At 47.5% G+C, this 140,865-nt stretch overlaps 7 protein-coding genes and 1 long non-coding RNA gene across 15 annotated transcripts in view; 1 reads left to right on the top strand and 7 right to left on the bottom strand.

Annotated features, from left to right (window-relative positions):
- The window catches only part of tbc1d16 (TBC1 domain family, member 16), a 17,171-nt gene extending 1,209 nt beyond the window's left edge, over positions 1-15,962 (bottom strand). Inside the window, exons 1-12 of the mRNA XM_037476364.2 lie at positions 15,364-15,962; positions 11,569-11,781; positions 10,983-11,145; positions 10,100-10,387; positions 5,121-5,315; positions 4,743-4,890; positions 4,474-4,638; positions 3,847-3,995; positions 1,959-2,093; positions 910-1,096; positions 568-747; positions 1-17 (exon numbers count right to left, since the gene is read on the bottom strand). The exon at positions 1-17 is cut by the window's left edge and continues 130 nt beyond it. Coding sequence (XP_037332261.2) covers positions 1-17; positions 568-747; positions 910-1,096; positions 1,959-2,093; positions 3,847-3,995; positions 4,474-4,638; positions 4,743-4,890; positions 5,121-5,315; positions 10,100-10,387; positions 10,983-11,145; positions 11,569-11,781; positions 15,364-15,604 — 2,081 coding nt within the window. The 5' untranslated portion in view covers positions 15,605-15,962. The remainder of the gene's footprint in view (positions 18-567; positions 748-909; positions 1,097-1,958; positions 2,094-3,846; positions 3,996-4,473; positions 4,639-4,742; positions 4,891-5,120; positions 5,316-10,099; positions 10,388-10,982; positions 11,146-11,568; positions 11,782-15,363) is intronic.
- Positions 15,963-21,964: 6,002 nt separating this feature from the next.
- On the bottom strand, positions 21,965-29,660 carry gaa (alpha glucosidase). Of its 2 annotated transcripts, XM_037476362.2 has the most exons (20): positions 28,860-29,590; positions 28,504-28,682; positions 27,770-27,921; positions 27,323-27,488; positions 26,921-27,017; positions 26,724-26,843; positions 26,485-26,603; positions 26,148-26,279; positions 25,835-25,945; positions 25,638-25,751; positions 25,391-25,475; positions 25,122-25,239; positions 24,704-24,837; positions 24,336-24,487; positions 24,014-24,162; positions 23,790-23,931; positions 23,577-23,675; positions 22,999-23,163; positions 22,760-22,912; positions 21,965-22,573 (listed from the first exon to the last, which is right to left on the bottom strand). In XM_037476362.2, exons 1-20 carry the CDS (start codon positions 29,215-29,217, stop codon positions 22,508-22,510), a joined length of 2,811 nt encoding a protein of 936 aa, XP_037332259.2. In that variant the 5' UTR covers positions 29,218-29,590; the 3' UTR covers positions 21,965-22,507. The 2 variants fall into 2 exon arrangements, with proteins under 2 accessions (XP_037332259.2, XP_037332260.2); XM_037476363.2 differs by lacking the exons at positions 21,965-22,573; positions 22,760-22,912 and having other exon boundaries at positions 23,029-23,163; positions 23,577-23,695; positions 28,860-29,660.
- Positions 29,661-35,106: 5,446 nt separating this feature from the next.
- On the bottom strand, positions 35,107-42,188 carry samd9l (sterile alpha motif domain containing 9 like). The gene is made up of 3 exons (XM_037476320.2): positions 42,063-42,188; positions 41,005-41,066; positions 35,107-40,382 (listed from the first exon to the last, which is right to left on the bottom strand). The coding sequence occupies exons 2-3, from the start codon at positions 41,057-41,059 to the stop codon at positions 35,767-35,769; spliced, it is 4,671 nt and encodes a 1,556-aa protein (XP_037332217.2). The 5' UTR covers positions 41,060-41,066; positions 42,063-42,188; the 3' UTR covers positions 35,107-35,766.
- Positions 42,189-42,458: 270 nt separating this feature from the next.
- Positions 42,459-58,277, bottom strand: LOC119219859 (serine/threonine-protein kinase/endoribonuclease IRE1-like). Of its 2 annotated transcripts, none has more exons than XM_037475309.2 (22): positions 58,010-58,277; positions 53,864-53,981; positions 51,744-51,777; positions 51,529-51,601; positions 51,233-51,305; positions 50,412-50,534; positions 49,799-49,900; positions 49,443-49,704; positions 48,987-49,065; positions 48,531-48,690; positions 48,028-48,143; positions 47,733-47,948; positions 47,341-47,602; positions 47,153-47,243; positions 46,865-47,054; positions 46,563-46,662; positions 46,273-46,472; positions 46,033-46,180; positions 45,709-45,836; positions 45,351-45,474; positions 44,504-44,571; positions 42,459-44,420 (listed from the first exon to the last, which is right to left on the bottom strand). In XM_037475309.2, exons 1-22 carry the CDS (start codon positions 58,088-58,090, stop codon positions 43,875-43,877), a joined length of 3,294 nt encoding a protein of 1,097 aa, XP_037331206.2. In that variant the 5' UTR covers positions 58,091-58,277; the 3' UTR covers positions 42,459-43,874. The 2 variants fall into 2 exon arrangements, with proteins under 2 accessions (XP_037331206.2, XP_037331207.2); XM_037475310.2 differs by having other exon boundaries at positions 47,733-47,927; positions 58,010-58,276.
- Positions 58,278-58,391: 114 nt separating this feature from the next.
- LOC119219860 (uncharacterized) lies at positions 58,392-59,293 on the top strand. The gene is made up of 4 exons (XR_005120549.2): positions 58,392-58,631; positions 58,720-58,812; positions 58,943-58,975; positions 59,152-59,293. It is a non-coding gene; the product is annotated as an uncharacterized LOC119219860 (long non-coding RNA).
- Positions 59,294-59,851: 558 nt separating this feature from the next.
- tex2 (testis expressed 2) lies at positions 59,852-87,738 on the bottom strand. 5 transcript variants are annotated; one of them, XM_062565987.1, is made up of 14 exons: positions 87,671-87,738; positions 87,127-87,225; positions 86,310-86,367; positions 69,293-71,000; positions 68,014-68,214; positions 66,614-66,977; positions 65,776-66,068; positions 65,269-65,412; positions 65,049-65,148; positions 63,590-63,710; positions 63,110-63,232; positions 62,658-62,867; positions 62,195-62,315; positions 59,852-61,441 (listed from the first exon to the last, which is right to left on the bottom strand). In XM_062565987.1, the coding sequence occupies exons 4-14, from the start codon at positions 70,973-70,975 to the stop codon at positions 61,295-61,297; spliced, it is 3,507 nt and encodes a 1,168-aa protein (XP_062421971.1). In that variant the 5' UTR covers positions 70,976-71,000; positions 86,310-86,367; positions 87,127-87,225; positions 87,671-87,738; the 3' UTR covers positions 59,852-61,294. The 5 variants fall into 5 exon arrangements, with proteins under 5 accessions (XP_062421971.1, XP_062421970.1, XP_062421969.1 ...); XM_062565986.1 differs by lacking the exon at positions 87,671-87,738 and adding an exon at positions 87,402-87,664; XM_062565985.1 differs by lacking the exon at positions 87,671-87,738 and having other exon boundaries at positions 87,127-87,664.
- A 29,328-nt stretch (positions 87,739-117,066) lies between these two features.
- LOC119220130 (axin-2-like) lies at positions 117,067-140,135 on the bottom strand. Of its 2 annotated transcripts, XM_062566232.1 has the most exons (13): positions 139,924-140,135; positions 138,664-138,728; positions 138,008-138,073; positions 128,559-129,453; positions 126,980-127,096; positions 125,340-125,442; positions 123,413-123,541; positions 122,808-123,319; positions 122,536-122,712; positions 122,236-122,451; positions 121,972-122,106; positions 121,023-121,172; positions 117,067-118,802 (listed from the first exon to the last, which is right to left on the bottom strand). In XM_062566232.1, the coding sequence occupies exons 4-13, from the start codon at positions 129,350-129,352 to the stop codon at positions 118,676-118,678; spliced, it is 2,460 nt and encodes an 819-aa protein (XP_062422216.1). In that variant the 5' UTR covers positions 129,353-129,453; positions 138,008-138,073; positions 138,664-138,728; positions 139,924-140,135; the 3' UTR covers positions 117,067-118,675. The 2 variants fall into 2 exon arrangements, with proteins under 2 accessions (XP_062422216.1, XP_037331730.2); XM_037475833.2 differs by lacking the exons at positions 138,008-138,073; positions 138,664-138,728; positions 139,924-140,135 and adding an exon at positions 130,348-132,656.
- Positions 137,394-140,865, bottom strand: part of cep112 (centrosomal protein 112) — a 68,897-nt gene continuing 65,425 nt past the window's right edge. The window contains exons 24-26 of the mRNA XM_062566206.1: positions 139,924-140,025; positions 138,664-138,728; positions 137,394-137,397 (exon numbers count right to left, since the gene is read on the bottom strand). Coding sequence (XP_062422190.1) covers positions 137,394-137,397; positions 138,664-138,728; positions 139,924-140,025 — 171 coding nt within the window. The remainder of the gene's footprint in view (positions 137,398-138,663; positions 138,729-139,923; positions 140,026-140,865) is intronic.

The raw sequence follows: 140,865 nt of genomic DNA, 5'->3' as shown, positions 1-140,865 counted from the left end.
AGGTGGAAGTAGTCCGTCTATGCAGCGAGGGAACAAAGGCCCTCAGATCTCAGTAAGTTTACAGTGAAACCCGAGTCGGGGAAATGCTGATTAGGACTTTTTTTTCCAGCAAGAAAGGCAAAATAAAAACTTAAAAGCTCGGATAAGCTCGGATCGCTTTGGGTAAGAAGATGTGTCTCAATTTAATTTCAGTTGCAGTCAGAAACAATGTATTGTGATATAATATTAGAATCTACACTGTAAAGCTGTGGTGCTTTTAGGAAGTATTTAAATGTGTCAATTCGAACTAAATCTCAATGTGTGATTATATCATCAGTTGAATTAACTAAAAGGATCACTGATGAATAATAACCAAACAGGACATTTCACAGGCGCTTAGGAGGATTACACCTGTCTGTGGTGACGAGCTTTAAGGGGATAACATGGCCTCTTATTCTATGTCAGACAATGTTACAATTGCATTTCTGCACGCTCACTTAAAAAAATAATGATAAACGTGGCGCTGCAAGGTTTTCTTCCCGAAAACGCCGTGTATGCAAAAGGGGCCGCTGGGGCCCCCGCCCTGACCTGATAGTGCGCCCAGCAGGCCTCCCACATGCGCAGCGCCTCGGTGTCGGGGAACTCTCGCTTGAAGCACAGCAGGATCCAGCGGTGGCAGAAGAGCAGCTGGAGGCCGTCCTCCCCGAGGCCGGTCAGGTGCTGGTGGAAGCGAGGCAGCATGAGACGCAGCAGCTCGCGCAGGTACATCTGGAGGCGGTTTCAGAAACTCAGTCCACCACTTTCTTGGGAGGTTTTATCATGTTCTGATACTGGGAAATGGTGCTTCTCCAGGTTAGGGTTGGCTAACGTGTCAGTGTTTGTACTGTAATATGGCTTCGGAGAGAGAAAACCAACACGGGAGGATCCTACCAGCTGCCTCTCCATGTCGTCGTCGCGGGGTGAGCTGATGAAGATGGTGTTCTCCATGAGGCCGACGAAGCACCAGAAGGTGTCGCTTTCGTCCTGGATCTCGGTGAGCAGGGGGGCCACCAGGTCAGACATGCCCTGGCAGTAGCCCATGTCTGGATTGAACACTGCGTAGTTGAGCAGAATCCGCCTGCGGGTTCGAGAACGAGAACATCCTAGATCATCGCAGAGGTATAGAAATTTACAGCTTTTGCTGTTATACCATAAAGTATAAAGTAATGTCCCGCCGCAACACTGAATGATCCGGGATGTGTTGCAGCATCGCTGGTAATGCCCAGAAAACCCAGAGCAGTTGCTATGCCAACCCCCTGGTAACCAGGGAGCTAATTAATGATTATTTCTTTTACTTGTACTACTTTGAAGTAAACTTCCCATGGCGCTCCTCATGCATTAGTGAGGACTGTACAACAAAGGGAAAGCCCTAAAGACCCTTTTTTATTGTTACAAGTGAAATATTAACAGCAAAAATAGTAACTTGGAAAAACTATGAGAATGGAGTTGAGGGTTTGGGGGGGGGGGGGGGTGACCACAGACTGCAGCGGTTATTCTTCTGGGAAATGAAAAACCTCAAAATAAAATAGAATTCTTAGACGGGGGTGACGAGTAGAACGTTATCTGTGACACATCAGGAGCGCCGTGCATCTGGAAACACACACACACACACACACACACACACACACACAGCGTCGGACAAACACCAGGATGCTCGATGAGAGTCACCAAACTAATATGCTATTTAAATCCTCTTGCTCCTCGTTTAGAAAGCCATTAGCTGGAGTACGCATCAAAAGTACTCCGACGGCTTAGTCAGAGTCAATAAAGCGTGAAACTCATTTGCGGCTCCCCGAGGGTTCAGAATATGAAATGAGAAGGTGCGCCTGTGTCTTGGGCTGAGGGATGGGAGTGATGGGGGGCAGATTTAGGAGGAGGTGAGGGGCAAAGAGACAGAGATGGAGATCGGGGGTAAAGAAGAGAGAAGAAAGCGGTCTGACCTCATGATCTCCACATTGGGGTTGTTCTCCCCTCTGAAGAAGTTGTTGCTGCGGTCTGTCCTCACCACGTCTTTATCCACAGTGAACTGGACCTTTCTCCAGAACTCACTGTGCTCCTCTGGGCTCATGGACAATCTGGAAGGTAAACAACAAACACCAGGCGGAGAGGGAAGAACTTCAATCGCAATAAGATTCAAAAGAAAGTTTAAGAAAGTTTCCAAAAACAATCTCCAAGGAAATTAAGGCAATTCGAAAAATAAAAACAACCCTAGTCTCAAATGTCACTCTGGTGTAAAACGCTAATGATTAGCAGCATATGAATTAGAACATGTGTGTGTGTGTGTGGAGAGGGGGGGACTGAAGGGGTGTTTCAGTGCTCCACTGAGGATAAAACCACAACCATAAAACCAGCATCCATCCCTCCAAATGTTACGGACTATATTAGCATGTACCCCGCGTTTGGCACTAATGTATCCGAGCCCTAACAAGCAGAAGGGATTTAATTAACAATGTTTGTTTTCCATGTGGCCCCACCAGGAATAGTGAGCGCACACCTGATGCAACGCCACGTAACTGTTAAGCTTCAGCGCTGTGTGTTTGTGGCGTGGACCTCGTTCTCATCTTGCTCTCCGGAGGACGCTACTCTGGAGTTCAGGCACATGTTTTCCATCTCTTTAAAATGTCTGCCACTGGCATGGTGGAGCAAAAATATAGCTGGGTTAACGTATTAATGTTAAATGGGAACATAATTCACTGCTCAAACAAAGGATGACACAATGCTTCTAACATATAACAAGCTCCATCTCATTAACACAACAAAGAAACTCTTAAACTAATTGCTTAACTGTCTCAGGTTTAAGGACATTTAAATAATTTTGATCATTCAGGAATCACTTCTGGCATTATTCAAGCACATTCCTGGGCTACATATCCAGCAACACATCTGAAGCTACATCTATGAAGAAAGAAAACTTACATTTCCTTTTCTCTTCGAAATAAAGCTCATATAAATCTCTTCAGTGGTGCATCATAAATTTATTAAAAGCACTTCCTCTTCAAAAGAGCTCTTCTTCTATTTAGTTAGCAGCTTGTTACATGACGAATTCAAAATGTATCACAAACAAACTGATGATCAAATCTAGGCTATGCACCACAGTATGAACTAAATAGATGGTGAGGGAGGAGGAGTATGTGAAGGTTTGGTTTAGCCTTATTTTTCCCTAATAAAACTGCATAAAAAAACAAATAAATATATTTAGAATAATAATATCATCCAAGTTTTTCCACTATGTCCCTTTTTCCACATCTGCAGTGGCTATATCTGCATCGCTTTCCCTCTGCAGCTGCTAGTTATCGCAGATGAGGGAAGGACACAAGGTTAGGAGACAAGGAGCCAAACAACAGACATGTAAACTTGCTCCTAAAGATCAACCATTGGGCCCGGAGGCCGTTCAAGTCCAAATGATCTTTAAAAGGAATCTGCATCAGTCAGAACGAGGGGTTTAATTACCATTACCTTTGATAAGACCTTCTGACGCACCCAAAGAGTCCCTTCCAGGTGGAACCTGCCCAATTCTCATATTCATTCCAGACAAAGCGATACAAGGTGTGCACATTAGGTGGTGATAAATGACGAGGGATGTGCTTCTGCGTGTGTTTCTTTCTTCTGTTTGATCTGATAACTGCTGACATGTTCTCCCTCCAGAGACCTTTTACTTCACACTTCCCTGATTGTGCCGACTGACTGCTCACAAACACACTCGCGTGCGGTTTGACCGTCCGCTGACTGACCGCTCGCTGGCCGATCCGCTGCTTGTCTTGCTACTTTAAAAATATATATATATATATTTAAATGACACACACACATTATTTGTGCCCTGTTCCCCACCTCTTCTGTTGGATGTCATGGTAGAGGGAGCGTTTTTGCAGCCTCCAGGCCTCCCTCTGCAGCGAGGTGGAGTCATAGGTGTAGTAGTGCAGCAGGAAGGGCCACACCTCGCCGCGGATGGACGGGTCAATGCCGCCGAAGAAGATGGCCTGGTGGGCAAAAAGTGGGAGGCGAGCGAGCACAGTGAGCACCGAAAGGGGCAAGCAGGCGCGCAGGGGGGTGGGGGCGCTTCTGCTCTGAGAACACAACAAACTGTATTCAACCGTCATCTATCTGGACTGCAGTGGACGGGGTTGTTTCAGCGCACGTTGGGCCTCACGGAGCTCTTTTGTTCCTACCTGCACGCCGTGACAGAGGAAACGTTTCTGCACACATTCTAACTGCCGCCGAGTCATTTGAGCGAGGTGGTAGACCTTCATCCGAGGGCAGTCACATGACTCACAAGGGGGGGATCGTGGCCAGGAAAAACCCCTCAAAGAGTAGTTACACGCCGGGGCTGCTGATTCAAACCGAATCGCGGCCTTCGCCTTCAATATGACTTCCAGTTTTGCGAGAACGTACGGCTTGTAATGTGTAGAAAAGCAGCGGGGGAGGGGCGGGGGGCTGTGAAACCACGCCCGGACACACCTTGCGGAGCTTGTACTCCTCCTCCACCTGCCCGTTGGGGTTGAGGTGACGCAGCCAGGAGGTGACGTCCAGCCGCCGATACAGCTTCTCCTCCGGGTGGGTCTCAGCCGACGGCAGGGTGGGCCTCTGGATGGAAAACTGCATGCAGGACTTCTCATCCGATACCTGACGGAGAGAGGGGACGTGGGTTGAGCAGGTAACCCCGGTGCGAGGGGGGGGGGGGGGGGGGGGCTGTTAAATGAGAAGCCAAACAGGAGTTTGGATGAGACCTGGTCTTTAAGCTGAGTTTCCCTGCAGCACTTCCACTGCTGGAAGACCTCAGCCAGCTTGTCCAGGCCAGCGTGGTGGAAGTGGAGAATCTTGTATTGGCTCTCTCGGCTGGCGATCACCAGCTGGCCGCTGGTACACGCCTCATCGCTGCACCGCAGTAAAAATGATGGAGGCACGAAAGTAAGAGTCACAGAGATGCGATGTGTTCATGGAAGCAGGAGTAAACCACTTTTCTTACTTGACTAATCTCTGATCTTGTCTCAAAAGCTAACTTTCCATTTATTATGACAAAAACAAATTGACTTCGTCGAGACACGCTGCACAGAAATGACCCCGTCATGACCTCCCCGTGACCTTTGCGCCCCCCCCCCACTGACCAGAAGAAGAGTCTCAGCGACCGCATGTGACCCAGGTCCACCCTGAAGACGCCGCACAACTGTTCCAGGACCAGCACCTTCTGCTGCTCCTCCCAACGCGCGCCGTGCCACTGGCTGCCACTCTCGGAGGGGGCGTGGCTGTCCAGGCTGGAGGCGGAGCTCACGGAGTGAGTCATTGACTCCTCACACAGCTCCCTGGCGAAAAAAATAAAGGATATTTTTTTTACTTAAATTGAGCTGAAGGGAATTGAGGTTTTCCATGAAATCAAAGTAAGACTAAAGATAAATATTATTTTTCCCGTTGAGATGAAACATTTTTCGTTTTTTTAGCTTCTTATTCAGGAAACGGATCCACGAGGGACATCGATAATGAATACGGTGCAGACAGCTGCCAGCAGTGTGCAGACATATAGTTTTTGTCTCAGTATGGCTCAGAATGGGAGGAATGCATGGAGGCTTCTGAGGACTTTCTCACACACACACACACACACTTTCCCCTGTCATTCCCCCCATGTTGTTCCCGGCACTGAAACCTGAGCCAAGGGATCTTCTACTGCAGAAGGACACACACACACACACACACACACACACACACACACACACACACACACACACACACACACACACACACGACAACAACAGGAAAAAAAAAAACTTTGCATGTGACCAACACAAATCCTCACCTTGCACCAAAGGTTTGAATAATAGGAATATCTGGCTGATAGTCCTTGCACACACACACACACACAGTGAGAAAACACACAAATTGACCGTAGCTAATGACCATAATGCTCTTTCAAACACGTCTCAAGACTTGCTAATGCTGAGAAACAGAAATGTGCTAAACCCGCTGACATTTGAGGCGTAGACGTCTACATGAAGTTATTTGCATACATACCGAAAGCCTCTTTTTCCCTACGAATTAAGGTCAAAATGACAAAGAAAACTACCACCTATGCACACCAACGTTACAGAGAACACGAGAGGCGGCTCGGTTGAGACGAGGGAGGCCGGCCACGTCTAATCCGGTCCACCCTGAGTCAATCGTATCCGGCTAATCTCCCCGTGTACGCAGATGGGAAAATAACAAGGCTGATCAATCCAGGCTGCAGTTTCCTCTGCTATCCGATGATTTACATACTCTCCGTCTCATGTGTCACGCAACTAAGCAGCCCCGTGGAAAACGAGGACACGGGGGGGGGGGGGGGGGGGGCCCGGACGGCTCTGGTAGGGAAACCAAGCCATCGGAAATATTCTTACAAAAACAGGGACAGCCGTCCCCGCTCGGAGGGTTGTTAAACAAATGAATTTCTCCCCATGTAAATAAAAGTGCTAAAAACAAACATGGGAAATATAATTAGAAAGCACATGATTCATGGCCGCGCTGCGTTACGAGCGTGATTAACACAGCGTGTAAACAAGCTGTTTTGACGGAGTCAGGCTGCTGCGAACCAGCGCGTCCCACCGGGCCCCCCCGGGGTAAGACCCAGACTGCCCTGAGGCCCTTCATAACACCTCTCTCCACATACACAAGGGGGGGGGGGGGAGTGGGGGGGGCAGCGGGGCGGGAGATGCTGCCAGGTCACCCTGAGAACCAGGACCAAGTGCTTACAAGCCTGCAGGGACTCACAGGCCCTTCAGCTAATCCCTGGAGCGACAAGGAGGGTGGTGGGTGGGGGCTTGGGTGAAGGGAGGCGGAGGGGGGGGGGGGGGGGGCTCTCCTCGGTGCCAACATCAGAAAGTGGTCAGTGCAGTTTGAAGTTTGGAGAGAAAACATCCGACGTTTGTCATATTTATGAATGATGCGGCGTTCCATTAGTCCCACCTCTTCAACAATGAGTGTAGTGTTTTATTTTCGTAAAGCATTTACTGAAGACGAAGCATCTTGTTCTATTATTGTGGTTAAAAAAGGGAAAATTCAGTCCAGAAATGAGACGAAAAAAACACTCCCTCCCTCTTACCTGTGGTCTTATTACCTCCCGAGTGGCCCAACAGTCATCGTGCGGGACTGAACCTGGTCCCCACTGTGCATGTGATCAGTGAGAAACAACCTCACAAGCCAGAAGCAAACCACGGGCCTCCTATACAGACGTAATCACAATGATCATAAACCATAAATCTACTGTTCAACTTTAGAGGAACTTGCTGTGCCCCCTTCCTTCCTCTGCCCCCCCCCCCCCCCCCCCTGCCCCCACTTCCACTTTTCATCCGCTGTCGTTCTCCCATACGGGGTGCTTTCTCTTTGAATGATTCCAAGTGACATGTTTCCAGTTCCTGGCCCCTTAACAGTGTCAATTAAAGCAGGAGAGAGAGAAAGAAAGATTGAGTGAGTTCCCGGGTTTTGGCTGCAGCTCCGCTCTCTTCAGTCCTCTAATCCGGGGAGCTGACATTCAGCCCAGCACAACAACCCCGGGAGCACTCGGAATCAAAGGGCTTCACACAGACTTTGGTGAGGGAGGGGTGGGGGGGGGGCGTGCAAGATATTCGAGAGGCGGGCGACGCAGAAAGAAACAATATTGGAGAAAAGCAGACAGAGAATGAGCAAAAAAAAAAGGACAGGATGCAAAACAAAGAGGGGAAGGTACGGACGGTTGGTGGAGGGAGAGAGATGGAGGTAAAAAAAAAAGAAGAAAAAAAAGAAAAAAGTATGCACACTAGTGCCAGAGGGCTGAGAGGAGACACTGAGGAATGGAGGAAGAGAAGGACAGCGTAAAAGGGTAGAAGTTGTGAAACAGAGCGTGCTGCCAAGTCACACACTGATGCACTTACAGCAAGCTGAGAGTGGTTCAAAAAAAAAAAAAAAAGAGGCCTAAACACACACACACACACACACACACGCACACACACACACACGCACTGAGACAGGCTCACACATTCTGGGCAATGAGTCCGGGCCAAATAGCTGCGTGAGGAAACGGCCACGGAGGGAATTATAGAGTCGAGCGGCCGAAGGGTCCGAGCAGCAACTCGATCGGCGTCCAGATGGCTTCGCTTGATTAGAGAACGGGTCTGAGGGGTTGCGGGTTTTGTAGGATTTGGGGATCCATTTCGTGCCATCTGCGACATCGTGACACAGTCAGATTGACAGCGGCTTTAGGGGCTCATCTTGACCTTAAAATAACATTTCATGCCCCCGCTGCTAGAAGTCATCTACCTGAGGCCAGTCCCAATGCAGCAGGAAGCCACCACGTGGCCTCAGAGGGGAAATGATCACTCAAGCAATTACTCATTTTCTTTGGCTCCACCTTGTGGTAGTTTAGTGTAACTGAACCACCTTTTAGAGAACTAGGAACTTGTAACAAATGAACATCTGGATTTCTGTGCTATACATTAGACCCTAACGGAGTAAGGCTGTTCAGAGCAGATCTAATTATACATTTATGTGATAGTTGGATCAATTCATCAACAAATTACTGAGATATTTGTCCCTGTAGTATCATAGTGAAAATGTAGTGACACACATACAGAAAGCACCCTCACTCTACAACAGACACACACATTCTTAAATTATTTTACTGCACACAGAACAAAAATAGAGTTTTCTCTGATTGAATCTGTCCTCCTAGAGGTCAGGGACATTTTTAACTCAATAACTTGCAAATAACTATAACAGCTTAAGGAGATCAAATCTTACTGAATGTTAACTATTGTTTGGGGGGTTTTATTTTTAGAAAATGATCAACTCATTTGAGAGTTTACAGATTTTTTAATACAATAAAAGAACCGTGATTGGAACAAAAAAAAGAGGGAAAAAGATGTAGTAACCGAAGGTGGATCAGTGATAAAAGGATGACCTGGCATCAGATCCCATTAGTTCAAACAATTGAACAGTGAAATAAAGTGATAATGGTATTTCATGCAATGTAGGTCTCAGATACAGACCTGGACAATTAAATACATTTTGTAAAGCCCCCGGAAAAGGAATAAACCTCACGGATGAGAGGGATAAATGATACATGTAATTTGAACAGAGCCCTCAAATCATTTTGCTCCTAAATAACACACTTAATCCTAATTGCTGAGGTGTTTGGACATTGAGTGGGGTTGGACCCTGTGTATTTTTAAATGCTGTCTGCGACCCTGATTTGACATTCAGTCTTCCCATTTGTCTCGGCTTATTCTTCATGTTGGTTTTCTACTAACTCGTCAACCTCATTTAGGCGGCCTGCTTCTGTAATTGCCTTCCACAATAATTACAAAAGCAGCAATGCAATTAAGCTCTATTAAGCTGAACAGCAATCTGCAGCATGCTTCATTGTTAAATAAGGCCTGACAATGACCGTTTATCTTTTTTTATTACCAAGATATGGTACTACTTAGTGCCACAGATGCGTTTACATCAGACAGAACAGGCTCTGCTCTTGAACCCAAGTGGCATCGAGGACAATTAACCCCCAGAGGGCTAAAGACCAGATCCCGTCGGAGAGATCGCTGGATATTAAATATATATGTAATGCTGCAGGCAAGACGATTCCGTCACAAAACACTGCAGACAGCATCCTTTGAGCTCTAATGCGAAACTTAGTAGATCTCAGAAGCACCGTCAAGCGGGGCAGTGATAAAAGCCAGCGGCTTACTCACAAAAACTGTCAAATTATGAGGAGTTGACATTGAAATGATCAAACGTGGGGAGATCCACAAGCTAACTAGCAGCCACCAAAGCCTCACAAGCACCCCCTGCTGGAGGGTTGTTAAACTACAGTCAGAAAATCACCCAATTATTGGATTAACCAACAAAAAGATCTTTCCACTACCAATAACTTTTGACCCTTTCATAAAAATGAAAACCCCCCCAATTCTTCCCAGAGAGGAGGGTGAGACAGACAACTAGTTTCCCACGTGGCAATTCAAGGACTTTTTTATGGCACAGGTAAAAAAAACAAAAAAACACATATTTTCACACTGCTGAACGCCAATTAAAGGATGAACCTATAACAACACAGACTGTGGACCCCCCCCCCCCCCCCCCGATGACTCACCTGCATTCGCTGTCCAGGAAGACGGAGCCGCTGCTTTCGCAGAGGGCCTCGCTGACCGGGGACAGGCAGAACGGCGAGGAGAACGTGTCCGAGTCCGAACCCATGGTGCTGTCCCGACTCACCTCGTCCGACAGCTCGTCGCCCTCCTCTCCCCCCCCCGCCGGCAGCTGCTGCTGCTGCTGCTGGTGGGAGGAGGGATCCGCTGCTGCCGCCGCGGACGCGCTGCTGGTGATGTTCCGCTCCTCGTCCTCGTCTTCCTCCTGGGCCGCCGGGTGACTGCAGTGGGGCCTGGAGGGGGGGGGGGGGGGGGGGGAGAGGGGGGTTGGTTCAAAGCAAGATCAGTGTAACACTGATAGTGTTTCTAATCTTGGTTGAAACACTTCTAATACGGAATATCCTTGAGATGTCCTTTAATAGAGCCAACATTCATAATCATTTTAACAGCAGAGAGGCGGCGACTCGTCTAGTGGCAGAAAAAAAGTGTGAGAAAATGACCCCACTTCTCTGGATTTACCGCCTCATTGCGACACTTTAAAACATGAGTTTACAGTCTCAATCGTTTTAAGTCTTCAACGCTGCCGGTTGGTAATTAAAGAAATTATTAACGATTTGTAGTAAAATAGACCATCAGGGTATGCTTAAGGGGCGGGCTACTTTGTGATTGACAGGTTGCTAGAGTTGTGCACTTTAGGAGTTGTCTGTTACAACTTTAACCGTTTAAGTCATTTAAACATTTTGGTTGCCCTGAAGTTTTCCTTTTCATGGCACAGTTGAACCGACTCCGCCCTCTCGTGCCACTGTTAAAAAATGACCAACTCGAGGCCGCAGAGGGGTCACTGGGTGACGTCGCGGTGGCTCATGTTGCAGAAACGCCTTTTCCTACCGTCGGCCTCGGCGCCGCGCATTCCTGCGAACCGGGGAGCTCTCCGGTGTGATGAAGCGCAGCGCCTCCTCGTCCTGCTTTTGGATGCGGGAGTTGGGCACCCAGGTGAGGATCAGGGTGGTGCCTACGCTCTCATCCTTCTCCGTGTGGACGCAGAGGTAGCCTGCATGGAGGGGGGGGGGGAGTTAACCACAGGGCGAAAGAATATAATCACGGTGGGGGGAAATTACTTTCATACAAGTTTAACAAACATGAAACCGGAGATGAAAAAACACCAAGAGGACACACCCGAAAAGGCCTGTAACTATAAGAGTGCACACACACACACACACACAGAGGATCACGAGATAATAAGAGAAGAAAATGCTCCTTGTGATCACCACCATGTAAACCCCAGCACAGGACACGAGGTCAGACTCACACATCCGATGCGCGAACAAAGGGGGACGGGGGGGGGGTATATTTTAGTCTTCATGGAGAGTTTATATTAATAAAAGGAGTGTTCGGGTGGTGCTCACGGCGGGACAATCGGCGGCAGAAATGCAACGCGTCCCACAACGCGTCTCAACCGTTGCTCTGGCCTGACCTGGGTGGTGCTCTGCCAGGCCGGGCAGGGGCTCCGCGGGGTGCACGCACACGTTGTTCTTGGAGAAGATGATTTCGCCGTCCAAGCCCGAGCGCAGCGACGAGCCCGCCGCCCCGGGGTTAAAGGTCAGGAGGTCGGAGGCCTTGGAGGAGGCGCGTCGCAGGAGCCGACCCAGAGACATCTCCTGAAGCACGGGGACACTGGGCCCATCGTCTGGACGGAACAGAGGGGGGGGGGGGGGGGGGGAATAAAAAGGGAAAAGATAGTGTGACTATAGCAGAGGGCTGCACGCTTCCTTGTCACCTACACTTCAACTCCTCTGTACTCACTGCAGTGTCCTCTCTGCGGCAGCTCAACCCCTCCATCCCCTTTCCCCCCTCGCTACCTGTTCACCATTTCTTCCCAGACACCTGCACACCTACACACACATTCACAGGCTCTGTGGATACAGTGTGTAACCAAACAGCTCCCACCTTCTGTAAACAGCACACAAAGACGTGTGCAAACACACTTCCCTCCGTCCGTGTGAAATGTCCCCGAGCGCCGTAGCAGTAGCCGACAGCAGATGTCACCGGCGGCGCCACTGACCTGGGATCACCGGCGAGTCACAGCGCCGTCGTTCGACGAATTGTGTGCGAGTGGGGAGCGCGGGCGTCCTCCAATCGGAGGTCGATGTGTCCTTGGGCAGGACACTTTAGCCCAACAATGCTGCTGTAGCTGTGACTACGCCGTGCGAGTGCTAGTGATTGATGGGCAGGTGACACTGACGGGTGTGTGTGTGGTAGCTCCTGTCGTCAGGGTGTGAACGGGTGGATGATGCCATGAAGTGTGTATGCAAGTACAGTGCATTCGCTTCCCGAGTGATGAGACCAACGTGTGTTTTTTGTTGAAAAGCTTCCTTCTTTGAAAAAGACCTTGAAGCGATTTGACTGTTTCTGACTCAAAGAACACACAACTGTTTTGTTGTTTGAAGTCCACATAGAACTTGTTGATTTCGACTGCTTTCTCTTTGCTTTGACACGTGGATCCGTAACCTTTGGACCGACCTCCCGTGTGGAGCCCTGTCTTCTTGTAGGCTGAACATCGACTTATCATCCCCACTCAATCTGAGGAATGTTCCCTGTTTTTTCCTCAGAGGGCATGTTTACCACCGCCTGATTAGACAGGAACCCCACCGTCTGATGCCCGGCCCCAGACAGGAAGTCTGCTGACCTCTGAGAGGAGGCTCACTGTAGGCCTTCATTTGGTTTACATTTTCAAGATGTGTAGTTATTTCTAGTTTCTTAATATCATATTTTAATTTTCCTAATATTTCTTTGAATAACAGATTTTGTTTTTTAAATGAACTGTATAAAAAACATTTAGTCAGGTGAAATATCAACAGGTTTTAGTTGGCTCAAAATCCCTCTAGACTGAAGGCCGGTCTCAAGGCACTCGACAGCAATGCATTGTGCAGCAGTTGTACTTAGCTAATGTAGTTAGCATACATTAAATCTGCATGCTCATGCACCGTGAAAGCAGAATGCTCCATTTTATATCACATGCCACAGTGGAAGTGAAACCGTGGATTGTTTGGGAACAGTGTGTTTGGCTAGCGGCTAACGGGGCTAGCACTATGCACCCTGCTGGCATTGTAGACTTGGGGGGGTCAATCGGGGGTTGTTGTATTACAGTGGAGGTTGCAGGCACACCTCCACGTCACTCAAGTTTTGTAAGTTAAAAAAAAGTAGTAGATAGTCTTTGCATACAACTACCTCTCTAATGTGCTTGATCATAAAGGTCCCAAACAGGTGGACAATATATTCACTTGCAAATTCACCATTCCTTTAATATCCAGCTAATATATTGTATATACATTATTCAAATAGCTCTAGACACCAAGGGACTAAAGCAGCGACCCCTGTAATCCGAGTCCACGCTGCCGCGAGACACACACACCTGAAAGGCCTGCCACCTGAACCCAATGACAGGCTGCCATCTTCAACCGCTGGTTCCAGTGGCCTCGTGACAGCAGCAACAATGCGCAGCCCTCTCGGGGTTATTCTGGTCCGGGAGCGATCACAGGACCACTCGGGTGGGTTTGATAGTGCTCGTTTTATTCTCGTCCGATCACGCAATGCCTCTCCTCCCCGGGCCGTACACCGTTTTTATCAAACCTCCTTGAGAGACTCCACCCCCGCAGAGGGCTTCACTTTTGTAATTTACAAACTCTGACAGTTTGCCTTCTTTTAATAATGAACTTTAAACCTACACCACGGAAATTCAGCAGCGTGGTGTGAAAGTGGCCCGGTCCTCAGTTTCTCTCCCCCCCCCCGCTGCTGGGCTGCATTAATTAAGTTGTCACGCTGCCTTTTGAATAGAGGAGAGAATACTGAAGAAGAAGAAGAAAAAAAAGCTTTACATTTGCGGTGTGTACGGACATGCCTGCATCAACTGAAAGGAGACCACAGAGAGGCCTGAGAAACGACGTTCTTGTGAGAGTCTGAAGAGGCTGGGTAAATCATAAGGACACTATATGTGGGACTCAGTGGGAGTGTGGAAAGCACTTTTCTCTCTCTCTAGCCTTCTCGGGAAGAGCGTTTTAATGAGCTTCATGTGAAGTAATACAATTTGTATGCTCTAAAATGTAAATACACTCATTTGAAAATGTGGCACACCTTTTAGAAAACAGCCAAACGAAACATAATCCCCGCAACCAGCTGGTAGTGAATGATAATGCATAATTAAAATGTGGCTAAACTTTGACATTGATACAAATATATATTTTAAAAGTCAACATATCAATCTCAGGCCGGGAGGATGATCCTGGCGTGTGAGCGTGTGCCTCTGTGTCGGTCCTAATCTCACGTCCTGCTGCAGCAAACCTCATAATATTTTGGATGACCGGTTACGGTTGCACGCTCCAGGACGTCTTGTGCTTTGCGGTGACTCATACTTTGATAGAACACCTCTTGAAGAGGGTTTTCTCATACAGCCATTGAACGCCTGCAGACTCCTCACTCACTTCTCTGCTACGCCGCCCCCCCCTCCCCGGGCTGGTTTGGGCCCTTGTGTGATTACACATCTGCAACGCACACACAGTTAGGGGATATTAGTTTTCAGCGTGTTTGAGTAAAAGCTAAATAAACTACAAGTGCACACACTGTGTACACACACCTCGCAGAAAGTTAGGACGCTGAAAAGCTGGCAGACATCTTGCCTTAAAAACCTATTTGTGTCTAGACACTCTGGACATGCACCGGTTGCACTTCTCTAGTTTTAAACTGCAGTTTACCCAACGGCGTTTTTTTTAAATGATTTCACACACACACACACACACACACACACGGTCAAGAAAAGCGAGAATAATCCGATGCACAAACACCGCCTGTGTAGCAGAGGCGTGCCGTGAAGCCGGTGGGGGGGTGCGCTCCATCAGCCATCACTGCCCTGTCAGGCAGATGTGGGACATTTGTAACCGCGGCACTACACGCGAACATTTATTTCTATACGTGTATGTAAATGCGTGTGTTTGTCGTTGCGTTGACAGATACGTGTACCGTTACCATCCTGAGCGTGCATATCCGATATCAGCTACACACACCGCGGCCGGAGCGCCCGCTAGTTAACGTTACATTTCACGGTGTCGGCGTTGACACGTAACTTTAAACTTTTGTTGTTTTATTAAGCCGACATTATTCCCTCGTAGCGGGGATACGTTTCCTATCTGCCGGGTGCCGTGCATCCGTTTCCCAGCAGCGGGAGAGATGAATCAACGGAACAGAAATCGGGGCCAAGCGGGCGGTGAGCTCTCACCTTCAGTCCCGCGGCAGGAGTCTACACCCCGGGTCGGACATCCATCTCTGCGGGCGGCGGGAGGACCGAGCGGCCGGGGGACAGCGCAGCGTGCACCGGCGTCGCGTCGCCGCCTTGTCTCCCGGATTAAGCTCCGCCGTTTACGGCGTGTGGGTTTGTTTGTATCCCCGTGTTTTACCGACAGTGACACACCACACGTTTGACTGGTGCTCGTTCCACAAGAAATGGATATGTATTGCATTTCCGCTTTTAACTTTCAAAATAAAAGTTATATTTTGAGGAACACGACACTGAGGGGCTAAGACAAGTTTAAAGGCTTTAATTTGTAAGGTGCTGTTGTCTTACTTCCTGTATTTACTTGCTTAGGCATATCATACTTGACTTAACAGTTTCACGGCAATCTCCCAAATTCCGCTACTTCCGGAACGTGAAGGCTGAATATCACACAAACCGTTACGTTTAGATGTTAGATTGAAAACCGAGAGGGACAATGGGGCATGAGTACGTTTTTAAATAGAAAATATATATTCGATATCAACTAAGGTCAAGATCCGACAAATCCTCCTCCTTAACAACCTTGATCTCTTTCATCACTTGAAGCTTGTGTAAGCTATTATTGCACTCCTGTTCCGGTGTAAGTTATTTTATTGTGAAGGAGGAGAGGAAGTAGAGGAAGGGTGCAGTGTTGTGAGGAAAAAGTGACGAGAAATAAAGTTGCGGCCGGCGTGGCGCAGAACCGGAGCCGTGTTGTTTTTTTTTTTATTAAACCAAGTATAGGCGTACCATAACCCTCGGCTACATTGGTGGCAGCGGTGGGATTACCTTCCTGCTAGTAGAGAAAATAAAACCCATCGTCAGATAAGTGTGAAAACCCGTTCATCGACGTGAGCGCCAGCTAGCTAATGTTAGCCACTGCTAACACGCAGTTTGTTCAAAGACGGTACAGTGACGCCAGCGCGAGGTGAAGACTCAGCACGGCGTAGGAGCGGGGACATCTCGTGGTACATCGTAAGCACAGACAGTAGAAAAATAAAAGAAGAAGCAGACAAAATGTGGAAATGTGAGGAGGACCCGCTGGGTTACAACGTGCGGCGCGGAGACCGGCCGTTCACCAGCAACGTCAAGATCGAGCTGCCGGCCCCCTTTGCTGGGGAGGAAAATCAAAGTTTTCCCTGCTGGGCCAGACAGTATGAGGTGGCTGTGAAGGCGCTGGTAGGAGGCAATGCAGGTGACTATGATTATGAACTGGCTAGGATCTTGCCGACGCGGCTGACCAAGGCTGCCTTCCTTCTGTGGGATAGCCTGCCAGCGGCCGTACAGAACGAATATTCTGCAGTAAAGGAGAAATTGCAGGAGGCTTTTGGACAAAGACATTTCTTGGATCGCTTCAGAGCGAACCTTTCTGCACGTGTTCGTGCTCCAGGGGAGAGTTTGGAAGTGTATGCAGCGGATATAAGCAAACTAGTTCAAGAGGCATTCCCAGGCTATGGTGAAATAGCTCACAGAGAAGAAAAATTCCGCAGATTTCTGGCGGGTCTTGATCCGGTTCTGAGAGCTAAATGTCACGAACAGGGAGCTACAGAGGTGTCTGATGCTCTGGTCATAGCTGGCCGTTGTGAAATGGCCAGAGAGACTCTTAAGATGGACTATGTCAACACCCAAGTAAGCCAGCCCCTTTCCGGGAACGTTACTGCAACAGTGGTACAGTCCGTCTCTGATGGAGGTGGCATGTACAGGACGATAAACAGAGTTACTGAAGAACTGAGTGAAATGAGGATGGAAATGAGGAAGATGGCAGAGGAAAACGATCGACTGAGATCCAGAAAGGACGAGTGGCGGACCAATCCCTCAGTGCGTGGAGGTCAGTGTGGGTGTATGTGCGGTGAGCAGGGCTGCCAGTCACGTCGCCTGCGGGGTGAACAGAGAGGACGTTCCCCTGACCATGCTTGGCGGGGACGTGAAGCGGAAAGAGGTCCCAGGGAAAACCAGGATTATCGGGCGCCTCACGAGAATAGAGCCATCTCTCCAACCTGGAGGGGCCCTAGATCCCCCAGGGGCCCCTTTAATGAGGAAACACAGAGGAAGAGAGGAGTGCGTTTTCTCTCGCCCAGAAGAGAGGACCCAACTGATCGGTCGGGAAACGGATGCTAGCTGATGTCGCGGGCCCGACACCAGCTATCTCACTAAGTGGCTCAGCCAGTAATGCAACAGTACAAAATGAGAGAAAGCGACAAAGTACCTCGTATGTGAGGGGGAGCATTGAAGGTACTGAAATCAACATATTGGTGGATTCAGGGGCCACCGAGTTGTTTATCAGTGCTGATTTTCGCATGTCAGTTCCAGCGCTGCGTGAGCGGCCCATAAATGCTGACTTTATTGCCGCACGTGCTGTGAATGGCCAGATGCTCGACACCTTGGGAAGCATAACCACCACCCTACACCTGGGTAATGAATCCTGGCAGCATGTATTCTACGTACTTCGTGGATCTACACAAACCGCGCTGCTGGGCTTGGACTTTCTTGTTGCTAATCATGCCCTTTTGGACTTTTCTCGTGGCAGATTGCAGTTATGGGACATTGAAATTCCTCTTTTGAGCTGCATAGACTTGATTCCGGAGTGTTGTAATGTCTCAATCGCAACTGCCATGACATTGCCACCCCTCAGCGAGATGCTGGTGCCAGTGTGTGTGTCCCCAGCCGGGTCCACTGAACAGCTGCCTGACTTCGTGGGCTACTTAGTGCCAAACCTCCGGAGTAAAAGTGGATGTGTCGTTGCTCACACAGTGACTTCGGTGAAGGAGGGGATCACTACTGCTCGGGTGTTGAATCCTACAGATGAGGACATGATCCTAAGAAAGGGCATGCACTTAGGGGAGTTTTTTTCTGTGAACGAGTCAGAGCTGGTGTCACTCCCTCGAATTCCGGCGGAGCCTGTGTCCATAAATTCAGTCACAGACAGATCTTTTGTGTCTCTTGAAGAGTCTCCGGCTAGTCAGCAGCAGAAGGCACAACTGGTTGCAGTGTTGGCTGAACACCAGGAGATATTTAGCACATCCAGAGGAGTGCCCGGCAAATGTACTCTTCTTCAACATCGCATCAAAACTGAGAATCATCCTCCCTTACGACAGCGCGCCTACCGGACGTCGCCAGAAAAGAGAAGGGAGATAGACCGGCAGGTGGCAGCCTTGTTGGCTGATGGGGTGATTGAAGAAAGCTGCAGCCCTTGGGCTTCGCCTGTGGTACTCGTAAAAAAAAAGAATGGTGACTGGAGATTTTGTATTGACTACCGTCGCTTGAACGGTGTGACAGTAAAAGATTGTCATCCTCTTCCCAGAGTGGATGACACGTTGGATGCGTTAGCAGGCTCCCGGTGGTTCAGCACATTAGATTTCTCTAATGGCTACTGGCAGGTTGAAGTTGCTGAGGACGACAGAGAGAAAACAGCCTTCACCACAGGCAGGGGCCTCTACCAATGGCGGTCAATGCCTATGGGCCTCACCAACTCACCTGCAACGTTTCAACGGATGATGGAGCTGGTGCTGAGAGGACTGCCGTGGCAGGTGTGTATGGTGTATCTTGATGATGTGCTGATATACAGCCCCACCTTTGAGGACCATCTCTCCAGTCTGCGTGAAGTTTTCTCCAGGATCCAAGCAGCAGGTCTTAAACTAAACCCTAAAAAGTGTCATCTAGCCCAAGATCATGTGGTGTTTCTGGGGCATGTGGTTTCTCGCCACGGCCTCCAGCCAGACCCTCGAAACACTGATAAAGTACGAACGTGGCCCACCCCACGGAATCCCACAGAAGTGAGAGCATTTGTGGGTTTATGTTCGTACTATAGACGTTTTGTGAAGGACTTTTCTAGGTGTGCAGCCCCTCTGCACCACCTGACGTGCAAAGGCACGCCATTCCAATGGACCGCGGACTGTGAGGAGGCTTTTGAGTATCTTAAAGGGGTGCTCTCAGGGGCCCCGATTGTCACTGTGCCAGACTTCAACACTCCCTTTAAGGTCTATACAGATGCGTCCATGGAAGCAGTGGGGGCCGTGTTGGCGCAAGACAGAGAAGGACTGGAGAGAGTGGTGGTGTATGCTAGTCAGTCACTCACCCCCACCGAAAGGCGTTGGTCCACATTCGACAGAGAACTGTGGGCTATTGTGTGGGCTGTACGCCAATTCAGACATTACATCGGAGCAGCTGCCTTCACAGTGATAACCGATCATAAACCTCTGTTGGGCCTCCGCGGCATGTCCATTGACAAAGATCCCACTGGGAGAAGAGCAAGGTGGATATTGGAGCTGGATCCTTTCAACTGGGTCATTCAACACAAGGATGGTAAAAAACATACCAATGCTGATGCCCTCTCACGGCGGCCACAGCATCCGGAGTTCGATACGGGGAATGGCGACTCACCAGAGGTCATCACACTCGTGAATGCTGTTGGCTCAGACAGGGGGACAGGGACTCCTCAAACCGACAGTCAGTTGACACAGCCATCTGCGCTGGACCTCCCGACCTCTGAGCTCACCATAGGGGGGCAGCCGTTGGAAGCAGAGAAGGAGACGAATGATCTGTCTTTCATCCATTCCCTGTCACATGATGGAACTGGACTGAAAGAGCTGCAAAAAGCCGATCTTGATATTGCTACAGTGTTGAGTTGGGGGGATTCGCGACCGCCTCGGGGGCAGATGAGAGGGAGCTCTAGGTGGCTGCGGAAGTTGTGGACTGAATTTCCTCGGCTCTCTATGGTGGATGGCCTTCTCTGCCGGAGAGTGAATTCCTCCCTCACAGGGGGGGCTCAGTATCAGGTGGTCGTGCCATCATCGCTTGTACCGGATGTGCTAAAGCACCTTCATGGTGGTCCTGTGTCGGCGCATTTCTCTGCGGAACGAGTATGGGAACGAGCCAGGCTAACGTGTTACTGGCCCTCTATGTTCAAAGACATTCAACAGTGGTGCGAACAGTGTCGGCCATGTCAGACCCGCAGAGCTCCTGTGCCTAGGCACCGGGCCCCAATGGGCGGGTCCCAAGCAACTCGGCCATTCCAAAGAGTGGCAATGGATATCCTAGAGTTACCAGGGACAGTTAAGGGCAACAGGTATGTGCTGGTAGTAGAAGACTACTTCTCCAAGTTTGTGAACCTGTATGCTCTACCTAATCAGACAGCCCTATCGGTTGCACAGTGTCTGTTTGAGGATTACGTGCTGATTCACGGCATTCCTGAGATGGTTCACAGTGACCAGGGCCGGCAGTTTGAAGCGGGGGTTATTCAAAAACTGTGTCAACTTTTAGGGATTAAGAAAACACGCACCACGCCGTATAATCCCAAATCAGACGGAATGGTCGAAAGATTTAATCGGACTCTTATCGACCAACTGGCTAAGGCATTGCTTTCCTGCGGAGGTGATTGGGATGACTATTTGAAACAGGTAGCTTTTGCCTATAATACATCTGTTCATGCTTCCACAAACTACACCCCTTTCTTTTTAACCCACGGACGGGAAGCTCGTGTCCCGGTGGAGGTGTTGGTGCCGCCACAGAGGGGATGCATGGATTTGCCTATGTCTCATGCCGACTTTGCGACATCTCTGGCAGAAAGGCTGGAGATGGCTTTTTGTGGTGCCAGACAGTATGGTGCGGAAGCCCATGAAAACCAAAAACTGTACTATGATAGAAGTACACGTTACCAGCCATATCGGGAAGGGGATCTCGTGTGGCTGCATAATCCTACCGAGGACCGTCTGAAACTTGCTCCACACTGGAAGGGACCCTACAGAGTCCTGACTGTGTTGGACTCTCAAGAAGAACATGGACTCATCTATCGTATTGGCAGTCTGCTGGATCTCCATGGACCGGAGCAAGTGGTCCATTATGACAGATTGAAACCGTATACCTTGCCACGGCCTGCTGGTGCTTCCAGTAGCTTCTCAGCTCTCCCTCACCAAGCACCTCCGCTGCAGGACGACGCGTCCCAGGAGGGCGGTGGAGGGGAGGAGCCTCGGGTTACTATTGGCATGGAGACTACATGGGTTACGGGCAACGGTAACCCACAACGGACTGTGACTCGTTCAAATAGAGCTGTGAAGCCGCCAGCATATTTAAGGGACTTTGTTACGTATCGCTAGCTGATGTTAATGTGATACAAGTGGAAATGTTTATTGCCATGTGTTCATTGCGGTAGCTGCACATGCAGTCCAAACACTATGGGGTATCAGCAATTTCTGGTATCCATTGAGATTAGTTTTGCATGTTTTCAGGAGGCTCTGCAGTGGGTGACGAATAATGTGTTATATTAGTTACTGTTAGATGTTGGGTTATAAAGACATGTTTGTCTGTTGTATGCAGCAGTTCAAATTTGGTTTAGAAACGGGGACGTTTCTTTATGGGGGTGGGGAGGTATGTAAGCTATTATTGCACTCCTGTTCCGGTGTAAGTTATTTTATTGTGAAGGAGGAGAGGAAGTAGAGGAAGGGTGCAGTGTTGTGAGGAAAAAGTGACGAGAAATAAAGTTGCGGCCGGCGTGGCGCAGAACCGGAGCCGTGTTGTTTTTTTTTTTATTAAACCAAGTATAGGCGTACCATAACCCTCGGCTACACTTGTATGCAGTTGGTCCATCATCAGGACCGGAGACTAAGTCACAGCATCTTGTCACACAGCTGATGGGTCACAAATCATCTACAATTATGGCACTTACATGTAGTATTATGTTAAGACAATGTCTTGATGCAAGTTAGCATTCTGGTATTCATTTCAGAGACAGCATGAAACAGTATCTGTTGCATCTTAGAAAGATCCCAGTAAACATTAAGCAAATATAATCTTATGATGAGCTCTCACATGCACATCAATTTATATACTGCACTTTCTATACATCCATACAAATAAATATAAAAGCTGTATACATTTACAAGATATTACATGGTGATAATATGTAGCCATTTGCATCAAAAATAAATCATATTCGTCAAGATCATGTTTTTTTTAAAACCAAGCTGATAACTCATGTGGAAAAAGAGGCATAGCAAGCATAACATGCATCTGGAGCTCCAGGGTGGTTGGGATGGCTCAAGGAAATCAGCTGGTGTGTGATCCTTACTTACATGCAAATGCTACCTTAAGTTCAGAGGTAACACAGTTCAGTGCATCAGAGAGCCCATTGGACTGTAAACACCTCTGACATTGGCAAAGCAATGTTTGTCACCGTCAAAAGCTGTGGTAAGAGAAACAACATCAACAGAGTTCCCTTAATGGTTATATGCTTTGATACTGAGTACAGAGTTGACATGAGAAGTAAAAAGGTAGGCAAAACATACAGACACTTATCTGCAGAATGAGATCATACTCTTTTGAATGAAACTCCAGATGTAAAAGTAGTTCTGAATCACACAGAACTCACCTTGGTGTCACTGCGGTAGGTAAAATCCCTGACTCCTTCCCCATTGGCTAAAACATATGAGGGTGGCAAAGGCACCCCAAACACCTGCAGCCCTCCCAGCACCAGACCATCCAGGTCACCATTCAGCCTCGTGGGATCACTCACCACCTGAGACTGAAGGAGACATTAAGGGACCATTTACAGGTCCTTTTTGTATGAAGTCGCAATGCAAATTTTACTCTTCTCTCTCTCTGTCATACCTGCCCAGCAGTGAAGATAACGTAACAATAATTTCCCACTTCAGACGTGTTTAGTGTGTCGCCGTCATCCCAGAACAAGTCGCCGTGGGCCCAGCCGCCCGTTGACAGAGCCACGGTCAGGAAGAAAGGCTTTCTGCGCGAGGCTGTGGTTGTCAAAGCCGGCTCCTTCACAAGAAAAGGCCCATCACAGAAAACATGATGAAATGATGTGAAATGCAGGCTTCTTTCAACTAGTTCAGCTTTAAAGGCATGAATCATGATGTCTAGATAGTTACATTTCAAAACCACCTTTGATCACACACACACACATCTTAATGTCAAATCATTTATACAGAAAACTACTGCATGGATAGAGAACAATTGTAATTAGAACATTCATATTTTCTCTCAGCAAAAAAAAAAAAAAAAAAAAAAGAATTCTAATTGCTTGCTTCACAGATTTTAATTGTGCATTATTTTGGAGAGGATATTTCCACCCTCAAATATTTTATCTACCGTATTGCCTCCCACTGAACCACAAATCAAACAAAAAGCGTTAAGCCAGAAGAGCGAGCTGCCTGTTGGTAGCAAACACCCACCTGCTGGGGGATAATATGTCCTTCCCTCACGTGGGCGTGGATGGTGTCCAGAGGCGCTGGCAGGAGCAGGTACTGACCCTTACTGTAGAAAGGCTGACCCTAATGAGCAAGGACCAGACCTCGAAATTTAAACAGGTAGATACTTGAGTAATGTGTTGCTACAGAAAGCCTCCCTTTGACATTAAGCAAACAAGAATGTATCGTTCCGCTCACATTGTGCAGGCTGTACCAAGTACCAGAGGGCAGATAAGCAGCCAGCTCTACTGCCCCTCGCTCTAGGACTGGGCTGATAAGAAGTGAACTCCCCCACAGGAACTGACGGTCTATGGCCCGACAGTTGTCGTCGCTCGGAAACCTAAGAGGGATGAATAGACAAGGAGCGTCTGGTCTCAGTCATTTTACATAGAACATATACAGGGTATAGAGAGGGCACGTACTCCATAAAGAGAGGCCTGGCCACGGTGGCAGCAGAAGTGTGTGCATGATGAAAGAGCGTGTAGAGGAAAGGGAGGAGGGAGTAACGCAGGTTCAATGCACTCCGCATGGCTGCCTGGGCCTTCTGCCCGAATACGTAGGGCTCCTGAGGCTGAGGGACACACGTAGACAATGAGAAGATAGAGTTACCTCTATCCATAATCCATGAAACAGATGGACAGCTCTCAAACGCAGTGGGAAAAAAAACAACTGTACCTGCTGAAAGAAAATGCACATACATAAGTACTAAATGAATCACACAAGTCAGCACACACACAGTCTCACAGCGTTGGACTTGTCGTTGTGGTTTCTCATAAACGGGTAGAAGGCCCCGAGCTGCATCCATCGTACGCACAGTTCCTCGTTGGTGTTCCCGCCAAAGCCACAGATGTCCGCCCCCACGAGGGGCACGCCGAACAGGCCGAACCGCAGCACGGCTGAAAGGTGCAAGTTCAAAGGGTCTGTTAATAACCTTCAAATGGTCTGTGGCCACTTTTTTTACTGAATAATCACGTGCATTAAAAAAAAAAAATACTTAAAAAAAAGTTTTTCAAAGAAAAGTCTAAATATATACAATAGTCATATATCGGGACGAAAAATGTAAAAGTTAAAATTTCTTCAAAATGTTTTTGATTGTTTGAACGTCTCCTCACCAGGGATGGAGTAGCGAAGCTGCTCCCAGTCACTCCTGACGTCTCCCGTCCACACGGCAGAGAAGCGTCCAATTCCAGGGAAGGAGGAGCGAGACAGGACGAAGGGTCTCTTCCCTCGTACCTTCACGAGAGCCCTAAAGATGCCAACCAACACCGCGATGAATGCAGTAGGCAATGAAAATAATAAAAAGCCAAAGAACAACTCCGTCCAGTATACTCAAAGATATTTATCACCTGGATTGTTTTAGCTTAAATCGACTACACCAGCATCCATGCAAAATGCATATTTCAATGAGGCACACCAAGGACTAGTACCACTATGCATGACTTTTCTGTCAAGCAATTTAAACAGATATTTTTGTTGCTTTATTCTGCTGATCGCTCTGCTAACTGCATCTCCGTTGCTGCACGGCCTGACCTGTGCGTGGCGCAGGCTTCAGTCAGTCCGTACATATTGTGTAGGTTGTAGTGGGTGGACAGCTTCTGCTGAGCCGACATACAAAGAGTCCCCGAGTTCAACTTGCCTCCAACCAACCCTGTTTGAATGACAGTCAGAGGTAGCGAGGAAAAAGCCAGTTATGTATATTCACATTAAAACGTCCATATTTGTATCTTAACATACAAACTAACCAATGTTTGTATGTCCTTAAGTAATAGTAACATGCAAGACGGATCCAACACACTTACTGGGGGTGTAGGGCGGGTTCTCAAGATCACCGTCAGGACAACCCTCCAATGAGCCCTGCACAAAACTGGCTGGCTCATTCATGTCCTGGAGGGTCCATAAGAGAACATCAGAGGAGTTCTTCTTCATGCGGCGTTAAGGTGCACACAATCCAAATGCAACCAGTCACGTACAACTCTCAAAACTAATAAACCTGACACATGGTGGTGTGTCAAGTCTTAGTGAGTGTATCTGTCATTAAATACTCACAATCCACAGACCATCCACAGGAACCTTAGAATGGAAATCTCTGATGCAGTCCTCCCACCAGCGGCACGTCTCTGGGTTGGTGAAGTCGGGGAAGGCAGTTGGGCCCGGCCAAACCTAGGCACGCAGAACGGACGCGTGCATGACGCACGAACATCACAAAGAGCGCATACAAGTCTAGAGACAAAAAGAAGGCTAACCTTCCCAATGAGGATGTCTCCAGTGGCATTTTTTATAAAGACGTCTCGTTTCAGTCCGTCATCAAAGGGCGAATAGGTTCCAGGGGGGCTGGTGCTGCTGATCCCTGGGTCCTTAGTCACAAACCAGGATGGCATGACTCAGTACCAGGCGTAGAGGTAACTTTGCTGCTCTCTGCTGGAAAAACGTTGTAATGGGTTGTGCTAATTTAGAGAACTACACAATACCAAAAGCACTTCTAAACCAGATGCATTTGTTTGAAATCAAATGTTAAATCAGCATCAGCACTTTGTGAAACCGCAAAAAATGTCACACCAGGATAAGGATGTACTTCAGGCCACTTTTATGGAATTCCTCCACCATCTCTGGGAGGTCCCCAAATCGCCAGGGGTCAAAGGTGAATACCCTGTCCTTACTGGCATAGTCCAGATCATTCCACTGCACATCCTGGTGATTAAAAAATAATAATAATAATAACTTAATTATCTGAGGATGTCACAACAAAAACATGAGTTGCTAAGCGTATATTGGACTATTACTACTATAATTTTCACAAATACGCATAACTTTGTACACAATAAATGTACATTGGTAGGGAAAACATGTCAGGTATAATAACCACTTATATTCCAAAGTTGTCAATTTCGTTCACCATGGGAAACGTTGCATTGTGCATGCGTCGCGCCACACGTCGGGTAGTGATGGTGGTTGTGTAACCCCAGCGACACAGATGAAAACCCAACGACCAATAGGGAGGCATCATGGGATAGCCTGGGGGGGTAAAGAAATTGCAAAAGCGTAACACATGAACACGTGCACCCTTTATCAGGTTTCCAATTCCTCCTGCTACCTGACGATACATTAGTGATTGTAGACACTGAAAAGACGCACCAATGACCCCGAGGTACTGTCGTAGAACACTCTGAGGGTCAGGACCCATGAAAACGTAAAGGTCCAGAATTCCACCGATGGCCACCCAGGTGAGAGCGGGGGTCGGCTGCAACACCACTTCTGCAGAGACATTTGACATGTAGGACAAAGAACATTCTGTATGGAAAGTAATGACCAAAATAAGGGCTGGTTGGTACCGATGGCATTGCTGTTAAGGAGGAAGACTCCATGTGCCAGGCCATCTTGCTCCTGTACGATGTAGAATGGGTGGGAGCCGTAGAGGTTAGCATCGGCCTGCGGAGACAAGTGTCAACCTTTACGACTTGAGCAGACGACAGAGGCAGGAAATGACAAAAGCATGACTTGATCAAAAGGGTTTGTCATGATTTAATGTGCTATGAATTAAAAGGAGATGAGGACTTCATTGACGTGTGTTTTATCGTTCTGGGCGATTCAACTACAGAATGATGTTCCCATATCTGATTCTTGAAAAGAAAATATTCAAGGTTGTAGACTATGAGAAATTAGTCTCCTTTTGTAGAGAAAAATTAAAAATGTGGGCAAAATCCTTTTGTCCAGAGCCCCTGCAAAGGACTCACATGAGGCGCCATGTCTCTGTTCCAGAGAGTCAGAGAAGTCCAGTTGAGGTCCAGGAGGAGGGAGGTGTAATGCTCCCCGAGACCAGACACGTGGGGCGATGCTAGTGCGGTGGACAGCTGCAGGTACTGATCAGCAAACAGCAGAGGAGCGACTGTGGTGTTCATGCTGGACGTGCAGGACACAGAGAACCAATGAGCATGATGATACTGAATAATGAATTTAATACCATTCACTGCAGTACCACAACCTCAATTATCCCTTACTATTGCTGATAAAAGTGGCCAATGACAGTTTATAAATAGGGTTAATCTATAGATAAAGATAAATAAGATATGAATAACATTAAAAAGATCAAGCAACATCATTTTTTAAATGTACAAAATACTGTTACTATGATGCCATTCATACAACTGTAAATTTTAAAAAGAGCAAACGGAGGTACTCACATCACCCTTCCATTGGATTTACGCCGCATTATGAAGCCAAATGGGTCAGACTGGTATTCAGTGGAATAGAGGACATCTTTTTCAGCAGTCTTTCTCGAAGGAACACCAGCTGGGAGTTTGACTTCATATCTCCGAGATGACGGATCTTTTAACTTGAGAGAAAATAAGTGCTACAAGTTTAGTTCTTACCAGCACACAGCAATGAACTGTGTTCATAGAAGAACATAAAGATGAATCTCTTAATATCATAGGTATGAATGAATGAAGAAAGTTTTTAATATGAAGTAATTCACACACGTTGGCTTACAACACGGCACCAATTTAAAAACTAGAAACATTAACTCCAAGTAATTTCAAAATGAGATCTTCTGAAATTCATTGGCTACATCAACAGTAAAATCACACATTTAGTCAAATATATTATTAAATAGTTATTTTTGAGACATTAGTCAGCATAAAAAACAGAAATTGACATTATTATTAGCTATTCACTATATTATACAGGAAATAATGACCTAATTAAATCCTCATAGTATGTACAACAGAAGAAAATGCAACTCACTTTACAATAAATCCCACATCTCTCAGTCTGGTTTAATTCTCAATGGACAAAGAAAGGTTCATTTTACTCTTTCAAAACATATTTCACCCAAACTACCGCAACACTCACGCAAACCTAATATGCAAATCCTCAGGGAACTCAAGTGGGCCCTAGTGCACATCCGGGGACTCACCGTGAGACGGAAGCAGGCTGCGGTCTCTTCGGAGACCTCCAGGTGTAGAGAGGGGATATCTCTGGGGAGATGGGAGGGGATGGACCGGGTCAGGGAGGCCTCCTCACCCCGCGGGGTGGGAATGAGGGCACCCATTTTGTAGCCAGGGTACAAACTGGGGTAGAAGCACCAGGGTGGTCCTGCATATTATGGGGCGCCGATTAACAACTTTGTGTTACTGCCAAACATTGTACTTGGAAAAGTTGTTGCATGCATTTACATGATTTTGATGTGAATATTGTCTTGCTTTTTTTAATTCATACGATAGTGCTAAATGTACGAAAACTGCGCAACATTTTACAAACGGCGTCCCTTACCTGCAGAGCTGGGCAGAGGGTCGTAGCAGCAGCCCCTCTCCGCACACTCCCTCCGGCTCAGCAGCCTGTCCCTGGCACAGTCGAAGCGGCTCTCCGGGGCCATCGTGCACGTATCCCCTCTGGACATATCAGTCGGTTTCGGCCTCTCTGGGAGGACTCCCTGTGTTTCCACTGTGATATTCTGCAGATGTGCTGTATTTATAGCAGGTCTGTCGTGTGCTTTAGTCTTATTTAGCTTCGCATCGTCTGATCTCACCAGGCTGGTCTGATTGACACACAGGTGGTTGATGTAGAAACACGTTGACAGCGCAAAGACAAGGAGGAGCCCAGCTACCGTGCGGTCACACAGCGGACACATACCCTCCTCGCTATGTAAGCCGTCCGTGGGGCTCTAATATGTTCAGTGGGAGAGGAAGTTTTAACAGCGACTGCATGAAGCAGCTAATGGAGAGTCACTTACTGGTTCATTTCGAGGACGTGACCATTGGATGTATTAGCTGCTAGCTAGCTAGCTTTAATCTATCGGGCTGTTAAGTACGGTCAGAGCTATTATTTTACATTCACCAAACCCACTACGTGCGGGGGAGGTGTCAACACACAAGTTGTGTTGCATAAGAGAAGCGGAGTCAAGACGGACAAAAGTGTGCCAAAATAAAGTATGTATGTAGGATCGACGTAACACCAAACTACGGATAGCACTCTAGCTCAAAATTGTTAAAGACAACGCTGGTGGAACGTTTTTTGTTGTCTCGTTATCATGAAAATATCTGATACATTAAGAAAAACATCCCACCCATATCTATGGTTAATAAAATCAGCTGTTTTATAGTTATTGAAATTGATATCATCAATGTTTTCGTATCATAATCACACTTTGAGAGATTTGTTTGATTTCACTCTTAAAGGGACAGTGCACCTCTTTGACCGATCCAAATCTACTAGGGCCAGTTGTTCAAAGGTAAACTGATCGGATTTTGGTTATCGGATTGGATCAAATCTTGAAAATGAGTTGTTCAAAAGGGAAAGAAGGAATCTGAAATCAGATTAGATCAGGGAATCCAATCCTAGTTTTAATCTGGATCAAACCTTCAGTTTGTGTTGTTCAAAACTTGTCAGTGGGATTTGGATAACTTTGATCCAAAAAAACAGGATTATCCTGATCCCAACAGGGGGTAGGATTTCAAGGTGGATTTCCGGAAGAAAATGTAGTAAAACTTTAAAATTGGTTAAATAATACATTTGTATCATTTAGTGTATATACTTTTATTTATATTTTGCACTTGACTTGTGTAACCGTTGTAACAGTGATAAAGTAGACATAGGCTAACAATTAAGCTATTCAGTATAGTAAAGTAAAAATAAAATAAAAATGATCGTGTCCCCATGAAATAATCCCCCAAACAGATTTCAATAAACAAAAATAATATATTCATTTTTCGGTCATTCATCACCGTATATTAATTTCAAAGAAACAATCATCAGAGATGAGCCTGTCAAAAATAATGTCTAACAATTGCATCCCTTACTATACGTCCAGTCAGTCCCTGATTCTGACAGACCACCAGAGGTTGGTCTGGTTCTTCAACAGGCTCAGGTGCATCACAAACATCATCACAGAGAGGGACATTGCGCCTGGGGCCTGTTTCAGAAAGGAGGTTAAGTGAAAACTCTGAGTATGTTAACCCTGAAATGAGGGAAACTCTGAGTTTTCTGTTTCAGAATGGGAGGTATGTTAAACCTGAGAAAGCAGAGTAAGTCAAGCCTGTTTCAGAAAGAGAGGTAACTTATACTCAGAGTCAGTTACCATGGCAACTTACTCTGTGAACCTAACCTGGTCGGGAGCAGGTTTTCTTTGGGAAACCCAGAGTTTATTTCGTCTCCTCCCCTTTTTTAAAGAGGAAGTGGTATTTAATCACCTCATTCATTCTTTCGGTATTCATTCATTGCGCACATTTCAGTCACGCAGAGCGCATCAAATCAAGTGAATGAAATGGCATGTCCTTTTATGGACGATCCTGTGGATGAAGAGGCTGCATTAATCCGTAGGGAGTTGCATTTACGTCGGGAGAGGATTTTGAGACCCAGAGTGGATTTTTTGTCATATCCATATTCATTTTTATTTGAGCGGTACCGTTTTTCTTTACAGTCAATAAGATACATCCATAATCTCATCCATCCTTACATCAGAAACATCAGCCATCGCGGCCGTGCTCTAACATCCGAGCAGATGCTTTGCGTTGCATTACGTTTCTTTGCAAATGGTAGTTTTCTGTATAACATTGGGGATGCAGAACATATCAGTAAGGCTACTGTTTGCAGAGTTGTAAGGAAAGTGTGCCTCGCTCTTAAGCGCTTTCTCCGAATTTTTGTGCTGTTTCCTGGGCACAAAGCCGTGAAAGCCATCAAAGAGGAGTTTCACAGGATTGCAGGTCAGTGATGTATAAATCGGTTTAAATGAGGCTAACCTGATAAATGACGTTCAGTTAAGAGCATATTGCTGCGACCCCTGGAAGTAAACTAATAATAGAATTCCTTTTAGGATTTCCGAATGTGGTTGGATGCATTGATGGCACACATATTCCCATCATTGCACCTTCCGAAAATGAAGCGGACTATGTCAACAGGAGGTCCATCCACAGTATTAATGTGCAGGATTGCACCTACATGAAAATTAAAATTAGGTTGAATAACACACTGTTCTTCCAGTTTCACTTCTGATATTATAACAGTTGGGCAAGTCACTTATATTACTAACTACAACTGGCTTCTTCAACAGTGTAATTAGATTAATGTAATAATGACTATCTCTAGAAAGTATTGGTCTACTTATTACTAATTACTTTCTAAATCCCATATCAACTTCAACCACTTGAACAATACAAGGAGAGACAAGAAACTGCACTTTTAATGCTTTCAAATAAACATTATACAATTGCATGAACTATTCTTGAAAAAATATATCTTTTAAATTTGATGTTAAATCCACTATTGTTTTATACAGAATTGCTTTATAGTTTATGCAGCATTAAATGCAATTACATCAGATTTTACTTTAAATTACGGAATTAAATTAGTTTTTAGATTACATAGAAATTAATTACACACAACACTGTATAACAGTAATTCAAATGTAAACTTACGCATTGACTCGAGCAGCTATTTTCTCCCAAGCTAACTCTCTGTCCTTCGCCGCTGCAGCCGTGTTGCTTTTTTTTAAAAATATATGTTCGTACTCTCCATATGCTTGCATAAGCACATCCAGTTCTGCTGGTGAAAAATATGAAGACCTCTTTTTGTCTGGCGCTGTTGCCATGGTGACTCGTAATATCTGCGCTCCATTGATAATGGCTTTTTATAGTTGTGGTGCACGCGCTTAACTCAGAGTAGGTCAACTCAGAGTTGATTGAACTAACTCATTTCAGCTGTTCTGTAACCGAAAACTCAGAGTTTCCCATCTCAGGGTAAGTCAACTCAGAGTTCAAGTTTTAACTCAGAGTTGGTTGAACCTCCTTATTGAAACAGGCCCCAGGTAGCGATGTTGTGCAGGACGATACACGCAAGTATTATGTTGCATGCTCCCTGTGGTTCCACTCGCAAGTAGTTAAGGCATGCAAAGCGTCTCTTCAGAACTCCATTTAAACGCTTAATGGCACATCTTGTTTTGCAATGAGCAGTGTTGAAGCGTGCCTGCGCAGGTGTGGTTGCTGCAAGAAAAAGAGTCATCAGCCATGGTAGGAGTGGATAGGCACTGTCTCCTAATATTATGCCATCCGGTCGGTTGGTTTGGAGCTCTCTGTATAAAGCACTCTCTCTCAGGATGCGTGCATCATGAACAGACCCAGGCCACTTCACGACACAGTTTGTGATGATGAGGTCAGCATCGCCCACAAATTGGATGTTGATGCTGCGCCTCCCCTTTGGGTTGATGTACTCCCAATCCCTCTCATGAGGTGCTTGGATATGCACATGAGTGCAGTCAATAACCCCAATAGTATTGGGCATATTCCCCAAAATAAAAAACTTGTGCTTGGTCTGGGCAATCTGAACATCCTTTGGAAGTGAAACAAACTGATTGACCAGGCTGGCCAATGCAATTGACACAGCTTTCACTACATCACTCACAGTTGATTTGTCCACTCCTATATTGTCGCCAACAACTTGGTAGAAAGTCCCAGATGCATAGAAGCGCAGAGCAATGAGGACCTGTTCTTCCACAGACAGACTGTGGCTCCTTCGGGTTCTCCGTTGAAGTTTTGGCCTGACAAGGTCTGCAATGTACTTAATATCAGCATTCCCAAAGCGAAAGCGAGCATACAGTTCTTCAGTGGTGTATTGCTCCAGTGGTTGTGCACGCTCAACATACACCCTTTGACGGTATCCTCTTCCACCAACACGGTGGTAGCGATGGACAATACCTGCCATGTCAGTGTCTCTCTCTAAGTCCTCTGAGAAAGGCTGAATATAAGATGGCTGTCAAATACCCACACACCAATTGGCTGACGTGCTGTGGCTTGTGTTCAATTAAATCAATCATGCCCAAGGCCTACAAATACTATGTTCACTACAACAGAAGCGGTGAAACCATGGACTCAAAAGGACCTAATTTCACTGTTGCAGAAACCCATGCACTGCTGGAGGGTGTTAAGTGCCATTATGCCTCAATAGTAGGAAGCTCTGTTGCAGGTGGAATGGTGACTAACAAAAGGAAGAAAGACATTTGGGTTGAAATCACCCAGAATGTAAATGCAATGGGGTCTGGCCAGAAGAGGACCTTGGAGCAAGTGAAATTTAGATGGAAGAATCTGAGGGCCAGAGCAACGAAGGACCTTGCTGAGGCAAAAAACACCCAAACAGGCAACAAACCCTTTAAGAAAGGTGAATACACAGAGGTGGTTCTGGACATTATTGGAGGTGAGAACTCTAAAGCTCTGCATGGGATTCATGGTTTTGTTGGGGATGGTGAGCCTACAATTGTAGAGGAAAGTGAGCCAGTTCTTCCTAATGCAGAGGAAACATTCATTCTGGATCTCAGCCCTATTGTTGAAGAACAACCTGGATCCTCACTGGTAGAGCCAGCAGTCACAGGAGCTCAGAAAAGAGGCTTGAAGCATCCTTTGCCGAATAATAATGATGATGCCTATGAATCACTTCTTAAACGAGAAACTGAAAGAGCAGAAGCACAGATACTCCTGGCAGAGGAACAAATCAAGCTGACCAAACTGCAGCAAACCAAAGCGAAACTTCAGATCCGCCTCCTAAAAGCAGGGCTTGGAAATGCTGGTCTCTCCTCCTCAGATGAAGAAGAACCCTGAACATTCTTTATTTCGTTAACAATTGGATATTTAGCCATTTTATTTTTTAAAGATGTTTTCAAAATATCCACTATGTATTTGTTAATGTATACTTGTTTTTTATTTGTTGTGGTTCAGATGAGGGGTCATAAAAGTAATTATTTAATATAATTATTATTTAATATAATTTAATTAAGTTAAATTATGAATGGAAGTGGATGTTTATGTTATTTTTGTGTTTTGGCTCAAAATAAACACTTACAGTGACCCTATGTTGGCTCTTACTTCTACCTGTTCTTGACATAGCCCACATTGTGATATGTTGTCCCATTTAGAGCACTGTAATCCGGATTTGGTAATCTTGAAAACTGTGTATCTGGATCAGAGTGATCCAGTCCAATGTTGCTTTGAAAAACCGGCATAAAAGTAAAATGGATTAACTGATCCTGGATAGGAAAAAAGGGGATTTCCAAATGCGGATAATTTTGATCCAGATTAAATGTTTTGAACAACTGGCCCCTAGTGAAGAATGACTAAATAAGCCACGTTTATACCACATTTTATAATTCCTACAGTACATGGCTCAGCTCCAACATGTGTAGTGGGCATCACAATTAAAAGTAACAGACAAAGCTCATACAATTATTAAATACTGTGTGCCAGGAAGAGGTTGTATATTCTATGGGGGGTTAGTACAGGTTAGGGGTGGGGACCTTTTTGTTTATTTCTTTGTTTTGGTCCGTCCAGCCCAGAAAGTTATTGTTTATTATTCATACGAATTTGGTGTTTGTGTCCTTTTCTCGCACCGCGACTTCATAATTCTTTTGCTGGCATCGGTGGGCCCGAGCAGTGGGTTATCATGTTCCCCTCCCTTTTGGGAGCTGGAACGTAACATCCTAAAATGGCTATCACAATCAATCACACTTTAAAGGTTGATGTAGGATTGACAACATAAAAACAAACTGAAATATTTATTGTACTCCAAAACATATTTTACATATTTCAGTAATAGTTAAGTATTTCTTCATGCTCTTACTACTACCAAAAAATAGATATATAAATTAGAAAAGTATAAGCGACAGTTGTATATCAATATATCACACATTTTCAACAAAGGTATATTTATGCTTAGGTCTTAAAACATTTATTGTTAAAACATTTGCAAAATCAAGATACATGTGAAATGTAGACCTGAACTTGATTGATAAACAATATGAAAATAACAAAGTTCAGGTCTTAACAGGGATTTTAAGTTACTTTTTGAGAAGCAAAAAAGCTGTAGAGTAGGTATTTACATTTGTTATTAACCTAGAATCCAGAGTCAATCACATCATAGTCCAATTATTGAAATGCATACTCACATAAAAATGTAAAACACTGCCTATATTGTTCAGTACAAATATGGACAAATGAAATATAGTAATTCAACTTTCAAACAAAACAAATTTGGATCATAAAACTTGCTGCAAAATTCTTGACACACTACAGAAAGACGATGCGTGTCTCTTCTTTTTGTTTTAATGTTGTTAGTCCTGGTAACAAGGTGGAAAATAAACCCTTGATTTAGGATGATGATGATAGGCAGCCATATGTGACAGAATCATAGTTCTACTATACTATTTCACAACGATGTTGCAGGCAACAGGTCCTCTGAATGTGAAGCCCAGGTAGAACGTAATATTTTCATTACTATGAGGCACTGATGGTACATGGAGAGGCTGGATATTGAACCTCTTTTTCCGAGGGCCTTCAAGGTACACCACTCCATCTTCAGTCCACCCAGACATACCTTTCAGCATGTTTGCGATCTCAGGCTTTTTCCACGCCTCTCCCCTAAACCACTTCATGCGTTTCTCAGACACTGAGAACCCCCTTGTGACGGTTTCGAACTTTCTCTTGTGGACAAATTTATCTAGTCCATTTCCATTGCCCAGAAAGAAATGGGTGTAAATCCTTCTCTTCCTTTGAGGAATGTCCTTCTTCTTGGTCCAATAGCCGTTTTCCAGGTGTTCAACAGCTGAGCGCACAATTTCATATTTGTTTTCTTTCTCATCATTTGTGTCATGATCCTCTGGCCAGAATAGCAAGGTTAACAAGAACAGGGCACTTGGTAAGCATTTCCTTTTATCAGTTGGGAACTGAAAACAGAGTGCTTGCAGATCTTTTAGAGGAGGAACCTTTTGAATCTGTGGCGACAGGCACTTCAGAGTAAGGTGGGCCATTATGTAATTGATAATATCCCTTTGTCCAAATTTAGCCATTTTTGGATTATTGGGGTAGAGAGAAAGGATGGTCTCGAGAAGACGGACTGCATTACTCTGATCAGTTAGCTTGAAGAGGATGGACGTTATGTTCCCCCCTCCAAGTTTAAAGATGATCATGCGCTTTTGAAAAGGAGTCAGATTGGCCGCAGCCGATTCCCCTTGAAGCGCAGTGAAATAAGTTTCACTGAAATATTTCCCATACTCTGAAGATCTCTTTGCCAACCATTTGAGTGGATTGCTTATTTTCTCTTCAGAACTGTCCGGGGTCTCTTCTCCATCCAAACCAATGTCTGTCTGGAAGTAACTGAGGTCTTCTGAAATCCATTCGAGGGCATCATGCATCGTCTTATTTAGTTTTTTCAAACGGCCATGGAATGGTTCCCAGGCGTCTTCCACCTCCTCAGGTATGTAATCTGTTAACAGGTACTTCATGCACTCGGAGTGGCCATTGGTTCGGTTTGCAAACACTTGCGATGAAGAGATCAGTTTGAGCAGGCTGCATCCAACCTCAACCTCAGAGAAATACCCGGAGGTATTACTGTTGTCCATATCTGCGTCAGCTGCTTTCTCACATTCCTGAAAACAATCGAGGGCTTTTAGTGCCGTCTCCACAGCATCTGCTATATTCTGGGCTGTCTTTGGTACTTTGTCATTCTCAATGGCTTTGCACTTAGCTTGGAACCATTTCCTGTACACTTGCCCTTTTGTGTCAAGTATGTACGAGTTGTTGGGCAGCTTTTTGGCCGCTGTCTCTGCCCAGTATTTTGCCTCTTCAAACTTTTCATAAGTGTAATGCAGACGAGCAAGTTGTTGTGCAAAGAATGGATCTTTATTGAAACGCTCAAAAGCTTCCTTGAGCAAGTCAATTGCTTTGTCTGGGCTTTTTTCGTTTTTATTCACATGCTCAACCAGAGGAGAGAAGAAACTATCATACGTGTCCCCTTTACTTATCCTGGCTCGCCTTACGAAAAGGGCTCTCAAAAATGACAGATATTCCTCCCTTCCAAATCTGTTCTTAAAAAGCACGTCGTCACGGAGCAAATCCATGGCTAAACTGCTTCGGGTCTGTTGGTTCCCCAAAAGTTGCTTAAGAATTTCCTCTGCTATGAGTGGATGGATGATTCTGATTGATTCAATGTGCGTCTTTTCATCCCTGAGGTGCAAGAAGACTAGTTTAGCCCGGTCACCGAGTGATTCCTCAAACTCATGTTGGCGAAATATTTTCCAGCGAATGGTCAAGCCAAGCAAAGCTTCACAATGGGACTGAGAGATGAACGAGTTTTGAACATAAGTGTTCAGCAGTGCTACATAGAGAATGAGGGTAGTGACAACATCTTGGCGGTTGATGCCTTGCAGCAAATGTTCCACAAACTGTTGAACGTACTTTTCATCGAATCCTTCGCTCATCAAAACAAACGTCAGGATGAAGTCTGGTTCGTATTGTGTCTCGAGCACCTCTCGTTTTCCGGCTAACTTTCTCTTCTCTTGATCAGAGAGCTTGTGAGTGACGGACACATTCTGCAGCGGAGACTCCTTGCATCTTTTCTCCGGATCGTGGGAGCGTCTGCAGCTCAACAGAATGAAACACAGAGTTCCATGCAGGATTCTCTTGGTGTTGGTGGCAACCTCCAGTTCATTCCTGAGATCATCTAGGTATTCTCTGTCCGAGTCCTCAATGAGGAGCAGCACGGGGAGAGACTTCTGTTGATCTTTCTCTTCATATTCTCTCAGTTCAACTGCATGTTGTGCAACAACAGCAGCTGGGTACGAAGGCTTCACAACTGCACACCTTACACTTTTCCTGTTGTTCCACAGCACCTGTCTTGCGACAGTGCTGCCTCCACTTCCTGGATGATGGTAGATGTTTATACAGTTCACTGGAGTTTGATTGGCATTCGACTTCAAAGCATCATTGACGAAAGTGGAAACTTCCTCATAAGCATCTCTTTCAATGATCTCTTCAACATACTTGCGCTCAGAAAGCCACAAATTCAACCAATTTATTCTACCGCCATGGTAGAACTGCTGGTCAATGTTGGCTTTCTCTTCTTCAATAAATTCTTTAGTTGTTCCATCACAATGATCAACCGTCAGAATCTCAAGGGAATACATCTTTTCCTCTTCGGTAGTTTCAAGAAGACATGTCCCTTTCACAAACACTGGCAAGTGTTTCCTGGCGCATGCTTCCACAGATTGTACTTGCTGTAGAGTTGAATTAATGTGACTCATTTTCATCCCAACAACACTGGAATTGTTCACACTTTCTGTTCCACATGACCCCTCTGCAAAGCTTTGCCACTTCTGGAAGTTTTTCTCTGACTCACAGATGCAGATGATGTCTTCGTGGCCTTCCATGTCTGTGAAAAACTCATAAAAGGTGTGCAAGAGGGGTTTGTCAACCGGGGATGTGAGAAGAAATACGACCTGGAATATCCCCTTTGGCAAGATTTGTTTACAGATCAAAGATACAGATTCCCTCAGGACAGTCATTTTTGTTTTGATCCAAGTCATTTCCTCGCATGGAGTCTCATCTACTTTGAAGTCAGTTCGGCCATTACAAAAGATCCAGCTAGTTTGCTCAAACAGATGCAAGTGGCTTGTGAATTCTTTGATGCTCATGTCACCGGATATCCTGTAGCTCTGCAGAGAATGCATGTTTGCAATGTGATGCTGCAGGTACTTACTGCAAAGACCTGAAATCTTTGAGTCTGGGTCAAAGTCAAACACACAGAACATGTTCAAGTTAAGCAGCCATTGAATGCTGCATAGATCATCCGGGTTGAATTTGTTTGTGACGAGTATGAACCATTTCCCCTTTTCGATGAATTTCTTTCCCGAAGTCATTAGCATTTTGAGTTTCCGTCCGAGGTCTTGGCAGCAGTCTGGGGCACTGAGGAACAGATTATTTTCTGCTTCTTCTCTTTGCTCATCTCGATCTTTGATACGTTCATGAAAGTCACTAATGTCTCTCTCCAGCACCGGTTCTGTCTTTGAACCCACCCTCCGCAGAATCGTTTCTTTCTCAAATTCTACTTGGTTGGATGCCTCTTTAAAGTTTGGCAGACGTACTTTATACACCTTGGTCTTAACAATACTTATGGAAGGCACAACGTCAACCTCTACCACGTACATCTTTTCTGTACTTTCTCGATCCACAACCTCAATGAACCTTGGTGGCCGTACACACTCGCGTACATGCTCCCTGCCAGAAGAGAAACTCCTTTCAATGTAGTCCAAGGCGTCGACATAAATGTCTTTCTCTTGAACAGGGATACCAATTATCTCACCATGCACATATCCCGCATCATCCTTGCTGTCCATCACGCCAAAGTGTATTGTGCCGTTCGATCTGATATTCATACAGCCAGTTGCAAACTTAAGGACCTCTCTGGCAAACTTAGCCTGAAGTCTTGTACGATCCAATGTAGCGGCTTTGGCTAAAGATTTAAATTCATGGCATGGAGATATCAGATTAAAAGCACCCGATTCAGGTTGCAGGACTCTGTGCTTTACATATATGAAATCAATCCCTTCTTGATCAAACGGTCGTGGTCTGCAGTCTTCTTTTGCAGGGAACACATGTTGTTCCTTACCTGCTGGTCGATTTTTAACGACAGCTTGATCTTTCTCAGGAATCTGTGCCAGAGGACCTTCACTTTGAACAGATTTGTTATCAATGTTTATCTGCTCAAACTCCTTTTTTTTGCCAATGGTGGTCTTTTTCTTCACTTGAGACTTTTCCTTGGAGTTGTTGAGCTCATCTCTCTTTTGAATAATTAAATGGGCAGGCCCCGATTTCATGCCAATCTTTGACTTCAAAAAGTCCTCATCCAGTGCAAGAAGGATTTTTCCGTTCACCTCTTCCTCATACAGCTTTTCTATGTACTGCTTCTTCACTCCAATTAATGTTAGCCAGTCGCTAACTTGAGATTCAGTCCAACCCTCAGGTGGCTGCTCATGTTTGTCAGCTGTTTAGAGAGAAAAAAACATAAATGATTGATTATGATCATTTCGTTTGTTGCATTTCACATTTTGTTAACATTTCTGATGACGGGTTGAAAATGAAGAATGTGTTAGTCCATCTCAATACTTTTCAACTTCCCAATCAATTATTATTGTTATCTACGCGGTAGACTGCCTGCCTTCCAAATGCCAATAAGCGATCCTTGCTTACTAATGGATATATTTAATTTCATTCAAAAGCAACTTTGGCTGACTCCAATTAGTGAAAGTCATCCAGATCGCTAGTACTTGGTCGATTGAAAAGTAGCTTGAGCCCCAAAAATGTAGGCACCCTGGCCAATGACCTGCATGTTTGAATATGTATGGATTGTTTCGCTCCAATATATTTTGTACAATCCAAAATCACAAATTTGCATCAGAGGGTTTTACATCAACCTGACAGCACTTGTGGATTGCACTCAATTTGTCACTTTCACATGGTCGTCTTAACAGAATAAATTATTCATGTCAAACTAAGCAAAAACAAAAAAAATACTTTTAACTACAGAAAGACTAGAGTACCACAAAAAGGTACAAATGGAAAAAAGGAAGGCCATCTGATGAAAAAGGACATATCGCTCCACTCACCCATGATTTGTTTTAACTTCGTCACATTATCATCTTTGGCTTCTTCTTTTATCATCTTCCATCTACAAGAGAAAACAGTTAAATACTTTTTTTTAAGCTTTATTTAGATGTGGTGTATACATTTACGTAACTCGCACTACGATGGTAATACTGAATAAGCTTCAAGTGAACGTGGGGGTGTGTATGTATCGGAACGTGTCAGAGTTTGTGCCGTCCAATTCATCGAAAAAATAACCAGTAATATATGTAAATCAGACACCTGAGCAAAACATATGCTCTTCCGGCACATCCTCTCCTATAGGGGGGGGGGGGGGTGGCGGTTGAGGAGGAACCTACGCGGTTTCTTTTTTGCGTGAGAAATTGGATGCGTGGCGGGAGTCGGGAGACTAATATGAAGAAAAAAAATGCATTGAAAAGCAGCAGTGGCGATGCACGTGGGGGAAAAAAGTCTCTGCAATAAACAAACCAACGACTTCCACACACAAAGACGTCACTCTCTAGGTCGTCTTCAACAAAATAACTTTTTTTCCAACAATTTACCTCGAATAAGTAAGTGACCTTTCATATAGAACAGGTCTATCGCGCGTTCTTTTATTAAACTAAATAGCCTCACGTTATTTATGTTATGTAACTTCCGTCTTCACGCACAGCCTGGTTTTTTTTTACTCAAATGGTTCCTTACAGCTCTGGACACCAGTCAGACAGTTACGGTCTTAATGTTCCGCCTGAAATATGCCGCAAATATTCCCTAAAGACCAATGGGACCACAATATCCAGGCTAAAAGTATCTTAATCCAGCCCCCCCCCCCCCCCCCCCCCGTCAAAAAACGGTGCCCGTCTCAACAGTCTCCATTATACACCACAAAGCCGGCGGCTGTACGTCAGAGATCAGCCAGAAACACGTCAGCCTCACGTTGGGAGGAGATCATTTTACATCACCAATATCCCTATATTGTGCATATATTAAATAACCTACACGTATGCTCATATACATGTAGGTTATTTAATATATGCACAAAAACAGCGACACCAGGAACAAAACACACACACGTTCTCACCTCGGAATGAAACCGGTGAGCCTTTTCCTCTCCTGTGATGGTTTTCCTCAGGCGTTGTTACCGATTAACGTCTAACGGAGAACTGCAGTACAATCACTCGATCTGCCTTTTAAGACTGAGCAGAGCGCCACCCACTGCGCATGCGCACATCGCTAGGTTTCGTTTTGGAGGAAAACCCATCGAAACCAGCACAAGTGGACCCTGAGAGTATACAGGCCCCAGAATTTGGTGCTACGCCGCTGACAGTGTTAACAATACAGTTATAAAACTCTCTCATGCAAAAGGAGAATCGACAAATGTTAGAGTACTTTGAGCACTTGGGACAACCATGGGGTTTTAAGTGAGAAAAGATGAGGAACTGGTTTTAAAAATAACGAATCTATTTATGCGCTGGTGTAAGCTCAAGCAGTATTTATTTCATATTAGAACAACTCTGATCCCCACAAGTTAAGCAGAATTGCAAAGGTGGATTCAATTGACAAAAATCACGTAGAAAATGGCAGGTATAAAAAAGGTGACCAATATTTTAAAACATTGTAAAACAGCATTTAAAATTAAATAAATTCCACAGAAAACCAGGGGACACAGGCCTAGTGAGTCTGACCGTTGAATTTAACACAGTCCAAACGGGAAGAAAAGAAAGTCATGGATTACTACGACATTACTTCAAGTTACACCCCAGGATTAACCATTCCATTGTTAGTGGGGTGTGTGTGTGCGCACACCAGACACCGGCTCAGTACCGCCTTGTGTTCCACCTCTACGTGAGAGACATGCTTCATTTAAAATGTCTGCTGTCGTTTGGAAATGCTACAAAACTACATAAGAGTGACACCATGAACAAAGCAACGCTAAACAATGTTAACCGTAGCTTCCCCTGACAATACAGTCACGCCCCTGTGACCACTAAACGTGTCCATCTTCTTCTTGGCGCCCCACTGTTGTATATATATATATATATATATATGTCAATATTCCCCCAAAAGCCATCGTGAGATACAATAATCAAAACAAGTAAATGTGATGTGCAAGTCATTGACTTCACTTTGACACCCTTAAAAAGTTATTTGTGTTGGATCTGCCACTTGGATATCTAAAACTCATATTTGATTGGTTTGCTGCTCACATTAGCAGAGAACGACCTGCTGTATTCAGAAGCCACGCTGAACACCCTTTGGAACAGTCCCCTCTGACCGAGTCAGCACAATAGTTTTGATTGACAAAGCGAAGCAGTTTAGCAGCATTAACTGGAATCAAGAACATTTAGCACAGTCAATTTAAAGATCTGTACCAATGCAGCATGGTTATATAAAAAGAAAAAAAGGCACATTGGCCACATTAAAAATGATTCAATTTCAGAATCAGTTTATACAAAAATATACATACAGCTTTTGTGCAGTGAACACAGGGCTCACTCGGAAATACAACATTGCACTATAAAAACATCCAGAAATCCCCCCCCACACACACAAAATAGAGGCCACATGTTCTTGGGACAAACACTATTTTTGGACATGCCGTTATAAAATAAAATATTCTCTTTGCTCAGTCCAGCTACAAGATAATGCTCCAACAGCCCCGTGTCGGGTATCCGACTTCCTCGAGGCCGAGGGGACGGTTCGGATCAGGATACAGTTCCACTCAGGCGAGCAGAAGGCACTTAAACGCGGGCGCAGCCGCTACGCCCGGCCTGTGGATCCCAGGCACTGCAGGCCTGGTCCTCACCAGCTCGCGGTGCAGCAACCAAGTCCCACTCGGTGTCCACTGTTGAAGGCGAAGCGCCCATCTGTGCTCCGTCCACCCGACTCTGGTTCACACCGGTTCGTTATCCGGTGCGGGAGGAGCTGGCGGGGCGTGCGTCTCAGACGGACTCGACTCCCTTTGGCCGAGAGGCTCTGTGGGGGGTTCTGAGGCAGAGGCAGGGTGCAATGTTTCCCCCTGCGAGGCAGTCTGCGTGGGCAGCTGGGGCTCTGCAGGCGGTAAAGTTTGAACAGGCAGATGTGAGAATACGGGCACATCGGGTGAAGTGGCGGGCGCCGTGTGTGGGACCTGCTCCGGCTGTGAGCACGGCACCGGGACCTGTGGTTGTGATGATGATGATTGTGTGTCTGTTGTTAGGTTGCATGGCTTATTTTGTCCATGTGGCCCGAGTGGGGTGCACTGGGCCTGTACTGTTGCGAGCTGCTCTGCTGTGGAGTAGTAAGGCAGGAACAGCCTCTCCGACACACAGGTCCGCATGGCCCGGTACGTGTGCATTAGCAGGTGGGGGAAGCGGGAGGTGAAGTAGGAGACAAAGTCGTCAGGGATGGAGCCCAGAGTCTCCTGGACCTCCACGGGTAACTCTCTGTAATGATGTTTCTGTCGGGACGGGAGTTAAAGCAATGAGTGCGACTGCAGAGACGGCGTCTTCTAAAGACAAAAGCACGAGTACACATTCCTACCTTGTTTCTCATTGCACGCAGCAGGTCTCGGACTGACCCGCCCTTGTAGGAGCGAAACCTACGCAGGTCTTCAGGAGAAAAAAAACACCAGATTTAAAATCACTATCCAACAAAGAACCATTAAACCCTGAGAAGACTTTCCCTGTAATTGTCGCTGACGAGCACATGGCACTGGCTCTATAAATGACCACATTTGTGAGCATTGACATCTACTGTGGCACAGTAAAGCAAGTACAAATAGGAGTGTTGGAGTGGTCACATGAAGGATTGTGTAAAGAGATGTTAAGGTGCGTCCTACAGTGGGAGTGGAAGTGAGGCTTGTGCATAAAGAGTACACAGAGCTTTAGTCATGACTCAACAGTGATTCATACATCTGGCCCTCAAAGTTTGACTTGAATAACCATTTCATGAAGGTAGTTGTTTTGTAAATGGAGAAGATCAATGTTTTATTTGAATGTATCCTGTTATGATCTCGTATGAATCGGTTTTCCATCTAAAATAAGAAATAACCAACAAAACTATATCTGCATTTTATTGGACCAGGAAAGCAAAGTCCAAAGAGAACACGTTACCGTGGCAGCACTCAGCAGGCGATAATGCTGACATTAAGCCGTACTTCCTTATTTTACCACTCACCACAATATTTTGTGCCATCAGGAAACGGCAGTCAGTGCGGTTATGAACCTTTATAGTGCACATTCAAGCAGCTAAACTAAAAACAACTAAACTAAAATACTTTCAGAGCAGTTTGTGAAATAAGACACTTTAACCCTTTGTTTTAACAAACAAAAGAAACAACAAGAATCTGAACCGCTTCTATTTGACAAACATGAAGCCAGTCTCATACCCGTCTGCAGGGGCACTGTGATATGTTCTCTCCAGTCAGCCTTGACAACAGCCCTCCCACCTCTCTCCAGCTGTCTCACGATTGGTCCGTCCAGCGGTTCCTTTTCTATTCTGTCGCTGACATCCTGCAAGCAACCGGAAAACAAACCACTGTCAACTAATGTGCAGACAGAGTGTGTTTGAGCTTTTTGTTATTGTCTGCAGAGGGCGTGAGCAAAAAAGAAAAAAAAACTATTATATGGCACATCAATGGAGTTCAGAACACACAACACACACAAACATACAACACACCAGGATTCCAACAGCTCTGAGGCACGCCTAATAAAGATACCATAAGCACAGAGAAGTAAAACGCTGACCTGAAAGAACTGCAACTCCTTCTCCAGGCTCCAGAAGAAAGGGTGTTTGAGAACGCTCTCCGCTGAGGGCCTCCTATGGGGCTCCATGCTCACCATCTGCTCGATTAGATCTCTTGCTACTATGTCCTCTAAAATAATCACACACGGGGTGTAATGACACATCATCCATCGTTAAACACAAGTGGTTGTTTTCTTTACCTACGAGAGCCTTTGATGTTGTGCGGATTTCGGCGGTCCCAGTGGACGACACTTCACGAATCTCCCACAACTCCATCTTTACACTGACCACCCACCGCGTGACTCTCTTTCTCCCGAAGAACTCACCATGTTTGTCGGTTTGCAGGTGGTCGAGGCCGTACGTGCCCAGCAGGATGTTTGCTTGCCGCTGCAGAGACTTGCCGAAAGGATGGCTTCCCTGAGACACCACGTAGTAGAACACGCAGCCAGCAGAGAAGATATCAACAGCGCAGGTCTGCAGGAGACGAGAGGAGGACAGAGGAGTCACAAGTGTGTTCATTTAACACCAACCAATATTTCTACGGGTGCCCTTTCCACTCGACTCACCGGGTTGTCTTTGCAGTCCTCACTGAGGACCTCGGGGGCGATCCAGCCCTCGGTGCCCGGCACCCCAGACCTTCTGCTGAAACTGTGGCGGCCCACTGCCAGCTTCTTACACAAGCCAAAGTCGGAGATCATGGCCCGGACCCGACCGTGGGCGTTGGGCATGGACACCAGGATGTTGTGAGGTTTCAGGTCTCTGTGGACTAAAGATGGAAAGCGTGAAGCCGCCAGTTGCTTTAGTGGTGTGGATGTTGTTTGGGAATGCAGATCAGGACCAAAACAATAGCAGTTACCTATGTTGAGAGAGTGCAGATGGGCCAGTCCGGACATGGTCTGCTGAAGAAGCGTTACTGGTTCTAGTCCGTGACGTTCAAAATCCTTCCTCTCCACATACTAGTGATGAGAGAGCACAAACACAGAGGTCATTAAAAAACATCATGATTAAGGCAACAAATTCATAAACGTTTTTGTGCCTAATAAAACAGAAAAAGACTCCAGACTTAAGAGTTCAATTAACCCGAAAGTGTTGCATTATTAAGGAAAACTAAGCTAAAACTCAAGTTAACTCAATGTGGTCTACTGAGCCGATCATTACCTCCTGCAGTGAGGCGGCACACAGCTCGATCGCGATGTACTGGAACTGACGGTCCCTCTCGGTGCAGAAGTAGCGGATGACGTTGGGGTGCTCGTCGGACTCCCTCAGCAGCTGCACCTCGCGGTCTGCAAAGCTGAAGCACTCTGGGAGGATTCTCTTAACTGCCACTGCGCGGTTGTCAAACTGCCCCCTTGTGGAGAAACATTGCAAGAACATTGTTGGAATAACTGGACAAATTAAACAAAAAAGGTTATCGGGACAAATTGTCGACGGGTTGTTGGGACTTACTTGTACACGATGGTGCCCTCGGCGCCGTGACCCAAAACCTCTCTGGGGCGGAACGTGACGTTGCCCACTCTGACAGTATTGGAGTCCTCCTCTGAAAAAAAAAATGAATAATGGATCCATAATTGACAATTAAAAATATTTTGTATGATCAAACCATGTGCTTTCATTCTAAAATCTTGGATCTTCACCATCTTCGTGCTCGTTGGCCGAGCCTCCCAGCTCAGACACGGACAGGTTGCTGTGGTTGGAGGCGCGGGGGGTGACATTGGGGCTGCTGTGGTCCGAGCATTCGTAGCGATTGTGGGCCCCCTCCAGATAGTCGCTGTCCGCGGCCATGCCCAGGCCCACGTCCGTAGCGGGGAACGGCTGCTGCCTCTGGAGCAGCTCCAACTTCTCCTCCATCTGTCTCTGGAACTCCTGGTGCTGCAGCTGCTGCTGCTTGTGGACACTCTGTGGCGAGAGAGGAGAAACGAAGAAGTGCGCTCAGCACCTACGGCCAACTGGGGGAGGCCAGTCCGGCTTACGGTCCTCTGCTCCTACATGGTTTTCAGTCATTGCCAGGTGGTGTCGTTTGACTCACTTTGGGGTAAGTAATCATAAAGGCCACCCAGCCAGCCAGGAGGAAAGTAGAGAAGATGATGGTGGCCATGTCTTTGAGCATCGAGTCCACAGGCGCCTCTGGACGCGCAGTGCGCCCACTGATCGCAGGTTCCTGGATAGATGTTTGTGGTAAAGGAGAAGGGGGCACATCATCCATCACGTCACCCTTCACTTTCTGGGGGGGAAGAGGACGAGTCTGAGAAATGTACAGATGTTTTGAATTCAGATCTTCGAGACAAAAATATATCACTAGTCTCACACACACACACACGCACCTCCTCTACTTTCTTGTCAGTAGTCGGTGGGATGACGTTGCCTTGATGGCGAGGAAAGCTGTCGGGGAACTTCTCAAGGATCTTTTTGTGAGCTTCAGGAGGCGTCTCATGATGACCTGAAATGCAAGATTGGCCATTTACTAAAAATGAAAACACTGACTTCAGGTGTGATGCTGTGTAACTAGAGCTAAGAACCCAATAGTGTGATTCACTTTATCGTCCAGCAGAGGGCAGTCAAAGAGCAGGGGACCATTAAAGGCCATGGACTTAAAAATGCAGTAAACATTACCAAGAGCGGAACCTTTTGACATGCACCTGGGTTCATTTGCATATTAACAAGCGCATTTACATGACCGTACATATATGACTGTTCCAACCAAACTACAACTGCAACAACCATTTTAAAGAAGTCTTTTGCGATGTCAAACCATAGCCCATTAATTGTTAGTGAAACTGAAGCCCCCTCCACCCTGTGTGGGATATCCCTTGGTGCGCTGAGGTACCTATAAGGAGCAGGTAGTTCCTCATGAAGTTGATGCGGTTTCGCTCCCGGAGCGCAGCGTTGAACTTGACGCTGGTGCTGGGCGTGATGACACACTCCTTGTCCTCTTCGGTCTCCTGGCTGTCCGGACCCTCAAGCATGGGGAAGGTTCTGCCACGGGGCTGCGTGCACACACACACACACACACATTCAAAATTCAGGTAATTTTCCAAACTAACACCTCACATGATTACATCAAAGCAGCATTAAGTAGGACTTGAGCGAGTGAGAGAAGATGAAACCGAGACAGGACGTAGTCATACCGGAAAGCGCAAACCAAAGATGTTAATCGACTATGAAAACTACCCAACCGCTTGGATATTTTAATGAGAAATTTACATATTTCAAGTTCATCTCTTGCTGATAGTGTTTTGCCTACAAGGGAGCGAAATATAGAGCACACACAACGGCCACTCACCACCACCGTGACTCCATCGTGCACCAGGGAGGGAGAGGCATAAAGACTGGTGGAGTATTTACCCACATACAAAGTGGCCCTAAAAGAAGAAGAAAAAGGTTAACCCAAATACTTATTCCATGCTAAATTAAGACTCCGATCTCTGGCAACACATCTGGAGTGAATCCACTGGTTCTAAGCAGAGAAACATGCACAGCGCCTTAACCACTGAAAGTCCCGTTTGTCCTTTCCAGTAGAAGCAGGTGTGAGCACAATACATGAAAAGAAAACTGCGCTGCTGTGAGAAACCACAGCTGAAATCAGGCAGCACACTTGTGACCTAAACCATTCTCAGACATCTGCACATCTTGATTTATACCCTTTCATTAAGCTATGTCCCTTTCATTGACGGGACACTTGAGGGAAGACATCTTTTCTTAAAAATGGGTCAGGAATTGTTACTCTCGCCATGCTTACAGGAACTTGTTCTTGGGCTTGTTCTCTTTGGGGAACGGGTACTTCCACTGCGTGATGCGGCCGACCTCTCCCGACATGAAAGTGAGGTAGCGCAGGGTTTCCACGGCGACGTTGGTGTGGGGAACTTTCCGGAGGCCCTCGCGCTGCCAGATGTACATGGCCACCACCGGCGAGTTGTAGTTCTGCACCCACTGCACGTCTCCCGAGTCGCTGTCCACAGTCACCACCAGGCCGTCCCCGTTGGACACAAAGTGAGCGACCTCTGTGGGGGAAGCAGAGCGGGCGGACGGGTCATCGACACCGTCTGTGGGGGAAAAATACTGAACGGAAGGAGCCGGCGCGTCCCAGAGGCTTACTGTATTTGGTGTCATCGTCGGGGAGGGTGGAGGCGTAGTCGGAATAGGTGGCGTTCCAGCGCAACTCCCGGCTCTTGGTGTCGTAGATGGTGATGGTGTACTCTTAAAAAACGAGGGAAGTGAACAACAGTTTGATTTGGATCGCTTTGCTTTCTTTACACAAAAGCCAGGCTTGGAGTTTCCATTTCTGGGTGTAAAAAAAAGGAGGGTTGAATTTCTTTGTATCGGGAAAAAAAGGGGACTTGTAAAGACTGGGTGAAACAGAATACTGCATGTGCGTTGTTTGGTGACGACCTGAGCTGGGACTTGACACCAAGTCAGGGATGGATTTAAAACAAGTGTCCAGTGTGCAGGGCTCACAAGCTTGAGGCCCTTTGTCTATGATGATCGTACGAGGGAAAGAGGAGGGGGGCTGGGGGACTTTAAGGCGAGGGAAGGGATAGCAGCAGAAGCAGTAAATAAGGGTTTGCCAACAGTTTCGGATTAGAGGATGCAAAACAAAAACAGGGCTGTTGGTAAGCCCGACTAAAAATCAACAACCGAATGGGATGGGTGGATAATCTGACGAATATGAGGCCCGGCTGAATCGTGGATTAGATTTTTCTTGTTTTACCTGTGCGTCCCAGATAGAGAAGCGACGAAGAGGGGCACAACATCTCTGCAAAGGAGGAAGTCAAAGTCTGCTGCTTCTCACCAGTCAACAGGTCCACCACATACCACAGGTCCTGCTTCTTTCCTGCACACACACACACACACACCTCATTACAGCATTCAAATGGCTCTTGGTAAAAGCACAACATATACTTCGTTTCATAATCCAAAATACTGCTTATTGCATAGTTTATATAGTCAGTGGTTCATTTATGTTTTTCGGTCTACGAGTTGTAATTATTTCTCTTACTCGTCTACATTGTGAAACACCCATTGCAGAGAAGGGTCAAATTTCTGCTTTTCTGTCAAATTGTGCAATTATAAAAGCAGCAAGACATATGAGGTATTTTTAAAAGGTGCACCTGAGCAGATTCCGATGTCATTATTTAGCCTTCCTAATGAGTCATTAAAATCAGAGACCCATCATGCATAGGGATTGGTATTAAAAAACTCTTAGTTATAGACAATTACAAACACAAATCAAAAGCCTCACACATCTGATCGTGTATGGACTTTTAGAGAGAGAGCGAGAGAGCGCATTTGAGCCTGGCAGCAGCTTTAAAGAATTAAACTGTCACTACGGTATATTTGCACAGGCCCTCCATCAGCGGTTGTAAATTCAAAAGAGCACCAGCCACGACCTTTTGGTTTGGAGGAACTGAAGCCGGAAGAAGATATCCAGATAGCAGGGACACGTGATGGACACCAATAAAAAAAAACTACACAGCAGAGTGTTGGAATCAAAAGACAATAGAAATCTTTCTTTGGGGTAATTAGCCTTACCCATGTAAAGGACACCATCGGAGCTGCGGCAGGGAGAAGCCTGGACCAACTCAGGGATGGTGAACGGTAACTTCTGTTTGGTCAAAATGAACGAAGGCACGTTAGGTAACAACAAGACGACAACAGACCACACCATTGACGCATGGTCATGGTCGCAACCTAACAATGAGGGCGCATTTCTCTCAGCATGACTGAGGGGGACATCTTCTTCTGTAGAATAGGGAAGTGAAATGAGTTTCTCTCAAGGCAAGGAAGATTGGGGTTTGGGGATTAAAAAAAAAAGTAATTCCTCTTACTGTGAGGCCTTCCTTGTTCTTTCCACCCAGAGAATACAGGCTGCCATCGATGGGGTCCGGCAGAAACGCTGGTCTGGAGTAAAAAGATTCAAGAAAGACGCGTCACATCTCCAGAGCCTCACATCAGACAAGCTCAACGGGTTGCCATAGTGGTTTGCATTCATCATCTTTGGTTGTTTGGACAGGTGCGGCGCATGGACGGCAAAGATACGTACTCTGCCACATGCGTGGGGACCTGAAGAACTGGATCTGTGAGGAGAGGAAGAAGAGACACAAGTCAGGACCAACAGGAACATCGAGCAACCGCCGAGGCAGCGCCCCGAGTTACGTGGGCGACAGTCAAGTTCAAAAGGAGAATGGGTTACCCTCAAAATGAGAATTTATAAACCTGCACTCAAAACCCAATGCCAATTATGCATTGCAGATTATGCCAATTAGGTTCATTGGCAAAATGTCCTTGTTATTGGCTTTTTTCCAATAAAGCGCTCTACTGCAGTCTCACTGTTATTTATCTCCCTTACTGGAATCCCAAGTTCACAAAATTAGTTATAAGGGAACAATGGCTACACTTCATGGTCGAAAGAGACGACCATCAAACGGCAAACCACAGATGTGCGAGGAGGAGGCCGAGGAGTGGAAGAAAAAAACAAACAAACAGAGTGACTGCAGAAGACGAGCAGCAGGCACTGAGGTGACCCTCCTCCTAGCCCGGTCTCCATGCCCGCTCCAATACACGTACACCACAGCCGACACCTAAGCACCTGATCAGTGGGCCATGGGCGCTCTGGGATTCTGTTCTGAGGAGCGATGAAACCAAACGGGGACTTTTGGGGCTCGTGGATCAGCGGTGAAGTTTAAAATGCATGTAATGTTCCATGTATTAAAAAAGGATCTGTGTAGTCTAACAATTATTCCTACCTTCTGGGCAACTATTAGCTTCCATTCAGCAGACAATTGGTTTAGGATTCATCACATTTATGTCTTCCATCCGATCTGTCAAAGTCATTATTGCCTTGTGTTGCAGTTTAAGACTGAACAACTGATGATTATAATCAAATGAAATGTATCAGTTTAAAACCATGGTCAGCACATAATGTTTATGGTTAAAACATTACAGCCTAATCTCCATTGTTAATGGACAAATAGACACCTCCCTGCAGTGTGAACATTCAGGGCGGAGACCAGATGGTGCGGATCTCCGGGCAAAAAAAAGCATGTGTGTGTGTGTGTGTGTAGGGGGGGGGGGGGGGGGTTTGGGGGCCCGTAGGATTACCTGGAGGTGGTCATTGACTACTGTGCCCAAGTGGCCTCAGCATTTGTTTTACATAGTTGCAGAAGGTGTTGACAAACTCATTCATGGAAATAAGCTAAACTACCGTTGGCTGATCAAATAGACGGATGTTAGCAAATCTGAAAGGGGGGGGGGGGGGGGGGCGTGCATGCATCCAGGTGAAAGGATTACGGTCCGTCCCGCGTTCTGTGGGTGTACCGTTGCCTGACCGGAGCACAACAGGTGTGTGCCGAGTGGCTCCGATTTATTCAATAGCAACGAGCCCAGGAAACAGATGGCGGAGGAAGAAGCCGTGGCCTCCGATTATTAATCACTTGGAGAATTAGATGGAGCTCGACCAGGACATGTGGGTTCAAATCAGAGTAGATTTAAGATCTCCTGAAATGCTTTAGTGCTGCACGGTGTGATGAAATGGCTCTTTAAGTCTATGAAAAGGTAAACTACTGGAAAAACGGCAAATGTTTTTTCCAGTAACCCTCCAGTGCATCTCATCTAATCGCCAGGTGTATGGCGCCTGCATTAACATGGTAACCATAGCGCATGCTGTGTGTGTGTAGGTGACATTAAAACAACGTTGCTTACCCATGCCCACTCTGACCTTGATGACCGGCTATTTCTGCCCCTGCCCGTTAATAATTACCCAGTTTCCACAGCTAAAAGAACATCCAGCAGCATATGCTCAGTCTAATCCCAGAAAACATTTCCAACATGTCAATAAGTGTTTCTTGATCACATTAAGTACATTTTGTTTTTCTTAAACCATGGTCAAGTCAAGATTATTGGTTTTATTGTTAGGAGTAGCAATGCCATCATATTTTTGGGTTCAAATGAAATATGCTCATGCTCACATTAAGATTACAGTGTACAGTGTAAATAAATCAAGAACCCAATTTAGATACCAACAGATATCCATGTGGCATCAAAGTCTCACATGTGGCGCCCAGTTAAATTAAACTTTTTTGTTGAAAATTTCAGTGGATCTCACGGTTTTCCCCAAGGCAACAAAACAAAAGTGACACTCAACCGCTGTCGTCATCCTCCTACCTTCCTTCAGAGTCCATTTGATGGTGCCGGATTTCTTGCTGACGGCGTGAAGGTTCCCATCCAGCGTGGACACGAAGAGCAGGCTCTCAGAAAGGGAAACCGTGGCGCTGCAGAACCCCTACAGAAACACAACACACCAATCAGTCCCGTCAGTAATCGGCCTTTATGGTCCGGGTGGATCGACGTGATCATTAATACAACTCTGACATTAGCGAGCGGGCTTGTATGAACATGCACGCTCCACAGGGGAGGTCAAACACGGGGGGCTCTGCCTCGGGGGGGTGTGAATAATGACATTACTGATCCACACGCAAGGGATGCATAAAAATTAAAAAAAGGACAGCATGGCCATTTGTAAACGTGGCAGAAGAAGCTCCATTGTCCGACAGATGTTTCCACCATCGATACGGTCAGCGTTTTAAGCCTGAGGCGGTCGGGTTGCCCTTTGGGAGCGAGGCGGCTCGGCCTGCTCTATTAATCAATTAATTTCAAATCAATACCGTACAATGAGGGTTGAAGAGCAAAATACACGAGACACGCTGCCAAGGGTTCAAAGTAACAGCCGGAGCCCCGCGGGCCGCAACGTGGCGGAAGGTAAACAAACTGGGCGGCAGCGGGCGCGCACGTGCTGGGCTTCAGGCTGCGCTGGTGTTGACACCCGGCATACCTCTTGGTGGGAGAATGGGCTTTTCACAATTAGCTGAGAGAAGAGCGTGCTGCCACTTCACTCTGCGCAGATGAAGAGTGGGCTGCCACGTGGGATGGCTTCTTTCCAGAAAGTCTCACTCCCACTCAGGGAAACGTGAAAACACTCGGATCGGTTCGTTACACGATGAAAGAAGACGAGGTGAACAAAAAGATGCAGGAAATCCAGTAAAACAATTGCCTTATGTCTTTGGCTTATGCCGGAATTAACCACACCCCTGTGCTCCACTCACCCACTGTGGAACTCCCTTTGATAACCAAGCCGTGGGGCTTCTTTAGGGGTCTGACTGAGCGGTCAGAAGGAGGCCATGCACGTTTCAGCTCATTGCTGCCATTACAAAAGCCAATCTTCTGAATCTGCTTCTCACTGACTGGTTTATCAGCACTTTTTCTTAGTTCTCGGCGTTGTTCTGACAACGCCACTTTACCACAAGAAAGGATGGGCAGACAAAGCTCTCCTCTCCTACTAAAACCAGAGGAGTATTGATCTCCATAACTGACTGAACAGCTCCCTGGAGAGGGGGGGGGGGGGAATAGCAGATTATCAATTACACATAGTATGTGGGAGACAACGTGCCTTGAAGTCGAGACGCGAATACAACCACCACAGCCACTGGCCCGAGTGGATTCATGGAGAGCAAATTACACCAACAGGCTGCTCCCCCTTTGTTCAGATTCACAAAGCAGAAACAACCCCATGAACCAAAAGTGCTGCACATTCTACGGAGGGAAACGTGCCGCTCATCATCCTTCTCCTCTGCCTGCTGTCGTCTCACATCCTATGCAAGCATTCCTGTCAATATTGTGCACCTGTGACTGTTCCCACTCGCCAGCATGCACACACGTGTACAGGGAGAATCATAACCAACTTGTTTTTGCCCACCCCCCCCCCCCCCCCCGTGCTCTCTGTCAGGGGTCTCGGTTTCACAAGCAGATAAAATCTTAACATCTGTTGGCCTCCTTGTTTTAGGAGAGGACACTGATATTCTACATCAGGTTTATAGTTTCTGACCGAGGTGGTGAGTTATAAAGCCTAAAAATCGGGGATTTCCCCACTCACTGTTGTGCAAGAGAGTTATGCAATGCCACAGAACCAACATCTTTGCAGGGGATCAGATGTCCTCGCTTCCTTCTGCCCAAAGAGCCGGGCACAGCTGGAAGAAAAAAAAAGGACACCGACTGCAAAGCACACGATATCCCCGGTAGCGGAGTGCAGAGCCTCTGTTCTTCACAGTCCCTCGCATGGCAGGCCAAGCTGAACAGAGGACAGGCTGTAACTGGCAGCTTTCCCACAAGCCATTCAGGAGCACACCTGTGTTTTCACCACGTTCTAGGACACCGCCATCCCTTCAAGACGGTGAAGTATTACAAGAGCGGGCCTCTTCATTAGGAGAAGAAGTTAGAGGTAAGCGAAGATGTAGAGATGCCCCACAAGACTGCCACCAAAAACATGAATGGTGGGAATCCACAGGCAGGATTTTCTTCAATCCTCGGGCCTTGTACGCGATTCACGCGTGATGCGACGGCAAAACACAAAACACTGACTATTTTAATGAGTCAGTTCTCAAATTCTCAGTAGCAAGGAAATTGCAGCCAGTTTGACTAAAAATAACCCGGATACAAGATTAGCTATAAAGCAGCGGCCTTCGCACTTATGTGGGAGGCTTCAGTAAAATTTCTTGAGAAAGGGAAAACATTAAAATGAGCTTATTGAGTCAACATGGACAACAATAAAACTCATGTTTGCAGGCGAAACTAGAAAGATGTCTTCTAGTCTGACCCCTCCAATGCATTATTTAGGACTTTACTAAAACGGTCACTGTTTTTCTGTTGAAAAGTGGAACACTTCTACCACAAACACATCTTGCAGCAATGAGCAGGCTGTTTGCAGCTTGCTTTTCTGCAGACAAAAAAACGACACAGGAACCACAAAGTTATTATCTCTCACGTTTAACTTGTCATTAGGAGGTGTCAAGCAAAAACAGGCAAGTGAGCAAACAACTTTATGAATGTCAATTAGAAAATTCCTTTGTGCACATTGAGGGCGAGGCCGCCTTAAGGACGACCTGATGATCCTCTCACACGGCCGTAAAAGAAACTTGAGGTTCCCTTTGGGGCTGAATAAAGATGACACAGGCAAACACAAACAGGATGGTTTAAAATATACTGGACAGGTGAGGAGACATGCCGCAGGGGAGGAGGACGGTTCAAAAGGTAATTATGTTCCACATTTTACACACAGTGCGCGGTCCGTGCGCGTAGTGTGAGAACAACGCCCTCCTTGGACAACCAGACTCCCCACCAGGCAGAGAAGAGCCCGAGACATGATAGGGGATTAAGAGGCTTCTTTAATCTGCTCCTTAGCCGTAGAGGTTTACGCTCCTGGAGGCGAGCATCTCCGCCCGGAGAATTTGTAAAGAGATCTGGCCGAGTTCGACCCGTTGGCCGTCCCTCATTCGTGCCGGTTAATAATACCGCGGATCGGGTTCTCTGCTCTCAAATACCATAAGAATTAAACTAACGATACATCGCTGCCTGATTTAAACGGCTTCAGATTGCTGGAGAGGTCCAGGCCACTGAAGGCTGCACCTCAGGGATTTACTCTCTTGAATTGACATTTTATTCTCACAGTTTGATGTAAATGAGTCTATTTGGGAGTAATTAATGTCAAATATTCATGTCTACGGACGTCTGTCGTCAAAGACAAACATTTCACCAAGCCGTCCACTCGTCCGCCTGGTTTGCCACCTTTGTTTCGGCACAAAATACTGACTAGTGGGTTTTACAGTCACAGAACGACGAGAAGGACTTGTGTTCCATCTACAGAAAAGATAAGGAGTGTAAACATGCAAGTAGCAGAAATATTAACATATAACCAATCTTACACGAAAACACCAACACAAGCTGGCACAGGCACTTTGTTTCAACAAGTGATATTTTTTCTCTCCAATATTGACACTTGAGGAGAGTTGGTGGCATGAAAATAATTAAGGTCAAGGTTATTTAAAACAAAAACAATAACACAAACAGAGCAGATTCTCATTGTTGCCTAGTAGAGATTATTTTTTTAATTCTCCGAAGTCCAAACAGTGTCTCTGAAAGCGGATGCCAGGCTGGTGTTCGTGCTCTGAACGTCTCATTGATTTCTTCTCGTGCATTAATTCAGTTATGTTCATTTTAGGTTTTCACTAAATTAAAAAAAAGTGCTTTTAGCCAGCAAGCTAGCTTTAATGTTAGCCTCACACTTGCATCATATCAAGACAACACCCAGCAGAGAGACGTCAAGGGTTCGCGGAATGACACGCATTTAAAAATTAAGAAAGTCACCTCGCGAACAAAAAAAACACGCCTGACATTGCGCAAAAAGTGCAGTTTAACCGCTAACTCCCGAGCGAAAATGTCACCCAACTTAAGCTAGCTTCTCCGGCTAGCCTCGCTCACCTTTTGTGGGAGACCGGCCCAGCAGAGCAGCGCACACAAGCAGCACAACAGGGCCCGAGTGCCGCTCCGCGTCCGGTCCATGTTCTCCGCTCTCGAACCCGCGACACACAGGCGGTCGGGGCGGCTACATGGGGGAAAGACGTCCCGGCTCACGACCACACGCTACCGAAGCGACGTTTTAAACCTGCGCTGTAACGTCAGAGCCATCAGCGGCGGACGCAACGCTGTATCCGCTTCTTCCTGAAGTGAGGGAAGAAAAAAAAAGAAAGCGTGGGGGGCTGGACTTTGGGATTGATATCCTAACGAGTGATGGAGGAGGGGAGAGAGGGAGGTGAACGTGAGCCAATCAGAAAAGACCCGCTGGAACCCGGATGTTGTATAAACTGCATCCGGGGGACGTTTTTCTGCAGATACTCCACTCCTCGAGAGCATGCGGGTCCGGAACGACCAGTCGGGCTGCAAAGACTCGCTTCGGCATGGATAGCAAGCGCTTATTAATGTTTATGTTGTTGAGTGATTATAATGATAGGTGACGTAAGTCTGCTGGAAGAATTCCTCCAAATTTTCTCTCCTTACGGTGCCTCGTGGAGCGGTGACTAGGCCTCATCGGCATGGAAATGTGGTAAAAAATATAGATTTTTAACAACGTTGACATTGCAAATTAAGTGAAATGAGTACCAATTGCTTATGATCTGCTTTGCTACATTCAGGGCCGGTTGTGAACGTGGATCCGTGGCGTGTTCCTGAGGGGATCGGACACGTGGACGCAGAGCGATGGCGTGCTCTCACGTGGCTTCATGGCGGTGAGTATTTCAATGACTTGTGATACGAATATAAAGTCAACTTTTATCGATCCAACTTAACTCACAGACACCAGTCGTGTGTTTTTGTTTCTCAAAAATAATGTTCACTCAAGATCCTTTCTTTTTCCAGGAAAGTGGCTGAATCCCTGCATACAGCAACATGGTAAGAACCTCAAGTCGTCAGAAACACGATCGTAGCTGTTACGAATGATGATCACAATGCGTTAGACTTCTGATTTCACATTGAAGATACTCTTGATCTGACTTAACCCAGAGGATGTTTCAAAGGACGGTGTTTAAATAACAGACGTGACTAAACATGTTTTTCTTCTCCTGCAGCAGCAGCTATCTGAGAAATGGACAAGCCAGCATATATTACATGAGGACGCCTAGAAGCGGATTTTGGCCTATCCTGTGTCTACTTCATATATGTTGTACCCATGGGAGCACAACTTTTTGAATTAAAAACCATTGTCAACAAACCGAATCGTGTCATCTTTCCTTCCACTCCTTTTTTTTGTCAAGTTGATTTGTGGCACTAATTTCAACCTGAGTGGCCTTTCCCTTGTCCATTCATAAAGGTGAACAGTAGTGCGAGATCATGTCTTGTTATAACTGGAGCTTCTTGGCTATTTCCCAAGTCTCTCTTTTAAAGCAAGATACACATTTTTACAAATAACTAAGTACAACAAATGTGTATGAAAGTAACAATTGAAGGCAAGCTGTGTTTAATGTATTTGGAATAGAAACTGTAGCACAAAGAATTAGTGTTTTTTTTTTTATTGACATCCATGTAACTAAAATCTAGCTTTTATGCAGATAAAATGTTTCCTGCAAGATTTTATAAATTCATCCATAGCATGTAGTCTGGTAAATGCTGCTTTAATATAAATTACTGGTTATGGTGTTTGGAAAAACTTAATTCCATTATATCCAAACCTCTTTGAGAAGTGAAAACCCCCTCATTGAAAAATTAGTATAGTATGAACAGTTTTTCTAAGCATCAACCAGTTTCAATTCAAATATAGCAACCACAAACTCCAAGCAAAAGGTTTTTATTGATCCACAACAATCAGAATCGTAATGTTCTGTGACATCACTGAACACTACAGTGTTTTTTTTTCATCACACTGCAAATGAACAACACTGAAACTTGTATAATGGAGGGCATGTCTTGACAGACAACACACTTTCTAACCCCAACTGATGCAACAAATGTGGTGGTTCACTACGGAGGAATGTTTATTTAAAAGGCACTTTCTGCCTCATACATTTTGCAAAAACACATTCGAGCTTAAAATAAAGAGTAAAGCAGCCGGTCAGGTTACAAAGTTGCGGTCCTAGTTCGATGTTATTCTTGAAAGTCTACAGTACAGAAAGAAAACAAATCAAGTAACTCAACAAGAAGAAGCTATCATTGGCTGGATGTCTGATGAGAACATTAAATAATATGGCTAATATCCAGCATGTTGAGAATGGAGAACAGTACCGTATTCTCAAAGGGGTTTCAGCCCAATCTCCGGCTGCACATCACCCGAGTGATAATCAACCACGTACTTATTTATCACCGTTTACGTTTTCTTTTTACAGCAGCCTTCAGACAGCACTGCTTTGGCAATAAATAAAAAACAACAACAGAAAATGACTTTTGCTAAATGTATTGATGTAATGAAAAGAAGCATTTTGCGTAGAAGCACGTTGTCAGTGAATGAGCAATCGGTTGCGCAGCCGGGGAGCTGCTTTCCTATTGATACATTCACCAGACCGAGGCAATGTTCCGCCGCTGTGTTTGCACATATGCGATAGCTCCTCCAAAGTCAGATGTTGCTCCGATCCCGACCACGCGGTCTGAAGCCCCCGCCGGCTGCGTGTCACCGCGTCGTCCTCACGCTGTGCTCAAACTCAAACGAGTGTCCCCAGTGGGCACGGCGCCATCGATCTGTCTGCATAAAGGTGCCGGCGACTGGCACAGGCGGCGGCGTGTGTACGGGCGACCGATGAGTTGATACCCCTGTGGCACGTGTGTCAATCGATGCAAGTACTTTTGGGATAGTTCCCTTAAAAGATTAGAAAGGTCGGTGAAAAACGTAAAACTCTGCAAATGTTTGGTGCGGCTGTACATCACAGGTTTTATGGTTCTTCTGTTCGTCGATGCACCACACACACACACACACACACGTTAAACATTCTCGACACGCCCCGTGTATTGTATTTTGTCAGAGAATGATTCATAGCATTTGATGTCACACAAATAAAGCTGTGTGATTGGATGACAATCAATAAGTCACAATTTCTCCTCCCGTTTTCCTCCCCTTCGTTTCCACGGATGATGACGAGCTCGTGGACACTCGTGGCTGGAACAGGAGTAAAAATATTGGGAGCGTTGGTCCAGCACGTCTCTGAGGTGGGACGGGGGTCTTTTCACATCACCATGGCGATAATGCGTCTGCCGTCGTGCACTTTGAACAGCGGCCTTCACATGTCAGTCAGCGAGCTCAGGCTCCTCGGCTTCTGGGTCCTTCGAAGTTTCATTTGTCACAGTAACCGAGTTGGCATTTGAACGTGTGTCCATGGCAGAGTGCATTATGGGTAGCCATATATCATCCATGTTTGGCATCACAAATATTTTCTGTGTGGGAGGACAAGAAGTGGAAAGAAGCAAAGCCATCATTTACTACTCCTCTTCAAAAGCTGTCTAGTGAAGCGAGGGAGAAGGAACTATAAATGAATATACTTTTGTAACTAAAACATAAGCGTAATGAAGACATTGGAGTGAAAGTATATATGCTAGAAAAAAAGACTTGAAATACATTGTCTCCTGTGTATCCAACCCCACGCTGTTATGTCTGGGAGCCAATGAGTGTGGCCATTTGTTGAAAACCAGATGTAAACACTTACTCACAAATGACAACAGTGAGCGCTGCAGCACTGTATTTTTCTGGTGAAATGGTTTAGGCGGACGGTGCATAATAATAACCCCCACGGGAGTCTGGCAGGGGTAAAGGCAGATGTGTGGTAGACCCGACAGGGATAGTAGCTTGCAGGTTATCTAATTATCTAGAGGCAGGCGTGCCATTACTTTGGATATATGTGTATGAGGGGTGGGAAAGCCACAGGCACACTGCTTTGAAGTGCACGGAACTGGTCATAAATTAATCCCAAAGTTCTCTTTTATTATCTAAATCCTCACGCTGAACCGTTAAGCACGTTGTCTTTGTCCTTGAGGGAACGTTTAGCTTCTCAGTCAAGCAGCTGAGGTCTTTAAACCAGACCGGATTTAATAAACGGCAAGCGACGCGACATCACTCAGTAACTTGATCAATAACGCAAAGAAATAACATTCATGGTGAGGCATTTGCATCTGGGTTTTTTCAGCGTTTACCTGGAATTCCTGGTCCAGCTTCTTCTCAATCCAGTCAGTCACGTGAACTAAAGTGACCTCCCTCTCGCCGAGTTTAGGTCGTGCTTTCAGCTCCAGGTGAGGCGGACTCCGGAAACCATACCTGACAACCACAAGCAAACATTTGGGTGTAGTAAATAACATCATGTCAACCAAGCTGTACAGCAGCTTGTTCAATACACAACACTGAATATTATTATTTTTGACTAATCAAGCTTATAAAGCACACAGTGTCTACTTAAGGGTATCATATAGCACATCTTTAAGAAAAACACAGTGTTGTACCCTGATATTACCATAATGGTTCTTAAACATTTAAATACTTTAATTGTATGCTTGTCTGTATTCGCCCAGCAGAGGGCGTTGAGTTGCATTCTACAAACCACGATTCTCATTAACTACATCCTCCAGTCATCAACGCCCTCCTCCCTCAAAGTGAACTTACCATATCCTGTCCGTGGGGGGGGGTGGGATGTTGACAGCCAGCGTCCCTCGCAACTCTTGCACCTCCACGGTGAGCAGCAACGGCGTGTTGGACACCTCCTCCATCTTCTTCTTGATGAACTCCGTCTCGGTGGCCTTCTGGAAATACTTGGACTTGGCTATTTTGTCCACGAAGCGCATGATCTTGCTGGGCCTGTGGCCTCCCACGTAGCTACGTGAGCAGAGGACAGGAGCGGAGGAGGAGGAGGAGGAGGAGGATGGGAGACCAGGAGTGAGTCAGGTTCATTATTTATTCATAACAGCATCTCAGCATCTACTCAGCGGCCACGACGGAGGGGCGTGACCGGGGCGCTGCGTCGAATCAGCAGCGAGCTTTGTGTGTGGGACTGAGGGCTGAGCAGTTTGCTTCAACACACGGATGGAGGATGTTGTTGCAAAGAGACATTTGCTCACCCCTCGGCTCCAGGGAGGATGGCTTTGTCACTGAGGAGCTCTGGGGGGTCCTCCTCATCGGATGAGCCGGCACTGGACGATTCCTCATCGCTGTCGGCCAGACAGTATGTCCGCGGCCTGGGCCTGTCTCAGACACACACAACGCGCACAACGCCACGCGCACACAAAGACTGTACTGGCTTCATACGGAACGAGCAACAGTTAAAAACCGTAAAATGCATTTCTACTGCTTTAAAAGCACAGGAAATATATGTCAAATGAGTCACGGAAGAAAATAAACGGTATTTTAGATATTCAGAACTATACGGCCAAACTCACCAGCCATTGGACAAATCCACACAGGTATCCGTCCAGAGAGAGGATTCGTGTATCAAGGGAAGCGAGAAAAAGAGGTTTAACATAGTAAGAGAATTATGAAAAAGCACATTTAACTAATCAACATCCAGCTCAGATGTCCTTGAATGTCCTTGAAAGCCTCACCACTCTTTCCCGTGCTCGCCGAGCCCCTCGCCCTCCTTCCCCAGGCGGGCCAGGTTCATCTTGGTCTCCAGTGTCATGAGGAAGGAGCCCATGTAGGAGACCTCCAGGTCAAACCACAAACCTGCACACGTAGTGAGGGAAACCATAAAGACGTAATCACATAGTCAATATTAAAATCACTTCACATCCCCGTCCAAAAGGTGACTCCAAACTCCAAACGCTTTCTCTGTGAACAGCCGAGAAGCTGCTGCCTGGTGTCTAGATGCTGTGAGGCCCCCTGCACGTTTGTCTCCTAGCAGACACTGAAAAGGTCAGCGCTATAACAGCGGTGCCTCCTCATCGGCTTCTTCCCGTTTGTGCACTTCTAAGGAAGCGAGCGGAGGAAGCTGTTGGCTTAATGAGTCCTAACATCTATGGCTGAAAAGTGTTTCCTTTTCCACACGGAATGCTCATTGATCTGAAGCAGCGTGGCAGCAGTCTCAAAGAGAAGCTAAATGACCGCATTAAGGCAGACGACGTCGGGCGTCCTCTAGTCGTCTCTGGTCAGAACGACACATTGTCCCGGGTGGCTGATTCATTTCATATGGTACCAGATCCACAAACCAAAACCATGTGTGTTTTTAGTTATTGCAATATCAAGCTGATCTGATGGATGGTCTGTTGTACATTTATTGGCAGACATCTTCCTTCTCTTTCTCACATTCTGCTTAGACCCTCTAATATTCTCTCTTAACATGTTCATGCTCACAACATGATGGACCCTTCTGATGTTAACCAAATATAAATATATTCATTTTGCATTTTGACTCAATGCAATTTACTAGTTATTTCACTATAACATTTTTCACAGTCTCACAGAATCATTTGACTCAACCCTAGTTCATGATCACTTTGTAGAACTGATTATCAAGATCTAGGTACTGAATACAAAGACATATTTAATTTGATCTGTAATGCCAAGCTCCACGCAAGCTCGCGTGCACTCAGTAGGTCTCGGAAACGGGCAAAAAAACCCTGTAAATCGAATCATGTCCTCTCAACATTAAGGAGTCAGGAAGCACTCACGTCACACTAACATCACAGTAAGGAAGTAAATATGAACCGGATATGAAATTAGAAATGTTATCATCAAAGCCGATTCTGCCAGAACACATTAATGAAAGTTGCAGACTCGGATGAACAGTGAATTATTCAACTGAATAGTATGACATATTACTCTTTAAGTGCTTTCGTATCTTTACGCGGAAATTACAATCAGACAAACCCTGATTATTTATGATCTACACTCTACAACCTACAGATCACACACATTCAATTTCAAGGAAGAAATCTGCCCCGTTGTCCGGGTTGGGCTGCAGGATGGAGGACAGTAGGGGAAGAGCTAGAGGATGACGGCAGGCAAATAAGACAATGTGGGATGCAGCAGACCAAAGCTGTGTGGACAACATGTCCTTCCTACCTTGGTGGTCCACAGAGGGTTTGGAGGCATGGAGGATCTTCGGGATGGAAAAGCCCATGTCTAGCTCTGTCAAAGTCAGCTCATTCATAACATATGGCAGCTGTAAACATAGAAGACAAAAAAACAACAACATTTTGACTTCACAGCCAACAGAAAAATCTCCATTACATCACATTCTGGAAGTAGATGAATGTTTGTAGAAGCTAGCACCAGTACCCACCCTGATCTTACTGAGCTTCATCTGGATCTTTTTGGAGACTAGATTGGCCCAGTATTTCTCTCCCAGGAAGTCCCAGAACACCCTTCCCACGAAAGCGTTGACCCAGGCCTCAGGCTCCACGGGCTCCTCTGACGTCCTGCGTACCTGAAGGGCACACATACGGATATGTGCTGAAGCTTGGGCCTTCTTGACTTTGAGTTAAGGGTTTGAGCAAAGCTGAGGCAGGCTCCTTATGACCTTCCTTGTACGAATGCACAATATAACAATATGTTGTTAAGACATTGAATTGATCAGAAAGTTGAATGGTCTGATTCAGTCACTTCCTGCCACCTAAACAAAGTCCGGCAAAAGCAGCACGTATTCGTCGTGGCTAATTAGCGCGATGAAGTGAGCCGTCGCTTTTACTCGATGCGCCAGGTTGGATGTCACAATGCAGGCAACTAATCTGCACGCTGCACCGTTTAGATCTGCTCGCTTCCCCCATCAGCCTCCTACCTGGTCTCCTACCTTTTTAGTAGTTTTGGGGCTGCCCTCGGGACTCGCTGGACCGGGGCTGTCAGTGGCAGTCGGGGTTCTCTGCGTCTCCTGCAGGTTGATATATTTTGCCATGTAGACATTATAGTCCAACAGCATCTTCTGCCTCGTCCCTCCGGCGGAGCCGCAGGGGGGCGCGGAGGAGGCCTCTCTGTGGCGAAACTGAGAAAGCTCCTCCAGGCTTCCACGGCTGCTGCTCCTGCTCTCGGCCTCCAGGCCGCCGCCAGATGGGACGCTGCTACTGCGGCTGTTGGAGGGCAAGAAGGCTAAAAGTGAAGTGAAGGGGGTGGGAAGGTGAGGAGGGGGGGGGGGGGGGGGACGGGGTGCAGGATGGGATGAGTAGGTTAATGCGATACATTTGTGCGAACACCACATTGTGAGTGATTCAAATCAATGCATCATATTCCACATACATAATGCATGATCAAGTCCTTGGGTATTGCGCCTCTTTTTCCTCATTGATTTTTGGCAACACTCTGAATCAGCATGCTTTGCAGCAGACGACGCGGCATCTTCTGACTCATATTAGCACTGAAATGGTCATTTTCAACATGATCGCTATGTATATCCACAAAACAGGCCTGATATTTAAAATCATCTTTCCAGTAATCCTGTTCTCCCGAACACTGCCTTTTAACGCTAGACTTACACGCCGCAAGCGCTGGCCTTTGAATTGGCCATTATCCTCACAGGCTTATATCCCACAGTGGCGACCAATACTGTAATATGCTGCTTCGCCGTGCATGTAATCCTGCTGACCCATTCACACTCGTCTGTTCACTAGTGGAGGGGATTGTCGGTCTGTACTCACCACTCTTGCAGGTGCCAGGCAGGCTTCCACCTCTCCCCTCCGACTTCATTCGGGACGCCAGAAGAAATCTGCGGAACCACTCCTCCTTTTCCCGACCCGTCCTCCCAAACAGGTAGATTGTCAGATCGCCCCCTCCGGAGGCGGGTCTTTTGGGTTCCTCTGCTGATCCCGATGCCTCAACTTTCTCACATTTGTCCGTTCGTTCCAGCTTCTCACACTGACCCGGTAATTTCTCCTCGCAAGTTTCGGGCTTCTCCACCTGGGTCTTGGACATGAAGTCCTCCTGCTTAGCCAGCTCGATGTAAATGGGGTATTTTTTGTTCCAAACTCTCTTCCTAGCCAGGCTTTGGGGCACCAGGTGGATCTATGAGGGGGGGGGGGGGCACATGGAGGGAGATGATATAATCAGATGCAGGCAAGTGTTTTGTTGTTGATGTTTCTTTCGGGAGTGGTGGTATGGCCACATTACAATTAGGACAAAGAAAGAAGAAACTATAAATGTGATCCAACAGCATTGCACCACAGCTTAAAACAGGCCATGACTCAGCTCTTATGTATTTATATTTGAGTAACCTGAAGCTCGACTTGGGCCAGCATAAAACTCACACAGATATAACATTGCTACCGAACCATTAAACGGAAGTGACCATGTTTGGACTGTTTGTACTCCGTTATGTACCATTTTACTGTTAATGGGACCATCATTTAGTCAATTAACATCACGCTGCATTGGAGAAGACTTGAAACCACGGAGAACATAAACTCTCAAAGTTTTTAAATATTCACTGGGGGTAATAAATCAAATGAGAAGCGGCGTACCGGTCATTCAGGAGCGAGGCCCAGATGGCTGTTAGAAATAATGCAAGTATAAGGCCCTTCAGCCCCCTGGGTGTAGCCATGTGGTGTGATTGTGCAAAGGGAGATGTGGCGACTATGAATGCAGGTAACATTCAAAACGCACTCCGCATCAACAATAGTGGTGTAAAAAGGACACTTTGGGGAGCCATTGAGGTCCGGGAAGAAGAAGAGAAGCGTATCTGCTCGATGAGGAAACACAAACCCATCGAGTCGTCACACCACTTCACCAGACAGAAAGTTGTGTGTGCAGGGTCCGTGAACGGTGACATTCAGCCCATGTTTAGACACACCGTGGGACACTGAAGATGAGCAGCGCTGTCACTGAACTTGACCTATTAGTAAACACGCACCGAGGCTAAAGCAGATACAAGGGGACGTGTGCTAGATGTGGCCGTCTGTAAGGCTCATCATCAAGGACACAAATACGCCGAGGAGTCAGCAGAGACACACACACTTAACACGTTAATTTCGGTCATCCACACACACACACACACATTTCAGCTCCTCCCTTGCTTTTGTCACTGCAACCACAACCAGCGCACCTTGCTGTCCGTCAGGTCGTAGATCTTCTGGCTGACGTAAGTGACGTCGGGTTTAGGCTCGTTGTGCGTGGCGCGGCGGGAGACGTTCCGGTTGGGCTTGGACAGACGCAGGACGGAGCCCTCGAGACGGACGTACACGGAGTGGGTCAGGGTGGCGTGGTACATCTCCGGGTCGTAACTGTGGATCTCATTCATCCAGCCCTCAGGGGTTTGAAGGTGGGGGAGAAAGGGTGGAGTGTTAATTCACAAGAACTGGAGAACCAATATATCTACGATCACCTCATCAAGGTATCGTAGGGCTCAACTCTTAAAAAATGAATACCGGAATACAACTGTTTTGTCTGCCAACTGTCAATCAACCTCACTTCTTGTAGTATTTTTCCTGCAGTATATTTCACTCCTCTTCTGGGCGCGCTGTGCCCTCTAGCTATGAGGCTTGGTACCCAATAATGCACACAGTATATGCATGCTTACATAACCCGCTCAGCAACAGGGGGCAAATGTTGCGGTAGCAGTTCTCATTCAAATGTCAGGTTCAAAGCAAAACTGCAGCCATCACAGGTGAAAAAGTGTTAAAAAAAACAATACGTTAATGCTGGTTCCCCCGAGACTGCATAGACTTTAATTCTCATCCAACCTCCCACTAGATCAGTCCTGAAGGAGGCACTGTGAGCGTAGCCAGTTTCATTGAAACAACAGGGAATATCGTATTGCTTTTTTCAAGTGCAAAATCAAAGGTACTGTAAAGATACAAAAAGAAAAAGGTCATCCATCCAATCTAGAACAAATTAGCTTATGAGTAGACAGACACTGTTAAGGGACGATATGATGTAACAGATGCTATGACGTGTAAACTCTGTAAGACCAACGCTGCATTCACATGTTTCCGTGTTGCCATGGCAATGTTGTATTGTTCACAAATAATTATCATATCATTAAACCCAGCAATGAATGTTGCTATAAAATGCAGCTCTTCCTCCAGTTTAAACACTGCCAGACAGCAAATATTTTTCATATCTAAGCTTTTGACGCATTGCCATCTAGCGTTACCTTTGCCCTCTCTGCCAGACCAAACTTACTTACTTGCTCTCGTCCTCTGATAAATGAGTATTCTGTATGAGGATAACCTTTAAACATGATTATATGGACTTCTGGCTATATAGAACTTGGTGATTAATGTAAGTTTGCCTACAAATCTGTGACCCTCTTGTAAATATGCGCAACGAATGCGTCTCAAAAAATGGAAATAATTATGCTGCAGCAGAGTGCTTGGTCTCACCTTGAAGGTTCCTGGTTCCTTGATATCCAGCTGGGCCACGTTCCAGGGCTTTATCCTTCGCCTCCCTCTTCTTGTCGCTGATGAGGAGCGTCGAGGAGAGGACAGCCAGAGGACCAGCAAGGCCAACATGAACCCGCCTACGATCCCGTGCACCACTGCACACACGTACGGAGGCACCGGAAGAACTATGTACCAGTAGACCAACTGTGTCAGGAAGATAAGGCCGGTGACTGGCACAGACTCCTCCTCGTTCTCGTCCTCCTCCTCATCCTCCTCCTCCTCTGTGTCTAGTTCACTACACAGCCCGGTGCTACCGGCGCGGGGCTGCCGGGAGGCGGGCCGGTCCCCATCTGGCGTCTCCGTATCGGTACATAACTCAAAGTCTTCGCTGTACAGTTCACAGAAGTCCTCGTCTTCCTGTCGGGCCACCAGGGACGACATCGAGCAGCGGCCCAGAGTGAGGGAAGGGGATTTGGGGAAAGTAAAGGACGGGGCCCGGGTGAGGGTGGTGGCTGGAGCCAGTGACGGAAAGGAGAAAAAAACAGAGTCGGGACCCTTGCCGGTGGGGGTTCCGTCCTCCTCCGCCCCTTCCTCCTCCTTGATGCTATAGTTGTTGTTGCCCTCCGCGTGCCCGTTTACCGCCGTCCCGCCGCTGAGCTCCGACGCGCTTGAGGACAGCGCTTTGGCTCGGTGAGCGGCGACGGCTCCCGCGCCAGGCTCGTCCCCCATGATCTTACTGAAAAGCTGCAGCGGGTCTGACATCACCTCCGACAGCCGCCGCTTGGTGTCTTCGATCCTGGCCTCCACCTCTTGGACCTTGAAGAAAGACCTGCCATCTGGGGACGTGATGGGCGAGGAGGGCGCTGTTTTGGAGTCTCCGCCCGCCTGCGTGACGGCGACGGGGCTGGAGCACAAGCGGGGCTGGGAGAACTGTTTGAAAAGCTGCATGTTGCGGGGCGGGGGCCGCTGGGATGGCTGCCCCAGCTGTTGCTGGTGAGGGGAGTGATGAAGGTAGTGGTGAAGAGGCCCCTCCTGATGTTCAGCCTTCGATGTGTCCGTGGAAAGAGACTTGACGAAAGATTTCATCAAGTGACGGTGGCGTGCCTGCGACGGCGCGGCGGTGGCGGTGGCAGCAGCGGTTTCCCGAGACTCAACCTCATTGGACAGCGACCTGACCAGGCTGAGGAAGGGCTTGGAGGACGGCAGCGCGGCAGACTTGCATGGGGAGGAGGAGCCGGAGCTGGTGGACGGGGGGTTGGCCAGGGGTCGTTCGGCCAAGGAGGGCCAGGAGGAGCTGGCAGGAGGGGTGGCGCTCAGGTGGGGCTGCGAGGAGCTGGGGATTATAGTCATAACTGGAGAGGGTAACGTGGTGGACGAGACGGGGAGTACGGCGGCTCCGGAGGATGTCTCGCCACCAGCAGGTACAAACCGCACCTCCTCTCTGGCCTCCGGACCTCTGTGACCCCCTCCGCCATCGGGCTCGGACTCAGGAGGCGCGCCGTAGAGCTCCTCTTCCTCGTCGTCCTCCTCTTTCCCCAGGGCAGAGAAGTGGATGGTGATGGTGTCCCGAGAGACGGAGCGCTGCACCTGCAGCTTAGGTCCCGGGGCGTGACGAGGGGGAGGAGTGTCAGCATGCTGCCCACTTCCCCTGCTGCTGCTGCTGCTGCTGCCCTGACTGCTCATCACCACCCTGCACGAGGCTCACAGCCTGCGAGAGACGAGGAGACCGAAGCAGTGTACTCGGTTATCGAGCACAGAGACATTGGGGGGGGGGGGGGGGGGGGGGGAATCGGTGCCAGCGAGGAAGTTGACAAATCGCAGCACAAATCAGCAATTTGATTAAATTAGATTTCCACATTGTCTGCACAGTCTCCATAGCACACACACACACACACACATACACATACTGCACATAGAACAGGAGAGAACAGCCCAGCAGCTCTCTATTCATTCTAATGTGAGTAGACTGGACAGGTGTGCCTTTGCTCCCCGATCCATTAGCCCTCCTTATGCAAGGCTCTAGACGGGGTTGCTCTCAGGCTCACTCACCAACGCCCGCTATGGCAACATGATTAATGGGTGACTTCAGAACACGTGAGCCTGGAGGAGACGGGCCTTCAGCATTTCAGCTGTATTTAACTCTCCGCCGCCACCCCCCCCTCCACGGGAGGCAGACTGCAGCTGGCTAAATGCTCGAAGGTGGAGAAGATGAGACAGAAGAGAACTAAAGAAACGATGCTTCTTTGTCCTGACAAATCCAAAAACAACATTATTAGTCAACCTAAAGCTACATAAATTGTACAAAATACTTATATTAACTTGTGGGCGGTGTGTAAAAAAAAAGAAAGTATACCAGTAGCAAAAATATTGTTCTGATAATGCTCATTTAATTTCTTGTGTCCGTCATTTAGTCCTGAAATTGAATCTGAAGCCATAACTGTCATGTATTGCATTATTTCCTTTTATGGGGCCGTAAAAAGCATAAACATATGCATTAATAAACACAAACCCTCCTTCCCCCACCCACACATAACAATTTGCACGACATGGTCACACAACAAAGCAGCAGTGAGGCTCCAGTGATCACAGGAACAAGGAGTCTATTGTTGAGTCTCAACGCGGCGGAACGACAGCCGTTCATCACCCTGCCGATTTCACCGAATGAGGCCTCAAGTTGTTAAAGAGTTATTGTTCGGTCTTCCACATCGCGCTGAGCTCATCGTCCATGGTCAGCATCATCACTGAGGCTGGGCCAAACAACCACACACAGGACTGCACACACACACACACACACACACACACAAACTCAAAATCATTACAGGGGGACAAAAGGGGAAACTACATTTCTGAATAGGTCCCAATGTCCCTTTGGACATGACTCGCCCCTCGGTTGGCTACAGCGGGTTCCGTGTCTGTGTGTTGCTCCTGCCCTGGCTGTGCTCGGGGGGGGGGCAACAAAAAGGAAAAAAGATGGAGAGAAATGGGAAGGCGGGGGGGTGGGGGGGGGTGGGGAGCTGCTGACAACCAGAGACAAGCTTTTTTGAAGGTGGAACGGGGAGGATGACACAGGAGGAGGGGGAGTGGCGGATGCGAGGAGAGGAGGGAGGAGACAAGTGAGCGGGGAGACTGAGGTCGGTGCTGTCGTCATAGACGTCTGAAGGACGCGCTGAAGCGCGGCGAAGGTCGACAGGGCGAGCTGAGCAGGCCGGGCCCAGGAAACAGGTTTCAGCGAGTGTGCGGACAAAAGACCCCAAATGATGCAAATGCATATCTCACTGGAATCTCGTATTGTAAGGTCAGGCTGCGCTGTGCTCCATTTGGGTCCTTAAGGTCGCATGAATGCAAGACTAAAATGGCAAGACAATGATTCTATTCTATTGTAAGAAAACTTTCGTAGGTCAAAGCAACTGAATAATAATCTTAAATAAAGGGCTGGAGCTAATAAAATCTTAAACTTAGGAAATAGATATCTGCACATTTGCAACTGTGCAGAGTACAATTGTTTTTGTTTCACAACCATTCAAAAGAATGAATTTGCCTCACATGATGGGCTAAGCACTAAAGCATAGGAAACATACTGTAAACGTGGCCAGTTTCAGACGGGATCACACCCACAGTTTAGTAGTTCTTTCCTCTTCTGCCATTAAAGAGCTGCGTGTTTGTTTCAGCCCCTTCTGGATGAGGATGAGGAGGGGAGTCTGGCACAGAGACAAGACTCATTCTAATTAATCAAGGCAAGCAGGGGCACTCTAATCATCTGGGGCACCAGGGGGACGGGGGGGGGGGGGCGTAAAGCAGCAGGGAATAAAAGAGTGAAATAAGAGGGCAAAGAGACAGGGGGGAAAGAACAGGGATGCAACGCAAACACAGCGGACTGACGAGAATTTAGGGAATATTTGTTGTCAAAAAATAGATCACCTTCCTGCTTCAACCCAACATACACACATGGAGGCAATTTATATGTACATGCGTCTTCATCACTGGGCACGGATGGGGAAAACGGTGCTGATGAGGGGAGGAGAGGAGGGAGGTACACAGTGGAGAGAGACGGAGGTGTATTAAATGCCGCCTTCAGCACAATGAGTCTCTCGCTCTTCTCTCAGCCCGAGTGAACCCCTGGAAAACCACCAATTTATTCATCTTTTGAAGAGTCAAGAAGCACACTTAATCGATTTAACCCCTCCGGCTTGTTTTATTCAGTCGGGGTGACAGGTGCTGCAGCAAATTCCCCACGCGCCTTCTTTTCAGTCGCTCTTTCTGCTTCCCTCTCCTTTGAGGCCTGTCCCCATGCGAGAGTCACACCACACCAAGGAGCAGCCTGGTATCATATTTACAGATTATGGCCGTATTGTAAAACATGTAGAAGTTCATGGAACTTGAAGCAAAAGTTTTTTGATAATGTGTTTTGCTTTCTGGTGGATTGACGAGCAGCTGGATACTTGATTCTGCTAAGTAGGAAGCGACAGCCAAGTCGGATGTTTGTTTTTTTTAAACCGCTACAGGGCCTTTTGTTTATTTGTGTCAGCCCTCGGTTGCATTTTGTGGCCCCCATCGGGCTTCCCCCCCGCGGTGGGTTTGGTTTTCAGAGTGTGACGTTACGTCTCCATGATCGATGGGTCGTGCTCAAAACCTACATTAGAGGACCTGCCTATTGATTATGAGTGAGCTGTAACATCGCGGTGTTTATGAATCCAAAGGTTGACCCCAGCGAGTTTATAGAGAGAGAGGGGGGTGAAAGAGGGAGAAAGGGAAGAAATGGGAGACTAAATTAAGATTGTGAAAGTTCGGCAGCGATTGACCGTTGGACGCGTAAAATAAAATGATGCAAAAGCAGAAATGTTATCATTGGTATTCTTCCCTTTGTAAGTCTGGTGCCTGCATTACCAGCAATAAATCAGTTAATGTGGCCTAAAGCGGAGCAACATTAATCCAATAAAAAAACGGTGTGCAAAATCTGGGACATTTCTCTTCTGTGCTAAGCGAACAGACTTACATATGTGTACAGGTTTTATTGTAAGAAGTGGATAAATACCAATGACTCAACAGTTACTGTGTTTTTGCCTTTTAAAAAATGATGGATATTACACACCCACATCTTTGCAATGATGAGGACAACGTGGGCTGCAATGTCCAATCCAGGCCCCCCCCCTACCCTCTGCTGGACCCACAACGACCGGCTAATTCTCGTGAAGTAACAGGGTCACTATCTGATGCGTCAGCGGGCGTCAGGGACAGGCCGACGAGGCCGACGTGACCTCCGCGGAAGGACGCGAACTTAGCGGCCCAAGGGGAAGATCAAACAGAAATGTTGAAAAACGAGGGATCCTGGCGTCACGAGCACAGCGAGCAGATGGCCGTGTGAAAAATGGAGCAGGAGGGAAATGGAGAGCGGGTCGAGTAAGAAACAAGTCGGCACTGAAAAGGGGACGGGGGACAGTGGGGAGATGAGAGATTCAAGATGAACACAGGATGCGTGTGCGCACACACACACACACACACAAAAGGAGAGAGGCTGGTAGAGCAGTTGATTGTCACTAAGAGCCTAGAGACACACACACACACATTAACTCCCTAACAAGCACGCACACAGAAAGGAGCTCCTTGGTCCCGTGACGTGTGCAGTTGCCTGGATGTGCATGAATGCAAACAAAAGTGACACAACAGGGGGAGCGGAGGAGCAGTGGAGCCAGGTAACGAGCAGAGAGCACCCGACGCAGGTAGCCAGAGACAAATAGAAGGAGACACCGTGGCTACGGGACATTACACACAGCAGACAGGTCAACTCTGCACAGGCCTCGTCTCCTGCCCCCTTCATCACCAGCTCCCTGGTCATAACACACACACACGCAGCACTGTGCACGTGTATTTCTAAATGTACCGTAACGAAACGACAATAAGAGCTTTACTTGTCTACTACATAGCTTCTTGTATTCCGGGTGGGGGGTGGGGGGGCTGATACTTGACTGAGTGCTAAGGGGAGGACAGAGGTAGAATATATATACTGTAGTGGCCATTTGTCCATAAACTTAAACAAAACAAATAATAACAAACTTCTCAAATGGCCACTTGAGGCTAGGTCATGGTTAGGCTTTACGCAGGTTCAGAGGTACCAAAGCAAAGTGCTGTCCATACCAAGATTGAGTTTAAGAAGGTTTATTCACATACATGAGCAAGCTCACAGACATTCTTGCTGCCTCTCTCACGCTGGTAAAAAACCATATGCCCTCCTAGCCTGAAGCACCTCCCACCTTGACCTACTTTATGCAAATGAACATAACACCATGTGACCAATAAACGACAATACAAGTAAAGCATAAATACAAAATAAACCAAATTAACCTTAGCAAGAAAATAAATGAATAAATGAAGCTATAAATTAACTTAAGCCCAAAATAAACAAAAATAACAATATAGCTCCAACAACCCAGCCCCTAATTGTGACGGTACTTTACCCACAATTAACCTTTATCAAAAAAGGAGCTATTTTCTAATTGTAGCTTAAGCATTAAACTGAAATCTTCACATCTTTGGATTCTCCACACCTGAAAGAAACAAATAGATGGAAGACAGAGATAGGAGAAAGAATGAATTGTATAGTCAATTATTTGCCTCCAAGAGAAGACAGAGCTTGGTTATTGGTCTGTCCAAGATGCTGTTCTTCGTTTGGACCTTCACCGAGCGAACCAGTCCTCTGGAGTCAGCTGTGGTGCTTAGAACTCTGCCCATCATCCATGAGCCTCTTGGAGCTGTGGCATCAGCGATTACAACAATATCTCCTAGAATAAAGTTTCTCTTCTGCTTCATCCACTTTTGCCTTTCTTGCATTACAAGCAAATACTCTGCTGTCCACCTTTTCCAGAAAAGCTCCGCAACGTACTGCACTTGCCTCCATCTCCTCTTAATGTACAGATCAGATTTCTCGAACAGACCTAATGGCAGAATAGGCTTGCCTTTTAACAGGAGAATGTGATTTGGAGTAAGCGCTTCTAAATCATTGGGATCTTCTGAAACCTTAGTTATTGGCCGGTCATTGAGTATCGCTTCCACCTCGCAAAACAGCGTTTGCAGGCCTTCCTCGTCCAGCAGTTGATGTCCAACAACAGAGATAAGTACACTGCGCACAGAGCGAATCAAACGTTCCCAAACGCCACCTTGGTGAGATGCAGCTGGGGTGTTAAAACTCCACGTCATTCCTTCCTGCACAAAAGTCCTTTCAATTTTAGAATGATTTAAAGCGGCCAATGCCTGCCTCAGTTCCTTCTTCGCACCAACAAAATTTGTGCCGTTATCTGACCTTATACTTGTCACAGGTCCTCTTCTGCAGATAAATCTTCGCACAGCATTGATGCAGGAGTCTGTGTCGAGGGAGTGCGCCACCTCAAGGTGTACTGCGCGGCTACTCATACAAGTAAATATCACTCCATATCGCTTCAGCACAGTTCTACCTCTCCTCACCTCCAATGGTCCAAAATAGTCCACTCCCGCATTTGTAAAGGGTGCGTTATCAGGCACAACTCGTTCCTCCGGTAAGTCGGACATCTTCTGTTCTCCAAGCTTTCCTCTGTACCTTCTGCACACTGTACATTGTGAGAGAATCTTCCTGGCCGCAGAGTTGGCATTTATGATCCAATACTTCTGTCTCAATCTGTGCAGCATGTGATTGCGTCCAGCATGTCCAAGTTGGCAATGGATGTAACGCAATATGAGCTGGGAAACGTGCAAATCCTTTGACAGAATCACAGGATGCTTTACCTCCCACGGCAGTGCAGATTTAAACAGACGTCCACCAACTCTGAGGATGCCATCTTCGATGAAGGGGTCGAGGCGATACAGAGGACTGTCTTTAAAAACAGTCTTTGGGTCACGTTTTAGTGAGGAAATTTCAGTACTGAATCTTTGGTTTTGCGCAAACTGAATTATTGCCTTTTCGGCTTCCTCCAAGCGCTCTGGTGTCAAGCTGGATTTTCCAAGTGCGGCTTTGAATTTTTTAATCTCCTTTTCCACATTCTCATTCTGGTTGACCACATATTCTTTCCTCTTTCGGCTCAAAAGTAAAAGTCTTTCTTTCAGCTCCATCAGCCAGGCCACTGATGTTTTAAGCTTTCTCCAGGATGAAAAATAGTGAATGAGCTGACTGAGGGGATTGTCACTGTGTATTGTAACAACATTCACCTTGAGTTCCCTTTTCACCTCCGCATCATCAGATGGAATGGAAGAGGAGTCCAAGTCAAGCTTTGGCCACCTGGTGGGGGGCAAGAGCAAAAAGTCCGGTCCTTTAAGCCATTTTCCTTTCCCAAACTCCTGAGCTCTTAGTCCTCGAGAAGCTTCATCTGCAGGATTGTCTTTGGTGTTTACATACCTCCACTGATCTTTGTCTGTGGATTCTCTTATGGTGCTGACACGATTGGCAACATATGTGTGAAAGCGCTTTGTCTCATTGAAGATGTACTTGAGAACAGTAGTGCTATCAGTCCAAAAGAATGACCTTTGCAATGGCAACTGTAGCTCTTTCAACAGCATTGTGTTCACTCGAACAGCAAGCACAGCTGCAGCAAGCTCAAGGCGTGGAATGGTTAGTTGCTTTAGAGGAGCGACACGAGCCTTGCCTGTGATAAATGAAACATGCACATTGTCAGTGCTCTCCAATCTCAAGTATGAAACAGTGCCATATCCTGTTTGACTGGCATCTGAAAAATGATGCAGTTCTGCTTTCACTTGTGTTCCAAAGGTTTTGGGTTTAATACACCGTTCCACCTTAAATCCACTCATATGCTGAAGTTCAGAGAGCCACTCAGACCAATGTTCGGAGACGTCATGGGGAACTGGCTCATCCCACTTGAAGTTCATTCTGCACAGCTCCTGTAACAGTAACTTGGCAGGTATTATAAAAGGAGACAGAAAACCCAGCGGGTCGTAAAGAGAGCTCACCACAGAAAGGATGCCCCTCCTAGTGTGTGGACGTTCCTGAACTGCAGTCCTGAAGCTGAACGTATCTCCTTGAACACACCATTGCATCCCCAGAGCTCTTTCCACAGGGAGTTGATCTCTGTCCAAATCCATGTTCCCCACACCCACTGCTCTGATGTCACTAGGAATAAGTGCAAACACATTTGAGTTATTTGTGACCCACTTTTGGAGATGGAAGCCGCCCTTTTTACAGAGAGATGTTAATCCATGTATGAGCTCCACTGCATCTTCCTCTGTCACAGTAGACTTAAGACAGTCATCCACGTAGAAATTTGTCTTGACTGTACGGAGGACATCGGGTGAGTATTGCAGTGCATTATCCTCAGCAGTTCTCCTCAGTGCATAGTTTGAGCAGCTTGGTGAGGATACAGCTCCAAACAAATGCACGCACATCCTGTATTCCTCTGGCTCCGCTGTAGCGTCTCCATTGGGCCACCATAGAAAGCGCAAGAAGTTAACGTGCTTATATGGAACCCGGACCTGATGGAACATGGCGTTGATATCAGCCATAACAGCGATGGGCTCTTCTCTAAACCGAAGGAGGACACCAATTAGCGTGTTAGTAAAGTCTGGGCCCTGCAGGAGCTGACTGTTCAATGATGTACCCTTATAAGTACAGCCGCAATCAAACACAACACGCAACTTTCCTTTGGTTGGATGATGTACACCATGGTGGGGAATGTACCACACCTTTCCTTGTTCCAGAGTGGGCTCATTTGTGGGAACCTTTTCTGCATATCCTTGTTTTAACATGTTGTTAAGGAAATCAACGTATTGAGCCTTGAATGAAATATCTCTATTAAATCTCCTCTTCAGGCCTTGGAGTCTTTGTAGTGCGATGCAGCGATTATTCGGCAAAACAGGATTGTCAACTCTGAAAGGTAAGTCAATGTAATAATGTTCATTGTTAAGCACTGTCGTACTCTCCACAATTTTCATGAATTTAATGTCTTCTCTTGACATCTCAAGTTGTTCATCACTTGTTCTTTCAATAAAGTCATGATTATACTGTTGCATCAACATACTTTCCAAGTGTTCCACAGATATGTGATTAGCAGTTACAACAATGCATCCTGATTTGACACCAGTACCTTCAGAGTCTCCAGCACGAAGAGGCCCGTTTATGACCCAGCCAACTCTGGTCCTCACTGCATACGGTCCACCGCATTGACTGTTTATCAGTTCCCATGGCTCCAAAACTTTAGAAGAGTCGGTTCCAATGAGCAAGTCTACATCTGCATCTACTTCATGTAGCCTAATGCTACTCAAATACGCCCATTTGGCAACATCATCCTGACATGGCACATTGACTTTAGATACAGGCATTTTTGTTTGTGTCAGAACAGATGGTAGCTCAATAAAATCATCGGTGTCGAATCCAGACACCTCCAGACCGGTAACTATAGTAGTGTTAATGGTTTTAGTCTGCCCCATTGTCCTCAACACTACATTACAGTTTTTTCCTGATACTCCCAGCCTTTCAGCCAAACTTGTAGTACAGAAGGTACCAGAGCTCCCAGGATCCAGGAAAGCATAAGTATGCACAACTCTATTACTTTTCTGACTTTTCACCTGCACAGCCACAATGGAAAAGACGGCAGTATCCTCATCACCAGCCCCAATATGACCACACGTCTGCTGCTTCCCGGGTACAGTGCTTACAGTTTCTTTGGAGGTTATCCTTGTAATATCCTTCTCCACATGCAGGACAGATGGGTGTTTCCTGTGACACACTTCACAATCCAAACGACTCCTACAGTCTTTGCTCGTGTGTCCATGTTTCAAGCACCCAAAACAAACGCCCTTCTCCTTTAGAAACTGAATCTTGTCCTGTTGTGTCTTTCTTCTAAACTGAAAGCATTTTTCCAGAGTGTGATTGGTAAGATAGCAGAACATACATTTGAGCTGGTTACTGTGAGCTGTCGAGTTTTCCATTTCTCTATGTCCATCCTTTGGTGCATTAATGCTGGTGGCAAATGTACCACTTTTCCTTTTCTGGTTAACTTGCATGGATAGCTTTGTATAGCTGGCTGGAGAAACATCATTAATATTTCCAAACAGAGGATCTGAAACAATTTTGACTTGTTTTTCAATGAAATTCACAAAATCAACAAACACTGCTCTGTTTCCAGTTTGTTCCAGTATGTCACATGCCACATTTCTCCACTTTTCCCTCAGCTTGTATGGGAGTTTCATTAGGATCGTCCTGAGGTTAGCTGGCATGTCCAACTCCTTCATATACTTTATATGATGTACTATATTGGAGCAACCTCGAAGGAACAAAGCAAATGACTGCAAAGCATTAACATCCTCAGGTTTTATTGAGGGCCAGTTGTTGATTTTGTCCATGTAAGCAGAAGAGATCTTATGTTCACTGCCAAAATGTTCAATCAAAAGCGCCTTTGCTCTTTGATAACCTGGTTCAGAGGGCATATGTTGACAACTTCTTACAATGTCTCTTGGTTGCCCCCTTGTATACTGTTCTAGAAAGTACAAACAATCACTGAAATTTTGAGTTTTATCCTCAATGCAATTTTCAAAGGCTCTGAGAAAAGATTTGAAATACAGGGGATCACCATCAAATACAGGTATATTTCTCATAGGCAGGGCAGAGGCTGTGTTTTGTTGGACCAACAGCGTAGTTATTTCATTTTGACGCTGCATGATGTTCAAAATGTCCAGAGAATTGATGGGTTGAACACCAACAGGGACAGAATTTAACAAGCGACTGGAGGTAGGTTCAAAGCTTTTATTGGTGGGCACATAGCGTTCAGCATTCGGATTTAGTTCATATGTCCCTTGAGTTTCTGACCTTTTCAAGTAAGAATTCATACCATCTGATGTTCGAGATGCACATCTTGACACGTTACCGCCACACTTTGAGCTTACTTCCAGAACCTCCAATTTTGCATTTGTCACCTTTAATTCTGCCTCCAGAGCAAGTTGTTCCTTTTCTCTCCTTAAATGTTCCTGTTTCTTACGTAAGTCCTCTTGTTCAAGTCGTATTTGTTCCTCCTGATCCTCCAAAATATGCCTTTGTTTCAGAGCAGCCATGCGTTCCTGTAACGCTGCTCTTTCTGCTTGCGCCAATATTTTTGCAGATGCACTGGATGAAGTCTTTGAAAGCTTAGAACCAGCCATTGAACACATTGCAGAACCTTTATTGGATACACTGTCCTCAGGCCCAATATCAGTTGGATTATCAGGTGGTTTAGTCGGAAGTTCATATGAATGGCCTGTGTTTGATAACCAACCTTTGACGTCATCAATAAAGCTTGAAAAACACTTTTCCTTTTGTTCAAAATATTTCTCTTGTTTCTCCTTCTCATCCTGAGGTATGTCCAGTGACACAAATGACAAATGATGTTGTTTTGCCTCATCAACACATATTATCATTTGATCCAAAAGAGACTTGACTGCATCAATATTGTCTGCAGAATGCATCAACTTATCCATCTGATTCATGCACGATTTGGCTCGTCTGCATTGCATCGATCTCTTTTCCTGACACGTTTGCATAAAAAACATCATTCCTTTAGCAGTAAAACTTGTGCGTCTTCTTGTAGGAAGCGCCGTGTCGCTCGTGGCTTTAGATGCAACGTCAGACATTTTACTCTTTGTTGATGTCGGTCATGTACACACACAGAGTTGTTTGCCAAGACTGAATAAAGCACATACCTTGTGGAACTTTGCTTGTTGCGGTGGTTGCCTTTGTACACAGAGTTGAATGCACGCAGTAGCTGTTGTTGTTGCGCGCGGCCGTGCGCATCACCTGTGAAGGCTTTGGGCCTTTGCAAATTCAAATTGCAACAAATAATGTCCTCCACTCCGTAGTGCGGCTCCAGCGCTCCAGTATTGTCACCGTTATCCAGTACGGTGTCCAAGGAAACTTTACACTGTCGGATGGGTCGTATTATTCGATGTTTGCACTGTATCCAGCCCACGCCTCCGTCACTCCTAGGCCCTTTCCTTTGTTTGTCTCCCGCATCCAGGTGAGTAATCCACTTTCCAAACGGTAATCCAGCAAACGACAAGTCCAGTATCCACGTAAACCAACGATATATCCAGGGCGGGTTTTTTACTTAATGTAGTGGCCATTTGTCCATAAACTTAAACAAAACAAATAATAACAAACTTCTCAAATGGCCACTTGAGGCTAGGTCATGGTTAGGCTTTACGCAGGTTCAGAGGTACCAAAGCAAAGTGCTGTCCATACCAAGATTGAGTTTAAGAAGGTTTATTCACATACATGAGCAAGCTCACAGACATTCTTGCTGCCTCTCTCACGCTGGTAAAAAACCATATGCCCTCCTAGCCTGAAGCACCTCCCACCTTGACCTACTTTATGCAAATGAACATAACACCATGTGACCAATAAACGACAATACAAGTAAAGCATAAATACAAAATAAACCAAATTAACCTTAGCAAGAAAATAAATGAATAAATGAAGCTATAAATTAACTTAAGCCCAAAATAAACAAAAATAACAATATAGCTCCAACATATACTATATCAATACATTTATTTAACTCACAAAAAAGACAAAAATATTTACATTTGGGAAAATGGAGCCAGTGAATTGTTGTCATTTCAATTTTAAAGTGTAAAAAATGACCACCAATTAATGTAATACTAATGGCTTTTGACTTGTTCTATCAATTTGTATTAGCTGGTATTGAATGCGGTGCAACAATAAAACATTTAAATAGAAAAAATTTCAATTGGAAAATTGGATTTCCCAGGCAGCCTTACAGACCGTTTGGGCAGCTCCAGTACGCGACTCCATCATTACAAAGAGGCAGTAAACAACACTGACACCATTACTGTGTGATGCGTCAATACGCCTCGCTGGAACAATTCATTTCTGTGACAGCGACAGACCTCGAGCCTCCGGATGCACGCGCAAACGCACCAAACTGCAACACACGCACAGTGCTGCTGCTGCTGCTGCGGGGTCTCAGCCCATCGACTGGCAGCGACCGAGCAGCGCCGGCTCGGGGGTCTCACGACGAAGAAGAGTCCAATGAAACCACAGTAAAACAACAGCCGGGGAGCTAAGAGCACTCACACAGCCCGGCTGGATCAGACCGCTTACCTTCGCCCCTCCGTCTCCCAGCCAGAATCCGACGTCAAACATCAAACCCTGCCATGCAGATCGTCCGGGGGTTGCCATGCCAACGGTGATGCTTTCATCTTTTTTTCCATGCTCATCCTTTTGTTTGCCAAGGCAGTGCCTCCTCACTTCAGAAACCCCGGGCTCCTCGGAGTGTCTGTTCAAATCTTCAGTGAACGGTTCTCAGTGTGTGTGTGTGTGTGTGTGGGTGTGTGTGTGTGTGTGAGATGCGTAGGCGCTAAACCAAAGCACGAGGCAGCTTGGATCTACCTTTTTGGGGCCAGTGAAAAACCAAGTGTGTTGGTTCATTGTGCGGCTGTCTCGGAGAACGCCTTCTGAAAAGGCAAAAAAGAGCGGCTGATGAATCAATAGCCTCTGATTATGCCAGTCCACATCAGTACGCTTCCCTCAGGACACCTTCAGCTGTCGACTCACTGAAAATTACAAGCTGTTGAATTGCCAAAAGCTGCTTGACAGCCTGCAAACCCGCCGGAGTCATAATCCGTCTTTTTTACATGATGAATGGAGAGATGGAGGCGTGGTGGGACATTAGGAATGCTGTTGTCCTTTTCTTCCTGTGTGAACACCAGGAATAAGCGTGAGGGAGCAGGGAATGCTGTGCAACGGCCAAAACGCCACCCTACAACATCAGGATAACACCCTGTCGTTGGTAGGAGACCCACATTCGGTTTTTGCCACACACAATAGATGCAGAATTAGCGTGTGAGTTACACAAAATGACAACGGGTGCCTTTATAGAGGCGTGTGGAAACCTGTCATCTTTGCTGTATCAGATTTTCTGATCTGAAAAAAAAAAAAAAAGGCAGCAGCGGTGGCAGCGGTGAGTGAGAGACGGCGTCTTCTCCATCTTAAGACGAACAGCCATGAGATGGTTGTCAGATAGCATCTTCGGTCATCCACGGTCATGCAGAATCACGCGGAAACCCAACTTAGGTAGACGCAACGGTATCACGCTAACTTGCACTTACCATGACTACAGGAGGAAGTAACAATTTCGATATCTCAAGTGTCATGAACTTCAAACGCATAATCACATGGATTCATGAGTCACAGCAGTTTTAACACTGTGCTCTCTGTGTGTTTAGCCATTTTGGAACAATGGAGCTATAAGATGTAGAAGGCTTTTGGCTATGCAGACATAACAATATTATCAGCACAACTGTCTTGTTTTGGCTGGTTTGCAAACAGTGTGTTGCCTTACAAGTGTGTATTCAGTGTGCAGTGCAATATTTGTCAGTAATCTACTCTCCCAAGACGTCCTACTTTATTTATAGCGTTAAACTTCCTGTTTGACAAGATAGCCGCAATGAGAGGAAAGCACCACTCATTAGTGTTTCTCGCTCTCTTTCTCGCTGTCTTTCTCAAGTGGTTCACTAGTTGCTCAACAAGTGCGCGCACACACACACAAACACATGCATGCATGCATGCACTGAAGCCATAAGCTGTGCCCCCCAACTGGCTGCTCGTCCCAGTGACAAGCACCAGTGGCTTTTTTCATTCTAACGCGTGAGAACATGGAGCGTGAACATGACATGTCTGCACACATTTGCGTGTGCGTGTGTGCGTGCAAAGGGGCGCTTCTTGTAGCATCTTGTGCGTCTACCACCACTTGGCTTTTGCAGGTTATTACGGCATCTTCACCAGAAGTCAGAGGGACACGATGCGGCTTGAACGTATGCGGACGGACGCCCGTGTGCAAGGTATCGCCATCCTTTTGGCCTTGACTTCCTGCAGTTAGAACGTGTCTAAGGCGCAGGTCCTGGTTACCTCTCAGAGTTCACATTCAAATTGTTTTATCTGGCTCAGCTTGGTATCAGTTTACATCCTACCTGAGCAGTACTGCTGGTGAATACTAATCGGACATGAAATGAGCTCGCCTCTTGAACCTTCCTCTCGAACATATCATATAAAATTTCCTTTCACTTAGCGTGACCCTTTCTCAATGGAGCAGTAAATGGGCAGAATTCTCAGACCAATTAGGAAAAACCGGGTTTGAACTTTGAGAAATATGCGGCCATTAAAGCTACGGCGGCTAACGCTGGAGAAAGGAGCACGAGTAGAATCTAGTGAGAAAGTCAGCAATGTGGGAAATACTTCCAAAATGCATTGCCACAAAATGATGATTGTGAACATTAACAAACAACTGAGCTGTCGTTAAACAACCACAGCTGTTTATCTCACAGTTTGAGCGTGGAATGCACGCAGTGTGCACAGGTGGGCAGCTTATTTAAAACCTCTGACAGTTAGAGATTATTTGAATGTTTGGTTGCTGTTGGGACGCACCCGTTCAAACCACAAAGAGGGCACAACATTTCATTTAAAATGTGAACGGCCGTTGAACTTGAAAGTTCAAAAGCCCACACACACACACACACACACACACACACAGACAGACACACACACACACACAGACACACACACACAGAATTCTCTAGCTTTGGATTTGGGGATTTTTTTAAACTCCAGTGTTTGTGCATGAAGGCCTCGCGTCAGAGTGTGCTATGAAGTCTCTTTTCATCCACAAACAAAAGACTATTCAGGTGGGTCAGCTGCTACTGTTTACTTTGACCGTCACAGCGATTTGTGTAGTCAAGCCTCAGAAGGAGATACACACACTCCATCTATATACAACTCAGTGTATCTAAAATCATAAAAGAAGAATGTGTTCAAGCATCCGATTTTCGGAACAGTCACGTGCATATGTGCAGAGATGGGAATGAGGTTGGGAGGGTGGGGGGGGGGGGTCGAGGGAGAGAAGTCCAGATGAAGGGGACATAATGAGAGCAATGTAAGACAATGAGGTAGGAGGCTGTTGGTTGAAGCCTTGGATTGATTCCAGCACTACCACCACCTCCCCCCCCCCCCCACACACACACACACACACACACACTTAAAGCAGCGGAGAGGTCTCACCTTGAGATTTTAGAGGCATTCGATCTCCTCTGGCAGCACAGCCGTGGTGCTAACATGCCTAAAAAAAACACAGACGGAGGCACTTTGTTTAGCGGTTAACGCACAACCCTTGTCATGTACCTTCAACAGTTCACTGTGAACAACCAAACGTTGTGAACTTGTGTGTCCACGCCTGAAAACAGCCTCAACGTCATATTCAATATGTCCACATAATGTAGTGATACATTTATTCGCAACGTTGTCCTGACCTACGTGGCCTATCCCTGGAATAAAGAGGGGATTAGGCGTAATTAGGTGACACACAGATAAAAGTCCTGAGGCGATCGATGATGTCTTGTGTGGCCTTCTGCTGGACGGGGGGGACCGAGGAGGAGAGGGGCCGAGTAGCTCACCAAGCAGCTTAGTGAAGAGCCACGGATCCGTCAGCCGCCTTTATCTACAGGAGTCCACACAGCTGAGATGGACCGCATCACCCGAACCCAGACGATCTGACAGCTCAAAAAGCTCAAGGGCCCCTAAACGGGGACGGACACAGCTCCGTCCACCGGGAGGCACCGGGAGGCACTGTGGCATCCTGACAGCTTCGTTCCACGGGGATGCTCTTGATGCTTTTCTATTATTAACACTAGGAATCACAAACATTGGCTCCCTTAGGCTCCATCCCGCCCCCTTTGTTCTCCTCAGAGACCGCGCTGATTTACGACTCAAGTGTAACACACCCACGGCCTTAACAGCTGATACAACACAACAAAACCGAGGGGGGGAGAAGAAGGAAACAAGGGGGGGGGAGGCAAACGCATCTTTCTTCAAACCTTACCGTAGTTATCGCATCCCCCCTCCCCGCTGAGCAAGCTGTGGATCTGCGTGGTGCGATGATCGGATGATCCGTGCGTGGGGCTCCTGCGGAAGGACGGACCTGTGCACCCAGAGAGAGAGAGCGAGTCCACGGCAGACACACACTGCCCAGAGCTGATCTCCCCTACCCCGACGCGACGTTTTTTTTTTAATGCCGGGGCGTGTATTGTATTGTTGAATGGGAGATACCCGGCGCCCCGCCCCCTTCTTTTTTCACACCCTTCAAACGCCACTTACAGCCCAAAAGACGCGTCCCATCGTCGGCTTTCCGGCTGATTCACATTTTGTTGTGCTGCTGCAGGATAATGTGAATCGCGTCATGGCGTTGCAGCATGCCTACGAGACGCGGATCCCCCTCCAATAAGAAGAAGCACTAGACACCCCCACTCCCCCTCCCCTCCCTCTAATAGCGGCTAGCTGCAGGTAAACACATCACCATCCTTTTCTAGGTGGATGCCATTCAAACTACAACGACTGTAGAGAGAAAAGCTGCAGACGCAACCTACCCCTGGATGTCTGGTGGCCAGTAACGTTAAATCCGAAACCCGGGCGGGTTTGTTCTGGGGAGCATCCGCTTGAATAAGTCGCCCCCTAGCGGCCCGAGGCAGTGGTTGCATCCGGAGGCGTCCGCGCGCACAGCCACCTGTGACATAAGAGTTTGTGAGTATGAACCCCGGTGGATCGGAGTCGGGGAGAGGGATCCATCTGCTGGACACTGCCACTAATACTACTGCAGTTCATAGGAAAAATTCATATATGCTGAAAATAAACCAGGGCATTATTTTTTTTCGTTTCTTTCTCTTAATATGTCCTATAAATAAAGCTGCCCTGTTACATTACATTACACGTCATCCAAAGCGACTTACATTGCATTATAACCCATGGTACATTTTGCCTAGAGAGTAATTAGGGGTTAGGTGTCTTGCTCAGGGACACTTTGACATGGCACATGGGGCCGTAGGGATTCGACCCGCCAACCTTGCGGTAACAGCGCATCACACTACTCCATGCGCAGTGTTTCGTTAAAATACAAGTGACTTTCTCAATATGTTTTAACGGCTATATTGATTAGGGGCCTCGCTACAACTAGTCATAGAGGAACCGATTCTATTTCAAGGAATTATTATCATTAATAATTAATTATTATTAGGGTCCTCGCTACGACTAGCCGAGTTGGGCTGAGACGGGCGTCTTGTAGCCGGGACGGGCGTCGGGGGCCGCTGCGAGCAAGCATGGGTGGCGTAGGTAGCTTGGAGGTGGGCAGCCAGCTCCAGCACCTGCTCCCAGCGGCAAGGGGGGTGACCGGAACGCCGTCCGGACACCCCGAGCGAGCCGGGGACGGCGCTAAGCCGAGCAGCCAGCTGCACACTGCGTGACGCCGAAGGCCAGGCGAGTACCCGAAACGGGTTCTCCGAAGCGAACCCTGCTGAGTCCTTAAGAGGTTGCGTCATTTTGTCAGGTAGGTGGGTTGCTGGTGCACAGGGAGGACTCAGACGCAGGGTCTTCAAAAAGGTGCTCTTTATTCAAGACAGCGACGTGCGCCAACACCAGATACACTTGACAATGACACCACAGGGGAAAAGAGGGACACAGGGCTTAAATACACTAGGGAGGTGCAGGTGATTGGACACAGGTGGAGCCAATCAGGCAATCACAGGAAAAGGCAGGAAGTGAAGCTAACCCAGGGACACAATAGACATGAAACTACAAAATAAAACGGGAAGAAGAACCAAACTGACATTTTTCCAACTTTATTAACTGGAAAGTATCACAGCACAGCGTCTGAGGAATGTATATTTTTCATCTCATCTATTTCCTTCTTCGGCTAATGCGAGGCCGCATTGGAAAATAGGTTAAGTTATACAGCAGGTAAGTTGGACACACATGTCCCCCTCTATAGTTTCAGTGATGCCATGCCAATATTATAAACATATTATTATACTTAACATTTCTAATATCATAGACAATAATATAGGACTAATATAGAAGATAATATAGAACTAATATCATATAACATAATATAGGAATAATATCATATAACATAGGACTAATATAACAAACATAGTATCACACTTTATAGTTCTAATTTCATATAACATAACATCATATAACTAATATAGCAGACATGGCATCAAACTTATAATAGTCATTTCCCTTGTTTATGTAAAGCAGCTTTACTGTCAGTGATCTTAAAACCCACGTGAACATTAGTAATTAGGCATTAGAATGTGTCAAGAGCATGGCACCATCACTACGAGCTGGAAGGCTCCTTAAGGCATGACCCAGTTTGCCTAACAAGCGCTAGCTATGTAAACGACAGTGTTAATCTAAAGCAGGGGTCCCCAAACTTGTTCCTGTGATGGCCACATAACTTTTCCCTTCTCTGGTGGGGGCCGGGGTCAGAAAAAGCTTGACGATTGCAGTGGGTGCCTAAATGTAAACATTTATTGTCTTCCAGAAAGCCACATATAACCAAATACTAATAATCCAGGATCTTCACAGAAAGAAAAGTCAGGAAAATAAATAATATCACTTAATGAAATAAATAATAACCAAATAATCTTCTCTGGGATCTTTACAGAAAAAAATGAAATAAATAATAACCGCCACCGCCTCTTGACCGATGAGAGCATTGAACAAACAAATAATCGTTTGACCACTGCAGGTTAAATACCCTGCATTCTGAATCAACCTTTTCTCCATTATTCCGTTCTACTTCACAGGGGCCAGACTGAAAAAAATCATAATGCCCCTCTGGTATTGTTCAGGGGGCCGGGCCAAATGTGGCCTGCGGGCCTTAGTTTGGGGACCACTGATCTAAAGCATCCCATGTGTGACATGAAACGACTTGTCTGAGACACAGACCTCTATCCAGGGCTTTCCTCTCCTCCTCCTCCTCTTCGTCGTTGATGATTTTACGTTAGCTTGATCTTGAGCTTGAGTGTGACCATTGCCTTGCAACGCGCGCAAACATAAGCGCGCAACCATAAGGTCCGCTGCGTGGGATCATCGCCGTTTTTTTGAGAGAAAGATGTATGCTTACGGGCACACCTAGAGGGCGCCCCCCCCCACAAATTTGGCGCCCTAGGCCTTGGTCGCCTATATGAAGGGCCGGCCCTGGCTACAGCTATGGCTATCTCAGGCTGTGAAGTTGTTCTGTAGGCAAAGATGGAGAAGTACATCGCACAACGTCTTTTTCCTCAGCTCGAGCCTCAAGGTGGAGGCACACAAAATGTTTGCATGTGTTCACCTGTCAGGGTTTCCACTACCGCTTGAGGACCTTTTCATTTTATTTTTTAACCAAATGAATAAGAGAAAAGGGTTTTCAAATTTCTTAAGCTGAGAATGAACTAAATATGAGATATAACAGAAAACATTGCCATTCTAGAGATGATCTAGAGCACATTCAAACCAAAGCGGTTGGTGCATGACGGAAGACAGTACAATAATGACATCGTAGTGCAGCAATAAGATAAAAATAAAATTAAAATATAATAAAATATATGCTATGGGTTAGTACGCTAAAGCTATGTGTTAGTAAGTTGAGAAATAAAGATAACATTTAAAATAAAGATAAAGTGCACCAGCTAAACAGAAAGTGACAAGTGAAAGTAACAAAGTGAATGTACATGGGAGTGAGAGTCAGTCAGGGGGGGCCCCGGGCTCGGTTGATGAGCCCGACTGCCGAAGGTGGGAGGTCTTAGTCCTGATGGAACTCAGCCTCCTGCCGGATGGAAGGGGCACAAACAGTTCATGTCCAGGGTGGGAGGGACATAAACTCTTAACCAAACTGCACTGTTAGATTTTCTCCAATTGAAATCAAACTAAACAAAACTATTACATGTATGTTTGTGTGTACCTGAGTGTTTCCCATTGTAGCTGTACTCCACTTGTTACACAGCCTTAGCCTTCATTATGCTGCTGACCTTTGTTTTCTACTCAATACCCAACATGTTCTTGTGTTTCTTAACAAGTCAAAATTATTAAATTACATCATGTGTTGCATAGAAATCTTTATTTTCACATTTGCAAGCAAATTAGCCCTGACGCTGTACGTCATTAACTATTCAAAGGAATTAAACAGATCAAAATCTAACCTGAAAATGACTAAATGTAGTCTGGTGATAGATTTGGAAGGAAATTGGGTCATGAGAGGCTTTTATTTTCAGACAAATAGTGGAGTTAATTTCTTTATTCGGTAAGTCATATTTGATGACCTGACTTCACAAACCTTTAAAATGATTGTATTACTATTTATTTAGATGACATGATAATCACAATGTATATTGTTATCAAAGTGTGCCTGCAACCGTATCGTATTTTTAACAGGCGGCGGGGATGAACCTGAAGACCTGCGGGACCCAGCTGATGTTTGGATAAAACATTGATGAGGTGGATTAACAGCGCCACCCGCAGGACACTTCCAGAAGGTACATTTTAGATTTGGTTTATAAATCACATACCTGTAAATAGTGTAGCGAGCATCATGTTGCCCGTGTTGCGTAAATAAAACCTTTTTCTTTTTAGCAACCTGTGTTGATCTTCTGTGTGGAGTCGTGGTGCTAAGGCGTCCTTAAACCTGTGACGCTTTACCAACGTTTTGTTTAATGTACCATTAATGCACCATGTATAACATGTGCCGTCAGTATTAAATGTGGACAACATACAATTCACCCCAAAGGAAGAATTCTTTCTTAGAGTTGATACGAATCAGTAAGCCTTTGAAACAAGAATGTGTGCACATTGTCTGACCTTTGTGACCTACATCCTATGAGCACAAGCTTGTTGATCAAAATACTGGAACTCTAGTTTCAACACAATTGACTTCAATAATCTATTTGTAATTGAGATGTTTCATTCAGCTTCATCATTTTATTAGGGAGGACTCATCCGTCCGTTGTTTTTGTTAAACTGCACAATATACATTTAAAGTGGGCTCTTCAAGATTTGACCCAGCTCATATTTGCAAAAGCTTGTTGATCCAATCGGTATAAATCTGTGAGTTTGCTTCATTGTGGCCGGTGCGATCGGTTGACTGAGTTGAACTCTTTGTATCACTTACGTAAAATAGCCAAAGATGCCCCAAATCCACACAAAGTACCGATTTTATACAGGACTCTTTTAACATTACATCAAATCAACAATCTGGATACATTTTGCTGTCAGAATAAAGGGAACACGTGTGGGTGTGATCTGGTGTGTAAACATGTTACTGGTTAAGAAATAACAGACCCTAAATATCAGGCTGGTTTTATTTGAGGGGGAGAAAGCATTCGCGTTGTTTTTGTCTTATCTGGCAGTTGATTGCGGTTGATTTCCTGGTTCCAGCATCATGAGGTCCCTCCGCCAAACAAAGGCTTCGCTCTCCTCACCTGAGACGAGGCCAAGCGTCAAAAGAGGTGGAAGTGATTCAAATTAAAGTCATTGTTAACTATTCAAGAGATAATTGGATTTTTGAATGGTCAACAGCCTTTGAAATTCCATCTTGTGTTTCATGATGAGCCGTCTCAGTGTATTTTATTGTGTTGCTGATGTTGTTGCCGTTGTACAGCAAAAATGTGCTGTGTCTTTACACAAGTGCAGTGTTAATTCACAGTGAGAGAGAGAGCGACGTTTTCTAATACCCGGGGCATTAAAAGGAAGATTAGAGTACGATGAGGGTGTGGACGCAATGCTGACACCATTATTCATCATCAGCTCTCTTCGGCATCCACGTCGTGCACCCGAGGTGTAAAAAAGTAAAGAAGAAGAAGAAAACAAAGTGGGTCAATTATCACTTAGGTAACGGGAGGACTCGCTCTTCTGTGAGGATTCCGTTCTGCGTCTGCCCCTCAAAAGTCATCTGACAGTACATCAAAGCACCCGGGACCCCTGCTGCTCCCCCTCAAAGGCCAGACGGCCCCTCTCCACCCCCAGCTCTAATAACCATCCCTTTATGAAGTTCACTAAAGCCCCTCCTCAATAGATCACTGCGTATGGTGGGCCAGGCTAATGGCTGGAAAAGTAGCACGGACCGCCACCTCGCTTGGGCTCCTTTGAACTGAACTGTATGCAGATTGAACAAGGTGGGGGGGGGGGGGCATGTGCACGTTTCTGTGTGTATTTGAGAGGAGGAAGACTCAATCTCTCCGCGTGTATGTGTGTCTGTGTATGTGCACACTGCATGTGTGTCCTCGGCCTTACCATGTCACAGCGGGTGGGGGGGGGGACATGAAAGGCTGTCTACAGTGTTTGGCAATTGCAAAGACCTCCGTTCTGCCTAAACAGCACAGGAGACGACTCGCAGGACGCCGATCCCGACATCAACGCGTATGCTGTTCAGATGTTCAGTCGACCAATCAATAGCCCTTGACTGTGTAAAAGTACACAGAGATGTGTGTGTTTCTTTTCCACACAGGCATTTCTTTGTTGTACGTAACCTTTTGATCCAAATGAAAAAAAAGGGGGCTTAGGTAGGGCAATGTGTACGAGGGGAGGTTATGTTAGAAGGGAGGGGGGGGGGGGGGTTGGTTGCCACCTTTTCATGTAACCTATCCTCTGTTCGGATTTCTAACGAATGTCAACTCTGATAACAAAGCCTCATTTGCATATCGTAATCCCCATCTCTCGACTTTCTGATCAGGTGTACTTGGAAGCGCGCCTGTGTTCTCTCCAAAAGAGAAAAAAAGATAGAGAGCAAGTGAGGGGAAATAAATAAATAAAAACTCTGTTCACTTTGAAAGCTGTTTGATGTTCTCTGCCAGAGTTCAAATAACGCTAAAACATGTGCATAGCATTGATGGGCTGATTTGTATTAAAAAGAAGAAAGGCGGAGAGGATGGAGGGATGAAAGGAGGCCAGAGACTAGGGGGAACTTTCAGGAGCTAGTGAGGCTAACATCCTTTGGATCTCATGTCACCACACTCACAGATGAGCGGGTCCCCTTTTGTATTCATCATGCACTAACTACCCCGACCCCGACAGAACTATGTGAATTACTCCCCAAAATTAGTGAACGGCGAGGAATTGGCAATGTTCTCTTGAATTTTCATCATCACCAAAGCAACACCTTTCCTTTTCGTCCCATTCAGGACAAACAGATGAGCAGGAGCTGCTGCTGCTGCTGCTGGCTGATGCCATAGCAACAGAAAGAGCCACGGTATGCTCGCTGCAGAGCTCAAGGTGTGTGTGTGTGTGTGTGTGTGTGTACGAGTGTTATTAGCAACTCTGCATGTCATAGCAACAGATCCAAAGGTCACGGACCACCCCAGCTGTGTGTTCACACACTCCATCATCTGCCCGTTCATCCGGGGGGGGACGGGGAGACGGAGCGTTTGGACGGCTACCAATGCAGCGTGTTCCTGCCTTCTCCCTGTCAGACTCTCCTTCCTGGCCTGAACGCTGTGTTCTCAGCAGTCTACGGGTTTGTGAAGACCAGTTTGTGAAGACCAGACGCCCTTTCCCATGAGCGAAGAGGGCCTCCAGCAGAGCGGCTTCGGCTCCTCCGCATTCTCAGAGTCCTCCGCTTGGCCCGAGTTGTAAAGGCCGGGGCCCTGGGAGCCGCTCCCGCCTCCGCTCTTGATCCACTCGGCCCTGCTCTGCGGCAGAGGCGCTGCCCTGCCAGCTCCTTTATCCCAGCTACCGCACACCCAGGGCGGGCAAAGCCAGACTGACAGTCCCCCGCTGCCTCCGGAGCCTCCGTCTCATTCCCCTGTGAAGCCGCCCACCACCCCTCTTCGGCTTTTCAATCTTCGAAGCAATTAGAAGGAGATCCCTTTCTTTTGTCGTCCATCCGCGGATAGAAGAAATGGAGAGAGAATGAGAAGAAGAAAAAAAAAAAAGAAGAAGGAGGGCCAAGTTGTTGGTGGTGGTGGAACTCGGGCCTAGCTAGGAGCCACTTGTGAAGCCGCGGGTATTAGGACTCACATGGTTTGTTTGGAAAGGCTTCTCCAGGGGCCAAAGTGGGATTACGTTGCAGATTGCGAGTTCCCATGGAAGGGGCCTATACCAGCGAGGGCTTTGGTGGGTGGGTTTCAGGTTGGGGGCCATAGAAGAGGTCTTTATGAGTTTTGGGGTCTGTGTGAATGGAAAGGGCCAACTCCCAGCATGCTAGCCCTCCATATTAGATGGACACAGAGAGGCCATTGAAGTTACTCAGACATCCCCCCCTTTATTTCTCTCCTTTTCTCTCCCTCTCTCTTTACTCTCGGAGGCTTAGCTGTTTGCCAGTCAAGAAAAGAGTAAAAGACTGTTCTGGGGACTGAAATGAATCTTGTGTTCATTTCTGTGATGAAAATACCATCTGTGATTTTGAGCAAACATGATATGATATGACTGTTGGATGCGTCATTGTCCCTTAATGTCTGACATCGACACCGTGGAGCTTTAATCTCTGTTTCATAAGCTGGGATTCAATGTCTGAAATCACTTTTTTCCTTCTTATTCCTATCTCTAACAATCAAGCATGTTTCGCTTTTTTAGCAATTAAAGTACAGAAACAGACAGGGAGAGCGGATGAGAGGGACCTGCGGAGGCCTTTGAAGCTGCATCCTGATGTAACGAGTGACCCAGTAAGGGAGAGCATCATTTAAAACTGGGAAAGAAACGGTAGAAATTCCTCAAGATCCTTGCCTCCTACAAACTGAACTGCTCCCTCGATTACATATCCCAAGCACATCTACGTCCAGATCGAACAGCTGCAGTTCTAAACAATTTCAAAAATGTGGTTAATGAAAAAAATTAAATTAAAAAATAGATAAAACTGACTTGGTTGGGGAACAAAGGTGCAGCATCGTCCGGTGTGATGGTGCTTTTTGGACCCAACAACCACCACCAACTCGTCCATACAAACTTGTTTGTGACACATAAAAAGTAAACATGTTTGTGTGAGGAAGCACACTATGTGCACATGTCTCCGCCCCCTAGCGTTGGGCTTTTATTACTACACATTGTTACCTCAGCTTAACTACAGCAACATGAGTTATTTTTTCTTTTAACACATACAAGTGGTATTTCTTTTATTTTTTTATTTCAAGATGGAACGGGGAATTTAGAGGTGAAATCAAAGGCCAGGTTGCTCATGAAAACACACCGACACGGAGTGATCCACTCCACACATTCAGCACACGGCGTCTTCAGTGTTTACTAAGAGAGCAAAACATATGAACTCAACCAAAATGACTGGGATCACAATGAGGACATTTCACTTCATTTGACTACTTTTATGTTTCATAGGAAATGTTCAGGCTGAATACTTGTAACCCTTCAACAATACAACTTCTGGATGAACCGAAGTAACAACTCATGACTCAGCGTCATCGCTCTGCAGATGTCCGTCTCTCTCTGCACTTCAATCTCTCTCCTGTCACCTATAACCCCCCTCCCTCCCCCCCTTGACCCCCATCCCTTTGAGCTGTGCCGCGACAATGCATAAATACATAAATCTGGTGTCAGTGTAGGCCCGTCAGTCTGTCTGTGTGCGTGTGTGTGTGTGCGTGTGTGTGTGTGTGTGTGTGTGTGGTGGGATGCAACCCCATGGGTAGACCCCTTTCATGTGTCATCAGATCACAGAGACACAGTGTTTACACACCAGACCCATCTAGACAACCAGACACCCCCTCCCCCGACCCACCTCCCCACCCCGCACCCTACTCTTCTTCCCCAGTCGTGTGTCCACCCCCCCCCCCCCCCCCCCCCGGCTTGGAGGGCTTGGGGACAAAAGGCCGGGAGTCAACCTGGAGGCGGTGGTGCCAGACTGGCTCTCTGATCATGAGCGACTGCCGCGGACCTGACGGGAGATACGACGAGAGGTCGGAGGTCAAAGAAGCCATAAAAAAAAAGAATAAGTCTGCCGACCCCCCCCGAAACACACTCTTGATGGGACGTGGAATAATTACAGCGATCCCGACGTTAAGGTGTTGAACCCTACACGCGCTGGCTCGGCTCAACGGGATAGAAGCCAAGGCACCGAAAAGCCTCGTTATTCCAGCACCAGCCTGTGATTTCATGGGCGGGAGTAATCTTCCTCAAAGCACTTTCACACAATTACCAAATTTGAACCTTCTCGGACCAACAAACCAATGGTCACTTGTGGTAAACAGAAGACTGTGACCACCATAAGGATTTGAAAAAAGATCCATCGCTCCACCAGTGTGATGACAAGGTAAAAATAATCCCAGTGTGAGGACGACATCTCCACAGATGCAGCAGAATTCAACTGAAGGTTTGGGTTGCAACAACCGTGAAACATTCCCTCCCTGCCTGAAACAAAAAAATAAAATAAGGTAAGAGACGAAAGGCAAAGAGCAGAAAACAACAAAGCTAAAGGAAGCATTTTATCTTGCTGTGTTAAATTGGGCGTGACTACGATTCGGAGGTTCGGAAAATGGTGAGAAAATACCCACACACACACACACACACACACGCACACGCACACACACAAGCAACAAAAACAAATTAACGTCTAAAATGCTGCGGTTCGTTTCAACCGTTCACTTCAAACCGTCATCAGGGCTCTAATGGGGGCCGAGTTCAAAGCTGCACTAGACTCCCGCAGCTTTGCTGAGATGGAGGAACAACACTTTGGGCTCCGTCTCCCTCGCTGTGTTTGTTTATCCGCCGCCTCTCCTCTTCCTCCTTCCATCCCTCCTCCGCTGCTCCCTTCCTCCTTTACTTTTCCTCCCCCTTTTCTCCGAGAAGACCCCTCACGCATATATTTCGGCCGAGCCTTCCCTCACGTTCTCTTTGCCCCCTCGTCACCTCGTCGTGAATTTTCTTTTTCCACCATTTGATCCTGCGGGTACGCCGGGTTCTCTGCGGCACCCTTTTTGTTCAAGCGTTTGAAGCACCCCCCTCAGCATCTCGTTCCGGGCTTTCATCTCACGCGCCACGTCTCCCTCGCATTTGACAGACATTGATCAGCGCTGCCGCAGCAGCAGCGGGGGGGGGGGGGGGGGTCGCCGTCCTGGTGTTATTCGGTTCAGAGAGACCGAATCCAAACACGGCCTTGAACGGCACGCTCTCAAAAGACAACCACCGGTCCGAGGTAGGCAGTCGCTCGCCGCTGCCCCGCAGATATCTGCCGGGATCAACAAATTCTTCTCTTACTCCGCCCCCCCCCCCCCCCAAACCCCTAACTCCTTTTCCTCTTTCGAAGATGGCACTTGCACAAATGTTTAACTCCAGCTATCTGCTCATTAAGAGCTCTTCAAAGCCTTCCATTGATGCAAAAGCATCCATTTGAATTTGTAATCACCCTTTGCTGCACGGCTGCTGCGCTCAGCGTAATTTCCCCCGGATTTTCTGATAGCCGACTCAAAGAGCTCACAACCCGCCTTTTTTCCTCCCTATCAGCAGCGAGAAAGAGAGAGAGAGAGAGAAGGAAAAGGACTTTGTCCAACTTTTTGGAAGCAGGGTGATGCAAATTTGCGAAGGTCTCGGTTTTTTGTTTATATATGCTGACAAAAAAAAAAAGAGTAAGAATATGTAGGAATTCACTCATCCGACAACGCTCACCAGAAGATAAGACGGTGAGAAGGAACCGCCAGAGCTGGACGAGGTTTTGTTTGAAGATTAAAGTTCCGTCGTCATCGCGGAACAGGCCTTTTTCTTGAAGGACGCAGAAATTGGTCGGCCTATAGGGAGCGCCTTTGACCGATATCCCCTTTAAGGGTAGGCATTTTCTTTTTAGCATTCCACCGCGCAACCTTAAAGGTGTCTGAGGCTGTGTGAGCACGCGCGCTGTGCACACATGATACATTTAAAAAGAAAGCCAGGCAACCCATCCAGCAGCGACCCGGCATGCATATTCAGCTCAAACGTCCTCTGTGTGTTGAGAATGACGGAGAGCCAAACTCTGTCACTCCGTCAACACCCAGAAGAAGAAAAAGAAAATAGTAGAAGAAAAAACACGAAGGAGATATCTGTCAGATCCTCGAGTCAGAAGAACATACCTTCACATCTGGATTTCCTCACGGGAAGGAAGCGTTGGAAATCTAATACATAAACATTATTCCCCAAACTCGCCAGTTTTCCCTTTACCTACGGGGGAAAAAAACAGGCTCTTCTTCTGAGCCACTTTGGGGAACTTTTCCACAACACAGTCGTCCTTCGGTAGGTTTAAAGCGGAGGGGCTGACTGGGATTTGGCTCCTGCCATGTTTCATCAAACACACTTGTCCTCAGCCAACGCAGGCCTGTCTGTCAGAAAGACAGCTCCTGAAAGACATCACTTTTCTCAGGTAGCCACTGGTGTCTCCTGGAATGTAGATATTAAAGTATTTACTGTTGGGCTTAAGGCTACAGACAGCAGGATAGTAAAGAACACAAACACTGAAGAACCATTGTGTCGGCTTTATGGGGAGGATTAACTTGTTGTTCATAAAGATGTTTTCACCAAAGTCAGGATTCGCTGCTAGCATTACCGCTACCTAGCTAACTGGTTAGCATGCATACGTTGCAGCGCTCGGTTCGGATCCCCTTGGTGGTTCACACGTAGCCCGCGGATCAATCAACTCAGCTTAACGTTAACCATTCACGGTGTTAATACTGATGTCCATTATCCGCCAGTGAAAATGAGCATTGATCTTCTATTCTTCTATTATTTGAATGCTAATACTAACAAAGGTGTTAATACTGGTTGTGTGTGTGTGTGTGTGTGTGTGTGTGTGTGTGTGTGTGTGTGTGTGTGTGTGTGTGTGTGTGTGTGTGTGTGTGTGCGTGTGTGTGAAAGCACTGATGGCAGACATGTCACCAGGTCCATTGACTCCAACTTAATTCCTTCCTGATGGCCTTTTCTTCAAGCGCAGATGGAGACTAGGGGCTCTTGACCTTTGACCCGCACCACTAAATCAAATCATTCGATGGCTTTGAGGCCCACGGGGCCCCGAGACGCCGACAGGCAGATGGGCAGCTGGCCACACACACAAACACACACACACAACAACACACATTTGTGCACTATTCCTATTGACACATGCTCAGTATAAGCCGTATAGGGCACACAAAAACACAAATGGGCCAATAAACCTCTCACACACGTCTTACTTTCAAGCACTTTCAGGGACACACAGATCAATATGAACACACACACACACACACACAACACCGCTGAATAAATCATGTTCTTTTATATCTCTGTCTCAAGTATTCTCTGTCATCTGTGTCCTTTTACTCAGCCACATCACACGCTCTCTCAAGCTCTGTCCTCCACTTTGTTTTAACTTCTTCCCTCTCCTCTCCTCTCCTCTCCCTGTGATGTGGCTTCTCTGTTTCTGCTGAGCAGAGACCAGGAGGAGGAGAGGAGGAGAGACGAGGAGAAAGAAGAGAAAGAAAGAGAGAGTTAAACAGGAAAAAGAAAATCAAGGCTCCTTTGTTTGACCGATAGTCAGATTCTACCTTTTCTTTGGCTCGACAAAGCCCACCCTGCTTCTCTTTGTCACACAAACACGTCCCGATCTCTACCACGTGGGACGAGGGAACGCCGTCTACAGAGCCCTTTAGTACGCTGTGCTTATCTCACTGTAAGATAACGGGCACATGTTACATTATTCCTCGGTGTGTGGGGGGGGGGTTTCAGACCTCCAGTGTGTTGGGGAGCCGCAAGCGGTGCCGAACACACCTTTGAAACTCAAACTTTGAACAACTGCTCTGCGTAAGAGGCAGGCGAGCGGAGCGGAGAGGTGGGCCGGGTTCCCTTGCCCCCGCTGCGCTCCTTCGGAGGTCCCCCTCACTTTGTTGTCCTCACAGCAGGCACCTGCATTCCTGGCATAGCTGTCTCCAAAGTTTCAAGAGCAGCTCACTATCTGCATCCCGATCTCTCTCTCTCTCTCTCTCTGCTCAGATCTCCATGGCCTTGTTGCCTGGAGACGAAAAAAAAAAAAAAGCAAGCGAGAATTGGGACAACGGGGCGAGAAGGAGAGAGTTTTGGGGGGGGGGGGGGGGGGTGGAGGCTTTACCGGAGGAGGATGAAAGGAGGAGAGATCAGAGGGGAGGACGGGTGGGAAGGGGAGTTTGTTTGGGATACTTTGGGTTTCTACGGCCATTGTGCGGTTCCAATGTCCTCCTTTTACCGCGTGGCTCCCAGCTCAAGAGACAGGGTCTCTGCAGGGGGAAGAAGGATGCTGCTGATGTACGCTGCAGGCTAAAGTGAACGCCACTCTAAGAGGTTGTGTGTTTTCGTATGGCGCTAGGATACCAGCTCATAAATATTTGGTGTAGAGGTTCATTATTGACCTTTGGGGAGAATATTTTGGCCAATCTCAAGCTTTTTAAAAAAAAAAAAAGGGTAGGGACCAATAAAAATGGTAGAAGACTTCCTTATATTGTCTCCATTCATTGGCACCATAGAGGACCGTTGCATTATCACATGTGGTCAACTGGAAGGGCGCCAGTGGCAGACAAATATCACCTGGAAAGGCATCTAGGCATGCCTGTGGAAAGGAGGGAACCTAAAGACATCCAGCACAGAGAAGATCTTTTGCCTGTAGCACATTTCTTTTACTCAGCAGAGAGTCGTGATGTAAAACATACGCTCCCTACTGGCACGCAGCAGTGGAAGGGAGTTGGTTTAAAAGCTTGTAATTTTGAAAACAAATCCATAACATACTTCTAAAACTTGTGTTCCATGGTTACAAAACAGACACGCACGGACACACACACACACACACACACACACACACACACACACACACACAGTGTTTACCAGTCTGCTCTGAACCCACATGTGTGGGTTTTTGAGTAAAGGAGAGACGTGGGTTTTCCTTTTTGGAATCTCAACATTCCCATTTTCTGCTTGCCTCTCAGCCACCCGGGCTTATTTATCTTTCCCTCCTTTCCCAAACACGTGAACGCTCCCCGTGGCTCTGATCTGGCCCGCCACCCCGATGTGTGCACACACCGACCCCTGTGAACCCTGCTGCTCTCCGGATCTCCCTGTTTTTCTCTCTCTTTCTCATTAAACCTCAAACCTCCTTTGCAATCGTGGGGGGGGGGGGGGGGGGGTTCTTCTTCTTTTTTTTCCCTCTCCTTCTGCGATCCCAGAGTTGCATCGGGACGTCTGGTTAAAATCCCCTGCGCCCTCTGTGACGTCATCGGCTGTAGTTCTGTGTCACAGCGCCTGAGGTTTGCCTTTGAAGCCGACGGGCTGCTCGCGAAGACGCATCTGATGGCTTTTGCCCTCTCTTTCATTCGCTCGCTTTCATCCGTCTGTGCAGCCGCAGACATCAAGGGGGAGATTCCTAACAAGCATGTTATTTAGACTGTGATGTCACGGCCACGGCGATGTTGTGTTATGTCTGAGGCCGGGCAGCACCGGGCGGGAGGGAGAAACACAGGACTTGGAGTGGTTCAACCTGGCTTCAACGTCCAAGATATAATGACAGTGGACGGTTGTAACGATCTCTTCCCGAGAGACCAGAGAGAAGAGTGCTGGAGAAAAACCTTCTCGACAGTTAACGCGACAATGCAGTGGCACACCTTCATTCTGCCGGATGAGATCACTGTTAAAAGGCCGCGGTTGAGAGGAAAAACATCATGCGTTCATGCTGCGTTTAAGTAACTCTCAGAGGCGCTTTGGTCTTTGCACAGCAGCCGTCCATGTCCAGATCACAGTCCTCGATAGAGGCCCGGCTGGATCAGCAGCGTGCCCACCCAGAATAAGGCCTCTATTGTTGGCTGCAGGTGTGTCTGTGTGTGTGTGTGTGTGTGTGTGTTTGCGCATATCGGTTGTACTTGGCAGAGGGGAAGGGACCAAAGCGAGGAGGGTAAGTGAACACCTTGAGTCAGCATGTGCAGGTGAGGGGGGTCAGGAGGGCAGCGGAGGGGAAAAGCTCCAGAACAGCTGCGCAAGGGATGACCGAAGCATATTTGTGACGTGTCAACGGGGTTAAAGAAAGATTTAATTAGGAAACAATTCGGGTTACAGGAAGCCAGTGGAGCATCAGTGGAGTGAGGGACGTGTAGGGCTTTGATTACCATCGGGTATTACAGCCGCTCGCAAAGTTGTTTTTGCATGGCAGACCTGGGAAATGTAGCGTCGCGTTAGTTCGTGCAGGACAACGAGTCACACGCCCCAAGATGTAATCAGCTGACTCGAGGGAAAACCAAAAGTAAGCCACAATATTGGCAATCATCTATTGATAATATATTTGCTGCTAAATCTTTGATTCAGCATTTTATGCATCGTAACGAAAAGCGATACACGCAGTTCAAGCTTCAGTTCATGTGTTTCAGTTCATGTGGACGTTTCCTCAAAGGTAAACGTCACAGCCCTGATGACCAATTGTTGATTTTCCAGTTTGCCGGATGACTTTCTAAGTGTGTGAAATACAAGTTGAGTGGGTTGTGTCAAAGTTAGTGATTCTTATGGAGACATCAGATCATGTGACATCCGTATAGGGTTGTTATATGTTCCGTTACATAATGTTATTGTGATGCTTCTTGTTGATGGTGTGATGTGAAAGGTGCCATAGAAATATATATTTTATAAAGATAAAGAAGAGTTGTTGGAAATCCTGCTATAGAAAAAGGCCAAGTAGCCTATCTCTGTTGAAGCTACAACGAAGTGTGATGGAGAGGGGGACTAATTTGAGAAGATGAGACGTCATCCTAACTGGCCAAACAGGTCCAGCACACACACACACACACACACACACACACAATGGTAATTCAAGTATTGGGTGACTCCCACTTCCTTTGGCATCTCAAAGTTGGAGCCGCCATCGGTTTTACTCGTCTTTTCAATCCCTGGTTTTGGTCCGGTTTGCCGGCCGGGCTGACGGGCTGGTTGAGTGACAGCGGCACTAAATGTCGGTCTGGCTGGCTGCTGACGGGACGAGCTGGCCCGGCTCTACTTTCTCTCCGTTGTTCTGCTCAGCCATTCCAGTTGGCTTTTCTGGAGCGTCGCTCCGGATCACTGTGATTATTGGCATTGGCACACGTCTACAGTGCGTCGCTTCTAACAAGGTGAATGTATGCTTCCTCAAGGGTTTGAGAATTTGTTGATTTTTGTAATGTCAAGCCAAGCCCTGGAGCCAGGTTGTTCTCACATTTCATCCACCAGGAACAGGGCAAAGGTGAGACAAGAGGCAGATTCACTAAAGAGTTTTGTGTGTGTGTGTGTGCGTGCGTTTGTGTGATTGGGTGCGCGTTCATGCAGTTGTGTGTTTTCAGTTTGTAATCCAACCCTGCCAGATAGCTCCAGGGAGAAGGACCTTCTCTGTTGTTGTTTCCCCTTTTCCTGCATTCCTGCCTCCCCTTGACGTGTGGCACCAAAGGAGGAGGAGGAGGAGGAGGGGGAGGAAGAGATGTAACAGGGTTTGTTTTTTGTTTTTTTTCCATGGCAAAGTGATCGCCTCCGTGCTCCCTCCTAGAAGCACAAATCCAGTTCATTCCAGCGGGCACCTGTTGTCATCAAGGTGGAACACAAACCATCACGCCCGGTCCGCCCCCGTCTCCTCCGAGCCACCTTCCAACCCCCACCGCTGGGCTGTCAGGGCTCCGAGCGAACAGCAGTCTGCCCTGCTGCGAAGCGAGAGCAACACTCCGAGTACAGTGGATGATGATGACGAGGCCACACAGCCTCTTTGTGCCAAGCGCTCAGGGCTGAGGAAGCCAAGAATATACCAAATAAAAGCAGAGCGTGACAGCAGGAAAAGAAGGTGCGCTCAGGTGTTGTTTGGAGTCGAGCCAAGGAGTTGTGTATGTGTGTGTGTGTGTGTGTGTGTGTGTGTGTGTGTGTGTGTGTGCAGCACATTCAGAAGTTTGTTACAAAGAGCAAAGTAACTCTGCTCCTGAGGGAAGCTCCACATCAGCCCGCCTGCACTGGATTCTAATATCAGCCACAAAGTATGTAAATACACTACATAAAAAGGGGAAATAGTATTCAAACAGTGGGCTGTGTGATGCGGTGTCGATACAATGTAACCGATGTGAGCCGATATATGCGAATAAATATTCCAGACCACAATATCTCAGCCCTTTAAAACCTCGGCGACAGAACGGATTGGAAAGGCTCGCGAAAACTGGAAACCGAAAGCACGGCACGACAGCTTGAAACGAAGGTTGGGTGGAAAAGGCAGAAGAGGCGAACGCAAACAAGACAATCGGGAATACTGGAGGACTAACCCCGGGAAATGGGGAGCAGGTGGGTTAGAGGGCCGAGCGGGTGGGATTATGGTTAAAGGAGGGGCGGAGTCACTGTTGAGCAGGAGGTTGGTGGCTCAGCAAGAGGGAATAACGCGTGGGAAAGAGAGAAAGTAACAGACTGTTTCCAGTGGCTCGATTTTGACTTTTTGTTTTACACTATTGATCCTCAGCTTCGGGCTGAGCAATATGTTGGTATTATTCACATCATAGATATTGAGGCATTTGGTCAAAAATACATCAAAAATACTTAAGCGGTAAGCAACAATCTGGAAAAGACTCAATTATTTTGCAGTTTTGCATTATTCTCTTCAATCGAATTCAATTTAAGTGTGACGCGGTGCTTAAGGCTAGCGGCCTGCGCGGGTGAGCATTGGCGCGGAGCCACGGCTTTGTGTTGTTGTTCCCAGTGCAACGAGACCTTAGCATGTGTCCCAAATACACACACACACACTCACACACACACACACGATCATGACAGCCCTTGGCGAGCCTTCCATCGAGGGTTTATGCAAGCTTTGTTAACATGATGTCAAGCAAACTTCAAAACAACCCCCATCTCAATCCTCTGCGCTCCTCCTCCGCCCTTCACACACACACACACACACACACACACACACACACACACACACTGGTCTCTCTCTTGCTCTCTTTTAAGCCTCGTTGCTTTGCTGTCAGGAGAAGAAAGTGATCAGAAGTGTGGAATAAGTGATCACGGCAAAGAATTCATCATCATCCAAAGACACACACACACACAGACATTATATTTGCACATGCACACTGTAATGTATGTTAGAGTAATTAAGTCACACACAAATATTAGACAGCTTGAGAGACACACAGCTTGATGCCTATCTGAAGCCACTTGAGAAGCAGGAGGATGTACTTTTATGTTCGGCCGTGCGTGTGTGTGTGTGTGTGTGTGTGTGTGTGTGTGTGTGCATCTCCTCCGCGAGCTAATTAAAGCAGAGCGTGTTGCAGGGGGTCGGCAGACTTGTGTGACGCTACCCTGACATGATTGATTGTGACTGTCAGGGCTCTCAGCTGGGTGTCTCTCTGCATCGGGGCCCCGAATAAAGGATTACACGGGCCCTTGGTAACCTTGGCTGGCTTTGTGTGCCCGGGTCCCACATCAAAGGCCCGGCGGGGGGCATTAGCATTTTTAATGAGCGGGCCGGGGGAACCCATGCTGACGGAGGATGGCTGATCACTTTCATCAGAACGCCACAGAGCGGACACCGCAGGAAGTCACAAACGGAGGCAAGCGGGAGAACCTACGGGGCATGAAAGCAGCCACGCAAATACACATTTTAAACTACATGTCACAACACACACATGGTACATTTCTTAATATACGGTGCAACTGTGAGCACAAAAAAAGGAATCTCTTTTTTAGTTTCTGGAAGAGAACAGAGACACTGCATGACTTAATAGAGCCCTTCTGGCAGAATCAGGATGTGGACTATGGTCCATTTTGTTCAAGTAAACAGTAGACCGGAAAGGTTGTATAAAGAAGATTCCTTCTTTTAAACCCACTATTTGTTGTGAACAAAAACAACAACAACACATGTCCGTCCATTCTTTGGGCACAGAAAGAAGGAAGTTTAGGAAAAGCCCAGCAGAAATAAACCACACAACAAAAAATAAACCTCTGAAATATTTTCTACCGGGTGCCTAACTGTATTTATTAATTTGCTCCTCACACCGGCACCCGGAACCTCCAGGAAACGATGAATAAATGCATGCCTCCTACCTTCTCGCTGGCTGAATATTGGGAAAGCAGCAACGGGGGCAAACATATGCCGTTCGTTCCGTGTGACAAGCACATTAAATCTTCATCACAGGAAAAAGCCTCTTTATTGGCAGCTGCGGTTTCAACGCGATGCCAAGAGGGAGCCAGAGGACACAACAAAGGAGGAAAATGAGGGACAAAGTGCAGACAGAATCGTCAACAAAAGCCACGAAAGTGACGACGAAAGGCAGCAGCGAAAAAGGAAACAGGAAGTAAAACGTGAATAAGAGGACCAAAATCGACATCAGGTGTATAGGCAACCTCACCGGTCCCTCAGCCTTTGATGTTTCCTCCTTTGCTCTCTGTGGTGTGCTATCATCACAGACTCCTTGCAAGCACACAACAGCTTGGACTAAACCCTAAACTGCAGAAACAGTTGCTCCAATGCCTGAGATGCAAATTCTGAGAAATAGTGTAGATAGTGGGGTCTAAATCTCTGCCTGTGAATAGCTCGGCGAGAGACTTCCAAGACTTATTATTCCTTCAGAAGTCCATTATCTCTGCTTGGCAACTTGCATCTTGACAAAAAAAATAATAAAAAAATCCCAAAACACACACACACACACACACACAGGACTTTAAAGTACAAAGCAGACCTCGCATCTGCCACTTTTAAATAAGTAAACCATATCAACAGCTCGACCCAGTGAAACAAAGAATCCTGTTTATACATCTTTATGGGCTGTTTTTCCTCTCTTTCTTCTGCCGTATCTCCCACACACACACATACACCCCCCCCACCCCTTCCCCCCCACACGCCGAGTTTTTCCTTTGAGGATGACGTTTGGATATGGACATCGTTTGATGCGACTCATCAAAGCGGGGATCGGGGTGTGACAGAAGCGTCTCCCGATGTTTTTCCCTCGCTCTCCCGCTGTCGGCCGAGCGGACGCCCAGTCAGGGGCCGGGGAGGTGACCACTGGAAACTTTTCGTTTGATCAACTGATCGCCGCGCTCTCCAGCTCGGCTCGAAAAAACGAATATATATATCAAGGAAAGGAGACGTGGCGGGACGCGTACCCACAGAAAGGCCCCACCCCACACCCCCTGCCACCAGGCACATGAACATGGAGATGCGAAGGACACAAAGATGTGTCGAGGCGTGTGTGTGGGTGTGTGTGTGTGTGTGTGTGTGTGTGTGTAGTGGTCTTTTAACAACATCTGTACTGGCCGGCACACTCTCCCCGTGAGAAGATGAAATGAGAACAAACAGGTGAAGGAGAGAAGAGGCAGCTCTCAGCAGTACGCTGCCATTTGGACTTTAAAGAGCAAGAAAAAGAGGCCGCTCGGCCTTTCTGGCCCGCTAGCTGCGACAGATAAGGAGAGACGCGGCGAGAGAAAACATTAGGGACGCAAAGAAGGGAGAAAAATAAACTGACAGGTCTGCGCAAGATGATAAGAGACCCGCTAATCTGTTAAGAACCCATCACGGTACCAGCGATGTTCGTGTTGCCGCTGAGAGAGTTCTGCGACTCTTTTTAGCAAGACTGAAAGGGCGAAATGCGAGCAGCTTCGACTAAAGAAGGCACAAAGATGATGGGGATAATTCTTATTTTATCGTTGCAGATCAACAGGAGGGACTGATCCCTTATATTCACGAGTTAGCATGCTAACATTTGACAAGCTAATCGTCGAGGGAAAAGTTTGACCCGGTGCTAAGACGGAACGTCAGGGAACCACCAATGTTGTTACAGTTCATCCTCTGGGGACCATGAATGTCTGTACGAGACTTCTCTGAAAAGACTTCCAACAGTTCGAAAATGCCATCCAAACCCCCCCCCCCCCCCCCCCCCCCAGCTAATACAACTTCCAAGGATATAACTTTCTTTAATCCATTTTGGAAGCTGTTTACTTCGAGCCAAACGTTAGATCAACTGCATTTCTCCGAGGGGGAAAAAGTTGAGCGGAGCGACATCATGTTAAGACCACTTGTCTGTTCTGCCACATCAAAGGCAACTCCCCGCTTTAATAAGCCGGCGCAACGCGCTTTCGCCCACTGCCATGCCGCTAATGCGGCTGGTGTGATGATCGTCAGCGATCGGGGTGGCAGGCGGCGGCGAGGGGCAACTTTGGCTGGTCGAGCTACAGCGGCGAAACCACTGCAGAGTCTACAGCTGCAGTTCAAAGCTTATCTGCGTGTGAATCTTAACAAGAAGAAAGGGGGGGGGGGGGGGGAGGCCTCTGTGCATAGCGAGAGAGAGAGAGAGGGCAGAGTCTGGCTAAGATCTTCAACCTCTGTACATACACATACACACACACACATGCGCAGAGTCACAGCTCAGGCGAACACTGACATCGAAACACAAACATTATAAAAGGCACACAAAAGACCATCACATCAAGACACAAAGCAAGAGCCGCAAGAGTGCTGACAAAGAAGTGTATCGAGGAATCACCGCACACACACACACACACGCACGCACACACACGCGGCGTGTCCCTGGCCGGCCAGCTGTGGGAGGTCACACAGACATGACGGCTCCGCTATCGGGCCGGCATTAAGGCCCGCCGCTTTAAACACCAGCGTTTTGAAGTCGCACCAAAGTCAGCCACCAGGATCTCTCATCTCCCATCTCCCTTTTAACACTGCAGAGCCGACATTTCATTCCCCCCCTTTCATGCTTTTCATGCTACCGGCTTTGAATTCTGCCTTCTTTTTTTTAAATTGACTAATTTCAACTTTTTCGCGGCTGGAAATACAGGCGAAGGCGTCTCGCTAAGACCTGTCCCCTCGGACACCTTCATCTTTTCCAGCCCGAGTAACGGACTTTGAGACGGGTGTTACGACCCCCCCCCCGCCCCAAAGTAACACCAGGCCTCTGATGGGCTTTCTACTATCAGCTTCAAGTTTGAATAACTGTGAAAATGATCACGGCGCCAAAGTGAGTAAGTCCTCCAATCATTCATCTCCTCATTTCCTGCAGTCCAATGTCCTCCTGCTTGCTGCTATTAACCAAAAGGTGGTTAGGCTGTTGTTTTCTGGTGAGGAATGTCCCTGTAAACAGACCGTAGAAGAAGCACGCGGCGTGTACGCAACATGTCTGCAGGAATCAGCTCGTTCGCTGTGGTAGAAAAACATCCTTCAGGGGCCCATTTTGTTGATGGAGCCTCGTTTGGTGACGGGCGACGTTGGTGGTGCCGAAGAGGGGCCGTCTCTTGCTCTTGGGTCGGGAAATCTAAGTTTTGTGCTGTGTACATATACTGACCAACCCCCCCCACCCCCCCACCCCCCTTTCCCCTGTGCCGAAACCACACTCACTCAGACACACACACACAACCACACGCACAGAGCCCTCCTCTGGAGCTGAGCCGGTGTCCTTTCTCTGTTTACTCCGCTCGGGGTCCGGTGGTGGATCAGATCAAACACGCTGCTGAGCTGTGGGTTTGTTTTACTCCGGCTCTGACCCACGCCCCGGGGCCCGGGGACGCACGAGCGCCGCAGCTCTTTCTCCACATTTGGCCTCTCTCTTCTGCCTTTTCATCTGGATCACAGACTTCTCATCCTTTGCTCCTCCCTCGTTGCACCTCCTGATGACTCTGCCTCTGCCCTCTTTGCCCCTGAAAAGTTTGGTTCAGCAAGGTTTTTTGTAGGTCTTCCCTAAACCTAAAATCGATCGAATAGCCTTTTTTTCCGCTTCCTTTCTCCCGCACCTGTGGAGCCTTCATCCAGTCCCGCTCTGCATGACTCCTTTCATCATTTTATGAAGGGCTTCTCTTCTCTTTTTTGGGGGGGGGAGTAACACCCTCTGCTTGATTTTCCCTGCCTTCTCACACGGTCTCTGTTATCCTTTCTAATTCCCTCTTTTGAAACAATCCTTCCTCCCTTTGTGTGCTCCCCCAGTCACGCACAAGAACACGCGCTCCCTTGCAAGCCGATGCTCTCACATGCGTGCTCACACGTATGCCGAGGCAGGCTGTGTGCGCGATGTGAAGCCAGGTCCGTTCCTTTCCCAGGCAGGCAGGCCGGCGGGAGAGCGAGGACCCCCCCGGCTTGCACATATTCACCTCCCTGGCTCTTTTTTTCTGTCTCCTTCCCTTTCCTTTCGTGTGTCTTTCCAACAAGGAAAGACACACGAAAGGAGAGATGATGGAAGGAGAACTGTAAGAACCAGCGGGTGTGACTGTGTGAAGCCAAGTGGTAATCAAGAGAGGATTCGGGTCCCAGGCTTCACTGACCTCCATCTTTAAAGCTTAACACCATGGATTTCTGATACGCCAAAACACATCTCAGCGTTTTCGGGTATTTTCATTTGACATTCAGGTTTTAGTCGAGTGTTCTAATATAAAGTTAGAAATTTTTTGGTAACTAAGTATGACGTTGTTTATCATTGTTTGAGTTTCAGTGTTGTGATTATGTCCATCACTTGTCCTACTTGTTGTTGGTTCTGAAAGCATTGGTTAAGACGCTGTATCAGCCGGCATGAATTCACATGATTGGTCAGATGGTCGAGGCATCAGCTACCACAGCGGTGCCTGGCCGGCTTCCAGACGAGGGCCCCGGGTTCACCACAGTGCCGCTGCTGTCTGGGTTGATGCCTGCCTATAGTGAAATGCTCTCACGCACACTAGTGAGATGGCGTGTCTCAATAGTGTGTGTGAGATTGTCTCAGTAGTGTGCGTGAGAGTGTCTCAGTAGTGTGTGTGAGTGTGTCTCAGTAGTGTGTGTGAGTGTGTCTCAGTAGTGTGTGTGAGAGTGTCTCAGTAGTGTGTGTGAGAGTGTCTCAGTAGTGTGCGAGAGAGTGTCTCAGTAGTGTGTGTGAGTGTGTCTCAGTAGTGTGTGTGAGAGTGTCTCAGTAGTGTGTGTGAGAGTGTCTCAGTAGTGTGCGAGAGAGTGTCTCAGTAGTGTGTGTGAGAGTGTCTCAGTAGTGTGTGTGAGAGTGTCTCAGTAGTGTGTGTGAGAGTGTCTCAGTAGTGTGTGTGAGAGTGTCTCAGTAGTGTGTGTGAGAGTGTCTCAGTAGTGTGTGTGAGAGTGTCTCAGTAGTGTGTGTGAGAGTGTCTCAGTAGTGTGTGTGAGAGTGTCTCAGTAGTGTGTGTGAGAGTGTCTCAGTAGTGTGCGAGAGAGTGTCTCAGTAGTGTGTGTGAGAGTGTCTCAGTAGTGTGTGTGAGAGTGTCTCAGTAGTGTGCGTGAGAGTGTCTCAGTAGTGTGCGTGAGAGTGTCTCAGTAGTGTGTGTGAGAGTGTCTCAGTAGTGTGCGAGAGAGTGTTTCAGTAGTGTGTGTGAGAGTGTCTCAGTAGTGTGTGTGAGAGTGTCTCAGTAGTGTGTGTGAGAGTGTCTCAGTAGTGTGCGTGAGAGTGTCTCAGTAGTGTGCGAGAGAGTGTCTCAGTAGTGTGCGAGAGAGTGTCTCAGTAGTGTGTGTGAGAGTGTCTCAGTAGTGTGTGTGAGAGTGTCTCAGTAGTGTGTGTGAGAGTGTCTCAGTAGTGTGTGTGAGAGTGTCTCAGTAGTGTGCGAGAGAGTGTTTCAGTAGTGTGTGTGAGAGTGTCTCAGTAGTGTGTGTGAGAGTGTCTCAGTAGTGTGTGTGAGAGTGTCTCAGTAGTGTGTGTGAGAGTGTCTCAGTAGTGTGCGAGAGAGTGTCTCAGTAGTGTGCGAGAGAGTGTCTCAGTAGTGTGTGTGAGAGTGTCTCAGTAGTGTGTGTGAGAGTGTCTCAGTAGTGTGTGTGAGAGTGTCTCAGTAGTGTGTGTGAGAGTGTCTCAGTAGTGTGTGTGAGAGTGTTGAGTGTCTCAGTAGTTCCAATCTACTATTTCTTGAACTATTTCTTTCCCAGTTCCCCAACGCGGAATATGACAGTGAGATGTTGTTACGAAGGAAACAGCTAGCGGCTTATTCAATGTGTGAATAAGCACGAAACTTATTTTAAGTAAGAAGTAATAGTTAGAGAGCAATAATGATGTAGTGTATGAGAAAAACCTGCTGGGATAAAGTCTCTGTGGATACCATGGTAACATGTAGCATTAAGTAGTAATGCTTTATTTTATGGGCCGCTAATCTGCCGTGAATTTCCTTTACATAACTACTCCGGCCGTTATTCTTTTTTTCATTAAATTGTATTCTTGACTAATTCAATTCATATGTCTCATAAGCACTATTAACCTGTAAAATAGTCCGGAGATCAACTTTTCCTGATAAAATAAGTGTTGTGGGAAATACATTGTATAAAATCAATGCCTCTTGATTGTGGCCTTTCGTGGGGTTGGTACGCACATGTAAAACAGTTCATTACCCAGAGGGCTTTGGAGTTGTGGGTGTGCTTGTATCTAACAGAATAAGGGGGGGGGGGGTGGTTCAGTGTTCACATGGTTCACAGTCTAACTTTACTACATGCTGTAGTGAATTCACAGAGCCCAGAGGCATCACACTCATATGCTCCCACTCAGTTACAACCAACAAGAAACATTATCCAGGCCATTGGAGATACAGAAGTAGACCATCACAAAGGAAATATGACAGATGTGTAATACGAGAACGTGTCCTTGGATTCTGCGCGTACTTCAGCGGAGAAAAAAGAGCCTGATTGGTTGGTTGTGTGTTTTCCACGATTCTGGTTCATATGGACGGGGCGCGAGGGCATCCGTATTGTTTAATAATCAGCGGGATGTTTAGATTGTAGACGCAGGTTGGAGTCAAAGAGAAGCCAGAGCCGCCTTCTCTGCATGCAGCGCCCCAAACAAGAACCACATGTCCCGGCCTTGGTTCTTTAATTCTCTCTCTCTCTCTCTCTCTCTCTCTCTAATACCCCACTTCCCTCTCTGCGCCCCGTCTTCTCGCTGCAGACTCTCCCCAAACCCTGCAAGCTCAAAGATTCAAAAACACATGTGGTTAGCCATAAATCTTCACATGCACTGTGTGTGTACCCTGACACCCCCAGCCCCACCCCCTCGCCACCCCGTCTAAGAAAGAGGAGAAAAGTCATGATGCACGAGGAGAAGAGGAAACTATGGGAGGAGAGGAAGCAACATCAGGCAACAATCTGGGCTAAAGAAGTTTGGGTGTTAGGGGCGGGTGGAGGGGGGGCGGGGGTGGCGGGACACAATGGCGACAGTCAGACAAGAAGGTGACTGCAGGCTACCATTCCTGCACGGGCACAGAACAATGGCCGTCCTGTGGCTGTGCGCTCGCTGAAATCCAAGACCAACGTAAACACCGAAGGAGGACAATGGCGCTCGCTCTCCTCACAAGAGATGCTCTTCCTCTGCGGGGGGAGAGGGGGGGGGCGCAGAGACCTTCCTCCCAGGACGCGGCCCGATCGGCACGGTCACACCTCACGTCCTCAGCACCGCATTTGACTTCTGGCAGATTATGTTTCTGGCCCTCATTGTCAAAGCGTGTTAAGATACACAATCTCTTCAGGCCTTTTCTTATAGCCATAACTATTTAGGGGGGGGGGGGGGGTTCTGTCTATTACTTCATTCTCCTCTAACACGTATCCAAACGATCCCTACGTTCCGTTCGCTAATGCTACGTTTGAAGTCTGTGATGCACAACAATGATACGGTTCTGGTTCTTTCTCGGGCCGAGCAGCTGTCATCTGAACAGCAAATGTGGCGTTGGTTGGTTCTGAAGGCATTGGTTAAGACGCAGTATCAGCCGGCATGAAGTCACGTGGTTGGTCAGATGGTCGAGGCATCAGCTACCACAGCGGCGGCGCCTGGCCGGCTTCCAGACGAGGGCCTCCGGTTCACCACAGCGCCGCTGCTGTCTGGGTCGATGCTTGCGCGGAACTACTCGCACTGCTGATGCAGGGTCCAAATGAAGGGGTTCGGGACCCAAAATTGGGGGGTGGTCTCGCTCCTCTGTATGCATCTCTGGTGGAATGATTGGAGTGTATTTAAATGAGACTGAGGTTTGCGGTGAAATACAGTGAGCAGAGACTTTTTCCCCATGTCCTCTTTGCTCCGGTTTTAGCTCTACATTAAACTGCTGTACATTGTGTGTTCATCCATATTATGTTTGTTTTGTGGCAAAAGCTTTCATATTTGAACCATGTGACTTTCTCTAAAAGGGGTCATCTATGAAAATACAATTTAGGAAAGTAAGCAGCACTGTAACGACTGCACAGAGCTTTGCCTCCACCAATCAAAGCCCATCCGTGCGATCCCAGGTTCCACTTCCTGTTTGTGTTCCTGTGAGCCGCTGTTCACAGTCGGAGGCTTTGATCTCGCCTCACGTGGGCGGGACAGGTAGCCGACGTTGGATATAATCTGGGGGGGGGGGGGGGGGGGGGGGGGGAAACAATAGCAGGCATAGATGTGGACATAAAGGGTGTGTGTAGAGGGGGGGGGCGTTTTTGTGCAGTTGTCTGAAAGCGGTATCTGGCCCAGATAGCGGTCAATACTCACTGTGAACGTTTGTGAAATGAATGCAGTGCCGCTCTGTAGTCGTTCAGTCAAAGCGACGTCCCCCGCGTGTTTAAATTCACACACCGATGGCAAGACCAAAAGATTGAGACACCACGACGTGCAGGCTATGGGAGGACCTGCTCCACCTCACAGTCACAGAGGGACCAGTTTACTCAAAAGCCCCACGTTTATTGCGTGTGATTTAATCATTTGATTACTTAATGTATTTTTTTTAAATTTACACTACAAAACACACTATAAAATGTTCAATTCCAAACTTGGAGCACAAGAAAATGTTTTGCCCGCGCAGGGCCCCTAAAGAGATGAATGTGAGCAACCACCCTCCTCTGATTAGGACTGTGCGATGTCATTTTCAGTGCTGGAAATCAGCTTTAAGTGGATCTCAAGTCGAGGTTACTTCTGTGAGAAAAAATAATTAATTTGTCTTTCTCCAACCACCTTTGAAGAGCAGAGACGTGGGCGGGTGAATCAGAAGCAGAGGACAAAGAATGTTCTCTAAACACACCAACCCTCAAATGCCCCCCAAATCGCTAGAAAAAAAAAAAAAGAAAAAAAAAAGCAGCTCCATGTGTGGATAGCAGCGGAGAGTCCATCCAGCCCAGCGCACTGTTCAAAAAGGTGAGCCATCTAAAATAGGCCTCCACACAAAGACGGGTTCACGGGGCCTTCTGACAGCGCAGCGCCGCTGAGCGGGAGCCTCTTAGTTCTAAAGGAGTCCAAAGGATGGCCTTCAAGTGTATGCACTGACCTTTACTGATGAAAGCGCTGAAAAAGGGTATTTTAACAATATCACGATGCCCTTTCAATATGAAAAGGCGCATGAGAAACACTACGCCAAGGCGACTTAAAAAAAAAAAAAAAAGGAGCGCGCACGCACGCGGTGTCAGAGGAGAGCGGTGTGCAAAAGAAACATGTGGGAAGATGTCAGTGTTGGCGCGTAGTTGGTGCCAGGTGAAATGAAATGAGCCATCGTGTAAGGCAATGATCCCCGGATCTCTCTGCCTCTCACGGCGTCACACAGGCCCGAACCATTTGATGCCCTCTGGGGTCATTCCAGGGAGCCGGCGTGCACAAGGACCAAAGGCTCCCATTCAGCCGCAGGGAATGGTGCCGACAGGTTAGGGGGTGAGTGGGGACCTCAGAAGTGGGATGGATTAACATTTACAAGAGATTATTTGAGAATAAATGTAGAAAAGCGGCTACATTTAAAAGGGCAGATGTTTGGTTTTCCCACCATGACTCCAGGTTCATGTTTTGAATTCTTTTGTTTGGCACGGCCTTCTGGCGTGGAGTTTGCACGTTCTGTGTAAGCTTGTTTTTTGTCCACAGACTTGAGGAAATGTGAAGACATCCTTTAAAGACAGAGTGTAAAATTAAAACATTTTACCCCTCAGACCCCCCGCCCCCCCCCCCCATCTTACAGCTGCTCTGGCGGCCAAATTAATGCTGCATGTTTTAGTTTCCAACGGGGAGTATATTAAGAGCTGATAATGGATGCAAATCTGGCAGAGATTCCACTCTGTATGCAACGAGTTGCAATCTTCGCAGCAGGGGGGTGGGGGGGGGGGAGTTTGCAACACACCAAAATCCCCATCACACCAAGACGCACACAAAACCATGGGTAGTCATTTGCTAATTTGAAAAATAGATTTTAATAAAGGCTACTTCTCTTCATAATTACAATAATTAATGTACCGAGGCATCTTTTTAACTGAGCTCTATAGAATGCATAATTTACAGTTTACAAGTGGAGCCAAGGAAGCCATGAAAAATATTATAAAACATAAAACATGAAATGGATACTAAAAAGGCATAAAAATATCTTTTCAATGTAAGGCCCCTTGTAAAAACCAAGGGAGTAACAGGACCCGCAAAATTGGGTAAAACACGGCAAGAATCCATGTAGGCACAGCTACTGTACTCAATTAGAACACTACGGACATAGTGTAAAAATCACCATCATCATCATCATCATCGCCTGCAGCTCATAGTGCAGGTTTCAAACACACACACACACACACACACATACATACACACACACACACACACACACACACAGTAACCCTACTCAGTCACACAATCACATCGGTAAGCATGTTGGGCAGCACGCTATAGAGCTTTGTGTTGGTAAATATTAATATGGGCGTAAACACATTTTGGGGACTCTAGGACCATGTTCAGGGCAGTTTCCTCTTCGTTAATACGTAGGCTATTTGTGCGATGCCTGCGCCACTGAAACAAAGGCACTAAGACGCGACGGATCAAGGCTAGCTTTGAATTAAACATTAATGGCATTTTTGTTCTTTTTCTTCCCCCCTCCTCGTAGTACACTCTGAGCAGATGGCGACAAATAGCACTGCAGTAGTAAATATATTATCAAACTTTTAAGTGATAAGAGAGCCATTCTCAAAGCCTCAGCAGTAAGCTCTCCCTCAGAGAGATCAGAGATGGTGTCCCGCTAAATCTCCAGGAAGAGGAGTGGCTTCTTTGAAGAGGTATTTCTGAAGTTTACAGTTCAAGATGAGGGGCGGAAAATGAATAAAAGTCATGTCTTTTGCTTGAGAACTAATGCTCAGCAGGATGGGGAAGGGGAGGAGGGGGAGAGGGGGGGAGACAACAGAAGAAAGAAAAAAAAAAAAAATCACAGATGTGGAAAATTGGAGAAGTTTCTCAACTACAAGCAGCGTGTCCATGGAGGAATAATGGAGACGGGGCAGGGACGCTTCCAATAAATAGCAATAAATCTTTACACAGCAACACGAGCATCACGTTACAATGTACATGTATATCTGCGCACACACACACACACACACGCTAGCAGGGTAGCTAGCGAGTGGCAGCACAGGCGGGGCTCGGGTAGGCTGCCAGTCTCAGGTCTGAACGCCACCCGAACGGCTTCTTTGAGGAGTGGTCATTCCCCTAAAGTCTTTTGAGTTTCCTCTTCTGGAAACATATACACACACACACGTGATACACACACACAAACAAACACCCTTTGATTTTTCTTCACGTCGCGGCGGGCTGCCGCTCACGTGACAGTCCTGTAATGGCGATGACTCGTCCTCCTTCCTCTCGTTTCTGAACCGCTCTAATATTCCTTCGACGGCATGTCCAGTCCGACAGCCTTGGCTTACAGGCCCATACTGCGTGCGTGTGTGTGTGTGCGTGTGCGTGCGTGTGGGCACATGAAGGGGAGTACATCCACGGCGCTTTGATGGGTCCGTAAATCCACAGCAGGGGGAGGTCTCACTCCATCCTCTCCACCTTGCCCAGGATCTTGCCCTGGTAGGTGGGCAGCAAGCAGCCGTCGTCCGACACCTCCTCGAACACGGCGCCGCACGCAAACTCCTCGCTGGCCTTCTTGAAGTAGTACCTAAGACCGGGGAGACAAGACTGAGTTAACACTCAAATACTCGCCATCTTTCCAGCTAAAGAGAGTCAAAAGGAAAAAGGAAAACCCTCTTTGACCTTTCTTAACTTGGCTCTTCGATTCCAATGATCGGCCGAGCCTGCTGAGCTACGGGCCCAGACACCCCCCGGGTGGGGTTTAACCCTGCTGCTAGAAAGTCTACAATAAGAGGCTCACTGGCCTCCCTCCCTCCCTCCCTCCGTCCCACCATTCCTTCCCTCTATTGCTTCCGCCTGCCCCTCCATCGTGTTGTTGTGCTAACTGGGGCCAATTACACCAGTGTACAAATGAAGGGGTCCTTCAATTGTGGCTTCTCATCCCTGTTTCATCAAAGGGGACAAAGAACAGAACAGAAGACCAGGTGGAAGAGGAGAAAGCGATCGGTACACGGTGTACTTCCTGCTGACTGCTATAGGAAGGGCACTCAACTGGCAACTGTGTGTGTGTGCAAGAAAAAACGGAGAGGGCTTCGCCTCAGCCATGACTTCACTGGGCCATTAATGATGCAACCCCCCCCCCCATCCTCATTTTAGAGGAAGAGAAAGCAGCAGGGGTGGGCTGCTTGGTGTGTCTCAGGAATCACTCATTAACTATGTAATGGAAAACTGCCTCCATGTGCTCCACGTGTGGGGCGACTGGAATGTTTGTGAACAATTTGCTTTTAATGGGACGGAAGGCGGACAAAGTTGAATGTGTGATACATAAACAAAAACAAAAAAAAGAGCTGCAAGACAGGAGGAGCTCTGATAGATTTTTAAATTTTTTTTAATTTGAAATAGAGGATGGCTTCAACTTAACGGAATGCAAAAAAATAAAGTGAGTGAATAAGAGGACATGAAAGAGCAGAGGACTCCTTGATCATTGTGTCCTTCTGGAGTATTTGGAGAGGAAGAAGTCAAAAAAGAGCTGTGATATTTTCTGCTGAGACACAGAAAAAAGCCCGGAATTTCCAATGCAATACAATGTTTTATGTGGCTAGATTTGCCCCCCCCCCCCCCCCCCCTCTACGTTTGCACTGACATCTGGCACCAATATGGTCTGGCAGGGCCCGGCAGTACTGTTCTTTGTTGAACCGCTGCCATGCTCAAATGACCCAACTCCACACATTTGGCTGCGATAGAAGCGCCACCCAAAGAATTGTGGACGGTATGACACAGGAAGTGAGACGAGCGAGCCAGAGAGCAGAGAAGAGGTGGAGGTGGTGCCCCCCCCCCCCCCCCGAGCTAAGTGCTCGAGACACATTTGATGACTCAAAATACGCCGCGCGCATCTGGTCGGGGAAAAAGGCGCCTCGCTTCATGCTGAAGGAATGGCTCGATACCTGTAATTATTAACACAACACTAGAGCTGCGCGTATCCCGTAGAGCACGGCGGCCTTCGCGCTAAAAGGTTTTATCTTTTTTATTTTAATGCCAACTGGAAAGGCGCAATCAAAGTAAAACAGAAGAAAAAAATCGTTATGCAAACACACATGTGAGCTGTGCGGCCAATCTGGCATTTAACTATCGTCCTTTTTAAAATGGCCATAAAATGATTACAACATGTGTAAACATTGTGCATGTTCAACAAAGTGCATTTGTGTGTACGTGCGCACACACGTACATCAAGGGCAGGGGGGAAAAAAAAAAGAAAAAAAAAAAGAGCCTCTGATAGCATCAGTGAAGAATTCGCACGCCGGCCATTTGTGAGAGTCTTTGTCGGTTGAAATGAAAGAGGCCGAGGCTTCAAAGCCGTGTGTATTAAGTGTGCCTTAGCATGGAAATCAATACCAGATGGGACCCAAATCGCTGCAGTTCAAACTCTTCCACTAACCCCTCCCTCCCTCGTGTCCTTTCCTTTTCACTGCATCCCCCTCGACACGTACACACAAAAAACACAGAGGCCACAACGTGACCGTGCGCACAAGCGCGAATTTAAGGTCACCCGGGCAACTGATCAACATGTTTGTGTGGGGGGGGGGGGGCACGTCAGACGTTTTTGTTGACGCTCCAAAAAGAAGGAAACATTGCGTCATTGCTTTAAATGGAGGCCGAAGAACCAATAGCATTCTTCTTTTTTTTTTTTTTTACTACCAACATGACAAACGCACTCACGGCAGAAGTCGTCACGTCGCGGCGCTTGTGAAACCTTTATCGACCCTCCATGCGCGCGCGCACACACACACACACACACACACACACACACCTGTAGCTGCCCTTCTTGCGGAGTTGCTCCTTGAAGTGGCCAAGGGTGAGGCAGTGGCTCTTCATGTTCCTCCGGTAGGGGATCTCCTCACCACAGAAGAAATACGTCACCACCATCTCGCCTCCTAAACCCTTTTTTGCCTCCTTCGCCCTGCAGACAGACACAAAGCGAGAGAGCGGCGTGTTAGGAGGGGTACACGTGTAACAAAAAGGACGATCAAATAGGGGAATCGGGAGAAGAAAAACAAGAAGAAGCAAAGCTGCCGAGAGGCGAGAATCTACAACACACTATAGTGGAGACGCACCAGCAGGCCCCTGACTGAGGAATAACGCATGAGAAGCGAGAGACCCGGCACCATCAGTGTGCACCCATGTGATGTGGTGTGTGTGTGTGTGTGTGTGCACGTGTAAAGGCCGCGGCGCTATCGAATCCCATTCAGCTCTGTCCAAGGCTTTGTAGGGCCGCTTCAGAGGAGCTCTGGTTGCAAAGCTCTCCTCAGCTCTGGCCGCTCACTGAAGAGCAGCCAATAAACATGATGCATATATATATATATATATATATATATATATATATATATATATGACAGGGCCGTCTCAGTCAGGTGATGCCACACTCCTCCCCCCACACATATATAGCAACACATGCAAGCAAAAAGCCGGGCATCTGCGCGCAAAGCTTAAAATAACTTTTCGAAAGGGGGTCACCTTTTTTCTATAATGACTGTTCAAGTGTGCGTGTGTATGTGCACGTATGTGACGTGTGCACAGAAACTATTGGTCTGACTCCCTACATGTGCGGTGGGCGGGCAGTGCATACGAAGAAGAGTTTAAAAAAGGGTAAAAGTACACTGAAAGGTGGAGCTTATGGCTGAGAGGAGGAAGAGAAGCAGACAGGTGGAGGAGGAGGAGGAGGAGAGGAGAGGGAGGGCAGGACGCTAGAGGCATCGTACTCTTCTGATTGGACGCCGGGGCTGGTCGGATGGAGGCCGACGGGTACGGGATTGGCTAGAGACGGAGGGGCAGACCCCTCGGCCTGGACAGGCACTATGTGGCTCTTCTCTTGCTGGAGACCAGACATGGGATGCCTGTGAAGAGACGATGGCGTTAACGTTACTAAGAGGATTAACAATTGACACCATCGTCATCATCGTCATCATCATCCATCCATTAAGAACAATTAAATCCATGAATCATCATATCTTGTTGCTGTGTACCTTTGCTTGGTGGTCTTGGTGGAGACCTCCCCCAGCCTGCGGCAGGCCTCCTCCAGCTGGGCCAAAGTGTTGGGGGGGGGCAGGGGCGGCATGGTGGGGTCCTGGATGAATGGCTGGGCTGGCTTGTGGCTACGCAGGTGGCCGCAGCTTCCGCCCCCGCCCCACGTGTGAGTCTGCTCCGAGGAACCCCCAAAGGTCTTTTTGACGCTCTGGACGCTGAAGGAACAAGAGCGCACACGTCAGTGCCACGGGAAATGAGGCTGAAAAACAAAGAGGGCAGTCACAACCCAAAAAGCTTACCTGTGAGACTTGTGCCTGCTCTGCCGCTTGCTCTCCAGGATCCACTGCAGCACGTTCTGGGCGGGGTCCGTTGTGTCGCTGGGCAGCTGCAGGGGCCCGCAGTCCTCCGCGCACCTCTCCGCCACCGAGTCCTCGACCCCCGAACGACACGCGCGCCTGGACAGAGAGCTGGAGCGCCTGGGAGAAGAAAAAAAAGAAGAAAAAAATGAGCATTGGTGATGGGAGAAAAAGAGAACCAAGCTGCATGATGCAAAGAGGTGCGTGCAGCTCACCCCGCGCTGCCGTCCGTAGAGGCGGCCCCACACATGTCCCGGCCCAGGCTGCGGCTGCGCTGGTGAGGCTGCCAATCGCCGCCGGAGACGCCGCAAAGGCTGTGCACTCTGAGGGCCGCCTCCCTCTCGATCTGCTCCTGAGTCTTGGGCCCGCCGTGATGGTGGATGTAGTGGTGGTGGATGTGCTTTGTGCTCTGCCGGCTCACAAAGGTCCTGCCGGGACCCGGCGTCGGACTGTTGGCCCCTTGGTCGGGACTGGACACGCACGGGGTGCAGGGACCCGTCCTGGCCGGGGCCTTGGTCCCGAAGCTGGCCCGCGCGACGGGCCGACACTCCGGGGACCCGGAGCACAGCGAGCGTCGGATGACGGCGGGCGACTGGCAACCGGGGGTCTTCAATACGCGAGACAGGTGCTCGTCCAGAATGGCCTGCGGGTCCTCGTCAGAGGACTCGGGGAGGAGGGCGAAGGGGTGGGGCGAGAGCTGCGTCTCTGCGTTGTCTCTTTCCTCCTCCTGGTACCAAAGGAATGCAAGACGATCAACGGAGGAACTTCAAAAGCACCTGACATCCTTCTCTGGCGACAGGATGAAAGATCTCGTACATACCTCCTGGATCTCCTCCAGGGAGTTGATGGTGTCCTGCTTCCTCTTCAGGCTCTCTAGGCGGGATATGAGCTGGGCGGCGAACTCCGACGGCTTCATCGGGACCATCTCCTTGGGAGGCCAGAGAGTGCGCTTTGGGGGAGGAGGGGGGGGGGAAGAGAAGCAAACGTGTCAGCCACCGCTTGTGTGTGTGTGAGTTAACCTTTAGACTAGGGTCCCCCAGACCATGGACAAAGACACCGGTACTCTTTGCCCGCAACACAGTCTGTCCACCACCGGTGGCGCCGATTGGGCAAGTTTCATGGAGAGGGGGGGTACAGCCAGGCTGGGCTAGGCCTCGGCTGGTTCCCTCTGTCATCATCAGCGGGCCTCTTTAAAGTCCGCTCACTTCAAAGGCTTCCTCGTCAAATATCAAACACTCAGTGGGGGGAGGACGGGAAGGGATGGAGGCAGAGATAGACGGGAAGCAGTGGCTTTACATCTAGGAATAAAAGCCACATATCGACAGGGGGTGGAAGAGAACTCCAGGGAGGAAAGGATGAGGGATTAAAAAATGTTTTTAAAAAAAACAGGAGAAGTTGAGATGCAGAGAGGTAGGGGGGCGAGAAAGAGGAAAATGAAGAGAGGGAAGGACTGAAAGAAAAAAGATAAGAGATAAAAAGGTGGCAAAAAAGGATGAAAGATCAGAAAGGTTGAGGTAATTTATCCCCCCCATGTCACACACTGGGCACCTTTGAGGTACATTATAGAGACAGTATAAGGAGTGTGTGTGTGAGCGCACACATCTTAAATTATTTGCATTTTTGCACTGGGGGCTTTCTTGATTTTTTCCCTCTTTTTTTGCTTCTCCCATGCCTTTGTAGTAGGGATGAAGGGGAGGAAAGAGTGAGAAAAGGAGGCGCTGTCTGATGGAGCCTGGGGCTGGTGCACCATGGGAATGGAAGCCATTGCCAAAAATCAAACGGGAAACCAAAACACAAACATAAGAAGAAAAAAAAAAAAATACAGCAAAGTGAGAAGAAGAGCGGCGAAAACCAAAACACTTGCTGCATGTCTCGTAATGTCGAAAAAGACGGGGGTCACGGCGAGTTTATCCCAACAAGCTGCTTCTGTTGCTCCCAATTGGGCGACATGTCAGCCGATCTCGGCCCCGGAACTCCTCGCCTCTCAAACTGAAGCTAGCCGCTCTTCAGCCTGGAGCTACCACCTCTGACCCCCTGGGAGCCCACATGACACGCTCCTCTCCGAGGTCCCATGCTCGAGAGGAGAGAGGAGTGTGTGGGGAGGGGGGGGGGGGCAGTGCTATGTATAAGGAGGGGAGTGGGGGGGCGGGGGGGGGGGGGTTGCTGTGAAAAAAAGAAGAAAAAAGAAAGGGGCCAGCTCTGTTGGAAGTTGTCACTTCCCTGTGCGTTTGCTCCATTCATCCTGGGATCAAAGCGCTGCCTGTGCGTGTGAATGTGTCGGAGTGGCTTTCTGTTTTTGTTGGGATCCGAACTGATTTCAGAGCCCTCGGGAGGAAGCGGCAGAGATCTTCCTCATTCCTCCCTGTTCTCCATACTTACGGCATTGGCAAGGAAGAAGAAGAGATGGGGGGGGGGGGTACGGCGTGTTCCGAGCATTGAGGCGATAAACAGCTTAGGGCCCCCCCCCCCTCGACTCCTGCAAACGTCAAGGAACCCTAACGGGGGTGTAGGTGACACCAAAGGTAGCAAGGGGGTTGTGTGTGTGTGTGTGTGTGTGTGTGTGTGTGTGTGTGTGTGAGGCTGAGTCTCTGACGCTCCTCTTCAGATCTTTGCTCGCGTTAAATTGAGAATGCCGAATACAGTCTGTGTACTATTCATAGAACCAAGAGAGACACTCTGGGGCTGCTTCAAAAAGACACGCGTGTGTTTGTGTGTCTGTGTGTGTCTGTGCGTGTTTGTATACTTACAGGAAAAGCAGGCAAAGAGACTTGACTGTTCATCCTCATGTTGCGCTGCATATCTCTGTGTAGCTGCTTCTTGGAGCCCAGTTTATAGGGAGGGATGCCATCTCTGAGGTGGGGGGGGGGGGACACACAAAAGGTCGAAGGTCAAGGAACTGATCAGATATGTCACTTAACACCGAAAGGCCATTCAGGTAGAAGCTTATTAGCAAACTGGGTGAATCAAAGTAAGTCCAAGCAAGAACAAATCAATTCAGAACATGAAGTCAAAAGGGGTTTGTCGCGGTTCTGTCTGAATTGGTCGGAGGGTTTTGCTCACCCTCAATTACATTTTCACACACACACACACACACACTCGCACACAGCATAAGGAGCGTCTACCTTAGCATTCCGATGTGGACTTTCATGCTCATATTTCTGAGGATACTGTTAGCATTAGCGACTTATAATACTGATTCAAAGAGTTAACCTGGTTACTATCCAGAGGGACCAAATCGGCAAATGGAATCAAACAACAAAAACAGAAGTGTGATGTGTGATGTCGATGTGAAGCACTTGACAGCGTAAAACAGCTGCCTTTTCTCGGTGCTAAACAGCAGCTTTCTGGTGACCTAGCCTAACTGAGGAGCACTTTTCCACTTTTGCTTTGAAATGCCACAGTCATGCGCATAAGCAGCCCCCCCCCCCCCCCCCCCCCCCTGCCTCCTCCCAATCTTCATTTGGCAAGCGCAGCCAGCCTCTGATCTCCGCACATCAAAAGGCTGGTTTGTAAGATAAGGTAATGTTTGAAGTCTGCGCAGCTGCATTCCCCAGCGTCCAAGCAAATCCATAAATAAGATATAAGCAAAAATCCCCCCCTCCGCCACCCTCCTTCTCTTCCCACAGAAAGACGCCCCTTCCCCCGTTCCTCCCCTCCCTCCACCCACTTTCTTTTCTTTCCTCTATCTGTAAATGAGATTCAATGTTTATGGGTCCCTTTTAACTGACCTAAAGAGAGGCAGATATACTGATCAAGGCCAGAGCAGGCAGGAACTGAGGTGTGTGTGTGTGTGTGTGTGTGTGTGTGTGTGGGGGGGGGGGTGGTCAGTCCCTGTGGCCAGGGCTTTGTCACTGCACTGGGCAAAGTACAGCAGAATAATACTATATGGCCTTCGGCCTCTTTGAACCAGGCCTGTCGAGAGATACGCCAGAGCAGAGGAGCCTGTTGTAAAAATAAAGTCATAATAAATTCTTTATAGCTACCATATTCAAGCCCGGCGGCACCTCAGTGTGTCAGTATCTGTAGCTCGGCCACGGTCAACCTCGCTGCCTCTGTGACATCATCCATGTCGGCCTTTTGTACATGTTGCACAAAGATTCGTGTTTTTGCCAAATTTCCCATCCAACCCCCCCAGGTGACCACTCTCGGCCCCGAGCTGTGCACCGTGCGATGACCTCATCGTGGCCCCGTCGCTTGAAAGAAAGACGCCTTTTGAGCAACGGGCCGCCACGTACACAGATAAGCGCTGAACCCTGTGCGGGCGGACGCACAGACGCTTCAGTCACAATTTCCCGGGCTCCCTGATTAGTCGACCTGACGCCGGTTAATCAGCGACACGCAGACAGCGTTTCACGTCGTGTTGCCACTCTGGCTCATTTCCACTTACACACTGCTGTCGGTCACAGACATGGCGTCGTCGGTCAAGGCGTCGCTGGAGACCTCGCTGTCGTTGGTGCTGCTGGCCGGAGCGAACAAGCCCACGTGGTCTCCTCTCTTGTACGATCTGCGAGGGGGGGGGGGACAAGTACCGTGAGTCAGATCAATGCTGTACACAACAGGTGTGGGCGAAGGGGGGGGGGGGGGGGGGGTGGATTCCAATTTTTGTTCCACTCGTTTGGAAAAAAAAAAACACCCAGAAGAAGGAAGTGATTGGTGCGCGAAATGGGACTTTCTTCGCTAGCAACAAGCGGTCAGGGATGGTGGATGACCAGCCTGGCGACCTCCACCCTTCAAATAGAAGCTTATCCGATGTGGCAACGCTGGGCTTTGCTCTCCTTTTCTGCCCCCATTTATGTTCTCTTAAATAGCCCCCGATTTCTCTTTCCACTTCTCTCGTTCACGCTCACTCTTTCCTCTCATTCATCTCCTGCTGTGCATGCATTCTTACAGTGGTACAGGAGGAGGAGAAAAAGGAGCGAGAGAAAAGTATAGAGCGGAAGCTTGAGAGTGTGTCAGAGAGGCAATGAAAGGAGAGAGGAAAAAACAGGGGGGGGGGGGGGGACTAAAGCTGTAGGCCCCCAGCTCCAAGCTGACCTTCAGAGGCGCTTGCAAAGAGTCAGGTATTTAACACAGCTGGCCTTGCATTCTTCCCTCCCTGCCCCCCCCCTCATTTATCCTTTCTCCTCCCTCCCTTTCTTTCATGAGGTGAACCGCCCCCTATCACCCGCCCCCCTAACCGACCCCCTCTGTGTCCTTCCTTTCCCCTCAACTTCACTGCAAAAGCATGCTTCGTAGTCCCAAAAAGTTCAAAAGGGAAAAAGAAGGGTAAAAGTGAGCATGGGGGCCTCAGAAAATTAGGGGGAGGGGGGGGGGGGGGATCAGAGGAGATTTGACACAAAGAGGGGAAGAAGAGCGACAGAGAGGGTGGGTGTTGATGCTGTCGTTTAGGGCTTGTTTTCAGAGAGCCAGAGGAGAAGAAGTGAGGAGGAGCGAGGGAGGGAGGGAGGGGGCTCTGAGCAACAAGCGCTACACTGGAAGAAAGTCCTCACCACTGCTGTCATCGCACACAAGCTGCCAGTTTGGCTCGCCGGGAACCCAGAAAGTGTACTTTTCCCAACAAACATTCCATACATTTATAAACTGCTCGGACTTGATTTTGCACTTTTAGAAACGGACAAAAGGCCACAATAAAGACCAGAAACACGCCATAAGTGCAGTCTATCTGCTATGGGTGCGTTTCCCTCCGACGACAGTGTGGTGTAGGAGGAGGCGTAGCAGAGCGAGGTCGCTCTGCTGGACTATTTCAAAGCCCCGCCAGCAGAGAAGATGATGCTGCTGCTGCAGATGGAGAAGGTGACGGTGGCCGTGCGGAGAGTTAAAAGAAGGATGAAAGAGAGTTCTTCTACAAGCCTTAAAAAGAAACCCTGATGTAGAGATGCGTTGCGGTGGCCTGAAAACAGCATCATCGGTCTAAGCCAAACACCTTTTTTTTTTTTTTTTTTTTTTAAAGGGAGTCGCTGCCATACCTGTGTCCCTTCTCCATCACCTCCACCGCCCTCGTGGACGCGGTGACCGCCTGCGCGTTCCCAGACAAGCCCGGCAGCGCTTTGACTCGGAAATCACAACTCCACACCTCCTCCTCGATGAGCGTGGGCATGTATCCACATCCCACTGTCAGCTCGCCCAAGCCGCCGGCGGTGACGTGGTTGGGGGTTTCTCCCCCGGTCCTGGCGTACTCGAGGTACACGTCGGACGTCAGAAACATCTGGTACGCGTTCTCCTCCATGTCGGCTTGGATCTCCGTCTGCGCCTGGTCGAACATCGCGGAGTCCACGTGCTGCTTCTTGATATTATCCCGGATGAAGGTCTTGGTGGCGGGCTTGAGCTGCTGGGCCACCACGCCGTCGCTCTCGATGTAGCGCTTGTAGATGGCCTTGGCGACCCGCTGCGTCTTGCTTTCCCTCAGGTCCATCTGCCGGAAGCCGTTGCAGGCGAACCAAAAGTCCAACGCGTCGACGCACTTCTCGCGCTCCAGGAACGTCCTGAAGAGGAGCGCGCCGTCCTGGTCGCCGAGCAGAGAGTGCAGGGACTTGGTCCAGCGGGAGAGCGGGGAGTCCGGGGACGCGCTGCCCTCCGGCTCCCCGAGACCGTCCTGGTTCCTCCGCGCCGAGGAGCCGAGCACCACGGCGTTTTGCGGGGGCTTCGTCATCGCCGGTTTGCCGGCGTGGCGGGGGGCCTCGCCCTCCTCCCCCGGCACCGGGGGTCGAGGAGCATCTTCTCGGAAACTAGCGGAGATGTGGTCCATAAGCGCCCGGCTCATGGCTCAGGAGTCAGCGCAGTGATCGGTTCGCCTCGGCTGTAATCGCCTCTCACTCTCTGCAGTCAGCGGGGGGAGCTTCTCTCCGGCCGCCCGTCTCCTCTCTGAAACACAAAAGTATTGGATCTAATCAAAACCAGATCCGCCCCAAACTTCAAAAAATACAAATAACGAGGAGGGGGGGGGGGCAGCAATAGTCATTTTTCCAGATCCTCACTGACTTGTGCTGAAACGTGAAGATCAACCGCTGCAGCAGCATTACATAATTTAATCACAATTTCTTCCAACCTGGAAGGAGATTTCTAGCCAAGGCGCTATGTTAAAACATTTAATCGACTTGGCACGTGCACGGTGGAGCCACATGAAACCACCTGAGCGATGCGTGAAACTCTTTCTTAAAAATATAACGTTACATATTGTAACATGCACTATGAATCTTAATCCCACGCGTGTCAAGACGATCCCCCAAATAAATATTCTATAATAAGGTTTCCGGGTCCATCCCGTCCGACGGAGCAGAACGCCAGCACATGTCCCGATAGCAGCCCTGACACTGTCTAAACGAGGGGGGGGGGGCAAAACTTGAATGATATGAAAGGAGATGTCGAAGATTACAGATTGCATAGAGACGCATAATGCGTTCGGTTAGTCGGTTTATGAGTCTTCAACGTCGCGTTTAAGGCGCAGGGACAACTCCTCTGCGAACAGCGTCCGATCCCAAGTAGTTACACCAAAGTCGCACATATTGTAGAGAAAAGAAAAAGGCAAACAAGTAACCTTACTTCTGTGAAACCACATTCGTTTTTTCGCTTTAAATAAGATTTCTACGCATACCGAAAAGAAAACTGAGCGAAATAATACGGAAAGCCGTCTTTAAAACGTAAAGAAAAGCGGGTCATTTCCCCCCCTTCAACGTTACTTCAAAGGCGAGTCAACAGCACATCAAAGGGAACTCCGATGGGGGCCGCTTTGAGCAGGCACTCACTCGTGTAACTTACCATCGATCCACGAGTTCAACCCTCAAATTAAACTCCACTTCTTGGGTTTCCTTTGATATATTTTTATCCACAAAAGGTTTTTTCTTTTCTTTTTTTAAAAACGCGTGTAATCCACAGTATTCGTCTCCGCGACGCGTCCACGTACAGTCCAGGTTCGAGTTGGCTTATGGTGGGGAGAAGGAGAAAAAAAAGCACTCTAGAGGAGGGAGAGGGTGGGAGGGAAGAAGAAGAAAAAAAATGCCGCTTTTCTGTGCCGCCTCCTTTTTCTCCTCCCCCTGGCTTCAGGCTGCCATGCCCCGCGTTGAGGTCTCTCCTTGTAGGCGACTCCGACACCGACTGAGCCGACAGGCTGGAGCGGCGCACTTCAAAGCGAGGAGCCGACTGCCGAGGTCCCGGCAGCTGCATAACAAACAATTGCCCCGCGACGCCTCCGAAAAGCACCAAAACAATTGTCGCGAGCTGCGCATATTAGTTGCGTTCGCTCCGGGTGAAACATAATTTAAAGGTTTTACCCCCGTCCCCAACAGCGAGTTTTTTTTGTGGCTAGATCACGAAGTTGCATCTGCACAGCGAGGACCTTATCAAAGACAAGTAATCTTGAGCCAACTCCCCGAGGCTTCGGAGCGGCAGAAGTAACTGATCCGCCGCCCCAATAGCATTATCGCTACAAAGCTCTGTTGCTACATAAACTTTAAAGACGCAGGGATCCTTTCTTTTTAAGACCCGCATGGTTTCTCGAGATAAACCCGCTGGAGACCCGGCCGAAGCACAAAGAATGCACTGGCTTGCATCAAATGGCACGTCCATATCCTCGTATGATTTATTGGCCACGTAAGACAATAGCTCAGGAGAATAATACAACTATGCTTTTAATCCCTTTTTAAAAACTCCACTCCAAAGGTAATAGAGATGTCCCTCCTGCAGAACTCAACGACTGGCTTAATGTTAAACCCATGCATTTGAAATAAAAAAGGTCCCAATCCGCCGATGTCGTTCACATAACACGTGTGGAAATGGCACATTTCAGCGCCGTTCATCACTCCACAGCTCCTACTAGTGGCCGTGAAGGCACATCGACCATGCATGCTCCAGATTAAAACATCTGTTCACCATGGATAAATTCCCTTAGGCGTGTTATTGTATAATTTAAGCAATAAAATACTCGTCTCTGCAGCTCTGACAGTGCAGCAGATAACACAAAAAGTAAAAAAAAAAAAATATAGCCAGAATAGACAAATCAGACAGACAGGCATTAAACTCTGTATGCTTACATCCTGCACAAAACACAACAGTAATTCCGGCTCAAAAGGTGAGACTCCCACATACCTGTAATTTAATTACATCAATAGGCAGCGTGCATGCCTATAGAACAATAACAACATTGTAATGATATATGAGAGCACAATACAAAGGGCTATTAAACATCTGAGATGTAATGATTAACCCGACCGGCCTTCTCACAATCTTGTTCATTAGCACTTAAAAAGTCTGTGAAAAGATTGGATTGAGAATTAGCGAAAGCAGGAAAACCAACCGTCAACAGCGCAAGCACCAAAAGTAGTAAAAGCTGTCTAGCTAGCAGGGGAGTATAGTAATGAGTGATGGCTGAAGTTCTAAAACAGAACAAAGTGACGATTTAATAGCATTTAAATGTTACTTGGGGGTACTTGAGTTCATCTGAGACAGCTCTGTGGCTACATTTAGCAAAAAAAAGTTGGGACACCACTGATGTAGAGTGTATTTGACATCTGAAGCCGGGCCAGATGTGAGACACTGATGATTCAAAGTTAAAAAACAAGTCCACACAAAAAATGTCTTATCCCATAAAAGCTCTTCTACACACTCTGGGTCTTTCAGTAGGTGTACAGGTCATCTGTCTAATATACAGACCCCGACAATGTCAGCCTTTGTTAACTTTGGAGGGTTGAGCCTGACCTCTGACAGTAAACACACCAGGGTGGAAACCATCACCGTGACGATGGCGTGGACCCCCTGCTAATACCGGTGGCCAGTTGGACCCTCATGTCCTGCCTTGTCAACCCCCCCCGTATGGTTCATGGGAGGTCCCCATAGGTCGGCTCTTTCACCGCTGCCCCTCAGGAGCTGACCCCAGGTCTGAGACCGGCCTGAGACCAGGGGCGTCCTTGGCTCCTGGCCCTATAAAAAGACCCTTGAAAGAGGACTTCGGTGGGGGTGGGGGACAGGTTATGGGGCGAAACTGTCCCTCTGTTTGGACAGATATTATTACAGGGACAGGTCGAATTCGGCCTCACTACAAAGAGCCCTATAAATAGAGACACGCATAAATCTCTTGCTGTAAATCTCTTTACTGTTGACTGCTTCTTTTTGTGCACAAAATGCAACCATAGTATCATCTCAAGTCCGATTTGATGGAAAACCCCCCCCCCCCCCTTTATCACAACTTAAGAGGACTGGAGAGTTACGTGAGAGCAGTCTTAACTGCTACTGGCCACCTGAGTTGCGGTCATAAACACTACGAGAGAGTGTGTGTGTGTGTGTGTGTGTGTGTGTGTGTGTGCGTCCACCAGTGCTGTCCTCTCTGCAGCTCTGTGATCAGTAACTGCTCTCAATTTACAGTATTGTGAGCTGTTCTTTTTCGGCTTGGGGTTAAACTCTTTGCAGACCCCTTTGAAGTACTCATCCCTTTATCTCAAGCCAGAGCCAAGAATTTGGGGGAGGACAATGGAAAATGAAACCAAGAGGGAAGCTTATGGCAATTATCAACCAGGGCCATGAGGAGGAAGTCAGCTCACAGAGAGAGAGAAAGAGAGAGAGAGAGAGATGATAAAGACAGCAGGAGACAGCCAATGTAGGACAGGGGGTTACTGTTTCAACTTTGTTTGGTGTGTACACACCCCGGGCAACAAGAGGAAATGGAGGCTGCCTCTTCAAAGTAGGTGACAACAGGGGGGGGACAATGGCCTCTGAAGGAAGCAAGGAACCGATGAGAGGAGCTGTGGTGGTGGTGGTGGCGGAGTGCGTCAAACATACACAACTTAATCGAGGACCAAAGGAGGACAGAGGAGGACGGGAGGAGATAGGATGGAGGAGGACCGAAAGGTATAGAAGTGCTGTTGTCAGCAGGAATCAAATGGCACGCAGAGAGCAGAGAGCCGGAGAAGATACAATTAAAGTGTGGCGTTAAGACAGGCTTTGAAGTTGGACATGGTGCACAATGCCCTTAAAAGTTAAGGAAGGGCAACAATTCGCTGGGTCGTTATGGGGCTGTTTTGAAAGAGGAAGAGGAGGGGAGAAAAAGAGTGCGGGTGGTAGAGGAGGGGTGTTTTTGAAAGGGTTCAGTTGGAGGGGAATGAAGTTAGAATTCAAGCATCAATTGGCCCCAGAAGGGTGGTTTTTTTTTCTTCTTTTCTCTTTTTTCGAGAGAGACTGTAAAGTGCGCGTGGGAGTCGGCGCCTACCTGCGCATTTTTGATGGCGGCGACGAGCGCGTGAAGGATCGCAAGAAGGGAAAGATAGATGTGATGCAGAGTGGAAGAGGGCGCGAGACAGGTGGAAGAGAAACGAAGACACAAGGAGTCATGAAATAGGTGGGGAATTGGTGGCAAAGGGAGGCACAGATGAAATGAAAGAGGCAAGAAGAGAGAGTGGGGGGGGGGGTTGAAGGTTATTTATTGGGTTCTTTTCCCCTAGTTTTAATCCCATTTTGCGCTTGACTTTTAAGTCTACCAATGTATAGAAACAATGTCGGATGCACTGTCTAATCCCGTTTGGGCCATGAAGCTGACAGTAATGACTTTCATTTCCACCGCCGCTCGCACTGAAGCAGCTTCACAGGCCGGACGCCGCTGTTCCGCCACGCCTGACAGGCCGGCGCCGCGTCTCCAAATCAGCGTTAACGTGAACTCTGAGCCCCCCTCACTCATCCTTAATCCATCCCTTTAACCCCACCTTCCTCTTTCCTGGGGCTTCCCAGACTTGCTAGGTGATTCACCTGCTTGCATGTTCAACAGATGACAGATTTTTGTCTTTTTTTTTTTTACCCCACGTTGCTCCATTAGGGGGGTGTGACACACATCAACAGGGAGAGCGCCATGGCAACCGATATGTGCTCTGTTGTGTACCGTTCGCAGGTGAGATGCTCGGGCCGTTGAGTAATCAAGTCAAATCTTGTTTGCCCGCTTTGCTGGAAGTGTTTGTTCATGCCGATCAGATCATTTGAATTACGTGACAATATATCACTATTAGCTGGCTTTACTTTAGAAACTTGTGAGCGCACAGAGGCCCTCAAAACGTATTTGGTCTTAATTCTGGGGAATTAAGATGACATTTTTGGGGACTTTTTGATCAAACAAATAGACTTTGAATTTGTAGAAACAATTGCATTGGTGTCAATGAGGAGAACGTTTTTATACGCCCTTCAGACCTTCAATGTTGTAAGATGAAGAAATCTGAGGTCCCGTTAGAGGGTCCCCTGAGCAAGGCACCTCACGGCTCCCCGGATGCCTTTACGCCAGCATCACATTTTACATCACGTGTCATTTAGCTGACGCTTTTATCCAAAGCCACTTGCATTGCATTTTTAACCCACGGCACACATTTTCCCAGGGTGCAGTTGGGGGTTGGGTGTCTTGCTCGGGGACACTTGGACATGGGACATGCAGGGTTTTGAACCGCCAACCGTGCAGTTCCTGGCGCACCCTCTCTACTCCATGCGCCACTGCAGACTGCTTCCACTGTGGGGATTAATAAAGGATACTTTCTGTCTTAAATGTATGAATAAATTGTAAAATGTTGTAAAAAATAAAGGAAAATTCAAAGACACAACTGTGCACAAATAGATGCGGCTTCTCTCTGGGCGTCGTGAATCAACAACTTGAGCGAAAAAGATGTGCACCTATCCCAAATGACTCCACTTCATAGACTGACAGAGACGAAAGGGAAAACGCAAAAGACTGCAAAAGCAGTCCAACAGTTACATCTGTGTTCAGTCTTCATGGCCTATTTATTTCCAAAGTATAAGTAACACGTGAATACTTTTTGAAATTGAATGAAAGGAGGGAACAATAAAAGCATCCATTTTCAAATTGATTTGCAGCTGGTGTGGACGTGGCCACAGTATTCCTCACCATCACCAGCTCTGCAGCAGGAACAGAATAACAAAAAGAGGCTGAGAGAGACCAATGTAAAAAAGAGGGAGACAGAGCTACAAGATACCCCCAATAGAGACGCGAGGGGTGTGGGGCGGGGGGGGGGGGGGGGGGGGCAAGCGATGCGGACAAACAAACCCCCGCTATCTTTAGCATGTTAGCGCGTTCCGTCAGTCTGCTCAACCCACGCGGCGAAATCACGCCACTATCACAGAAACGCGACCCTCTGTGCCTTCTTCACTCGGGCGGCACAGCCTGCAACCCACTTGTTCTCAAGTCACACAGCTGCACATCCTCTCCACGGCTCCTGTTGCATTTGAGTGACAGGGCCGGGGGAAGAAAAAAAAAAAAAAAAAAAGGAAAAGGAAAAGAAATCAGTGCCATAAATACCATCTCAACAAAGAGAGAGTGATACTAGCTGGGAGAGCAACAAAGGCAGTGTGTGTGTGTGTGTGTGTGAGAGAGAGTGTTTGGCGATAAACAGGTTTATTTATGCAAGCAGCGTACGGCAGCCAAACGCAGGCCTCCTCGGGTCTGACTCAGAGTGCGGCGCTATAAAAAGACCCGGTGGCGCGCGCGCGCACGTACGTAGCAAATTTGCGCAGGATGACTTTGTCAATCAGGCGCTGATGTACAGTCGATCTCCAGAGGCCTGTCACGGGCGCTCAGAGAAGCACAGTCACATGTGCAGATGTGGAGGAGCGGCGAAGGACCTGAAATCCACCGAAACTACAGATTACTACAAAAGCCTGGAAAAAAACTGTCAGATATCCAGTGCAAATAAGTGCAGCAGAGTTTAGTAGTTTGCTTTACATTTCTGATTCAGCGCCACGAGGCCACCCGTCCTTAGCGCCGCAGCAACCGCGGGCACGAAGCACGGAGGGAGAATATGGCGGCAAACCTTGGGAGCTCCCCGACTGCCCTTCACTGTGGTCACACAACAGCCCGCCGCCCGATGTGGCGATAACCGAGAGGAAGCCGGCGCTTTGATCCCTAATGGGGCGCCGTCGGCTGTGGAAATGACATTCATGGCGTCTATCTACACGAGCACAACAATGAAGGTTATTTGGGGCGGTAGACAATCAATTAGTGTAACTATGTCTGCGCAATGACACTGATCAAAAGAGGGGGGGAGGGGGTTAAGCTTGAGGCCGGTTTTGGGTTAAAAAAACAAAAAAAAACTACGGGATCAGCAGTTCGTCAAGCGAATTTGTCGGATTTGGGCTGCGTCTGATGAATTCTAGGATTCAAGGATCATGTCATTAGCAGGTAAGCAGCCTGCCAACCCTCCTCCACACACACCAAGGCCAAACCCCTTATTGTTAGGTTAGCTACCGTAGAGTTACTTAAAAAGAGGACACTCTAGAGTCAATATCAAGAGCAGGTAGAGGTGTGAGAAGTCATTTAACACACACACACACACAAAACCAGCAGAACATCCCACATACCTCCTAAGGTGTACATAAGTGCACGCGTGATGCTTTGTTGCACTAGTACTCAATGCTCCGTGCACTTCATCCAAAAACAACAGACTCTACAAAGGCTTTGCGCTGAAAGACTAAATTCCTTTCTCAGATGTCGGTCAGACAGTGCTGGAGAGAGTCTCCTTTCGTCCCTATTTTCTTTCGGTGTTTCTTCTCTTTCTTTGCCTGGGCAGCAGAATAAGCACATCAAATAAATACGGAGAGAGGTGTATAGTGTTTCGCTGGGAGACGGCGGAACAGGTCACGGACAATGGGAACACATGGAAGCGCGTGAGCTGCGGGTGTAAAAAGAAAGGTTCCAGTGCAAATAAGTGCAGGGGCCGTCTTTGAAATCAAATCTGATTTTTTGGGAATTTAATAACGCCTCCAAATTGTTTTCCAGGGCGAACACTGGATACTTTTGAAATGATCAGTATTCAGGCCCCGTGCATTCCTCACCTACCGGGGGGAGAAGAGAAAACAACGTCTGGGGCCTCATCACGAAGCCCATCCTCGGTCCACCAAACCGTATCATCATCATCATAAAAAAGAACCCACGCGCTGGAGGCTCCGGACCCCCGAGCGTCTGAGCCCCTCGGCTGGGGTTTGAGTGGAGGCAGAAACAACGGACCCAAGGACTGTTGCGTTTGGCCCGCCGCTCGAACCGCCGTCGACTCGCATCTGAAACCAACCCCGAACCCCCCAAACCGCTGCGTCCGGTTCAATCGGGGGGAGGGGGGGGCTTCGAGGAGAGAGAGGCGATGCTAAATATTGACTGGGGAGATGGGAATTCAAGGTCTTTGACTTTAGTGTAGAGTTGCTGAGCTGATCTTCGTTAACATGCTGTGGTCAAATAAAAACAGGGGAAGCGGCAAGACTTTCCCCAATGGAAGGACAAATGATGAAGTATTTGAAGAAGATGTAAAACGTGCTCGGGAATCAAAACAAGAGAAGAAAATAGGAAAAGTAAAAAGGTTTTATTAAATTGATGACAACAGGAGACATGAGACGACAGGACATTAAACCAGAAGATGACCCATGACGATCCAGGTGCAGGAGGGGTGCTCACATCTGATTGGACGCCGTGCACTCGGTATCCCGGCGTGTCGTCGGCCTGTGGTTCCGCCCGGGTTACCTACACAGAAAGAGTTTTGGTTTCTCTACCGTGTAACTGACCCCCCGACCCCCCCAACACGAACATGCATCGGCGTTATAGAGCACCATAGCGGCACACAAAGCGACGCCCTGTGGCTGCCTGCTCCTTCCAGATCGGCAACGTCTCCGCCGCTTTGAGGGGGGGGGGGGGGGGGGGGGAGGAGGCGCGGCGCAGCCCGCAAGACTGATTATCTACTGCAATGCGTCTGATTGACAGTCCAGAGAGATGTTTGCCGGGATGTGAGCGGCGGCGTCGTTTTGACGGCGCCTCTTATCCCCACATTTATAAGATGCTTCTCCTAAAGACATAAATGGCTCTTACAGTATGATGGATGGGAGGCAAATCAAAGATCCTCCTCCTCCCCCCCCCCCTAGGACCGGGAGCTGTCACAGTCGAAGCCGAGACTTCATCTAACGTAGCCGCATCGTTAAGGGGTGGAAAAGTCTGGATGTTCGCCGTACTCGCAGGCTGCGTGCGAACCCTCGACATCAATTCTGCTCAGACGCATGCGTGCACGCGTGCATGCATGCATTCACACGCCTCCACACAACGTAAACACCCACGCTAACCTCCTGCTGCGACAGGCATCCAGGTCTTCCTGTAGCACAGAGGCTCTCTTCTGGAGGAAGTTGACCTGCAACACAGAGACACGGAGGGAAAAAAAACAAAAACACAACAACTCTGATGAGATGTTTCGTCAGGAAACGCAGAAACTGGAAGTGGAGACGCACGATGGCTTTGGCATTGTGCCTTTGGGAGGAGGGAGGGGGTGGGGGGGGGGGGGGGCGCTTAAGTGGAAGAAAGGCCCTGTTGTTGAGTACGGGGGGTCAGGACGACAGGGGTCAAGGGGTCAGGAGATTAGGGCAGCAGGGTTAAGGCACATGGGGACAGAGGGAAGATTAGGAGCCCAGGTTAGTCGAGGTTAGGACACGGCGAGAGGTTCTTTTGTTTGGCTACAACGTGAAAGTTTATTTATGAAGTGTCTTCGACTGAAGGGAAAATAAACCCCATCTACATTTACACGGCATCTCGAAGGCTGGCAGAAGGAAAAAAAACAAAAAAAAACGGCTCCGAAAGGATCTGTATTGTTCTGGGACTACTGGAGCCGAGGCCACATTCCTTTCTGTGGGGGAGACCTCAGGAAAGTTCTAGCGTTTCATTTGGCACTTCTCGGTGGTGGAGTGTATTCAGAAACCCCAACGAAATGTGGTCGGATGCCTCCAAGAGACACGGCGGGCCTCGCAACCTCCGCTTTTTCACCATGTAAAAATAATGCACTTTAATGCGCAAAACCGACGACGTCGTCAATGAGAGGAAAGGCCGCCGTGGCCACGAATTACATCTTCTAAACATATCCGATCACAGAGCTGCGGTCCGCGCACTGAAATGGGATCTCTGTAAAACCTACTTGAACGAGGCCGGGGGTTCACGACGAGCCCCTCTTCAAAAAGAACTCGCTCAGCGTTATACAGAAATCTCTGGTTCGCTTACAGGGGTAAAAAAACCCCGCAGAGGATGGAAGGTGGCGCACAGCGGCTCAGGAGCAACAACAAGGGCCACGCGGACGCTGGTTGAGCAAGAGGTGATCCGACGAGGTCCGATTGTGACTAATCAAATAGCTTGCGTGGGTAACACGGTCATTAACAGTAAGGCGAGGCCAAAGGCGAAAGGGCGGCCATCAGACTTTGGAAAGATGACGTACGGTCGGACGAAAGGGGAGGAAGAGAGGGGGGGGGGAAACGAGGACGGTTTCAAAGCCACAGGAATGTGTCGCGTCGGCAAGTTTTTGCTCCGTTCCCGACCGGCGTCTGATCCTTTCGGGCTCCCACCTGAGCCTTCAGAGAGGCGATGGTGTCCTCCAGTTCCTGTCGGAGCGCCGCCGGCATCAGGCCTTTGATCTTCTCCTCGCACTCCTGACGCACCGCTGTCACCTGGGACGACAAGAGGGGCGGGGCCGCCGAGCGGCGTCGGTTAGAGGGAGCGGCCCGAACAAATGAGTGAAAGAAATCCCTGCCAGGCAGTCGTTATTTAAATCATCCAATCAACGCGCATCAACGTGGCGCACGCACACACTTTGACGTTGGCACATTTAAGAAACATTTTAAAGAGAATCTGCTACTCGTCTAAACACACAGAGAGAGAGCGCTAAGTGATCAGTAGAAGTGACAGTGGGTATCCCCTCTTTATTCGTGGCTCAGAGTATTCCCTCGCTCTTCACATCTCCTTCACATCTCCACAGGGGGTCCACAGACTGGCACAGCTCGCTCGCTCGCTCGCTCACTCCGCACGACACCCCCTGCTGGCGGCTGCGGCTGCCTGCAGTTGGATCTGACACACAGCGCATTTATCGGGCCCCCCGGCACAGCCGGGTCCGGTAAGAGGACACATCCAAGCGGCGGGGCAGGCCGCACTCAACGGCTAGCTAGCTCCACTGGGGAGGGCCGGAGGAAGTCTGTCTGGGGCTAAATTGGTCTCCACTGAACCAGAGTCTGATTATTGAAGTTGTAAAGCGGTTTTGGTAAAAGCAAACTCGCCGCCGGCCCCCTCCCCCAATTTTTGTTGTTGTTGCCATAAACACACATGGTTGGACTCCCACACATGCAGGAGCGCAGAGCTTTTACGGTACTGTAAAAAGGGGTTTACAGCATTCTGAAGCGAGTCGGTCCGGATCAATTAAGTCGCAGCGGGATGAATCGTTCAGCCGAGTGGGAGGAGCCACCGGGGGGGGCCGCGAGGGGCGACCGCTCTCCAGCCGCACGTTTCCAGGTGTG

This window comes from Pungitius pungitius, chromosome 12 (assembly GCF_949316345.1).
Source record: "Pungitius pungitius chromosome 12, fPunPun2.1, whole genome shotgun sequence".
In the NCBI taxonomy this organism is placed as follows: Eukaryota; Metazoa; Chordata; class Actinopteri; order Perciformes; family Gasterosteidae; genus Pungitius; species Pungitius pungitius.
Note: the sequence above shows the minus strand (reverse complement) of the source record. Positions and strands in the feature narration are given on the sequence as shown.

Bases quoted from the DNA above. Each gene is read 5' to 3' on its own strand.
- gaa (XM_037476362.2), bottom strand. From the start codon at position 29,217: ATGTGTCCGCTGTGTGACCGCACGGTAGCTGGGCTCCTCCTTGTCTTT. The intron at 25,752-25,834 runs GTTAGCCTTCTT...CTGCGTGCCTAG, and splicing joins GAGACATCCTCATTGGGAAG to GTTTGGCCGGGCCCAACTGC. The intron at 24,163-24,335 runs GTGAGACTGTGT...TGTGTCCCTCAG, and splicing joins ACAACGACAAGTCCAACGCT to CCTCAGGAGCCCTACGTATT.
- samd9l (XM_037476320.2), bottom strand. From the start codon at position 41,059: ATGATAAAAGAAGAAGCCAAAGATGATAATGTGACGAAGTTAAAACAA. The intron at 40,383-41,004 runs GTGAGTGGAGCG...CTCTCTAAACAG, and splicing joins GAAGTTAAAACAAATCATGG to CTGACAAACATGAGCAGCCA.
- LOC119219859 (XM_037475309.2), bottom strand. From the start codon at position 58,090: ATGGACCGGACGCGGAGCGGCACTCGGGCCCTGTTGTGCTGCTTGTGT. The intron at 49,705-49,798 runs GTAAGCCTCTGG...CTTCCCCCACAG, and splicing joins CGACGATGACACCAAATACA to AGGTCGCTCACTTTGTGTCC. The intron at 49,066-49,442 runs GTAAGCATGGCG...TTCTTCTTTTAG, and splicing joins AAGCCCAAGAACAAGTTCCT to GGCCACTTTGTATGTGGGTA.
- tex2 (XM_062565987.1), bottom strand. From the start codon at position 70,975: ATGAGCAGTCAGGGCAGCAGCAGCAGCAGCAGCAGGGGAAGTGGGCAG. The intron at 65,413-65,775 runs GTAGGAGACCAG...TGTGCCCTTCAG, and splicing joins GCCCCAAAACTACTAAAAAG to GTACGCAGGACGTCAGAGGA. The intron at 63,711-65,048 runs GTAGGAAGGACA...CTACGTGTGCAG, and splicing joins ACCCTCTGTGGACCACCAAG to GTTTGTGGTTTGACCTGGAG.
- LOC119220130 (XM_062566232.1), bottom strand. From the start codon at position 129,352: ATGAGCCGGGCGCTTATGGACCACATCTCCGCTAGTTTCCGAGAAGAT. The intron at 122,713-122,807 runs GTGAGCTGCACG...TTCTTCTCCCAG, and splicing joins TCTACGGACGGCAGCGCGGG to GCGCTCCAGCTCTCTGTCCA. The intron at 122,452-122,535 runs GTAAGCTTTTTG...TTGTTCCTTCAG, and splicing joins AGCAGGCACAAGTCTCACAG to CGTCCAGAGCGTCAAAAAGA.